Source organism: Pan paniscus, chromosome 13 (assembly GCF_029289425.2).
Source record: "Pan paniscus chromosome 13, NHGRI_mPanPan1-v2.0_pri, whole genome shotgun sequence".
Classification (NCBI taxonomy): Eukaryota; Metazoa; Chordata; class Mammalia; order Primates; family Hominidae; genus Pan; species Pan paniscus.
Window position 1 is genome coordinate 108,280,516 of NC_073262.2, and position 144,179 is coordinate 108,424,694.

Genomic DNA, 144,179 nt, shown 5'->3' on the forward strand with positions numbered 1-144,179 from the left:
TTCCAGAAACCCACCAAATAGAATATACTAGAAATATCAATTTAGAATAGAAATGTCAAATAGAAACTACTGGGCAATATTCAAGTGTGCTGAAAAAAAAAAAAAGTTGATTGTTTAAAAGGCGAGTAAGAAAAAAAAACAAAAAAAAAAACCTTAGTGACCAGAAACCTGGACTTTGACATCAAACAAAAGAGAGAATAATAAATTAGGACCTATTCCATTTTAACTGAAGCTTTGCTTCTGAGACAGATGTAGCTAAACCTTAACTAGGGCAGTGTGGTAAATTACAGATTAAGATGCAATTATGCCTTAGATCTTTCCTTTTCAGGGTGAGAGCTTATTGATGTTAGGGCTCCGATAAGGGGAAGCACCATGTGACACGTGATATCTATTGTGGAAGCATGAAACTTCTGGAGCTTTTAGATCCTGTGTTCCCGAGAGGCAAGACCTAAATCTCTGTCTTGCTCGCATACCTCTGGCATAGTCATGCATCCATGAACATTTCGTAAGTACAGTGGGATGAACACAGATGGAAAAGCATACCTGAAATGAACCTCTAGTAACCACCAATGGTTGAGTGGGCTGGTGGTGAAAGGTCTGGCTCCAGCTCATAAACCCATCAGCCGCTACTTTGAACATGTCCCTGCAAAGCTCCTGCCTGCATGAGGCGAGGCTTTTGGTGTTTTCAAATTGGCTCTCTGCAGTTGCTGCTAAAGGTCACAGGTAAATCTGGGAATTCCACCACTGCGGCATTTTCGAGAACTTGTTCTTGGTGGTTTTTCCAAGAAACCTGAAACATCTGCCCCATATTGAAAAGTACCCAGAGAGGAAATGTGAAGGAATACTTGTCCAGGTTTCCTTCAACGGAAGAGCATTTATGGAAGGCTGTGTGTAAATAGAACACATCAGATCAGAAGTTCCCAACTACTGGTCTGTGGAGGCTTTGCATCAGAATCACCTAAGATGTGTGTTAAAAATACAGATTCCCAAAGACCACTCCAGACCCAAGGAATTTCACCTGCAGGAAAATGGTTCCCAGGGATCAGAATTTTTAACACTTCCTCCAGGTGATGCTGATATACCCTAAGGTTTGGGACTGTCTAGCTGGGAACACTTAACTTTCCACAGGGGTGTGGCTTGGTAACAGCTTTCTCTTAGCATCATTTACCAACCTGTTTCATGTTCCCCCACATCCCTTCCCGTCAAAGGAATGGAATGTGGGGTGGATTATCTAGTATTATTTTACAATTAAGGATAATGACATGAAACATCCTAGGTGAGTCAGTGATGTGGCCAGGAATCTCAGCTTCGCTAATTAGCTGTTATCTAGTCAGCTCAGTGTTTTTGTTCACAAACCCGATTTTTGACACTGGCCTTTAGGTAGGCAGGCTTCCCTATGGGCCAGGGATGTGGACTCACAAAATACTGAAAAGCACGGTGCCTACCTAGCTCTTTACCACTATACCTCTGGTGGAAACCAAACCAACTGCAGTCAAACCCTGAGATCCCAGTCTAGAGGGAAACAAGACTGGCAGGTCTGAGCCAGTCCCAGTGTGAAGAATTTCCCTAAAGATTTGTTTTCCATGTGGCACATGTGAGATTTGTGTTTAGTTCCCAAGAGTCCTTGGAAGTCTTAGGTTAAAACAATTCTAAGCCCTCTCTGGGCCGGTGGGGTCTTGTTCAGAGTAGGCTGGGGAGAGATCGGCCTCACTCTGAATCTTCCCTGGTCTGATAAAGCACTTTGAACTCCTTGGAATTAAAAGCACCACCAGAAGTGTGACCCTGGGTGGTGTTACCATTATTTATTGAGTGCTGCCCCCTAGAGGATTAAAAAATGGTCTGGCCGCTTGAGTCCCCAGGGATGGAAACCTGAGACTCACTCTCTGTCCAACTGCAGGAAATGAGGCCTTCACTCAAGGCCAGTGGGAAGTCTTGCAGCCCTGGTACAGAGGACTCCCAGGAAGTAAGTGAGCGTCCCCTGTAGGACACCGCTGAAAAATGAAAAGTTATAGTGTAGGCAACCAGGCCAGGAACAAAACTGATTCTGACTTTTCTCTACTCTGGAAGCAGCCTGATGGGGACCTTCATCCCTGAGACCCCAAGACCAGAAGTCCAGGGTTGTCATTCTTATGGTTCTCCAGTGGGCTTAGGTTTACCTTTTCTCTCTTCTTTCCCCCTTTCACAGTGCCCTTCACCTAAACCCTGGCTACATTATTCTCAGAAACAGGAGTCTCCCACATTGGGCACTGGCTAAAATGGTTTGGCATGCCTGGTGAGTGGTGGGGAGAGGTGATATTAAATGGCCCTCTCTATTCAGGGACTGTCACTACAGATAGCGTTCTTTGTCCTTAGATTAGCATTTTGGCAATGACATAAACCGGGATCTCTGCTTAAGGTTAATAATCCAAACTGCTCTTTTACTTTGTTAAATATTTAAGGCTTGGAGTCATTCTTTACAATTGAGCTTTAAAGAGGAGAAATGTAAATCTGGAGTTTTTAATAATGTGGATGTGTTCTCAAGCCTAGAAAGGAAGGAAGAAGGAAGGAAAGGAGGGAGGAAGAGGAAGGAGGGAGGTAAAGAGGGAATGAAAGGTAGCATTTAGGCTAGCCAAGAGACATGCTCCCTGGAAGAACTCAGAGGCCTCTGTGCTGTGCCTTTCCCAACCAGGCATCTGAGATTAACAGTGTGATAGTCAACCTGTGGATTTCCACTCTAAAATCCCGCCCCACCCCCCAACACAGCTTGGCTCAACTATTTGCAAATCACTTCTGATTCAATTTTGTTTTGGTTATCTCAGTGTAAATAACAGTTAAGTGGGAGTTACAGATTTTTCAAACACTAAAAGTGATAAACAAAGCTAATGGGCAAGTCCAGATAAGGAGGGAAACCACCCAGAAGAATCCACAAGTACAAGCCAAGAAGAAAATGGGTAGTCAGGTGTGTGTTTCTCGTCACCGAAACTGTATTTTTCTTAATCTACAGAAAATTTTACTTTATTAATTAAAAAAAAATCTTAATCTGTAAATATTTTTCTGAATTTTCTTATTTTTCATATACCTCTTTTGTGGCAGAAAAGGTGTACATGTGCAGGGTGTAATTTAGGCTGTTTCTGTTGCAGTCTTTATGATAATGTAGTAATAGGTGTCTGGTGAAGCAAGACAGTTTGGAATCCACAAAGCCATCCTCAGAAACAAAGATACAAGTGTTTCCCCAACTGTTAGCTTGCAGTTCCCTCTAAACAGTTTTCACGCCTCCATTTAAAAATAGTTGGCATAATGATGTTTTCTTTCTCTAGGCTTTGTGACCACGTTTCCATGGGGGAAAATGTGAATAGATGTAGTTACAGTAGCATTTGGATGAGACGCCTTCAAGCACCTATACTTTTTCGGGGGAACTTGATGGAATCCAATTTAATTACCTGAAGAAATTATTTGCTGAAGAAAATCTTTCCTCTTTTTAGCGTAGTTACAAGTTAAAGGCGCAGGGGTAACGAAATCCTAACCCAGAGAGGAGCAGAGCATGTTTGGGACATAACAAAGGATCTGAGTAGTAAACGCAGCGAGTGTTTGGGGTTTTATTCAGACCGGGCTGACGGTGTGTGTCGCCGCCACGCACCGCTGCCTGTTCGAACGCATGGCTGAGCTGCCGACCGGCTCGCTACCCCAAACACCGTACGCCACCCAACTCCTCTTGTAACGCCATCGCGCGTGGCATTGTGTTGGGTTCTGCGTGTGTGGCATCGGAGTCGTGGAATTTAGGGGGAACAAGGCTTTTCCCCCCGTCCCCCCGGGGTCTCCCTTGGGTGGGGGCGACACGGCCAAGGGCGGCGCGCCCTGGGGGTGCCCGGGGGCGCTTCTTCCCCAGGGCGTTACGCACCGGCGGCCCGGCGCGGAGGTGCGCGGGGGCGATCGGGAGATGCGGGGCGGGCGAGGGGTGGTGGGGTGGGCGCCGCCTTAACTTCGATCCTGCGGCGGCCCGAGAGAAGCCGCCGCCGCCCCGCCCGAGCTGGGTGCCGCGGCACTCTGCTCTGCGCCGCGCGTCTCCGCGGCTGCCTCTTTAATCAGGAACACAGAAGGGGCGGGCCCTGAGCCGGCGCGTAATCGGATAGCTCTGCCGCGGCTCTGACATCCACATGCTGCTCGGCCTGAAAAGGCAGTGGGGAGCCGGAGGGGAGGCAGAGATCGCGAGCGAGGCACCAGCCTGCAGCCGGCCCCCAGCACATCCTCAGCCGCACAGACACTCGGCGAGGTGGAGGTGAGGGCGGGCGCCAGCGAACTCGGAGAGGGGCTCGCTCACTCCCAGGCGATCCCAGCCGCCACCGCCGCCGCACCAGCAGCAGCAACAGCAGCAGCAGCTTCCTTCCTCAGACTCCCCTCGAGAGGCTGGCCAAGCGGGTGTAGCCGTTGGGGGAGGCTCCCGCCGGGGGAACCCGGCGAGGACAAGAGCAGGGCGGCCGCCTTCCACTCGGGCTGTCCGGCGGCGGCTGCCTCCGCCCGCGTGTCCGTCAAGGGTGCCGCGGGATGTGTGTCAGTTTACGCCTCTGAGATCACACAGCTGCCTGGGGGCAGTGTGATGCCCAAGGCAAGTCTTGGTTTTAATTATTATTATTATCATTATTGTTACGCTTGGCTTTCGGGAAATACTCGTGATATTGTAGGATAAAGGAAATGACACTTTGAGGAACTGGAGAGAACATATATGCGTTTTGTTTTTGAGAGGAAAACCGTGTTCTCTTCCCGGCTTGTTCCTTCTTTGCTGATTTCAGGAGCTACTCTCCTCCTGGTGAGGTGGAAATTCCAGCAAGAATAAAGGTGAAGACAAGCCACCAGGACTCAGGAGGGAAACGCTGACCATTAGAAACCTCTGCATAAGACGTTGTAAGGAGGAAAATAAAAGAGAGAAAAACACAAAGATTTAAACAAGAAACCTACGAACCCAGCTCTGGAAAGAGCCACCTTCTCCAAAATGGATATGTTTCCTCTCACCTGGGTTTTCTTAGCCCTCTACTTTTCAAGACACCAAGTGAGAGGCCAACCAGGTAAGCCACTGAAAGTTTTTTCTATTTATTGCAACATGGTTTCCCCTTTAAAAGTGACCGCTAAAGCAGGAAGGCCACGCAGAACGGCACAGAAGAAGGCTCCCTCAGTACTCAATAATTTAAAGAGAGATCCCAGCCGGCCCTTCCTACACCACCACGGCTGCTAAAACCCAACTTTCCTCTCCTGCTAGGAGTGTGTGTGTGTGTGTGTGTTTTGAAACAGAATTTGGCGGTGTTCACATGTCACATATGGACTGAATCAAAGGTTTAAAAATACTACAAAGCCTTTGCATTACAGTTTTTGGGAATTTTTTTTCCCTGTCTTGAAGCAGAACACATCTCCCTTGAGTTTCTCCAACTAGCCAGTGAAATATAAATCATTTGCATTCCCTCCACTTAGTTACATTGAGCGATGTTAACTGAAGGGCTTGGGAAAGACAAGAGTTTAGTTTTGGTTTTCAGATACTGTAGATTCTTTGGAGAATGACTGGTTATGCTTCAGAATCATAAGGCTCAGGCTGGTGGAGCAAGTTGGCTTGTGGCTGAGATAGGAGCTTGGGGTTGGGTGCTGCTGGCAACCAAGACGGTTGGTCTCTTCTCTCTTCATCCATGTGTTGTCTGGGAAAGTAAATCATACGTTCTTTTAGAAATTATTATTAGCTAAAACAAATTGCAGGCCCTCGAAGGTCTCTCACTCTTGTGAAGTGGTTAGAAACTTTTGAGTGGAATTTGTTCTAAACCACTGCCAAAAAGGGTGTGTGGACAGGCCGCTGTGGAGATAAGCATTTCGAGGCCCAGAACAGTCTGGGGACCGCATTTGTGGGGAGCGGCAAGGGGTATGCTCTGGAAAGGGGAATCCATGGGGAATGCAGTGGGGTTTGTGCTTCATTCTGGGACCACTCTCTAGAGTGAGCCTCCCTACCCCTCTGAGAACGGTGTCTGGAATCTAACAACAAAACTCTTAGCAGCTGCTACAGGTGATTGGAGATGGAGAAACCATCTATGGAGGAAATGGGTGAAAGAAAGGCGAAAAAGCCTTCCTGAAGTGCCCTCACCCAAGGCACTTGCAAGGCGATGGCGGCAGTGGTAGAGCTAACTCTGCAGCCTCCTGGGCATCCCCAGAACATCAGCTAGTGGATCCTAGCCTTGCATCTGGTACTGTCACCCTTCCTTCTCCTCACCACCCCGCCTCCCCCCCCCCCCACCCAGCACACACACCACTTTAAGCTTGGGCATTTATTTGAGGGGGGAAGAAAATTCAGGAATGCCTTTGCCACCCAGATCCGCACGTTTGCAGCTCTTTCTTTGCCATAAGTGGTCTTCAGGGCAGCTGCAAATCCTGCCAAAGGGATGGGTGGGGGTCCCACTTGGGGAGATTTTCTGGGCCTCCCCCGTTCCCCCTTGCCTTATTTCTAAATTCCCAACTTGAAGCGGAATTAAATTACCACTCACAGACCTGGATGCTGCGTAAATTATGTATGTTTGTGTGATTCGCTGTGTGTGTGTGCACACGCTCGCGCGCCGTGAGGATGCCCACAGTATATTATGTATTCAGACACGGACTCCAGTAGGCCCCAGCGCGCGAGCGCGCACACACTGGCACTCACACTGGCGCGCACACACATGCAACTTCAGGTTCCGTGTGCTGTGCGGAGCGGGAGGGGTCGTGAAGACTCAGGGGCCATCTCCTACCCCAGATGTTCGCACATCTGTCCCCGAGCGCTACTTGGAGTGTGTGTACGTGTGTGCGCGACACCCGCTTGGACCCACTCCCGCTCTGCCACCTGCCTGCCGCGCTCTCTGCAGAACCCCCTCCCATCCCAATCCCCAGCAGTGCTGCGTCACTTCCAGAGAAGCCCAGAGGCGCGGAGTTCGGGGCAACCTCGGACCCGGGGTGGGATCTCAGGGTGGGATTCGAAGCTGGGACCTGCCAGGGACCTCCAGCTCCCCAAAATGCGATCTCAAGCCGTGAGCTGCTCAGGCTTTCAGGCGGAGCAAAGCACTGGCACCCGGGGAGCCGGCAGCGGGTGGCCAGGGCGAGGCCAAGCTACACCTCTGACTCACCCAGTGTGCGCCGGCCGGGAGGGGGGCCTGGTTCAGCCGCCGCCGCCGGCGACGAGAACCAATTCTGGGAAGGAGCAAGATGGGGCAGAAGGTGCGCGCGGGGGAGCAATTGAGCAAATAACACGGCGGTCGCGGCGCGCGGCACCTTGGGCTGGCGCGTGGCTGGGAGGCCGCATGGGCGACGCGCACCAGGCTGCCCCTCTCCTCACTGCGCCGCCTCGCCAGACCGCAGTGCAGCCGCTAGCCTGCCTCCCTCCCTGCCCCGGGCGCCCCCGCCAGTCCCCTGCGCTCCGCTCTGCGCGGCAGGCTCGCCGCGACCCCTAGAGAGACGGCTTTGAGTGGCGGGAGGCCGAGGCCGGCTGGCTTGGGAATCCAAGCGCTGGCCCAACTAGGTGAGAGGAAACTGGGGTGGGATTTCGGAGAGGAGGGCGGAGAGAGGCGGGAAGGAACCAGCTTGAGCCCCAGGAATGCGCGCAACTTGCACAGCCTCTAGAAGCGCCGCGCGCCCAGCGCCCGCCGGTGCGCAGGAACAGGTGAAGAGCACGCGGCGTGCGGCCATCCACGTGGTGGGGACGTGATAGCCCCTCAGCTCTCCTCCTAGCCCTCCCTCCCCTTCCCCGCCCCCCAGCGCCTTCTCTAACGCCGCATCGATTTGTTTGGGCTACGCAGCAGAAACAGAGCCCAGCGATCCATAAACATTCTATTAAGCAAAAATATTCCCAGCGAAAGCAAAACCGAGGCTGAAGCCTCCGCGAAGTTGGCCGCCTCCAACTACTCCATGCTTGTGCCCTCCTCCTCCTCCCCCTAAGGACACCCCCAGGGAAAAGCCTGAGGCATTTCCTCAACGCTGCCCTATGCCGGAAAGTTAGGTCTCGGCTGCAGCGCTGGTCTCCGGAGAAGCCTCTGCGGGCAGCAGCCGGCGAGTTCCCGCCTCCCCTCCCCAGCCGCCTCGCTCTTTGCTTTTCCACGTGAGAAAAAGAAATGTTCACGGCCGATGCTTCATTTTCACTGATTGATTTCTTTTTAATATCAACACAAGTTAATGGAGGCAAGGCGCGCTCTGATTAAAGGGGCTGCCCCCGCCCTTCGACTCGGGCTGGCTGCGCCGGGGGTCTTTCCCACCGGGTCTTTCCCACCGGGTCGCAGGCGTCCAGCGGCTAGGTGGCGGGCGCCGGTAGCCCTAGTGTTTGGAGGTGGGGGAGGGATTTGGAATAGACTTGTCGCCCCTCTGGGAATCATCTGGGTTGGGGAACCTTCGGGAATCAGCTTTCCAGACCAAGTTTTAGGGGATCTTGCCCATATGCGTTGCGGCTTCTGCGGCTCCGGCTGAATTTCTTCTGAAAGACAGGAGATCCACGCTCAGGTTTATTGGCGTGTGCTCCCTGCTCGGCTCCCCTCCCTCCACTTCCTTTTCTTTCGGTTTCAGACAGAGAGGAGAGCCCCCTGGCGCTAGCCATTCCCTATCAGCGCCCACTACGAACGTCCGCTTTGCTAGAGTTAATCATGATCTGCGGGGGGACTGGGTTTTGCTCAGAAAATCATTCAAGTCCTGACAATGGGTTTCTTCAAATGGTGGCAACTCCCAGGCCTAATGTCCCCACCTCCGGGACACATCGCTTGGGGCCAAAAGACCCCAGACCCCATAACCATCTACCCCTCCCCTCCTCGTCTGGAGAGCTTTGATCTATGCTTGGGTTTTAACGCCATTGCCATGGACACGCGCAGATTCTCGGTCAATTCACCCTTCCGTCTGGACTGGATGATCAGATAAGAGGTGTAAATTGGCTGTGGGAGACAGGTCTGGGTTCAGACAAATCCTGAAAGAGAAGCAATGACGGTCTAGGCGCCGGATAAGGGTTTGAAGTGTTTCTTTTAGCCTGTCTCCCCAAAATGTGAGATGGCCATTGGCGAGCATAATAATTTGCAAGTAAACTGTAAACTCCTAGATTTTACGCAGACGGCCTGCTCTGGGCTCTAGGGATTGGTCTCATACCCACATTAAATGGGTGCCCAGTAAACATTTCCCCCGTGATCAGCTCCTGGAGGTAGGGAAGCTGTGGCCAGTTGCCAGCAGAGCACACAGTGCAAGACAGTGGCAAGAGGAGCACTCCCCAAAGGGCCCCGGGCAGGCCCCTACTCGTCCAAGCGGTGCCTGGTGGAATTGTGAATGCGCCAGTGCACATCAGGTTTGGAGTTTTATGTCATCCCATAGAGCCCTCAGACATTAAGCTACGGAGCACTCAACTGGCAAAATGAAAGATTGGAAGGCTGCAGTGACTGGAACCCAGGCTACCCAGACAGGACTCCTGCTGTCTACCAAATGGCTCTGATCCCCTGCTGTTGAATGTATCAAGTCCACGTTCTGCAGCAGAAAGGCCAGTTCCTATCTTCTAGGCATAGAAAAAGCTAGGAATCCAAATGCCAATTCATATGCAGTGAGGCACGAATACAAATAACAGTGAGGGAGGGGTCTGGGGTCAGTGAGGAGAGACACCAGGGACCAGATGATTCTGGGGCCCCTGGTGTTTTTCATTTCACTCAAGTCTTCCCTAAAGCAATCAGGAAAATGAACTGACTCAGGGTGACCTGAGTGTAAGACAATTCTGAATTGACAGAATTCAAGAGCCAGGTAAAGAGGTTTCCAAATATATTCTCCAAAGGTCCAGTTTGGAAAGACTTTAGGAACTTGAGCTGAGATCTTCCTTTCTTAAAAGATAGAGCAAAAGAAGAATATCTTTTTAATTTCTTGAACTGACAAGAAAGGACTTGAAAAGTGTCATCTGGGCAATGGCTTGTAGTGTTATTAACATATTTGAGGTATTTTATTATGTGACCATCACTTGCAAATGGATAATCTTTGAGATACCTTCCTTGAGTGGCAGATAAGTATATTGATCACCAGAAGTTAGTCTTTGTACTGTTCCTTCCAGGTAAGGACTTGGCTATTTGCTGATTTTTGTTTTTTAATTAACCCATTTCTGGAAGATGCTGCAGAAGTTTGTCCTGGAGAGCTACAGTATTTTTCAAAGCTTTATCTGCCTTGATGAGAAATGGTCAGAGGCTTAATGGTTTCATTGCCTAACAGGATTCAGTGGAGTAGGATTCCAGGACACAGTGGCCTTGTATCATGGCTGGCCCTCCAGGAGAAAGCATCTTCTAAAGGTTTAGGAAGCTGTCAAGTTTAGATAAGGCTGAGCTCCGATCCTCTGGGACCTTGGTTGTATTAATAAGGAGAAATTAATTTTTAACCACTGGGAACATTGCCAAATTATGTGACCTTTGGCAGACCAGCTGTGCTATAAAAATAAATCCCCCATTTCTGAAAATGCTACTCCTATCCAGTAGAACAATAACAATGTGGCATTTAGGATAGAGAAGAGTAGGATTGAGAAGAAAGGAGAGAAATAGGAGTTGGCAAAAAACAAAAAACAAAACAAAACAAAAAAAACCCTTCAATGTTGTGATACATGGTTTCAGACCTGAACGTCCTATCCATCACCCCCCTTCCCCGGCCCCATGCCTAGGGTTTCCAGAACACAGGAAAGAGGGCCAGGATGACAAGGAGCTGAGTGCCTGTGTGTACAGGGAGTGGAGAAGGTGTTAAGTGCTTCCAGCCCACTCACACCCCAGCCTCAAACACATCTCTCATTGTTCACACAGACAGAGTACTGGCACAGGCAGAGAAAAGGGGGTTTTCAAACAGGCAAAATATTTGTCTTTCCCTAAATGCTACCAAGTAGGTTTGCCACTGAGAAGTTTTGTGGGGATCATCCCTGGCCTTCCCAGCTTCTGAAACATGGGAACTAGACCGCCTGGGTTTAGAATCTAGCTCAGCCACTTGCTGGCTCTGTGATCCCAGTATCCTGTGTGATCAGATACTTAGTCTCTGTGCCTCGGTTTCCCTGTCTGTAAATGTGTTTGGTAACAATACCTACTTCATAGGGTTGTTGGGCTATGTCAGATTATGTAGAATACTGTTTGGCACATATGAAGCCCATTCTGAAGTCACTGAATCTTTAAAACTGTTTCAGTGGGGTCAGTGGAATCTCGTGATCATAGAAAGCACATTATAACCATTGTGGTAAGTTGATTTTTATGAGATTTAAAAAATAATTGTTATTCTCAGTTCTTCCACCACCAAACCTCTGTGTTTTGTAAGCACCATATTATCTCTCGCCATGCTCTTCTTCAGAGAATATTCTCTGCTGAGTTCTTATCTTAGATTTATGTCTCCCTTGCATTTTTTCCCTCCTTCTTCCTCTGTTTTCAGTATTCTTACCTCCTATTTTCTTTTTAATCTCTCATTTCCTTTCCTTTTCCTCCCCTTCCATCCTTCAACACTGAGAGTGTGCTCAGCAGGGAACACTGTGTTTAAGGCGCTCTCCCGAATGTGTAATAACTTCTGCTCTGGCACTAAGGCCCTTCAGCAGCTGAACTCAAAAAAGTCATCATAAAGACAAAATAGCTTTTACCCAGCAAGACTCTTAATAATCCCATTTCCCTCTGGGTCTTCATAAAGGAGTCATTATCTAATCCAGAAAAAAAGGAGGGGCTGGGAATAAAAAAAGAGAAGCTCTCGGTAGCACAGAGTGCACGAGGCTGCCGGCCAGCTGAGTGCACGTGGCCGTGGTACCCTGCTCCCGCCTCCACAAATCCTGTGATAACCAGTAACCAGTTCTGGAGAGTCTTTCAGCAGAGAAGATAATGGGAATTGCAAATTACTAGACCGAATGCTAATAATAATTGTTTGGATACAGGAGAAAAAATAAAACAGATGTTCCCCAAAGGCATTCTAGGGGCTACAGAAAGGAAAATGAGGAGGGGGTTGAGTAAAGAGAGGTTTGCTGAAACCAAGCACAAGAAAATCCAATACCAACAAATGGCTTAGTGATGAAGTAATAGTCAGCATCTTCCTGGTGGTACAGATAACCAGTATTTAAAGTTGCCTTTGGAAGTGTGGGGGTTGAAGGGGACAAAACCCCTGAGATAAATTAATTTTACTAGTATTAAAATTAAAATGGCCGAGTGTGGTGGCTCATGCCTGTAATCCCAGCACTTTGGGAGGAGGAGGTGGGCAGATCACCTGAGGTCAGGAGTTCGAGACCAGCCTGGCCAACATAGCAAGACCCCATCCCTGCTAAAAATACACACACACACACACACACACACACACACACACACAATAGCTGGGTATGGTGGTGGGCGCCTATAATCCCAGCTACTTGGGAGGCTAAGGCAGGAAAATCACTTGAACTTGGGAGGTGGAGGTTGCAGTGAGCCGAGATTGTGCCACTGCACTCTAGCCTGGGTGACAGAGTGAGACTCCGTCTCAAAAAATAAAATAAAATAAAATAAAATAAAATAAAATGTGAATGTGCTTTGAACTTTATCATTATTATCTGCTTTAGGGTGTTCTAGGAGACATAGTTCACACTACTTGTGACTAGGTATTATTATCCCAGACAAGTTATTCAAACTCTCAATTCACCACTAAGAAACATTTGCACTTAATAACAGCTGGGGGTGGGGAGGGAAGGGCAGTAGCTGTGGCCGCAGAATAATTTCTGATAGAACTCTCAGAGTCTGTCCTATCTAGTGATACTTTTGATGTTCCTTTGGTCACTTCTTAATTGGTTAATTCACCAAATCTCGATGAGTCTGACTTTTGGGAAAGGTTCTGGTTTGATCTTGTAAGACTTGCCAAAGATGGATCAGCAAGGAGTCATGACCTCAAGTTGCTGGTGGCTCAGTAGACTGGATGAGGCCCTCCAGAACTCTCACACATCTCAGAAGATGCTAAAGAGCTTCAGCCTCTCAGATGCACAGAGGAGAAAGACCACTCCCAGTATGGGAGAGGAGAAAGGGCAGAGGCAGCCTGGAGTGAGAGAGTAGGTGGGATTTAGAGCAGGGAAGGGCATACCAGGGGAAGGGGAAGGTGTGAGTAGAGAAATGGATGCTGGGTTGGTTTGGGGAACACTCAGAAGCTGCAGTTTAGAATGTATGGTGGGAAATAATTGCAAACAAGATTAGAAATAATAGCTTGGGCTCAATTCAAGGCCCAAATTGCTAGGCAAAGAGGTTTGGGTTTCACTTGCTAACCAATGGGGAGCCATTGATGTTTCAACATAAGCTTCAGTTAATCAAAATAAATGAAGACAATATTATATTACTTTTTTTTCTCCTTTGGTTTTTGGAGAGACCTCAAAATTATTCTTCTGTTTCCTTCCCCAAATGTCTCCTAAAATGGTCAGGAATTGTAATCCCAGATCTCTCATCAATGGCATCAAAATTGCATTTGCAATGAGGGCTGGAAAAGAGAGGACATAAATATAAACTAATGACATTATATCGGCTGCCCTATTGGAATTGCATTTGTTTATGATATAAGATGACAAATAATAAGGTTAACACAGGTGGCATGATTCGAGGTCAGGAGAGGTAATCGCATCAAACTTACATTTTACCGATTAAATGAGGCTTCATTTTTAGAATCTAGATTGAGGGGAGAGATGTTCAAAAGGCCCCATTTCCAGACCCAATTTCCAGTTCTCTCCTAAGTGAATTCATTGGAGGTGTTTTAAGAGAGGGAATTTGCTTCATTCTTTATTCATTTCCAAACTCATATGCTGGCTTCCTCTCCTGCTCTCTGCTTCCCTCTCTCCTTCCCTCCTAGATGGCCCTTTTATTCAGATTTTGAACTTTATCATTGCAAAAGTTCAGAAGGATTTCCATTTGCTGTGCCTTCAGGAGTGCATCATTCACTGCCACCAGTCTCCATAAATTGAGTAGATTGCATCCCTTCCCAGTTGCCTTAGGAAGTGGTCAAACAGCCACATTCCTGGGCTGATGGATTGGCTCATTTCTTCCCAGCTTAAGCCAAGATACAGATTTTATGAGACTGTCTTGTGACAGGCTGAAGTTGCTTTGAATAAAACAAAATCCAGCCTCAGCTCACAGAAATAATTCTTAAAACGCAGCTTATCCCAGGTTGGTGAGCAAAATTTGGTTAAAACCCTGAGCCAACGACTTAGATGATCTGGGTGAGGGATTTGAAGAAACTCCTTTTGGTTTTTCTTTTCATGCATCACTGTTGTTGACATGCTCACACACAGAACTGTGTATCCATAATATTTATAAATATGCAGCCACAGACTCAGTTACAAAAAGAAACTCGTGTTAGTAGACCTGATGTGATTAAAGGAGACATTTGAACTCTCCGTAATGCAAGATAGACATGTTTTCTGAAGAATCCTGGAGTTTGGTTTCAGGCTTACCAAGCAGATAGAACAGGGGTAGCACCTTGAGTAAATGTCTTATTGTCTAGGAGGGTAGAGAATCTTTTGAATTTTTGGCTCAATCTATGGGTTATAAGATCTATTCCCCACCTCACTACATGGGCTTTGGATTTTAGCACTGGAACTGACCTTTAGAATCACCCCTCTCATTCTATAGATGAGAAAACAAAGGCTCAGAGTTGTCTACTAGCTTACCCAAGGTCACACAGCTTGCTAGTGGTGAGACTAGACTTGATTACTAGGCTTTTAAATCCTGCTCCAATGCTATTTCTAATAAACTTCCTGGTGGAGTAAGTGGCAAGGTGACAACCTCCTTTCTTTTTAAGTAGAAGAAAGAGTTTCTTCTTTGCCTTGCTACCAATAATTAAATGAAAACAATGCTGTGGAAATAGGGACAAAGTGGGATTATGCTGTAGATAAGAAATAAATTATAAAGTAGATAAAGTATATTATTTTCAGAGGAAATGAGACCGATTGCTTTTCTCCACTAAGTGCCCTCAGGTATACATAGGAAATAGATGTCTCCTAGTCATCTGCTCTTTCTCTTTTCCATAGCGTTTTAAAGTAACAGGGAATGGCGATGCCCCATTTAGGGGGTTTCAAACCATGTTCCAGGAAGCCCCAGTGGACTTGCAGAGAAGCCCTTCTGAGCTGAGGGCAGGAACTAGGAGGCCTGGACACTACAATGCTTCTGGCTACCTCCCTCCCAGCATCCAAGAAGGACTCCCTTTTATGTTCTTTGTACATGGGAGGTCTAGGTAGAGTTTTGTTCAAGAAAAAAAAAAGTACTTAAAAAAAAACAAATAAATTTGAAAGCTACACACCTAATTCAGTCCATTCTTTGAATTACAGTTTGTGAAGCTGAGCCCCAGAAAGGTCAAATTGAGTGAGTTAAGAGTTGGGTACCATCTCCCATCTTTCTGCTAATGTCGATCCCTCCCTTTCCTGGTAACCCAGTCCCATCACCCCAGACTCACCTTTTACAACAACTGGGCCCTCTAATCCCACATTCAGCCAATGGCCAAGTTTCCCTGGTTTTGCCAAGGACTTTTTCCTTCAGTTCAACTAAAGCGAGGGATCTGATTGGTCTTTTACCAAGCTGTCGTGAAGTAAGCTATAGTAATCAGATTATTTGCTACAGTCAGGCTTCAGTATTTAGCAAATATTATTGTCAAGTTCAGGTTATCCAGTGTTCCTTTAAAACAATGCCAACTACATTTTTCTAGAAGGCAGACCAGATTTTTAAAAGATCTTCTTTTCCCATTCTTAATACTTCTTAAAAATTAAATATTCGCAAGGAAAGTGATTGGGTTCTGTAGGAAGGTGAGTTCTTAAGTGAAGGGGTACAACATCCCTTTGCCTTTTCAGGGCTATGTTACCCCTAGGCAGCGGCAGATGGTACTTAGACTACCAGCAAAACAACAACACTTAAGAAGGAGAAAAAGAGCAAGACAGAAAGAGTTTAAAACAATCTGATATTTTACATTTCAACTAAAAACACCTAAGTAGTCCTTATAAGAGGAAAATCAGAACTTGGTGACTTCAGAACTTAGTGTTCTCTTTATTTCCAATTACATCTGGAGCTGTCACTTTATTCCTTTCAGCCTTGGGCCTTTCTCAGACCTGACCTGGCTCATCCCTCAGCCTTCCCTCCCAGATATAGGAGAAAATGCTCTAACAGTCCAAGCCTGGATTTTGCTATCTCTCTTCAGGTGATGAATTTGCCCCAGGTGAAAGGTATTCACAAAATAGTTGCAGAATGAAGTCTTTTGTCAACTCACCCAGCGGGCTCAGTAGCTCAAACAGGGTCAATTTCCCCTCTGTACATGGAGATTGGCCTTAAGGGTTTTGCCCTTGAGTTCAACTCTCCTTTGGCTTAGCTTGACTCCTCTGAAACAGAACAGCAACCATGTATAAAGTTCATTGTGGAACACAATAAAGACCTACAAAGTAATGGATGGTATAGCTCTTCAGAAGAAATTTTAGCTAATTTCTATTGGGACATGTTTGTATTTAGGAAATGATGTGTCCCCAACCCTAGAAAGGAAAGATCAGTTATCAAGAGGAGAAGTAGAATGATTAAGTGTGTTTTCTTTACAATTTTTACTGATATGTTTCAAGAATTCTGTTCTCTCCAAGAAAAATAAAAACAGAAATTCTAGTATTTATCTTTGTGGATATATGTTTGTGCAAATGATGTGTGATATTTTATGAGAAGGTGTGAACGTATGTATAGGACTAAAGTGTGAATTACTGATATGTATATGTACTTGAAGTATGTTCAATATCTATGTTTGTGTGTGTTTCTGGGTGTGAATGCAAGCCAAACAAGAATGTGAATTTATAAATTTGTAAGTATTGAAAAGGTTAACAACACACAACTGAAGCAGATGTTCTAATGAGTTCTCTGATACTTCAATAACTGCCCTGATTTTCTTCAGGTAAAGAAAGGATAGAAAAAACGCAATGGATGACTCCTTTTTCTTTTGGTTTAACAGCAGACAGTACAGACTATCAGCTATGGGATATATATATATAGTTTAATTTTTTTTTTGTGGTCGTGGTGAAGAAATGATCACTTCTGCTGTAGATGAGAAATTAAACCTTCCTGCGAAGAAGTTTCCTGTCTTTATTGCTGATCTGTGTGCCTGGTCTAATTACTAAAAGTTTAAACCTGGGGTGTGGGGAATTGAGGGAGAAAAGTTCCCCTTTCAAGAGTAATTGGAGAGAAGTAGAGGAAGGGATGGGGAAAGGAGGGAGAGAGTGTGGGTGGGGAGAGTGGAGAGTATGTGGAAACCATAACAGTTACTAAACAGGAGCTCAGCTCAGGTTTCCTCTGACGAATTCCAAGGCAAAAAAGTGTGGTTTGGGGTGAGTTGGTGGCAGGGCTGCAGTTTTCTGCAAAATAGCTGGCAGAGGAGCTGGACCCGGTAGAAAATTCCCCCTTCTGCTAGTTGAGTAAGAGCAGCTGGTGATCTGTGTCCTCACACCTCTGCCTTCTCAGAGGACCGCTCCACCCGATTTCATATGCATAAGCCAGGACCGACGGGCCTCAATTTGGCTGGCTAGATGCCACTGGGTTCCCAGCATGGGTGAGTGGTGTGGGCACCTGGAAAGCCTATGGGTATTGGCTGCAGAGGAACTGGGCCTCATGGCTGGCCTCATGTGGTCTGGGTGGGAGGGATGAGCTCATTGTCTTCATGGGCTGGGGTGGGTGCAGGGTCATTAGGTAAGAAGATGATGTGCTGTGTACCAGCCTGAGGAAATGGCTGCTTTTGTTTTCCACCCAGTAGGAAATGGACCTGAATTCATTCCATTCTGGGCAGTTCAATACGGCACAGTTTGAGCTCGTGGAGGCTTGATGCCGAAAAGGCTACTTGTGTGGATTTGTGTCCCAACCACCCGTGTGCAGTGTGCCCATCTTTTATGCATTTAAAGCCTGTCAGGCCGGTAGTCTAAAGCAGAGGTCTGGGAGATAGTAATGCCAACAGACATGGGGAATAGTAAAGTGCACCTGTAGAGTTAAAAAATGCATGACCTGTTCCCTCAAAGAGTGAACACAGGAGAAAGACCCATCCTGGAGGGCGGCTGCTGAGTCGTAATACATAATTCACGGGCCCATGCTGCTCCATGCAGATGGCGATATTAAATCGTGATTGATGCTAAGAGACACACACATCTCAGGAAGGTCTCCGAGAGGCTTCTGAATATTTCCATGTCTCATGTGCCTTCCCAGCTTCTGTTCTACTGTGGTATTTAAGCAAAACTCCCTATTTCCCAAGAATCCCTGCTGGGGATTGCAGAACTTTACTCCCGAATAGATGAGATTCCTCAAATGTCATCACCCACCTTTGGAGCCTTTGAAGGTGGCTCCCTTCCCTCCCAGGCCACATGAAGCTGTCTGCCTCCAGCCAGGCACTGCAGGTACAGGGAGCCAGCCCTTCCTGCAAACGGCCAGTTATGGCTGGACAAAGCAGCAGCACACTCTGGTGGTGGTGACCAGGCAGGAGGGACAGTGGGCAGACAGCGCAGAAGAAACAGATGTTCATTCAACACAAAGCACCTTTGTCGAAATTCCAAGGCTAGAGCCAGTAGATTCTCTAATACAGATTTTTCCATTCGGTGTATAATGAAATAATAAATCAAATTTGTGGTATATATGGAATTAAATGTTTGGGGGGTTTGCATTTTTTTTCTTAAAAAAAATTTTTAAAAGGCTGCAATCACCCTCCAGGGCCTGTTCTGGCCCAAAGCTGAAAGTGCTTCCTCTGCACCACATGTAATTGTTACCAGGCTCGCTTGTGGGTCGGCACCACAAAACCACCATTGTCAGTTCCCAGAGCCCTGACTGCTGGCTGCCTGGGCTGGGCTGGGAGACACCGAATAAAATGAAGGATTTATGAGATAAAGATAGAGATAGGAGGTTGAATGAGGAGAGGAAGATGGGCCAAGGAGGGGAGGCAGGAAAGGCAGGGAGGCATGTTGAGTTTGCAGTCCTCTTGTTTTTTTAATCGCAGACCACATAATTGAGAATATTTATGGCCATGTTCTGGAATACTTTCATCTGTGTGTGTGTGTGTGTGTGTGTGTGTGTGTGTGTAGTTGGGTGGGTAGGGGGAGGGATGAGCTGGAATAATCTCTTCCACCGAATGAGTAAGTAGGTTAGTCTTCTGGACTGCCATAAAAGGTCTGTAAAATAGTTTTAATCAGACACTGGTACAGAAGAGAAGGAGGGAGTGTGGGGGGAAGAAAGCTGTAACATATTTGAAGTTCTTTGGGTTGTTGATTTCTCTTTCAGACCCACCGTGCGGAGGTCGTTTGAATTCCAAAGATGCTGGCTATATCACCTCTCCCGGTTACCCCCAGGACTACCCCTCCCACCAGAACTGCGAGTGGATTGTTTACGCCCCCGAACCCAACCAGAAGATTGTCCTCAACTTCAACCCTCACTTTGAAATCGAGAAGCACGACTGCAAGTAAGCACCGTCCTGTCCCACTGTGTATCCCATCCATGAGATGCACATGCCCTGCCCCCACCCCTGCTCTTGTCACTTCTATCACCCCTCACCCCAAGACCTGCTGCTAACCAGTGGTGGATCCTGGCCCCAGAGGAAAACCTCAAGGGGCATTCCCTTTCCAGGGAAATAAAGGTGTGGCTGATCCCACAGTATGGTGGAAAGAGCCTTCTTGAGTGAAAAGTAGAGAATATTAACCTACCCCCAAAGGCCGGTAGTGGAGGAGAATTTCCATGTGGTGGCAGGGGCTGGACTACAAAACTCTACTCTTGACTTTGGGTTACCTTGCACTTGGAGATCTCCCCATTTCCACAGCTGCTACATGTATAAACCCCACCCACTTCCTTAATAAGATAGTAGCTGTATCCCCAAGTGGAGACTTCCCTCGCATCCAGCCACGCAGGATCAGCCTGTTACCTTATATAGCGGTAACTGGTTTCCTTACAGAAAAAAAAAAGGGTAAAAAAAAAAAAATCTAAGTAGTTCTAAGATTCACATTGGTTCTTGATAGCTGTGCTACACAAGTTAGAGTCTCAAAGTCAGTGTCATGGATTTATTTAACAAACACTCTTCTAATTGCATTACAAATATTAATCCATTTACTTTGCACAGTGGGCCCTGGGAAGTTAGTGCCATTATGATCTCCATTTTGCAAAAGAGAGAAAACCGAAGCACAGAGAGTTTAGGTCAGTCACCCAAGGTGACTCAGCTGGTCTTACAACATTGGTTCTGCCACCCTGGAAATGTGTGGCTTAGGAACTCCCAAGTGGACATTTAGACACTTGGGAGTACTTTAGAAATGCCATGTTACTACCGAGGTCCCTAAAAGTTAAGGTTGGGAAGCAGGCAGCATGTCTAGAATGCAGATGTGCTTTAAGCTGTCTACTGAGCTCCATCTTAAAGTCTTTTCTCATTGGAAATAAAGTGAGAGTTTTTGTGCAGAAAAGAATGTGCCAACAGTCATATTCTGCCCCAAATGAGCGCCTACGGAATGCTGTTACTCTGATAAGTATTCAGTGCTCCCATGTGATTCATAAATTGTCTAAGCATTCCTTGCTATTAAGCAAGGAATTGCAAATACTGAAAAATTAATAAGGGGGCCAGCTGGCAGGACAGGTACCAAGGAGAAGGCAAAACTCCTACAGGCCAGGTCTGGGCCAGCACTTCCTCATGGAGGAAACAAGGCCCCTCTTTAACTAGTGCTAGACTGTGAGGCTCAGTGAATTGATGTCATTATTATCCCCCTAGGACTAATTTGCACCTACATAATGGTTTTCTCCTAACAAGAGGTAGCCTTTGTTGAAAACCAAAGGGTTTCCCGGATGAATGCCTCATGTGACGAAGAGTCATAAGATGAAGTTTCTAATCCCAGATCCACTCTTGACTCAACGGATGACATAGGGAAACTCATCAGTTCCTCTTTGTCTAAGTTACATGAGTACCCTGGATACATTTGCTCAGCATCCCAAGGCTTCTGATTCCCTGACAGTGAACTTTATCAAAGATTTCTGTTAGAAGAGCTTCTTTATAAGGTGTTTTGGGCTCTGATTCCTCTGGCTGGACTGCAGAAGGTTGGCACAAATGGAAGCATAATGTACAGAGAGAGCCTGGGTCTAAGCTCAGAGAAATTTGACTAAGCACCTTTCTCTACTAAGGGCCAAATTCTGTTATGCTTATGACAGCAAATCTCCCAGGGAAATTGCCAAGAGGTCATCCTATGTTGTATTCATAGTGGCAGAGGGAGAAAGCATGGCTTTTGGAAGGAAAAACTTAGGAGCTAGTAAGCATGGCTTAAAACATGTTGGGAAGGACGAAAGGCCAGAAAGGCCCTGCTTTGGGTTGCAGGGTACCCCTTCCACGGACAGGACTCAGTCCCAGAGATGGGGAGAACTGAAGGTTGCCAGAGACTCTGACAAGGGGAAGAAGAAGGCATTGCCCCTTGCTGGAGGTGGAGTAGGGGAAGCCAGCAATTTACAGGGTTATCTTCTGGCTTATCATCCTCGCTAAATCACTTCCTGTTTTTCTCCCCATTCCATGACCTCATGTATCTGGTTTGAACCTAAAAAGTGAAGGAGGTCAGAAAAAAATCTTTCTGGGGTCTGTTTCTCCCAGTGCCAAACTGTCAGAGAGGCTCTGTTGGGATTAAGCCTCATCCACTTAACCTTGTCATTAATTCTCTGTTCCTCCCCCCATTTCTCCCCCACTCCCCATTTCTCTCTCTTTCTCTCTCTCATTAATTTTTGTATTTAGAAAGACACATCTGGTTTTCTCAGCCTCTCACTCTTCAAGGTATTTTTGACATTTCCCCTGGCCATTTGCATTTGCCATAAATGGGCTTCCCCTCCCCACTGCCTTGTTTTACTTTCTTGTGAAAGGAACAATTAATCTAATTGAAGTCCTGGAAGTTCTGTCTTGTTCCGGCTCTCCCTCTCTCTCCCATACTGCATTTTCGTTCCAAGGGAGCTCCTGGGTTTGGAAAGCACTCACTCTCCAAGGAAATTAGCCTGCTTTCTCCTTTTGTTTTGGGTGCATGCTTCAAATTGGATTTGGCTCTGCAGGCCCATAAGGTGGATACTTCCCAAAAGAAAACTGCCTGGGCTGGTCTTCCGATGACAGAGCACAGCAGCAATGCCCCAGCAAAAAGGGGAACTGAGCAAGAAAGTCAGGAGAAGCAGCCAACTCAGCTGTGGAGACAGAGCAGTGGTCAGCACACCCAACCTCGTGTTTGCCCGGGTTCTTCCTATGTGCAGGGTTAACTGCAAAGATTGCCCGGAAGCCTGGAAACAGGGCCCTGATATGAAAGAATTTATCCTGGGCTGTGGCCCCTGGGCCCTTGGCTCCCTGTATACCTTGAACTCTACATCCCAAAGGTTGAGACGGTTGCTGAGTAAACCCCAGATAGACCTTTTCCCCTAACCGTTGCTTATTAACTTTGTTCCATTGAAGCTTGCTGTCTGCTTGGAAAATTTCACTCACAAGCCGCAGCTTTGCCTGACTCAGTGCAATCCAAGGCCACCATCTCTGGTGAACTTCCCTTGACTCCTCCCTCCAGTCACTTGCAGAAATGCAAATCCTGGGCACCCACAGGCTGTTTTGGGGCCTGTATAGAAGCTGTGGGCAGAAACCAGAGGCCACTGTGGTACTGCTGGACTCCTGCAGCCAAAGGACAAAAGGGCGAGACTACAGGCCGTCTGGGCAAACAGAGAGAAGCCACTTTATTCCCTGTGGAGTGGAGGATGCTAGGATGTTGCTGCTCCGGCAGACAGAGGCCTTTCGCTTGAGTCATCAGCCGACAGACTGAATGTTATGGTTTTAGAAACCCATACACAAAGTTGAGTGGTTTTTTCCATTTCTAAAATTTAAAATGTATGTATTTTTAAAACACCCACCTGCATGTAATACACAGCTTGTTCAGGAGTTCTCAAACAGCCCCAGCACCCACCCCATCCCAGAGGCTCAACCAAATAAAACCAAAACCAAGAGGCTGGGTCCTTTTAAGCACTGGTAATTTCTACCTGTAATTCCAGCCCTTTGGGAGGCCGAGGCAGGCAGGTCACCTGAGGTCAGGAGTTCGAGACCAGCCTGGTCAACATGGTGAAACCCCGTCTCTACTAAAAATACAAAAAAAATTAGCCAGGCTTGGTGGTGCGCGCCTGTAATCTCAGCTACTCTGGAGGCTGAGGCAGGAGAATCACTTGAACCTGGGAGGCAGAGGCTGCAGTGAGCTGAGATTGTGCCACTGCACTCCGGCCTGGGTGAAAGAGTGAGACTCTGTCTCAAAAAAATAAAAAAAGAATTGATAATTTCTAGATGGGTGTCTTGATGGGTCTCAGAAAGTGCAAAACCCACTAGCAAGAAATGAAAGAACATTTCTTAGGCTAAAATCCTCAAGGAAGTCTACATAAATGATTGTATGTGCTATGTTCAGCACAGCAATATCTCATTTACCACGTATCATTGAAGAATGACATTCCATTTAGGTGAAGTGTCCACATACTGAAATATCCACCTTTAAAGTTCTTAAAAGAGAACTTTAAAGAGTTCCAAGAGTTCTTTTTTAAAGGATTTCTGATAAAGAACATTCTAAATCATGTGCTGCACTTCCCTGTCTTTTTAAAACCTACAATGAGAGGAGTCAACTTTTTCTCAATGATTCAGGCTTTTAATTCTAAGCTTCACTTTTGTGACAGCAGCCAGTATTGCCATAATTGGAACAGGCAGATTAAGATTTGAATTTTTATTGACCTTTTAAACTTCCCAGGCCTCAGTTTCCTCATCTGCAAAGCTGTCAGAATAATAAATATTTTGCAAGATTGCTCTGCCTTTTTATGTAGATGCCCAATAAGTTAGCAACTGTGTTAGCATCATTGGACTTTGTCAGGGGACAGTTTGGGACTATTTTCTATCAATCCTCCTGCTTTCACACATCCTGTTACAAGTATGCCTGTCTCCTGTAGCCTTCCCATTCTGACTTGTTTTTGCTTTTTTATTGGGTTATCAATTTTGCTTCAGGAGCCCTTGCTGTCTCTTGGGAAGTTTAAGTTCTGGGACCTAAGTTTGCCCAAGCCAGTGCAATCCCAAGGCCAGCATTTCCAGTTGGCTTCAGCCAGCCAAGCTTGAAGCAGAGTTAGGACTGGGGAGTGATCCCCAAGTGACAAAGCGTAAGAGCAACAGAGGATGGAGTTCTCAACATCAGTGTAGCTGCTCATAATCTTTTCTTCTGAACTCCCCCACACCCTTATATTCTGCATATTTAAGGTTTTGGATATTTGCCTCTAAGTGTCCTAGATAAACAAGGTGCTCTTGTGTTTATTTACAGCCAGAGGGGCCCTCTATATCTTAGAAGATATGTCTGTTTCTCCCAAAGTAAGAGATGATATCTTAGAAAGGTAGCAGTTTCCCAGTTGATAACCTGATCATAGTAAACAGAGAGATCAGACCAGACCTCAGTCATCTGGCCCCTCCCCATTCAGCCAGCAGCGTTTCCCTGTGCTCAGTAAACACCCTCGATTCCCTGCAAACAACCAAGCATAGTTTTACATCTGCGTGAGCCCCCTGAGTTCCCAGGGCTCCAGCCCTCCTTCCCCTCCCTCCACAGTGTCCAGCTGCAAGCTCCCATCTTCCTCCCCTGAGTTTCCTTGCTTCCTGCAGTTCTCTTTTATCACCCTTTCCTCTGAACTCCCAGAGCACTTGATGTTGCCTGAGTCCCTTGCTTTTTGTTCATATGTGGTCATCTTGAGTTCTCAGCAAGTAAATTCTACAAGGGCACAAAGCATGTACTTCATATCTAAACTCCCATGGCACCTAGTCTAGGAGGGTGCTAGGCAGGTGTGTGCAGGTGATTTCGTGATATTTTTTACATTGGAAATGCCAGGCAATAGGTCAGCATGAGCTGAATCTGTGTTGGAAGGCAGACAGATCTGTGTTCCCTATTTGTCCATCTGGGAATATGACATAATCTTAGGGGGTAGGACACAGGCCAAGAATGTCACTAACTGATTTGGGACATGAGTCTCTCACCAACAAAATGGCAATAGACCATTCATTCATTCATCAGGAAATAGCTATTAAACAACTACTATGTGCTAAGCACGTTGGTATTATTGGGAATACAGTGATGAATAAATCATATTCTTTTCCCTAAAGTCACTGTTACTCTTTCCATTTTACAGATGAAGAAGCTTGGGCTCAAAGAAGTTAAGCAACTGGCCCAAGGTTCTACTCCCATAAGTGGCAGAGAAGGGTTTTGAAGCCAGATACCCTAGTTTTCAATCTCTGCTTTACTCTTGTGCTGTCTGCCTCCCTGGCATCATGCGTTTGGCAGGGGACATGATATGGACCTGTTACGTGGGCCCACAGCATCCAGGTCCAGCCTAAGCTGGGAAGATCAAGGAAGGCTCCCTGGAGGAGGTGACACCTATATGAATTCTAAAGAATTTGGCCAGGCAGCAGGGAGTGTGTTTGGCTGGTGTCATAGGCAGACAGCAGCATGCCCAAAGACAAGAAGGAGGGAGGGTTTGATGCCTTCAGGAACCAAAATAATTGAACATGCCTGAACCCAATTTCTTACCAGTGAGCATTGTAAGGGTAGACTAAAAGGGGCTGTCCTTGTGACTTGCTGACACAAACCCTTTTCCCGGTGAAGAGGTGCCTGAGCAATACTATTTAATTGTATTTCCTGGCCAGACAACTTCCACCATCTCCTTAGGAGACAGGGTGGTCAGGAAGCAGGAAAGACTGAGATGATGGGGACTCTCTGCTGTCCCCACCTTCCCTGTCCATTGTAGGGTCTCTGCAGCCTCATACCCTATGTCCAGCGACGCCCCCCCCCCCCCCCGGCACCAGTGGAATGCCTGAAAGTGGGGTTTGGCCTGGGAAAATCCAGGTAACACTTCAGATTAAGCTCCTCTTGTCAATTTCCTGCTACACAAGACTTTCTGAATCCAAGTCTCTTTCCTATGAATAGAGGGCGGGAGGCCAGATTGCCCAGTTGGAGGTGTGGCTTCAGCTGGTCTCCGTTGAAGTCTGAAAAGCCAACAAAGCATAGTGAGAATTCTGTGTGGTTCAAGAGGGTGCCTTGTGCTTGTTGAGGAGAGGCCGTTGGCTTGATCACTCATGACACTATTACTGACGTTATTATTTACTGCCTGCCCAACCACAGAAATATTCTGATTCCCCTAAGGAGCCAGTGAGCAGTAATAATTTTCTGTATTGCAACAATCCTCCTAATGACAGAAACAGATCCACCTCCAGGTACGTGGTGGACGAATGGGAGCAGCTGGCTGCTGGCCCCACACTTACCAACCTCGACCACAGGGTCCACCCAGCAACTCCACCTCACCCATGGATCAGGGGGAAAAACAACTCACAGACTGTTCTCCTCTTACCAAGGTTAAAACGCAGCTGGAATTACTTTGGGCAGTTTGTTTTTAAAAATAAGTGTTGCAATTGTAACTGTCTCAATGCAAGCTTCGCTGTGGATGCCCTTCTTAACAATATGCTTTATCTTCTGACTGAGAAAATCACTTGAGATTTTATCATGCGCAATCCCACTTGTTCTGCCTCTCCACCCTGGCACCTTCTCCGAACCCAGAGATCCCAGAGGGCCAGCATCTCACCCCATGTAACTCCATGTAATTCTCCCATCTAATTACACCGGCTGAGAGTCTGTCTTAAGAAATTCAGTGGGAGCTCCAGGTGTGGAGGGGATAAAGAAGAGATGGAAATATACCAAGTGAAAACATCAGATTTTTCTAAAAAGGGATTTGTGTATTTTCCTGGAGTCATGAGTCCTATAGAAAAAAATTTATATTCTTTTTGTTTTGTCCTTTTTAGTGGCAAGGGATTTAAGCCTTTGGATTAAGAGAAACTCAAAAGATAATTTAATTCCATTCTTATACTTCTGCCTGGATAAATAATTCCAGAAAAAAAAAAAAGATATCAGCTGCCCTTGTCTTTCCTTGCAGAAAAGAGCTTCTGTAATCGTCCTTCATTATGGGACATCGTGCCTCACAACTCATCTCAGTTGATTGCAGAGTAGATGGTTGTATTTAATTTACATAATCAAAATTTTTTCCTAGAAGGAGAATCCCTGAAAAATGTTAGCTGGGTCAAAATAAAATTTTCTAAAAAGAAGAAGGAAAAGGAAAAGGAGAAAGAAATGTGAGTTGGGCTTAGGTTTGGGAGGGCAGCAGAAAAGCATGACTTTTTTTATGCCTCTTTTCGAGCTTTGTAGCCAAGCATCTTGGCAGTCTCTAATATTTTTCTACTTTTTCCCACTGGGGACTCAACTGTATGTTTGTGGGTCACGTGGAGGAACTCTCAAAATTAGACAACAATAGCAAACATTTATTGAACTCTTGCCAGACATCAGGTCCTACCCTAAGTTTTCTATGTTTAACCGCCACAGCTGGTACTGGTACTACTATTATCCCATTTAACAGATGGAGATACTGAGGCCCTGAGAGATCACACAGATAGTAATCGTGGGGCTGGGTTTGAAGCCAGGCAGCCCAAAGCTGCCTTTGTATACCTGTGTCAATCTGCTTGGAGCTGTCATCTGCTGTCCCAGTGCTTAGGTATTTGGGGTCTCTCTGATTTCTTTAGATATCCTTGACAAGCCTTTTCTTTTCCTTTTCTCTTTTTATTCCTTTTCTTTGCCTCTTCCTGCCATGCAGTCACCTCCGGATGCCAGCGGGGCAGTCAAGGAGAGAGATCTCTTTCTGTGTCTTTAAATACAAGCCGGAGGCCTCTCAGTCCATCGTCTCTCTCTGCCTCCCTGTCACCTACCTCCTACTCCCCCAATCCCCCCACAGCCCCGCTCACCATCCTCTTCAAATTCCCTGCCATCCTCACCACCACCTTCACTCTCCATCTGGAGTCCAAAGATGTGAGGGCCAGTAATAGAGTGTCAGCGGAAGTAATTGATTCCTCACACCGAGAGAATTCGCCTGCCTTTAGTGTCAATGGAGCTGAACCAGAGTCTTGGAGGGTGAGCGAGACATGTAAACAGTCCGTGGCCGAGCTGTCAGGACGAAGCCAGACACACCAGAGAGTGAACAAGGGGGGAAATGGTGGAACAAATAATTGTTTTATTGGAAAGGAAAGGAATAAATAATATTTCAGCCCAGGAATTGGCAGTTTGAAAGAGATGGTTGAGAGCTCGGAGCAGAAGGATTCGTGATGCAGGTTTTAATGGAAGAGATTTTCTTTGTCTCAAAGTAGGAGGTTTCGTCCCCACCCGACCCCCCCCCTCCCATTATCATCATTATTATCATTAAAATAATTACTGTAACAATTACAGTTGATGAGACCTCAGGTTTATACAGCACCTTTCATCTAAAAGTTCAAAGCGATTTATCTATGTGTCATCTTTTGAGAGTGGTAGGAGGGTAAGAAAGTATTATTTTGGGGGGTCATCTGCTGGGAAACTGAGGTCCAAGCAGATACAAGATTTAGTCCAAGCCTCAGGGCAGGCTGCTGGGTTAAATGGTGGGGTACTGAGTTATCTTCTTGGGGGCCTTTTCTGCTGTACTCTTCCCTGCCTGGGCCTTTATACACACGTGGCTCTTGAAGCTCATCCCCGGCACTGATGCCTCCTCCCACTGCCAGGGCCTCCACTGGTCGCTACAATATTGTGGCCAACCAGCCAGAAGCTCTGTGCGCAAAACAAACAGCCTGCTTCTGGCTGTGAGATGAATAAAGATCCTTCAAGGTCTGACTCACACAGCTCCCATCCTGCTTAGAGACTTCCTGTAATCTGGTTCCCTTTCTTGTAGAAGCTCATGTCCTTTCTAAACATCTTTCTTCATGGTCTTATGAGGCTCTAGCCAGGAGCACCCAACATTCCTAAATGCTTGCTTCCTCCACCCCCAACAAACCCCAACCTGTTCTCTCAGAATGGAAAGGGCATTTCTGGGATGGGGAGAGAAGGTGAATGCTTTAACATGCCTCACATGGCCCGGGCTGCCTGTGCAGCATGATGCTTCAGAATGCAGCTGTCGAAAGCATAGTCACAAACGGAAGCAGTTCCAGCTGACTGGCCTCTAAGTGCTAGATTCAGAATCTCCGCCCTGGCGTGGCAGCAGCCCTTTTCTGCTTGGACATTAGTGCAGGCCCATCATTTCCACACCATGGTGTTTTTTGCACAGTAGTGACAAGTTTGCCCCTGGAGCCAGGAGAAGCTCCAAGCTCTGTAATCTGAAGCTCCAAGTAAATGAACTCTAAAAGGGGGGCCCATCACACCTGCTACCTACTCCCAAACTGTCCCTTACTTGGATTTCTGCATGGCACGTTTTTCAGATGAGTTTTGCATCTTCCAAGTTTTGTTAGGGAGGCTGGATGCCAGCAAAGAGGAATAGAAAAATGATATGGAGCCTAAATCCCTGGAAAAACAAAAAGGACTTTTCTGTTGCTATGGTGGATTCCCTGGTGCCCAGTACACTTCCGTTCCCAGCAGGCTCCCGTTTTTTGGACAGATGGGGAAGTTATGATTTGCCCTCACAATTGGATCCCCTGGGAGCCAGAATTAGTGTGAACACCTATTCCGGAGGGAACTGTTCACCCTGCCGAGTAAAGGGGCACTGCCAGCACACCAGGGGCCCCAGACGCTGTGCTCTGATTGCCCTTCAGTGATCACCCATGCAGGCAGCCCCACCAGGCACAAAGGCATGATTCCTGTTCCTTTTGTCAAATGAGGCCAACTGAGGCACGCAAGCATGATTGACCCAGGCCAGCATAGGAAAATTTAGTAAGTCCTGGCCCTGCTGGGATTCACCTTTACACCTGCTAGTGCTGCTGCTGCGGCTGAGAAAAACAGAAATGGAAAGAAATTGTGGACTACTCTTCCTTTGCACTCTGGTATCATTCCAGAATGCTAGCAAGGGGCCCTTTAAGTTGACTGCAGAGGGTGAGGATTTTATAGACACAGAGCAGACCAACGAAAGACCCAACACTCATGCTGAAAGCAGCCTGCCCCCAAAGCCTTAAACTTCACATTGGCACCGGTTGCCTAGAAAACCATTCCTTACATAAGCAAACATGTTTCATCCAAGTGGCCTCCAGTATGTGTGCTGGTCCAGAAGCAGAGCAGACCCGTGACCACACGGCCTCAGGAATGCGCCTTGCTGGCCAGCCAGGTCAGCGAGGGAAATGGTATTCACCCAAAGGACCAGTGCAGAAGTTGGGGAGGCTTTGTTGTGTGCCCTTAATTCTCTGAAAGTTCACCTTCAGAGAGACTTATCAGACGCGTTGTCTGGAGTGGCCTCCTTCCTCACGTCGGGAGGCATTCTTGGCAGCCTGCTCCATGAGGAACAATGAGATTGGTGGGGCCCTCACCATCATCGCAGGGCCTTTGCGGAAAAAGAGCCAGCAATTATAAATAGATGTTATTTGTCGTTTCCATTTTCTTGCCTTCAAGGTTTTTTGGAATAATTCCTTCAGTTTGTTTTGGGTTATTCTCTCTGTGTACTTCCTTTGGTGGGTGGTCAGACTTCCTCCTTTCTGAAGAGCCATGGTGACCCTGGTTGTGAGGGGATTGTGGATAAGAAGCTCAAAATATCAGCGATTTGTGGTGGGAAGAAATGAAGGAAGAAAATACAACTGCAAACAGCCACTATTAAAAAGGCGCTTAGTACTGATGCAGATACACAAACAAATACAGAGTTTGGTAACTGTTTGAGCCCTTGGCGTTAAATAGCAAACAAGAATAACAGCAGCAGTAACAACAAATGGCTATTCATGGAGCATGTACTGTGTGCCATACACTGTGCTGACCCATTGATATGCATTAACTCACCAGCCTCTTGGGAGCTTGAGCACCTTGCTATCTAAGACAGCAGATGGAGGACGAGTGGTTTTGAACATAGCCTGGGCTCAGAAACACAAGTTTGAAATAAAATCTCGAAAACTCAAGTGTCTGAAACACTGTTGATGGATTTGTGCAGGGGGATGATTTTTTAGAAACCCAGCCCCCAAGAAGCGGGGTATTGAGACTGCCTCTAACTGTGCTTTTCGTTTCATCTTCTCCTGTCTGGCTCCCAAGGTGTCATGTGTGTGTAACTCTTCTCTTCTCCACATCCACCATCCTGTTTTGTTTTACGCTGGTAATAATAAAAATAGCCAGGGGCTCTCAGGTGCTTCCTAAGGCATCTGGCACTGTGCTGGGCCTGCATGTACCTTCGCAATCCTGCCACCACCCCCAAAGGTGGAGACTGTTATTATGTCCATTTTGTAGATGATGAAACTGAAACTCAGGTTAAATACCTTGTCTGTAATCACACCATGAGCAAGTGCCAGAAAGTAACTGGGTCTGTCCACAAAGCCCACATGCTGCACTTCCCAGGTTACACAACACCCTCTTAGGTATGTTTCCGTTAACAGTAATTTAACGTTTCTTTTGTCACAGACCTTTTCCCTAGAAAAATGTGCCTACTCACAAACACAAAATTTCAGCAAACAAAGATAGAGCTTCCCCAACCCACTTACACTTGTGTGTAGGCCCTAGGAGAAATCCCCGCATTTAAGAATATGTGCTCTAGATGATAGCTTAAGAGCTTATAAATATACGGGATGCTGCTTTCTCACTCCATGGGCCATATGTTCACATATGGATATATATGTGCTTATAAAAATACTCCACTTACAAAAATTAATATGTTATCCCATCTGAACTCTTACAAGCTAGATTTCTGCTGGGCGAGTCTTGAAATCATGGATTCCAAATCCGCTCACTTTTCCTGTTGGTGATTTGTCTATTAATTTTGGTAAGTCCTTCAGCCTTGTTTAAACAGAACAACTCAAAAGAGCAAGATTCTGTTAAGTCTCTTACATATCTTACACCCATTTTGTGGAAACCTAACTGAGGCCATAAGGATTCTTTACACCTGGTACCTGCTAATGCTATTGTGCTATGGCAATCCGGTATTTTCATTGCCCTCAGATCTTCCTCCCACAAGGAGACAAAGGGAGGAAGGGAAGGTCTCTGTGCCCTGGAGTTTGACTACTTGGGTTCAATGCCTGTCTCTGACCTTTCCTCCTCATGTAACCTTGGGCAGGTCACTTAACTGCTCTGAGCCTCGATGTCTGCATCTGCAAATGGATGGTAATTGTAACAGGGCCTGGTTTGGATGAAATGAGGATTAAATGAAATAATATCTGAATCAACGGCCTGGCCCATAGTAAATGCTCAATAAAATGTGAACAGTTTGCAGATATACCAGCTTTTTAGTAAATGGGTGGTACAGATGCAAGGCAGAAATTCAAGGAAATGAAATTTACTTTAAAAAGTCTGACCTGACAGTGAGCTGACTTCTCCATAAAGGCTAGGTGACTGTACTGAGCCTAAGGAGCAGGTGGCCTGGCTTCAGGCCTGAACCGACCAGAGACCTCAGCATTGTGCAGATCTGCCTTGCAGCCTTTTTAGGCATCATGCAGCTTCTTTGTTGGGAAGTTGTATGTGACAGTGCTGTTTTTTTCCTCCTAATTTCCTCACAGGTTTTAATGTAAGGATTAATAAGACAGTGTTTGTAGATGTCTTTGAGCCTCTTGGAAGAAAGGCACTCCAGGAGGTGATAAATTCTCTGGCCTGGATAATCTACTCATGAAATATGGAACTTTGAAAGTGTGAGAAAAATCTCAAATCACTTTGACAGCATTTTAATTATAGTTGATTTGTTTGCCGCTAATAGTGAAAATGCTGTCAGCATGATTTGAGATGTTTCTTCCACTCAAAATGTTATATTTCATGTTTTTGAGTCACAAGGCAACATTTTCGTTTTCAGATACAACCAGAATAGCTCAGTAAATGTGTTGGGGCACAAAGAGAGTATAAAATGGATCAAACTCCACGGAAAGCATCATCGTAGCACGCATTCTTCTCAACATGGAACACCAGCCTGAAGTCCCTTATTCATTTACATTTATTTACTCAACAAAAAGTGAATGAGACCTCCTACATGCCAGGCACCAAGGGAGTGTTGTAAATTCAGCAGTGAAGGGGCAAGGTCCTTGCCTTCATGGTGCTTATTGTCTGGTGCAGGAGACAGATCATAAACAAATAGGTATATTGACAAGACCTTTCCAGATTATAATCATAGCTATGAAAGAAGTAAGACGATGGTGAGATAGAGAATAAGGGCATGCCGTCTGAAATAGGGTGGTGACAGTAGGCTTCTCTGAGGAGGTAACATTTGTCCTTAGGCCTGAAGGATGAGCAACAACCAGCCCTGGAAAGCACCAATGAGGAGTACTGCAGGCAGAGGAAAGAGCGCTTGCAAAGGCCCTGGGGTTGGAAAGAGCTCACCATATACAAAATGTCTTCAACATCTTATGATCTTATGATGAGCAGTGTGAAAGGAGGCCTTGCTTGGTTGGCAAAGGTTATGATGTCAGGACTTGGGCAGAGATGTTCTGATACGTAGACCCAAAAGAAGGGGCAGAGTATTCTTCCTCTGAAGACCTAAGTACTCTATCTTCGATACAGAAATCCCCTTCCAAGTGGTTCTGTGTGGCATCCCTAAAGCTGGATTCTGACAAGGGCCAGACATGTTGGTGCCCTGAGAGAAGGACCTAAGCTTGGTGAATCTTCCAGCACAGGCTCCATTGACTAACCCAGCCTTTGGTGCCCTGCTGGGAAGTGTCAAGCGTGGAGACAGTTATGGAAACTAGAAAGCCCTTTTTCATGTTTGCCTAGTGATGAGAGGAAGAGATGAGATTGTTGCTTTTTCATATCTCTCCCATGGACTCTTAAAATTAACTTCACTGTCAAAATTTCCCATGGCCCAAATGTAGGTTTGGGGAGAGAAATGTAAGACTTTGAAGTTGAGAAAGAAAGTAGAGAAAGCATTCTCTAGACAAATGCTCACCATGCAGATGTCCGAATCTGTGAGGAGACAAATAAAAAGGCACTTGGGGAACCGTTTTAGAGAGAAAATAAAGAACTGGGAGTAGAGATGGCTACTTCAGCTCAGGAAAAAAATAAATAAAACAATACAAGGTAGTGTTAAAGCTTTGAAAGGAATTTTTCATTTAGGAGAGATTATGAATAATGAAATGCAAACACTCTAGTTAATATGTCTGTTAGCTGGTTTATGTTGCCTTCTGGAAAACGAGTGATACGTTCTAAGAGGAGCAGCTTTTCAAGTTATCCTACTTGACTATCATTGGGGTGAGCTCTGAGTCTGTACCCCAGATTCCTTTACCAAACACTGGATATTAGACACTAGATGCAAAGCCGTATTTATTCCAAAGCCAGAAACTTCCTAAGCCTCTGCCTAACTCTTCACAAATGAACCTGACAACACTGAAATTTCTAAGGAGATTTACTCCAGCTGTAGCAAATCCCTCATAATAAAAAATTTCCCCAAATGAGTCAGTCACACAGGAGGTAAATGAGACATTCTGTATGAAGTCAGCATGTCATTTGGAGTGTGCCCTTTATATAAAAGGCCCAGCCAGAAGACCATGTGGTTAAGTGGGGCTTGTCCACAGGGCAGAACCAGAAGACTGGAAGTTGGGGGGATTTCAGCTGCCGAATTGTAACTCTGTGTCACTTCCCCTCAAGCAAACCTTATAGAAAAATCTAGTTTTTCTAAGAAGTTCAAGTAAGGTTTGTTGATTATTTGCTTCACAAAAGGATTCAGCAGAGGGGTCCTTTAACTAACAAGCTCAGAGAAAAAATTTATAGTATGATTGAATTATATGAAGCTTTTTCAAAAATGCATCCCTTCTCTATATGTGTGTTAGATACATAAGGATGTATTTGTTGCAGGCAGCATTACAAGAAGGGATTTGGGGTGGTCTGTATCCGTTGAGTAAATTGAGGCAAGCTTGTAACAGTGGCATTTGTTGGGCAGCCCTGCTTCATTGCTGATTCTGTTAATCCCCTAAATGACTCCATGGGTGATTAGGCAACCAGATAAAACCCTCTCACTTCTGATGAACAAGCCAGTGGGATGTCAGGGCCTCTCTTTGTCCTTCCTAGAGAAATTGGCAACACAAAGACTGGAACTATCTGGTGAAGCTTTAAAAAAAAGTTTAAAAAATTATTTATTGAATGTGGGTCATGTCCTTGGCACTGTTCTAGATGTCCCGACCTACTGTGTCTCATTTATTCCTCACTCCAGTTCTGTGACATGGATGATGATGGTGATGATGATGAACTTCCTTCTACATCTGCTAAATCATGACAGCTGGATTCTTTTACAAAGAAGAGAGAAAAAATTACCAATTATCCTACCACCCATGTCTGTCGCCATTGTTCATATTTTAGTAGTCTTTCAGATTTCCTCTGTATGTTTATGTGAGGAAATGTATGTATACCTTTTAAAACATACTTTTAAAAAATCTCCTTTTTAAAAAGTTAACAGTATAGCATGAACATTTTTCCATAAAAACAAAAAATTCTAGACCTGCAGACTATTGATTGTAGCAGGAGAGTATTCCATTTTATAAATATCCCAGATGGATTCACCCTCCCTCTACGGTTGGGCTTTGAAACCATTTATAAGCAAAATATCCTCCCACTTTTTATATTTTTTCAAAATATATGCACGAAGATGCATATGCATCTTTGCACAATTGTCTGATTATTTTCTTAGGAAAAATTCCTAGCAGCAGGATTGCTGGATTAAAGGCTATGTACATATTAACTTCTGTCACATTTCACCAAAATGCCTTTCAGAATGTTTGAACAGATTTCCATTCCCGCTGATACTACACCTCTGCTCATTTGTTCCATTTCTGAAAACAGGGTCGCTTCTGCTCTGTGGCTCAGCCTCCTTGCCTGTGAAATGGGTGTGAAAATACAACAAATCACAGTTCACATTTACTTAGCACTCACTGAGTGCCAGACTATGGACTAACACTTTAGATAGATTAGATTTTGTCATTTAAGTCCCACATCAACCCTAGGAGAAGATTGTAATATCCCTACTTTACTCTTTTTCTCCCCATTTCTGAGGCTCAGAAAGGTTCAGTAACTTGCCTGAGGTCACCCAGCTAAAAAGTGGCCAAGCTGGGGTGCAAGCCCAGCTCTGTCTGCTTCTGGGATTGGGACTCTTGCGCTCTGGGCCATGCATTTCTTAGTCCAGATGAGTTGTCTGATTAATGAACATGGGTAGCAGAGCCTCTCAACCTTTGTGCACATTGCCAGGGCATCACCATTGCTCACAGGAATGTGTCTGTCCAGCAGTGCTTGCCTTAGTGTGAAAATAGCACGGAGGGGTTTTCTGGAAGGTTTGGGAGTTTCCCCTGAGAACAAATGAAGCGTCTTTTTACTTTTGTTTTGGAAATGAGGAAGCATGTTTTCAAAGTCAGCACCATCTCCCACACTGAAACCACAGACCTAAACAGATTCCCCAACCTCACGTCCTTCTCAATCTGTGACCATCTCTCCATTTCTCCCTGGGGGTTGAAACTGCCATTTTGACTTCTCCAGACTCTAAGGAGCTTCAGCGGTTCTTTTTGGACTGTGGGAGTCCAGCCCTGTGGGGTCTAAGAATGAATTAATCCTGGCCCACTCCTTAGACTTCCTTTACAGGCCTATTATTTGAAAGTGGCTAAGTAACATAGCTCCTGGGGGCTGAAGTGAGGCCTCAGGCCTCCCCAGCTCACACCAGCCACTCCTTCCGGCAGCCGGCAACCCCAGATCCTTGTATGTGACAGGATCCTTTGGCAGGCACATCCCACAGAAGGGTGCATTCCCAGCCCTCTCCTTACCCGCAAGGAAGAGATTTCTTAAGTGTTGCTTTAACAGGTTGATGCAAAATAAATAAACAGAAAGGGAGGGAGAGGGAGATGGATGGTTTTCAGTAAATAATGGTGCAGCGGCCAGCAGTTGGAAAGGGAGCTGGTGGGAGGAAGTTTCCCACCTAAGCAGTTGTGACAGGAGTATTAACTGGGAGCCCAAAAGCAGCACAAACGCAGCACAGTGAGGACTGCCAGAGCACATACGGGGGCTGGAAAATGTGTGTCTGTCAAGATAAAATGGTGCATTATGTTTGCACCTTCCCATGAAGGAGCCAAGGGTATCTTTGAGGTACCTTCTTCCCAGCCCTGGCCAGTTTGACTCTGCTTCAAATGAGCACAGGCCTCCACTTCAGGAGGGCAGCCTGCCCTACCTCTCACTGAGGCTAATAGTTGTGTGCACGTAGACGGTCGGCCCCTGGAGACTCACCCCTGCTTTTGGAGAAAGGTTTTTATCCCCTTATCTAACATGAGGCTGATTCCTTTTAAGAACACATGTTGACTAGACACTGCTGATGGGAACCTCGCAGAGTCATCTTAGGGAGGCGGTGGCCCACGGGTGGGGAGTCTTTGTCACTAACAATTAAAGAAGGGATGGCCCAGGGGAAAATTGAAACAGGGGGCTGGAGGGAGATGGGAAAATAAACAAATGTCTCTGAAACATCCCCCGTGTGCCTGGCACAGTGCCTAGCCCCTTACATATATATATTTTTTCATTCTATCTTCTCCCCAGCCTTGTGGAGTGGATATTTTTATCCTCATCTTACAGATGAAGAAATTGATGCTCAAAGGGGTTCAGCAGCTTGCAATGTCACAGAGCTAAGAAGGAGAGACTAAGATTCTGAGAGAGCATAATGGAAATAAAAATGGTGCTATTGAAGGAAGAAAAAAATGTGTTTTGTGATATTTGATAGAACGATGCTCCTGCTCTTACGTGGGCAAGAGATAAGGCCTTCCAGCCATGTGTTTAGTCACTCTGTGGCTTTCACAAAGCACAACGACCTGCAGTATCTCTGTTTGCCAGTCTGTACAAGCAGACATAAGTGCCCTTCGCTTATCCATCTGAAACACCTGAACTTCTGCAAATGAATAGAGAGACATAAGTGGGAGCGACACAGCGGTCCTTCTCATGTCCTTCGAGTGATCTTTTCTTGTCTGTGCCATCCCCACCCAGGTATGACTTTATCGAGATTCGGGATGGGGACAGTGAATCCGCAGACCTCCTGGGCAAACACTGTGGGAACATCGCCCCGCCCACCATCATCTCCTCGGGCTCCATGCTCTACATCAAGTTCACCTCCGACTACGCCCGGCAGGGGGCAGGCTTCTCTCTGCGCTACGAGATCTTCAAGACAGGTCAGTGTGGTCACACACACGTAGGGGCCGGGAGATTGGCGTCTTAGAGAAGAAGGAGGGACAGCACCCAGTGGGCTGAGGCACTGGGTAAGGGTGACAGTGTCATCCAGCTTGAGCATGGTGAGAGGTTCAAGGTGAACCCACAAACATCCTGAGAAGAAGAGCCAGCTCAGATTATCCACCAGCTTAAGGGGGCGGGCTGTGGGTGGGGGGGTGGGGTGGGGTCAAAACAGCCATTGTTTGTGGTATTAGACAAACAGAAAAACACTTCTTGAAAGAATTGGATTTTTGTATGTTTTTTAAAATCAAAATAATCTTCATGGGAAAAAGCAAAACTCTGATGACTTTCTCACGATTACTTCATGGTCTAATGATGTCTTTATTTGGAACTATATGGGGCTGAGGACATAATCTTTTCATTGTTTGGAGTCTCTAAAGATCTTGCCATGACCTCCAAAATGGGGTCACACCATAGCTTTTAAATTAAAATAAGGTTCCTAGAAATTCCCCTTGGCAGTCCATGTTACCACCTCTGTCCATTGAACCCCTACTCTCTAAATGCCAATGAACTTGACTCCCTGAAAAGCAATCAAAAAATAGCAGAAAAAGAGTCAGAGGGCACTGCACTTGCTTTAAGTTGACTGCTTGATTTCCATCAGGTCCCCCTTAGATTACTTTAGGGCCTGAGAATATGGGCCAGTGCTCATTTCCAAAACTAAATACAGCAGACTTTTATTCACAAGACCCCGCTTCATCAGCTACACTCAAGCTCTCCCAGTGGTGTGTCCTCTTCTGTGACGTGTGGAGCTTGTTATCTCGAGGCTAAGGGAAGCATGTCCTCCAGTCCTCCCCACCCACCACCCACTCCCTTCCTCAGAGGCTCCCCTTCCATCTATGTGTGTGTCTCCCCTCTCCCCCCAGCAGCCCAAATTTTACAACTCGTGGATGGAGTCTGGTTCGAGGGGAGGTTGTCAGCCTTGTCATCAAGAGGCCCAAGACCGGCGCCTATTGAGTTCAGTGTGAGGGGAACTATTCATATATATTTTCTTTTTCACTAAACAGTTCTTGAAAGGAAGTGGTAGCTGCTGAAAGCACTTTTTATATCCACTCTGTCTAAATATTTGTCGGATTTGTCTGCCCGAGAACAAGAACGTGGAATCAAATGAAGGGGTGGGGCAAGGGGACTGTGTCATGCAAGAGTGGCAGCCCAGGCTGCTGCAGGGCACAGGTCCCAAGAAGGTCTCTCTGCCTTGGGTTTTCATGCTCCTGACTATGATGAGGTCACAGGGGCTGACAATCTGTGTGTCCAGTGGCTCAAGCTGTTGTGAGGCCCCTGAGTAGCTTGATCCATATTCCCCTGAGTCTTGTGCAAAATTCAGATCAATGCCACCAGCACCAGTGGAGCATCCTCTGCTGCCGAGCAGTGGGGAGAATAAAAGAAAGAAATAAAAGGGGATGCTTGCTCTCTTCGGGTTGGAGAGGCAGGTGTGCAAACCCTTTGCACGTAACAGATTCGCAGGTGATGTTATTGGATGAGTATGTATGTAAATTGAAAGGAAAACTATGATATGAGGCAGAATGAATAAGTGCAAAGTAAAGGTACAATTGACATGTGGTGGTTATGAAAATGGGGGAGCAGTCAAGTGGCTTAGCAATCGAGGGGCTCCAGAGAATCTATTCAATAGCAAGGTCCCTAGTGCTAATGCTGCCACTCGGCTGCACTGTGCTGGCCATGAAAGGAAAACAGCTCCAAGCAAGATCTTCCAGGAAGCTGGCCAAGGGAAGTCAGAACAAGGGTGAGCAGGGCCATGAAAACTCAGCCTTGGTCTCACACCACCCAACTTAGTATTTCACAAGGCATCATGCTACATTCTCCAGAAAGCCACAGGAAAAGTCAATGTTCACTCTATCCATCATGCAAATTTGAAAGGAGGATATTAAAAGATAAAACATGTAAGAGGGTATCATAATTCAATATTGCTGTCTTGAGGACATGCTGAAGCAGGATTTCAAATGAAGCAACAAGTCTGTGAACTGCCTAGAAACAATGGTGCCAGCCAACGGAGCTAGGTGGCTTCAGCTTGGAGAAATGGGGTGGCCTGCTTTAAGGATTGGGGTTGCCTAGTGAAGAGATTGTAAGAGAAAGCCCTGCCAACAACAGCCACACTCCTGGCAATGTAAGAGAGCAGATGAGAGCCCATAGACTTCTCAGGGCCACTCGTACCTGCCGTCATACCCACCTGCTGCTGGAAGAGCAACTGTCCGCATGACAGTCAGTCTTATATATGCCGGGCGCAGTGGCTCACACCTGTAATCCCAGCACTTTGGGAGGTTGTGGCAGGCGGATCACCTGAGGTCAGGAGTTTGACACCAGCCTGGCCAACATGGCGAAACCTGGTCTCTACTGAAAATACAAAACTTAGCCGGGCATGGTGGCACGTGCCTGTAATCCCAGCTACTTGGGAGGCTGAGGCAGGAGAATCACTTGAACCCAGAAGGTGGAAGTGGCAGTGAGCCGAGATCATGCCATTGCAGTCCAGCCTGGACGACAAGAGCGAAATTCCATCTCAAAAAAAAAAAAGTCAACCTTGTATAAAGTGCAGAAATGTGCAAGGGAGCAAAATTCAAAACAGAGAAGTTTAGAAAAATGAGCATTCATGCAGGTGCCTTGTCCTATACCCACATTTCCATTGTTGGAGTCAGGAGAGAAAATATACAAAGTTTACGTCATCCACAGAACATGAAAGAAATGGGTGGACATGCTGAAGAAATCCAAACAAACACAGCTATGTTTGCTAGTCGGATTCATAGAGAGGAAGAAGCGGGGGAAACTGTAAACACAGATACGCAAATAGCCATACAGAGGGCTCTAGAAGCCTTCGATGGTACATTACCCTGGTGAGGCTCTGCTGTAGGACCCACAGTGTGAGCGCAGACCAGGGCATGTGGCTGGCGTGGAAGGTTCATGTCTGCCCTAAGTGAAGTGGTGTATAAAAGATTCTATATGTTACCAGACTGTCTACATTTAAAAGGGTAAGCCAGAACAACTTACATACTTAAAAGATCTCAAATCAAGATACCATGAGCAGAACAGAAAAAAAAAAAAGGAATTTTTAAACGTAAAATGTCACATTGAAAACAAAATCAGTGGAAAATGTGTGTGTGTGTGTGTTTGGTTTTTTCCAGAAGCTCCTTTAACCATAAGTTCAAGATTAGGTTTTCTTTCATGTTTGCCTGTGACACTTCAGAAACCGACATTTTTGGGGTCATTCACAGAGGTAGAGAAAACTCGGAGTGCCTACTGCCTCCACTTCCTGAATTCAGGAACTGAATTCACCTTCTGCGGGGAAGGCAAACTCAGCTTTGGGTAAATCCACTGTGTTTTAAATGTCTTGATACCTATAGATTCTTCTACTTGCAGAGTTATTGTAAAATTCACAGCGGAAAAACAGAGTGGACATTTTTCATAGCAGAGTCTTTTCCTATGAAATCATTCGCTGCAACCCAAATCCCCCAGCTTCTGTAGACAATCTTAGCCTTGAGTGGGCTTGAGTATTTGTTGACTTGAGTTCTTCCTTTAACCTTTAAACCTTCTAACACATCTCAGAAAAGGATCTTGGATAAGGCAGATGTCTGCAAGAGCCAGCCAGCTTCTGCCTCCTTTTCTGAGATCTCTTCCTGGCATCTGCTATTCAGCTGCTTTTGTGATGCTGCAAACAGTGAGATGGTACGATTAGAGATGAATGCATGATGTTAACAGACAGGTTTTATTTTTCTGCATAAAAATAGATAAAACTGGACAAAAGTTTTTCCACCGCCTTCAAAATAAGCCAAAGGATATACCCATTTATAGCCATATATCAGAAATGCTTTTTTCTTTTTCTTTTTTTTTTTTTTTTGCCTTAAGTACCTAAGGTTGAAGTTTCTTTTCAGTCAAATGCAGGAGCTCAGGACCCTGGGAACTATGGATACTTTCAAATTTCACATTCTCCAAGCCTCTCTTAGACTCACTAGATGTCCATCGTGGAAGCACTTGTGCCCCACCAATGACAGGAACCAAAGAAAGATTCCTCCAGAAAATTCCCCACTCCCAGGGGGGTGGACATTCCCCTTGCCTTCTAAGGGAATGACAATAGAGCAAGCTCTAAGAGGGCATGTCAGGATGCTCTTTCTAGCTCTCAAGCAAGAAGTGAATAGAGAGTTAATTTCCTCCCAACCATGTGTGAGGCTCAGCTGAGTGGCCCGCATGAAGAATGCTGCACAGCAGCCATAAACTCTAACCTTTTCAAAATTCCTCTTGGCCCCCTGAAGACCCGCCAGCTGGCTTGGCTTTGCTGAATTGCCTCATCCCGGGCCATTGAGGAGGCCCTCAGGAGTCTGAAGCCCAATCATAAACAAAGCTGGGGGAGGCAGCCCCAGCTCATCCCTCCAGGACTAGCTGCCCATTGAAAACTCGGCCTGACCTGCTGCTGCCATGCATATGAATGATGGGGTGCAGAGCCTCTGAGATTCGCTGCTTAGAGCCTCCACAGAACCCATGCAAAGGTTAGCCCTTGCCCTCGTGTGTTCCTAGTCCCTACCCTGCCAAAGCACAGCACAAGGTGGAAAGTAGGAAGTGATGGATGGATAGGTAGGAGATACTGGAATTTTCTGTCTGGTGCTGAAGAAAGTTGCAACTCCTCCATCCGCATTTATTTGCATGGCACTTCTTCCAAATCAGACATTTGCCTCTTTCCAGAAAGCTGTCATCAATAAAGAAACTCAATGAGAGGCCTCCTACAGGAGCTGCGGATAAAGGCATCGCTGCAGGCTCAGATCAGTGTATTGACATCACCTAGTTATATTTCAGTGTGAGCCCCAGAGGACACTTCCTGCCAGTAAACACCTAGTTTACCGAGTATTTCTGGTTGGTTGTGTTTTTTATTCTTAGAGTGTCTATTATCCTCCTCAAAAATCCTGCTTCCTTTTCTTCTTTTAAAATCTGAACATAACGAGTGAAATCAATTCTAATTGTCCAGCACTTTCATTCATTGCGTGAATGTGCATGAGCTCGTGCTTCGTGGGTCCATGGGTCTGGGTTGCAGTGCTCCCGGGACCCATCTGTGGTGCTGCCCTGGCAAATGGTGGCTGGTTAAAGCACAAGGACCCTTTTAATATGACTCCACCTAGAGGCATTAAGAGATAGGGTGGCTGTAATCCTCTTATGAGCTCCTGTTCCTGCTCCTGCTGCCATCCAAGCTTGCACCAGGATGCGAATGTGTGCCGCATTTAATCAGGATGCCTCCATGCGTCCCAAGAAAGCAGACACAAGAGCTCAGGAGAGAAACAAGGCCATCCACACCACAAAGGAGCCAGAAGCCTTCCAAATGTCAATGCACTGCTGCATTTTTCCAAACTTGTTGCCGGAGCGGCCTTTAACATCCCCAACGACCTGCTGTGATCCACCAGCTAAAAACATCGATTGTTAATTGTCCGACCACTACAGAGCAGCTCGTTTTAATATAGTCATGACATGAATGAGACCCAAGCTCCCCTTTGCCCCTCCCCTGAGGCACCTTGGATCTTGGAGGGAGAAGGGGGCACTTCGTTGGCTGTGGTACAATAGGGGCTAGTGTTGAGGTCAGCAATAAATAAGGGGTAACATTGTTTTCCCTGCTGGCAATCAGCAAGGCTTCCTTAAGGATTGAAATAACTTACATTTCTGGAGTGAGCAGCTGAGTAATTGAGAAAGAAGACTCTGTTCCTCTTTTCAAGAGAATCCCTCTCTCTCTCTCTCTCTCATACACACACACACACACACACACACACACTTCTCTGTACCCCCACCCCACTCCCCAATTCCTCAATTGCTGCTCTCACTCTAATATGTAGAGCAAGCCAGCTGTGCCTCCCTAATTTATGAGGGCTTGAAACGTGCATGTGAAGAGTATGTTGCTTCAAGGGCCACTCCAGTGGCAACAAAAACCTCAAGAGTAGGGGGATTTGGGGCCAAACATTTAAATAACCCATGTGACAGAGGCCACAAAGAAAGGCATCTTCTTCTTAGTGCTACAGTTCTCTTTTACATACAGGCTCTGAAGATTGCTCAAAAAACTTCACAAGCCCCAACGGGACCATCGAATCTCCTGGGTTTCCTGAGAAGTATCCACACAACTTGGACTGCACCTTTACCATCCTGGCCAAACCCAAGATGGAGATCATCCTGCAGTTCCTGATCTTTGACCTGGAGCATGACCCTTTGCAGGTGGGAGAGGGGGACTGCAAGTACGATTGGCTGGACATCTGGGATGGCATTCCACATGGTGAGTGATGTCATGAGGCATTCCTCAGTAGCTTGGCCTTTGCCTGTTAATTGCTTTAGTGATGATAAAGAGGAAGAACAAAGACTTCAAAGCTCCTATGAGTTCTTATATGACCCATGGTGACTTTCTCTTCTTCCCTTTCACTAAGGATAGCTTGAGAGAAATTACAGGAAGACTGTCTACTTTCTTGGAAATATTCCTTTAGAAAAGGATAGGAGACTAAATAGATACTTGGAAAGGATGAAAAAACTTACGGTGTTCATTTCTACTCCAAATTGTCAGGATAGAAGGTGGCTCAGTGGCTAACCCCTGTGACAAAACAGAAGGACTCCAGAGCCAGACTGGCCGGGCTTAACTCCCAGCTCTGCTACTCCCCAGCTGTGCAACCTTAGACAAATCCCTTACCCTATCTGTGCCTTATCTGTGTTAAGTTAGCTGCTATCATCATCATTATTACTATAATTTAAAAATTGTTATTAATATAGTCATAAATATTGAAAAAGTACATCACCCAAGGCTAACAGCCACCAGTACTTCGCAGGTGAAGACCAACACAGATCTTGGGTCTAATCAGTATTGGAGAGGAACAAATCTTTCACTTTTGTGGTCATTGTAAGTTTTTTCTAATATAAAGGAGACTTGATGACTAAACAAAAAGAGCAATTTCATTTCCTGGGTAAAGCACAACACTTAGTCAGAAAACTTGGGTTGTAGGCCCAGCTCTGCTATTTCCTAGCAGTAAGAATAAAGAAATCACATGCGCTCTCCAAACTTCAGTTTCTTCCTCTGTAGAACAGACATTGTAATGATACCTTTCCAGCTCATCTTCCAGGCCACTGAGAACAGAATGAAGCCAGTCAAAGTGGCCTGTACCTTTTTAATGAAAAAGTGAAAGTGCTTTTTAATGTACAAGAAAAATATTAGCCATTGTTCTTGAAACATATCTTTGGTTTTTATGGCAAGATGTACAAAGTGTGCTCCACTGAATGAAATGCAATGAGGGGAAGGGAAAACGGAGTGAAAACCAAGTTTGACATTTTGATTTCCACTGACTTCTCTTTGTCTTGAATGTCCAGTTGGCCCCCTGATTGGCAAGTACTGTGGGACCAAAACACCCTCTGAACTTCGTTCATCGACGGGGATCCTCTCCCTGACCTTTCACACGGACATGGCGGTGGCCAAGGATGGCTTCTCTGCGCGTTACTACCTGGTCCACCAAGAGCCACTAGAGAGTGAGTTGGCCGATTGGGAACCTCTGTCCTGTCCTTCCATCAGGGCTGTGAGGGTGTACAGGTGAAGGGGGGCTGAGCTCTTATGAGGGAGGAGATGGGAACTCTACGGAATTTATGGTGGCATCTGAGTTTAGAGGCGCCCACATCCTCTTGCCAGGAAGAGGTTGATGAGAAAAGAACACATTTCAATCTGGGTGCTTATTTCTTTAAAAAATATATATATGTGTGTAACAAGAATTAGTTATTTTCAGGGAAAGTCATGGTACCATCTCATACCTCAGTTTCCTCATCTATGAATGAAAGAGAGGCTAGTTAGGATGATCTATACAGGGCCCCTCCTGTGCTAACATTTTTTTAGTCTGTGGCCATTTTTTTCCCTCTCAAAATCTCAGGGGCCATTGTCACAAAAGTGAACCATTTTAAACCTCTCTTTCTCTGGATTTTTTGACATTAACCATCTCTGGGCCTGGGTAATGTTTTCCTGACTAGATTGGTACAACTGCTTAGACTCGGACTTCACCCTTCCACCAAAGATAGTTTGTGGATCTTCTAGTATGTGCCAGGCACCAAGCAAGGAATTAAAAACTATCACTCTGACCACAGCTGCTGTGGGACTTGCAGTCCCTCAGCACTGAGCAACATCTTCAAATCAGCTGTTCTTGGACATGTGTTTCAAATATGCTGCCATTTCTACTTAAAAACCCAAACGATAACTTTTTTTTTTTTTTTTGAGACAGAGTCTCTCTCTGTTGCCCAGGCTGGAGTGCAGTGGCTCAATCTCACTCCTCCCGGTGCAACCTCCACCTCCCGGGTTTAAGCAATTCTCGTGTCTCAGCCTCCCGAGTAGCTGGAACTACAGGCATGTGCCACCATGCCCAGCTAATTTTTGTATTTTTAGCAGAGGTGGGGTTTCACCATGTTGGCTAGACTGGTCTCGAACTCCTGGCCTCAAGTGATCTGCCTGCCTTGGCCTCCCCAAATGCTGGGATTATAGGTGTGAGCCACCATGTCCAGCCCCAAATAACTTTAAAGACTAAAGAAGCACTTTTAAGAATGATTCAAGCTATGGAAATCCTACCCTGATTGCAGACAACTCACCATATATATAACTACAGACACGGCAGCCTGGCCTGCAGGAAGGTTGCTGGGTTTTGCATTTGTTTTTTCATCAAAGAGCTTCTGAAGATTGAGTGACAAAGAAACAGTATGGCAAATTGCACCAGGTCCCGTGAATGGCCAGTGCAGTCACAGAGTGAAGAATAGGTTGATACCTGATAAGGATTGCTGGCCGATCTTAGACACATGCACACACACATATCGATCAGTGTTTATGGCATTCATAGAAGGACAGCAATGCAACTGACAGCACAGGGCCAGAGTAAGTGACTTCTGGGTCTATTTGTCCAGACAGGTGGTGCGGGGGAATAGAGAGTGACATGCATGTGCTCATGGAGAGATTTCCCAAAGACAAGTATTTATGCTTTGTAATGTCTGTCTTCTGTGCCAGAACTCACAAGACAGTTGAGTGAAAAAAGAAAGAAGCAAAAGTGCCTCCTGGGTGTTTATTAATAAAGCAGGCTTCCCACGATGTATGAGCTCACCCAAATCGCCACGAGTCTATCTCACATTTACCTGTATTGCAGTAATGGTGCATCTGGCATCTGTAGCCTGCAGCAATAACAGTTCTTGTGCTTTAGATTGTATTTTTAATCTGTATGATGATTCTCTTATTTATCCGTAGCCTGATTTCTTTTAGGTCCCATTTAGTTTCTCTCAGACCCAGAGGGGTTGTCAAGCTCCATGACTTGATGTAGTTGTTTTTAAAATGTCAGCATATAATTAGGGTCTTTTAAATGAGGAAGTGCCTGCAAGGACTTGTCGCTAGAAGGGAGGCAGCATTTGGGGGATCCCGAGGTATGAGGTTGGAAGGCCTAACTGCATTTGACCGTCTGCTTTCCCCAGACTTTCAGTGCAATGTTCCTCTGGGCATGGAGTCTGGCCGGATTGCTAATGAACAGATCAGTGCCTCATCTACCTACTCTGATGGGAGGTGGACCCCTCAACAAAGCCGGCTCCATGGTGATGACAATGGCTGGACCCCCAACTTGGATTCCAACAAGGAGTATCTCCAGGTACTTGTGCAGATACCAGAGGATGTGAGAGTGTGTATGTATTGCTGGGGTAGGAGGGTAGCTTCTCAAATACAGTAGGCAGAGGACACAAAGAAAATAAACACAGCATACCTGAGAACTCCATTCATTCATTCATCCAAACAGATGTGTATGCCAGGCACTGGGTTACATGCTGGCATACACTGATCAGAGGGAGCCTGCCCCTGCCCATGTGGGGATTACTGGGCCTGGGGAGAAGTTGTTTGGCCAGGATGCTGTTTGCCCTATCACTATAGATATCCAAGGAACATTATATAAGCTGTTTGGATCTTCCTCATTCTTGGCACAGGGAGGCATCAGGGACATGGGGGGCATTCTCCTAAGGGGAGGTTTGTTGAGGTGCTAGCTGCACATGACAGCTTCTCATGATCTTTGCTATTGGAGAGAGCCCTGCCAGGAAGGTTTTGCACAGAGCTATCAGAAGAACACATAGGAAAATGTCACTACCAGGAACAGAACTCAAGGTGCCCAGATGCTCGGCAGCATCTCTTCAGACCATTGTTTGCTTTATTCTGAATAAACCTTGCAGCTCATGTTGAGTAATCTTCCCGCACTGCACACTGCTCCAATTCTCATCCCCTGGGAAGAAGTAAACAGGGGAAAAGCAAGCTACTAGTTCCACACCAGAGCAGTGACTCTTTTATGACACACGTAAGACAGCCTTGTGACCCACTGACAAGCCTGTCCTAGCTCTGAGGCGACACGGTGACCTCTGCTCTAAGAAGGATATTGCAAAGCAGACAACAGGAAAGGGAGAAAGACCACTTAGAAACTCCAGGGAGTCCACAGAGGTTCTAACAGCAAGCCCTGGGACCATTTGTCATTGTCTCTTCTCTCTGCCTCTCCAAAAATCCATCTCCTCTCAGCCTGCAAAACTTCCAGAAAGTTCTGTATAACTGGCATCCCCTATCTTTGACCTTAATAATATACTTTCTCCTATTGCTATCCACCTGTTTCTCATACGTGTAGACGGCACTATGTACCACTTATTCAAATGTTTAGTAATGCTGAGCACATTGTAGGTCACCAATAAGTGCTTACTGAATTGAATTTAGCCAGTGTGTTCTAGCTACATTTTGGTCATATGGAGACAGCCATTAAGAAACACCATGGCCATCAAAGGAATGACATCCAGCAATTTCCAAATGGGTTTGGCATTGTGGGAGGGGAAGTACCTTAAAATGTTGGCCATCCTCCTCATAGAGCAAAAGGTCAGGACTCGGTGCATAAGCCTAATTGCTTGGGCAGACTCTACATGCCCTTTGACCCCTTAGTGACCTGAGCAACTAAATACACAATGGAGCGAGAGGGTGTGGGGAGGGGATGCCTCTATGAGTGTGACTTTTGGAACTAGGGCATTATAAGTGAGTTGGATTGAACTGGACAGGAGTAGAGTGGAGTAGATTCAACCTTGTTTCTTTAAAGCAGCATCTGCTTCCACAGTCCAAGGCAGGCCATCATTTACTAAGAAGGGATTATAGCTCTAGATGCTCAATGATTGAGAAAAATCGAGTATTGTCCCTTCATATTTGCAAAAGAGAGAAAAAAGAAAAATAATCTAACTTTTCAAGGTGTCTGATTTAGTGTAAGATAATGTGAGTTTAATCGTCCAATGGAATTGCAAACTGATACTAATTACAAGTACGTCTCAGTGAATCACAGATACAGGTTGGAAGCTAAGTCTAATGATTGTGTCCTTTGGAAAAAAACAAGACACTGCCCTGTGTTGGGAATGGTGGTCTCTTACTCCAGCCCTCTATTCCCCAGGTGGACCTGCGCTTTTTAACCATGCTCACGGCCATCGCAACACAGGGAGCGATTTCCAGGGAAACACAGAATGGCTACTATGTCAAATCCTACAAGCTGGAAGTCAGCACTAATGGAGAGGACTGGATGGTGTACCGGCATGGCAAAAACCACAAGGTAAATCCATGATCCTACCTTAAAGGCACATTGGACCAGGGCAGGAGGGATGGGATCAGGGGAGCTTTAAGCCGACCTCCTACAGGAGAGAGGGCCTTGTGTAGTCAGGCTCAGATAATTGATGGAGGCAAGGGTCGTGCTGGCCTTGAAAATCTTCTCTCTTAGGCTAAAGCGATTGGAAAACACCGTTTCTCTGACAGCCAGTTGCTGTTGCATCTTGCGCAGCAGAGAGAGAGAGCTTGCAGAGTGTTCTCTGACTTCAAATGAAGGAGAAAATATGTCCCCAGTCCACTTCTCCCCACACAGGATTCACTGAACATTTATGGCCTGAGTCCCTTCCACATGCTGGGTTAACAATCACAAAACCACATGATACTATAGTTCAGGAGTTACCGAGCTCTGGAAATGAAAGGGCACAAATCCTGAGAGGGAATCACAATGTCCTGGAGAAGAAAAAGGACAATAAATAATGAGGAGAAATTCAGTTTGTTGGGGATGGGCTCTGAACTGGCAATCATGCTTAGCGGCGAGGCATTGAATTCTCTCTGCTGGTGCCTCCCGCATCTGCGGCTCCCGGAGGTGTGGTCTGTGTGGGTGATGTGGGGCTTTTGTTGTATACATATGGATGAATGTCTGGCACTCCACTTCCTTAAGACATGACATTCTGGGTCTGCAGCTGGCACAGGCGATGTGCTGGCTCTATGTGTATATACACAGCACACTCAGCCCATGGGGGCTTATTGCAAACAGCCAGGGGCTTGTGTGGGTGGGATTGGGGTATCTGTGATGGGAACACAGGGCACAATGCCCCCTGCAGAGCAGGAGCTGGTGCAGAGGTCTGGAAGGAGAGTGTGATGTCCGGGGGATTCCTAGGGGCTGCCTGTCCTTCCCTAAAAAGGAGGTAGGGAGGGAGGAAGAGGGTCTCTCCTGTAGCATTACAGTTCCACCAAGCCCTGGTCTGTCAGGGTGTGAATTATCAAAATGGGGCACATGTGGCCAAGCCTAGGGAGGCCAAAGATCTTTTCCAAAGGGAATCTCCTCAGCCCCTGTCACTGCCCCGAGGCAGCTTGCTCTGGCTGGTGCAGCTGGAAACCTTAGACCCAGAAAATTCTGAACTGTGATGTTGGCAGTCTCACTTGGGAAATGGGAAAAGGAGTAGATTTTTAAAAAATCAAAATCACCATAGTAACGGGGTACCACTCATCTGAAAACCATGGCTTCTGGATATTACCAGGTATCTCACACACATGCACACAATTGCCCGATTTCCACGATAAGGAAAGTGAGGTACGTAGCAATTGAAAGATGTGCCAGGCCAGGTCTGGTTTCCCACTGACTTGGTTTCAGAAAGACTTACCAAGCATCCGTTGGGAATGCCCAGCCTGAATTGGCACTGGGTGCCAGGAGCTTGGGGGCTGAGACCTGGTTCCACCCCACCCTTTTCAATTATAAACCGGTAGATCTCGGAAGCTTAGCTAGCAGACGAGGGCCAGAAGCCAGGCAGGGGTGGTCCCCGGGGAGAGGAGCGGGGCTCACCTGATTGTCTCCCTGTCCAGGCGCAATGACTAAGCAGCACAGGCCCAGAGGGATACTGTAGCATAAGCTGTTTTAAAAGCATGCAGATGGACCAGGATGCTATTTAAAACATCATTTGTAGGAAATCTGCTTTTGGAAATACCTTAGCACTGCACATTTTCATAGAATGCTGTCCTCCCTGGCTTTATCCCTGGTATTCATTCTTCAGGAAAGATATTCCTGAAATTGAATTTAGCTTTCTGGTTTTCAGAATTATTTTTCTCAACTTTTTCATAGTGGATATATTCTCTCTCTTTTGCCTCCTCTTTCCCCACTTGGCTAGATTTAGTTCCCCAGCAGCCAAGGGGTAACTTGAGAGTTTTTTTGTTTTTGTTTTTGTTTTACTGAATTAGTCGTGCCCAAATAAATGGAGTTGGGGCAGAGGAAAAGCCCTTTCTCTTCCCCATTAGAAATTCATCCTTTGTGTACTTAGAAGGAGGCAGGAAAATGGAGAGCCTGCCAATTAGGCATCGCCCCACTCTCCAAGCTCCTTCACCCCACTGCGGGTGTGGTGGACGCCCAGGGGCTTTCCTTGTCTCCCCTGCAAGGATGGTCTCAGCTGCCCCTTCATTAGCAGATCTTTCGTTCAGATATCTGTATTTAATGTGCAGATTCCCCCTCATTCACGGTGCGTCAGCGCAGCTCTCTGGGCTGTTGGGGTTGAAGTAGTTGAGTGAACCGTGCCAAATAGATTTGTCAAGTCTGCCGCAGTTTGATTTGATGCCATGGGGGGAGGTGGGGGTTGGGGAGGGACTTGGGGGCAGTGGAGGAAGAGGCTTCGTCCATGCCGAGTGCCACCACTGAGTTTCTCTTTGTAGCTGCTGGATGGTGGGCACTGTGCCAAGCTAACTGGTGCTAAGTGGTGGGCTTGAAAGTGAAATTCAGACAACAGGAGTTAGCAGAAAAGCAAAGCAGAGATGAAGGCAACCGCCTGCTCTGCTCTGCTCTGCTCAGAGCAGAGGGAAGGTTTGCAAATGCCTTCCCGGTGTGCAGGGAAGGAAGAGGGAATAGTGACATTTGGGACAGAAATGTGGGAACTCGATTTCAACTCCCTGGTCACTGTCAACAGCAATGCAGCATACCAAAGACCAGGGAATTGGGGAAGTCAGAGAAAAACAAGATTAATGAGTGCTCAAGGTGGCGGGGGAGGGCTGTCCTATGTCTTTGCAAAACACTGTTTACAATGTGGACCCAGACTGGGCTGAGGCTAGGCCTAGGCCTCTGAAAGAATGCCTTCCTTTTTACTGCCAGTGGGTGAGGAAGACTAAGGAACTCTTTTCCAGCCTCCCCTAGCCAGGCAGCACCCTGTTCTTGGTCTCTTCCCATCCAACAGGTCATCATGAGGTCGCCTATGAGAAAGTGGTCAGTCACACTGTTGCTGGGGCATTGCAAGCCTCCTCCTGGCAAATGCAGCCTGGTTACACAGGCCACATGCACAGCACATCCCAAATCTTTATCCAATTCCACATGCCATAAATATGGAACCTATGATTCTCATACAGGGTGGGCCCGCCTTATGTATATTTATGGCATAACCACAAGGCAGAGAGCTCATCTGCCTGATGGAATCCATATCCAACCCACGTGCTCCCTTAGATTATACAAATTGCTTTGCATACATTTCTTCAGAAACCACAAGCAGAAATTACTGCTTTTGGTTTCCCCAGCTATATTAATAACACCCTAGATGCAGACATGGCATTGTTAATACAACAGTAGAAGGTTCATGTATGTTTACATAATTATAGGCACAATTATGTACATACATACCAAGAGGGGCGCATGGAGAGCAATGGGAAGAGCTCAGAGGCACAAGGTCTTGGTCTAGTTCCTGCCCTCCTGAGATGCTGATTCCATGATTCTGCACTGGGGATAGGCTGTGCCTCGGGAATGGAACCACAGCTGGTGACAGGACATGGGGGAGAGAGACTATTGCCCTTATTTGTCTAGGCAAAAGCCCTTATCTTCAGTTCCCCCTCATTCGGTAAACGTGGGGATCTCCCTTGTTGACACAGGTCTGGTTAGTCACAGTGTTTCTGGGCTATTCTGATGCATTTGGAAGAAATTTGGGCTAAAAGAGAAAGTCTGTGGGGTGCCAAATGCACGCTATTGGCCAGATCGAGGATGGATGGGTGAAGATAGGGATGAGGTAAGACTTGGGTCCAAGAATTTTCAGAATTACCCCACAAGGAGTGGAAGGAATGCACTGAGTTCATCACATTAATGTAAGGATGACCTCCAAGGGACTCAGAAAATCCTCAGGCACCAGCTTATTCACTAGAGAATTTCACAGAGTTTCACAACTGTAGAATTGAAGCTCTTAGAGATTAAGTGCCTTGCTGCAGGGACTAGGAAACTGGAGCCTCCGTGGACGGTGCCTGGTCACCAGACTTGGATGTCCAGACTGGCGCTCTCCACAATCCAGCCTAGGCCTTACTCTTCATCTTGAGGGAAATTGGCTTCCTACGTGTTCAGTCCAAGGACTGAGAGGTACACATTTTCCTGGAAAGCCTCCTCTTCAGTGAAGTTCTGCATGCAGGATGAGCCTGTACATGGCTTAACCCACTAGGCTCATTATTGTGGAGCTGGGCTTCACCACAGAATCATGAGGATGGAGAGTTGAAAGGAGTTGCCATTTGTTTGATTTGGCCACATCCCTTCAAAACAAATAAACACTCCACTTCAAAAATCCTCTATCCCATATTTATTTTCTAAATTAAAACAAATCATTTTTAAATCAGAGACTTGGGAGGAGAGAAAGAGTGGTGTCAGAAAACCAAACCCTCAAATCAGTTGGCTAACAGCTAGAAGCACGTGATGTCTATTTTCAGATCTTCTTAAACAGGGCACCGTGTGATCTTGGAAACATCTCTTAGTGGCTCCACGCCTCAGTGTTTCCACCCAGTCCAAATGGAATGGCGCTGCGGCTGCTATCGGCAAAGCACCTTGAGATCTGTAGATGGAAGGCTCTCCGCGGATATAATTAATGGAGTAGACCCACAAAGCTCTTCTTGAGCAGAAGCAAGTTATCAATTTAAAAAGTAAGAAGGCCCCATGGGATATTTATGGGCCTCTTTTAAAATCATAGGCCTGGAATGGACCATGATAAGTCATCCAGACCTTTCCCTGCATCTGATGGGGCCTGCATTGAGCTGCCTCAGATAAATGTCATCCATCCCAGCCTCATTGTTCTCTTAGGGATGCAATTATGCCTCTACTTGATCATTTAAGTTTTCAGGAAAAACCTTTTTTTTAAAAAACCTCCTGGCAGATGATGGGCTTCCCCTTATTCCTTTTGTGGTAGTAATTTTGTTTGTTGAATATGAGATGAGGACAATACCTCACACTGTAATGGGCACCAGCCTTCAGAAGTCGTGTTGTATGTGCTCTGAAGGGGGCTGATACCCCTTCCAAGTTCAAATCTCTCAGTTTATCTGACCCTCTCAATTATAATGGAGAAGGATCCAGTGCCCTAGGTAATTAAGTTTGTCCCTTATCCATTTGCCATGGGATGAGCTCAGACCTTTAGCCTCTCCACTTAGGAAGCTCAGGGGAAAATTTCATTATACAGAAGCTTGAACCTTTTCTCTATCAGGCTCCCGCGGCCAGCGTCACCCAGCTCCCGTGGGTGCTGAACTGTCTCCAGTAGCTGAGGCGCGCCTCCCTGGCGCTGATAGCCTTGATGTTAAACTCCAAGGCCCCGCCTGTGCACAGAGGCCAGTGACAAGGAGCACACAGAGGGGATGTGGAAGGGCGCTGTGATTCTGCTTGGGCTGTGGAATCGTGTTCCTTGCCCCAACCCCAACTAACGTAGATGAGCACTGGAGTGAAGCCCTCACCTGGTAGATTGTCCCGCTCTCTGATGTCACCTTGTCCCTGCTCCGGTTTGCAGAGCCTCCACCTGAAGAGGCAGGCAGGTGGCAGAGGTCTCTGGAACCTCACTCCCTGTTCCCTCAATCTCTTCCCACCTGGGAGTTAAAGGTGCCTCCTTAAGAAAACCCAAACATCTGTGTCAGGAGGTTTCCAGGGGTGGAGGGCCCACCCCACCCAGCTAGAATGTCCTAGAATGTCCGAGTTTCTCCTTCCCTCTTCCTAGGACATTGGCTGTTCCCCCCAAGCCCGCTCATTGCTCTGATCCTGTGCTCCTCCCCCGCCTGCTCTTCTCCAGCCCCACCCCTGAGCTGCCCTCCTCCCCACTCCTCCTTGATGCTTTCCTGTCTCAAATCCTGAAACCCTAATCCTGTTAGTATGCTGTGTTCCAGGCCTCAGCGTCTCGATGGGGGTAACATAATCCCGCAGTAAATCTAGCGGCCCCGCAGGCCCACACAGATGGGGATGCGCACATCCCCGCCCCCCAGAACGCAGCCACCCCTGTGCCTCTGTCTCCTCCTTCATGTAGGAAAGCTGCCTGATGACAAAAACAGCCCGAAAGTGAAGGAGGATGATAGCAGAGGTCATCAGAGTCCTAAATGTGCATTTGGTTGTTAGACAGCTTCTTTGCCTACCGGCATCCCTACCTTCTCTTAATCTCTCTCTCTTTTTATATATGTATACATATATCTATGTAATGTATACATGTGCACACACACACACACACACGCCTCTGACTCTATATCTGGCTAAGTTCCCACATCCACTAGAATGAAACAAGCTTTAAAACAAGTTTTTAAATTGTCTTTAAAGGGGAGTTTTAAAGGGGAAAGATCAGGACCATGATTCACAAACAACAAAAAAAGCCCATTGCCTTCATATCATTTCCCCCCCATCGCAACAGTTCCCTCCCCCTACTTGACTGTTTTGTGCAACAAATTAATTAAACAGGATGGCATTCATTGATTAGCAATTTATTTTTACGTGTAGACCCAATGGCTGGTTTCAGAGCAGATGCAAGGGAAGGGGGTGGGAGAGGGAGGACACACAGATCTGCAGTCAGGGTGAGTGGATGAGTCAGCACATTTGTTCCTGACACTAGTTTTAAAAACATGCTTCTGGTTTCCCCCAGCCTCTGCCCTGCATTCCTGCCACTTTTCTTTTCTGCCTGCTTTGTTTTCCTCCTTCTTGAGTGTCTGTGCCAAGTACATTGAAAGGGAGAACTTTGGAGGCAATGAAACATTTATCAGTGGAGAGAAATATTTATTTTAAAAAAGAAGAGGAACATCTTGTGCACAATGTCTACCCCAGGGCTCCAGCACTGCGCCATCTTGGAAATATTTCCCTGCTTTCTTTGCAGTCCCTGGAGCTGGCTGACTTCAGATATTTACAGCAAAATAGAAGTAAACAGTAGTTCACACCATAGGTAATGAAGAGATGGGAGTGTGCAAGCTGAGTGCTGAAGCGCTACTCACATGAGAGGTGGTGCACGTGAAGAGAGACTGTTTTTGTACACCAAAGGGCCCGCCTCATTTGGGAAGGGTGAAACAGCCAGCCGTGTCTCTCCTCCAAGGAGCTCAAAGACTTGGACAGAATCTTCATCTTAGGCCCCAGAGGCAGGCATGATGACAGCTAGCATCTACACTGTCCTGGGCACACGGGTATTGATAGCAAAGATGAATGGTATATAAGAAAAGGCTTTAGGCTGGGCAGAAAATTCCTCTGCCTAGAGGCCTAGAAGGTAGGAAGGCTGCAAAGCTCACTGTCCTCAGCTATGTCAGTCACTGCATATTCTTCAAAGACAACTTAAGGAGGGGTCAGCAAAGAAGAGGTGACTGTGACTAGAAATGGGGTGGGAAGCAGAGAAAATGTTCTGAGATGGCCTCAGAAACCATCAGTGATGCGTTCTGGCTGGATGCTTCTTATTAGATTTTATATATATATATATATATATATATATAATTATATATATATAATTATATATATATAATTATATATATAGTATATATTATAGAATATATTCTATAATATATATTACATTGAATTATATTGTCCATGCCTTGTGGACTCACAGGAATGGTCAAAATGCACTGATTTTCTTTGCCTGGGAGTGTAGATAACAACCAAACTGGGATGCTGGATAGCAGCTGATTTAATTGGCAGGTCCCCCACTCCCCTAGAGGTGCAAATCAGAAAATCCGGGAAATGCTGATGGTTTTCAGGTTCTGTGCTACTGAAAACAAATCAGAGGTCTCAAGAATCAATTGAAAAATGCTGGATTATATTCAGAATTCAGAGAGGCACCAAATGGATTATCCAGACCACTTTGTGCCCTGAATCGCTTTTTAAACTTGGTTTGCAGAGATGCACTTGAAGAAATCTTTATGTTCAACTTAGCTCTTTTTAAACACGCACACACATATATTTTTAATAATTACAACATAATCAACACTAGCATCAGAAAGCTAGGGTCACCTTGAACATACTTGTGATTTTCCTTTGGGAAGTAAACAACCATACTAAGATCTTTCTTTTAAAACAAATAAAAAGTGGGCCAGGCATGGTGGCTCACACCTGTAATCCCAGCACTTTGAGAGGTCAAGGCAGGTGTATCACTTGAGGTCAGGAGTTCAAGACCAGCCTGGCCAACATGGTGAAACCCTGTCTCTACTAAAAATATAAAAATTAGCCAGGCGTGGTGGCGCATACCTGTAATCCCAGCTACTAGGGAGGCTGAGGCAGGAGAATTGCTTGAAGCCGGGAGGCAGAGGTTGTAGTGAGCCAAGATTGTGCCACTGCACTCCAGCCTGGGTGACAGAGCAAAACTCCATCTCAAAAATAAATAAATTAAATTAAACAAATAAAAAATATATGTCCTCTGTGACATCCAGCTTCTAAAGCAGATGTTAACATTCCTATCTGAGTATAACATACAAGGCAACCCACCGATTTTTCTCAGATACCTCACTGCAAAGTTGTCGTCTGAAAATTGTTGGCCTGAAGGTGGGACTTGGGAGTAGTCGTGGCTTTTGGAACTTAAACTCTCCCACCTGTGCAAAGACCCACTTGTTACTTGTGACTTGGCTTACACGCTAACATTTGTCCTGGGTGCTATGCAAGCCTTGGAGGGAGGGCCAGTAAACTTAAGTGTCTATCTGCAAGCCTATTATCGACTTTATTTTCCTGAAGGAGAAACCAAGGTATCTAAGGTTTATTGATTTGCCTATAATGATTCAGTGAGTCGTCAGGGAATAGGGAATAAAACCAATTTCCTGGCGTCATTTCCCATGCACACAACCCCTTACCTTGCAATGCCTAGACTGGAAGCCAAGAATCCATCTCAGTGAATTTGATCAGAAAACATATGAAGGGTGATTCTAAAACCACAGAAGCATTGAGAAAGTCATAAAGATGTATAATATATGATAGCATTTACTAGCTATAAATAGGGGAGATGCAGGGAGAAAAATAGAGACCTTGTAAACCCATTGGGTCAGGATAAATAGAAACTGCTTAATATTTCATTAAAAATGGATTTTCATAAATTGCACTTTGATATCTTTGGGCAAAAGACAATATGTAAGGACTAAGGCGTTGTTATTCATTACTCTTTGTTATTAATAATTTGAACTGGTATTGAACCAACACATCAACAAGGTATAGTCGCCCTGTGAATGGGGCACTCCCCATGTGTTCTGGGCACTATTCAAAGTGTATAAAAAATCCACAGCAACTGTCTGCAAAAGCACTTAGGCTGTAAGGGACAACGGGTAACTAAAGTGCCCTGTTGCAAAGTGGACACTGTTAGAGCAGTTCAAACCACAAAAAGTCATGTGAAGAAAGGTTTAGAAGCAGGGGGCCAGAGAGAACCCTACAAATCAACTCATACAATCCCCTCATTTAACAGAGGAGGAAATTGGGGCCCGAGGGAGGTAGAGATATTTGCCCACACTTATGAGCTAATTAGCAGCAGAGCGCAGCTCCTGGCTTCTGATTCAGTAGTGTTTTGTGTGTGTGTGTTGTTTTTCCCACTATACCACACTCAGAGTGAGAGGTGTGTTAAAAAATCTAATAAGACGGTGTTCCTTCACCATCCAAAGAACAGAAGGCAGATGTGAACACAAAGTCAAGAGCAGACAAGAAAACAGTTCAGGAACTAGGCTTGGAAACGTGAAGGGTAATTTGAAGCTAAGTTGAAAAGATCCTTCATTTGATTCAAGGGTGGGAGAAGAGTGGGCAAAATGAAAGGGCAGACTGAAGTTCAATTGAAGCAGTCAGGTAGATGGCCTAGGGGACACAAACTGTGTGCTTGCCTCCCTTCCTGAGTGGTGCTACTGTAAGCAGAGATTAGGGGGTTCACCCAGAGCCTGTGGCCACATGTATCCATGGGAAGACTGACCCCCTCCCTCAGCTCATACATGCGAGTGCGTGCAGCCCATGCCCATGTAAGCCACACTCATGCACACACCGCCATCCCAAAGACAGTCCAAATACACAATCATTTACTCACTGAGGAAAGAAAAGGTCTCTTAGTGTTGCCTGCCAAGGCTGAGAAATGCAGGGGTCGGATAAGATAAAATTGGATATTAACAACACCTAAGACATGCTGTGTTTCTAAACGGTACCAGCGTGGTGTGTATGCTGTGGATTAGCAGCAGTGTTAAAGTTCAGATCCACTCAACTTTCCAATTATGCATTCACGTGACAAGTAAAGCTTTTTTCACCCAATGTGAACTCCTTAGCGTCTCCTGATGGCGACCACACACACAGTCCCCATCACCATCTTCAGAGAGCAAGCCAGTGGAGGCCCCCCTGCTGCTGCTCACAACACCCATCCGAAATAAGCAAAGTGCTGCATTTGCTTCTTCCTTTCCAAAACAAAACAAAGCAAAGCAAAACAAAACAAAACAGAAAGCCTCTGCCTCATGCTGAATTCTCAGAGAACTGATGAATCTCTTTTCTTTGGATCCAGTTCCCCATCCCTTTCCTGAGAGCTGTGGAGCCCTTTATCAGTACGAAGGAAGTAGGGTCAGTCACCACTCCCCTTGGGCCTTCTCCAGAGTGTCTGGCCCTAACCCTCTTTCCTTCCCTTTCCTTGGCTTTTCTCCTTCCCTTGCTAACTTGGTCTTCTCACTCCTTCTCATCCACAATCGCTATACAGGAAGCAGCACAATCGAACCTGGGAGAGAGGCATGACTAACAAGTTCTTTCCCGGTGCTCCCTGCTGTCAACCTTAGGACCCGGGTGGGAGGACTTCCCAGGGGAGGAGAGGGAGCAGCAGGCTGGGTGGGCAGGGGGCACCCCCAGATTTGGTGGACTTCGCACCAGATCAATGGTTTAAACTGAATATGGTGGACCAGCGAAAATCTGCTTCCCTGTTTGTCTTCAGCAAGCCACTTCCCTTCATTTACTTGCAAAAGGCATGGTGTCTTCAGTGGTGTGTTATTAAATGGCTCTAACTTTTAACCTTAGCAAGCAGGAAATAGGGCTGTTAAATGATGGAGTTCACAGTTCACGGGGAAGAAAGGACTGTGTTGTCAATTGGCTGTAGACTTCTGTGCTGCTCTTTGCCATTACTCAAAGCCATTCTAAGGTGGGATTATAAACTCACACGGGGAACACATCACTGGACAGTGACCCTACCTCCATTCAGCCCATGCCTGGAGACTTTAAGGGCCCCATGACTCCCAGCCACCAGCATAAACACTGCAAACGTGTTAGAAGAAACTATAAGCTTAAAACCTAAAAACTTGGCAAGGATGTTGGATCCAGACAGGCATCTCTGAGCCTCAGTTTCCTTATCTAATGAAGTGGAGATAAGAATATCTACCTTCTGGGGTACTATAGATATAATTGTTTATACTCAAAGATATTTTGTTGCATCTGGCTGAAAAGTCTTCAAATATACCAGTTTCCCCAGTTCTCTTGTCCCAGCCCTGTTGGTGCCCCCAAACACTTGGCATGGTCTGAATATCAGGAGCCGAAACATCTAGTTCTCCTAAGCAGGAGAAGTCGCTGATGGTTGCAGAGTTGGCTGTAAGTAGATTTACAGAGTCCCTTGGTTGTTATAGCTATGACAGATATGATTTAGAAGTGATGGTTGGTTAGTTGGTTTTTCCCTCTACCCTTGTTCAGGAAAACCAAGGGAAACTCACATATACTTTGCTCTAGTTACTTTTTTTTTTTTTTTTTTTTGAACAGAGAGCACAAAAAAGCATAAGATCCATATGGCAGTTATTGATCTGGGCCATCTGGAAAGCCAGGACTTGCTCCCACCATGTAGGATCAGAAGCTGTTCCAAAAAGCCTTCCTTCCCATAAGAGATGTATTGGTCAGATGGGGACAGGGATGGATTTCATTACAGGGCGGGACTACAGTGAGAGGAAGCTGGAGCAGGACTCTGAAGGACTGTCTGCAACCCTGACCCTGCCACAAAGATCAGAGAGAACCAAGAAAGTGTTGATTGACGCAGGGCCATTGTAGGTAGAGGGTGCCCCTCATCATCTCGTCTGCTCATGGGTGGAATGGCATCAAGTAACTAACAAAAACAACCGTGAAGCACTTTGCAATTAGAAAATGCTCTGCAAATATTCCTAGGTGCCTGCAACATGAGGAAGAGGGAGTGTCAAGTTCAAGCTAGTGAGTGAGGTCTGGTAGCCCTAAAAGATGATATTTTTACTTCATTTTAAACAGATATTCTACTTTTCTCTTTCTTCCTTAGCTTCTCAAGTGTTTTCCTTCTTCTGCCTGCTCTCAGCCTGGAGGCAAAATTTTCCTTCCCTCTAAAAGTTTCTGGGAAGACCACTGATAATTTTCAAGTAGAACAGTGTGAGAAATTAATTTTTTTTACAGTGTTTCTTTAAAAAGCCCAAAACAACATACCCACTGATTATTTTTAAGCTTGAGGGAAAGAAAATTTGACAGAACTTTCCCATCCCCTTCAAAGACTGCTCAAGTGGCTAAACTACAAACAGCGGTTTCAATAACATGGTTTTGCCTCTTACGCTACAGGTATTTCAAGCCAACAACGATGCAACTGAGGTGGTTCTGAACAAGCTCCACGCTCCACTGCTGACAAGGTTTGTTAGAATCCGCCCTCAGACCTGGCACTCAGGTATCGCCCTCCGGCTGGAGCTCTTCGGCTGCCGGGTCACAGGTGAGGTGGAGGCTCCAATGAGGTTGGGGTGCTGATTGAGTCCTAGGCTCTGCTCCCTTTCAACTCTCTGCAAACAGCATGACTGCACCACATGACCTTCCCAGAAAGACTGGCTCAAGGACTCAAGTCCTACCAGAGTTTGTCTTTTCATTCATTCATTCAGTATATATTTATTAAGCATCTACGATTTCTATTAACAGCTAACATTTACGGAATGCTAACTAGGTACAGATGCCATTCTAAGCACCTAAGATGTAACATATTTTATTATCCTTATAAGGACTCTATGGGTATTATTCTCCTCACTTTACAGATGAGGAAACCAAGACTTAAAGAGCTAGGTCACTCACCAGTAAGTGGTAGAGCCATGGTTTGAATCTAGGCAGTTTCAGTCCAAAGCCCTTGCTTTCAAATAACACTCTCTGCTGCCTCAACCGGGGGCCAAGAGCTGTGCATGGTGCTGTGGACACAAAGGTGGGCACAACAGACTCTGTTCTGTGTGGGCATATGGACAAGTTGGACAGACATACTAATAAACTCATAAATAAATATAAAATCAAAACTATGATCAATGTCTGGACATAGAGGCTTATGGTCCTTGGAAGTACATCGTAGGGGATTTGACCCAGCCTAGGAGCTCAAGGAGGACTTCTTTGAGGAGGTGATGATTGAGGTGAGGTTAGAAGGCAAATAACAGACATTACCTGGTGAAGAAGGGAGGGAAAGTGCACCAGGCAATGGTCACAGCTTTCTCAATGGCACGGTGGCAAGAGGGACCAAAAGAGGAAGTGAGGAGCATGGACACGGCTTGTAGGCTGAAACCCAAGGCATGTAGATTGGAGAAGACCAGAGTGGGAGTTGGGACATTATAGGAGGCAATGCAGGGGGTGCAGATGGGAGATGATGATGGCTGGATTAGCCCCAGAAATTTATGGACAGACCAATCCCCTTTATCTTGTGGGCTCAGCCCAGGGCAGGCAAGTTGCCTCTTTGACCCGGAAGTGTTTTCAGTGTACATCCATCCACGTGCCTTTCCCCTAATCATTCCAGCTCTGACAGGGAGTGCTCCAAGGTCTGACCCTGTTTGAGGTTTCTAGTTAAAACACCTTGTGTTTGTACAGTCTCTGCATCTCCACATGCCTTTCTTGTTTATCATCTTGCCTACACTTTCTAACAACCCTGTGAGGTAAGGTGGGCCAGGGACTGATAAGGAAACCAAGACTCAAAGAGGCTAAATAGCTTGCCCAAAGTCATTCAACTAGGAGGTGACAGAGCCAGGATCTGCACCCACATTTTCTCAATTCAAATTCTCTGCTCTTACCACATTTACACAAAGACCCGTTTTCTTCTAATGGGATCAGTTTATGCTAATCCTGTCTAGGGGACTATTTTCTGTCCCTTCCCTGTTGCTGTTCCAGGATAATCAGCAAAGATTTAGGTAGAAGTCATTCTCTGGAAGATTGAAAGGAGAGAACCAGTGATTTTGAAGAAGGGGAACAACCTGGAGGATCTTTTTTATCCATAGCTCAGTTTGCAAGTATGAAATGCACATTGACTATAGACCCTGCCTTGCCTGACATCATTTATTCATGCATTCTCCACTCAATCATTTGTTCCACACATCTGATGTGCCAGGCACACACTGGGAATGGGACATAGAGACAGGAACAAAACAGATGGGGTCTCTGACATCGTAGAACTTTCAGGCTAGTGAGCAAGATAGATAATAAACAAATGCAAGTACTGGATAAACTAGAATGTGCATATGAAGGAAAAGAACAGGGGGCTCTGAGGGAAACCAATTTAGTGAGGATTGAAAATTTGGGAACAGCTTTTCTGTGGATATGACACTTGAGCTTGGGGGTAAGAAAATGTTAGTCTGGGGGTGACTGAAGGGAAAAGCATTTTGGGTCATGGGAACAGCATGTGGGAAGGATCCAAGGCAGTAAAGAGCAGTTATTTGGGAAGTAAAGACCTGATACTGATGCCAGGAAAGTTTCCTTCTACTTGGCAAAACAATTACTAGGAAATAGTTCAATGTTTAGCTCAGTTCCCCTGTTCTCAGTGTCCCTGATAGGGTCAGTGGGGACTAGTGTCATCGACAGGGATGTGCAGACACACATTCTGAGAGTCCTTGGTTAGAGCTGTAAGCACAAATAGTTAATGGCCATTGGATACTTAAATATGCCAGGCACCGTCCTGTGAGCTCTTAGTAACTAACAGAATCCTTGCAACAGCCCTCAAGAGGTAGGCACCTCTATTAGCTCCCCTTTAGATCTAAGGAAACTGAGGCAAAGAGCAATTAAATAATTTGCCCAAGGCCCTCTGACTAGTAAGTGGCAGAGTGAACATGAACATAGGCAGTCTAGCTCTGAGTCCAGGCTCTTAACCACAGTGCTGTACACATTCACCATGCAAAGAAATTAGTGCTGACTTAGTATTTGACAGTTGGGCTCTTTTGCAGCTCCCTTCTTATAGGGGGTGGTCCCTGGTTAGCAGGTGTCAGCCATGACCTCTTGTATCTTCCTCTCCTCTCTGCAGATGCTCCCTGCTCCAACATGCTGGGGATGCTCTCAGGCCTCATTGCAGACTCCCAGATCTCCGCCTCTTCCACCCAGGAATACCTCTGGAGCCCCAGTGCAGCCCGCCTGGTCAGCAGCCGCTCGGGCTGGTTCCCTCGAATCCCTCAGGCCCAGCCCGGTGAGGAGTGGCTTCAGGTAGATCTGGGAACACCCAAGACAGTGAAAGGTGTCATCATCCAGGGAGCCCGCGGAGGAGACAGTATCACTGCTGTGGAAGCCAGAGCATTTGTGCGCAAGTTCAAAGTCTCCTACAGCCTAAACGGCAAGGACTGGGAATACATTCAGGACCCCAGGACCCAGCAGCCAAAGGTAGGCTGTTCTTGGAGGCCTCTGTAACGTTACCCTCAACAGGGAGGCTAAGTGTGGTACAGGGAGTTGAGACTGACGATGTCCCATCTAAACAGTCGTCATCCAACTCCTGAAATCCAATAAAACAAATATCGTTTGAGAGATTACTTTGTGCCAGGCACTGTGCTAAATACCTTATTTCTGACTCTTTTGTTTGTTTGTTTGTTTGTTTTTGAGATGGAGTCTCTGTCACCCAGGCTGGAGTGCAGTGGCCTGTTCTCGGCTCACTGCAACCTCCGCCTCCAGGGTTCAAGCGATTCTCCAGCCTCAGCCTCCTGAGTGGCTGGGATTACAGGTGCCCGCCACCACACCTAGCTAATTTTTGTATTTCTGGTAGAGATGGGGTTTCACCATATTGGTCAGGCTGGTCTCGAACTCCTGACCTCAAGTGATCCACTTGCCTTGGCCTCTCAAAGTGCTGGGATTGTAGGCATGAACCACCGCGCCCGGCCTGGACTCTTTTTTAATCGTTACGACATCTGTGCAAAGTAGATCTTTTTGTCACTCCCATTTTAGAGATGATAAACTGACACTTGATATCATGCCCAGGGTCACACAGTTCACCTGTGATAGAGCCGATTCAGAAACTGGAAGTCTGACTCCAAAGTCCAGATGCCTAACCCCTACTGAACACTGCCTTTTTATAAAGTTCAACACTCTTTATACACTCTTTCAGATAAAGTCTCCTTGAAATTGGCCAGACATCTAAAGGGGATGTGGTTTTTGGAAGCCAAGCTATAGAAACTAGAGGTTGACTTCCAAAAATAACGATGTTTTTCTGAATGTCGCTGCATTCCTTTGTATTCTCCTAGTTTTGACTGCTTAGATCTTTCCGGCCTCTCAAACTGAGGCAAGGGAGAAGCAAGAGAAACTCACCCCGAGCCAGAAGCTCAGGCCAGTACAGCCTACTCCCCTGCCACCAGAGTGAAGGTCAGCCTTCAACACAGACACAAGGAGCCCCAGAAGGGGAGGAGACGTCATACCTCTGTCCCTCCCCAGATCAGTCTCCTGGCAGGCCAGGCTCTCTGATTCTTATCTCTAGTTACCCCTTGTTTTTCTCAAAAGAACAGGTCCCTAAAAAAGGAGGGCGTTTGCATGTCTCGGGGCCACCTTTGCTAAGCAAATGTTTCCATTCTGAATACAGCGGCAAGAGTTGGGTTGGAGGTTTTGCAATGCTGAGGTAAACTCCCAGCTCTCAACTCCAGAGGCTTAGAAAGGCTCAGGGCTTGGTAACTGGAACCTTGCATCGATGGAGCAGAAGTTGGACCGCAGGCTTCCCCAGGGAGAGCTGAGCCTGGTTTTTCTTGGGAAAGAAGTTGATCTTTGCCATTGTGGGAGACAGCCCTATCCGAGACAGTGCTTCTGGTTCAGAATTGTGGACGCAGGGCATCCTGAAAACTGGAGTGGTCCTGCTGAATTTCTGGGGGCTAATCAGCTGCAGGCCCTGGCCACCCACTCCTGTCCTTCCCCCGGATGAGTGTCTCCAAGTGTACTCTAGGCTGGTCCTCCACCCAGCTCCACCAAAGCAGCCCCCTGCTCCCCGCATCATCAGTTTTATGTACTGGGGCTCCGTGTGAGGTTTCTTTTGACAGGAGTGCTTTCCCTAAACAAAGGTTTGGGAAACAGTCTAAGACTATCGATGTGTGACCAGAAGACAGTGTCATTGGCCTAGGGGTCATTTTCCCGTAAGGTTCTCAGTGAGCTAGGAACTATCAGTCAGCTTGGGTTACCTCAATGGAGGCTTTCATGCATTAGAAAAAGAAGTGTCCCTTTCCCTGTAGACCAGGAATTCAGAACGGTCAAAGATCGCCCAAACTGCCTTCCCCGCTCTCTAGCCAAAGTCAGCTGAAAACGCAGTTGGAGCCAAATTCTTCCCCAGATACTCCATTTTAGTCGCCAGGTAAAAGACACAACCTGGAAATTGCCACCTTTGTTTACTTCCTATTTTCCATAATTCTGGGTCCCTAACCACCTTCCAAATGAATAAAATCCTTGGTCTGAAAATGAAGCTCGCGTGGATCAGAATGTCCCAGTGACCAGGAATCAACTAGGAAGCTGCCTTCCTAGCAGGACGTGCGGGGCAGGGAGGAGAAGGGGAAGGAAAGGGAAGAAGGTGATAGGGACTGGGTCCCACACCAGAAGGGCTGAGTGGCCTCTCTCCCTGCAGCTGTTCGAAGGGAACATGCACTATGACACCCCTGACATCCGAAGGTTTGACCCCATTCCGGCACAGTATGTGCGGGTATACCCGGAGAGGTGGTCGCCGGCGGGGATTGGGATGCGGCTGGAGGTGCTGGGCTGTGACTGGACAGGTAAGATGACATTTCCTCCTCTTTGCATCTCACCCACATGGTCCTCTGACCCTGGCATCCCACGAGGCCCTGGGAGGGCTGTGGAGGGGGCAGCCATCCCAGGAGCTGGAAATGCTGCAGATCCCTGCCGTGTTCTCCTGCCTCAGACCACGGGTACTGCAGCCTCTGGACTTGGGACAGTTTCTCAAGGGGTGTACTTTGTCTTTTTTAAGGGATCATTTCAGTTCTCCAACCCGAGTCTCTCAAAAACAAATCATAACCACACACCACCCACCCAAATTCAATTAGACCCTGGCTCTTCAGGCCAGAGGGCTGTGGCTGTTGATTTAGGGAAGAAAAAAACCCCTCATGATAATAAAGTAATCGGTTTATGTCTGAATCTGGCCTCCAGATGTCAGTGGCTAAGAGACTTCATTTTCATTTCGGAGCCACATCTGTAAAAGGCATTTATTTGCTCAGGAGGGACCCTGTTGCAGGGAGCTGATGGGGGCAGGACTCCTTCTCATTGTCCTGCTCATTCCTGCCAGGTGGCCCAGGCCTTGGGGAACACCTCTCATTATTCCAAATGAGGGTGAGGCCCACGGAGGGTGCCCAGCCTTCCTGGTTTCCGAGGGAGGGCCCTGCCCTTCTGAGTCAGGCCCTACCTTCCTTTCCTTGGGGCGCCAGCCCTCCTCCCTCAGCAGAGCTGGCACCAGATCTTACCCAGAGCTCACTCACTGCCTGCCAAAAGGAGTTCGTGGGAGCCACTGGGGCTCAGGGACTGAGCCTGATGCCAGCAGGAGCAGCCACCAGCCTGAGCTATCCTGCCCTCCTCCGCCAGGGCCCCAGGTATCCCCATTTTCCTATCTGTGCCGTACCTGTCACTGGCTCAGCCGGCAGGATGGCATGAAGGATTAATAAGGGCATGTCGGAGAAGTGCTTTTGGCTCCCAGGGAGAAAAATGCTGCCTGTATGCTGGCTACAGCAGCGCAGAGGAGCCCTGTTGAGGCACACGGGCTGGGAATTGGGCCCAAATTAGCCTCCTCACTTTTGAATTGAAGGCAGCCCCAGCGAACACATCTTCATAGGAAGACACTTAACTCCCCATTACCTGGGGTTGAGGCCAAAGTTCCCTGCAGCCTGCTAAACGTGTGTCACCTGTCCTCTCACAGGTGCAGAAAACCTCCCCCCGATACAAGCTGGCTTCATTTATGTGCCCTGGAATCAGGGGCTCAGCGCTGTAGGGGATCCAGGAGCTCGTAAGCCAGTGGCTTTCACACATTGCTGCCCATGATACACAATTTAAAATAATTTTCCTTCACAACCCGCTTCACTTATAAGCACTCACACACAGTGGTGTATACGGGGGGGTACAGTGTATGGGTAAGTGCTTGGACTCTGGAGACAGACTGCCAAGTTCAAGTCCTGCCCCTGCCATTTGCTGGCTGCATAACCTCAGAAAAGTTAGTCTCTCAGCGCCTTGGTTATCTTAGCTGAAAAATGGAGAGGACAATAGTCTGTCTACCCCATAGGGTCATTGTGAGGATTAAATGAATGAATGGATGTGAAATACTTAGACTACTGCCTGGCACCCAGCAAACCTGTTATGATAAATAACTGTAACTGAAACAAAAGGTTCCCAAAGCAATGGTCATCTTAACCATGGAAGTGCACTCCAAAATATTATAGTCGATATGTTTTAAATGCTAGTCATGACCTATTCGATGGATTCCACAACCCAATGATGAGAGTGATGCGTGGTTTGGGAAATATCACAGACCTGGGCCAATTCCTCTTTCATAGACAAGGAAACAGCCCCAGAAGGTAGAAGTCACTTGCCAGAGGTCACTCAGCTGGATGAAGTCCACCTCATTCTTCCCCCCATCCCTTGCCCTTCGGTGCCATGCCCTCCCAGTCTGGCCAGTGGGACAGTTGCTAATGACCTCTTTCCTTCATTGCTCCCCAATCCCAACATGCCCCAAATTACACTGGTGATGGTCAGCGACAGGTTTCTTATTTCAAAGCCCTGCCAGGCCATTCCTTGGAAGATCAGAGTTGAGGAGCGTTCCCCTCTGCCCAGCCTCCTTTCCTTTGAAGTCTCTGACATCTGGTTTCAATTTCAGGGGGAGCGTTGCTGTTTGATGGGCAGTTACCTTGGAGCACCCAGTACAAACATAGTACAAACAGTATAAACACCGAGGCCTCCGTGCCCACCGTTCCTCCACTTTCATTTACACGCCCTGCCCTCTGGTGCCTCATTGGCCCCTGGGTTTAACATTCTTTACACCAATCAGCTGACCCATTTTGCTACCTAACATTTCCAGAAACTGTTCTCCATAGGTCACGTGGCTATGTTTGCTTTTCGAATTTCCATCTGTTTCTCACACTCATCTTCGGTTCACTTCTTCATCCCTATCCCAAAGGATAACAGGAAAAATAATGGGCTGGGCTGAGCTGCTGCAGCTAAATACTTTGGCAGGGCTGCTTCACCTGTTAGTTGGTTTGTTTGTGTTTCAAATAATTATGTTTTGCCTTACTGCCCCATAGTTTGCTTTACAATCGAGTTTCTATGACACAGTGACAAATTTGAACTTACAAATTAGGACGCTTCGAGGTTATTTGCTATTTACTGTGAGCAAAAGGCAGACACAGCAAAGGGAAGTATGAAAGGTTATGTGCGTAGTATTTAATAGCAGAAAGGTGGGAAGCCGACCGTGAAAAAGCTATTCAGCGTATTTAGCAATTTCCTCCAGCTCCTGGCTTTATTAAATGGTATCCTGAAGGGTGCCTGACAAAGGCGCCTAATCACATACAGTAGTGCAAAGGAGCATGTATAGAGATGAGAGGGACAAGGCACTGGCATCCTGTTGGAGGACAGCTCTGGGATGAAGACACCACCCCAAAACACATGGACTTGAGCACCAGTTTCCAGAACCCCTTTCACCCCACCCAGGGCCTGACTCATAGCTCCATTCACTCCCTCAATAGTTGCTGAATGAATGACGGGCATGAGCAAATAAGCAAATGAATAGGTGAATGAATCACCTAGAGCTGAGGTCAAAACCCCCTGCCTGCAGCCAGGTTTGGCCTAGCCAGGGTTCATTGTGTGCTACTTAGTATAACATTTTTAATAAGTTGCCAACATGTAGAGTCTGGAGATTTTACTTAGGGATTTTTGCTTTCTTGTTGGGGGAAGGAAAGGGGGAAAGATTTGGAAGACCTGGCCTGGCCACACTGGGCCACCTCCCCTCCAGGCCCCAATCTGCTGGAGCCAGTCATGGAGGCCACCTTTAAACCAGGCATGTAAGATCCCAGCTTTCACCACCTCCTCTCTCTCCAACCTTCCCCTGCCCTCACAACCACGTCTGCTTTCCTCACTTACAGTAGGTGTTTGGATCCAGGAAACACTTGAGCTTGCCACACCCTGACCTAAAGGCATAGCCCCAAATCACTTTCACCATGTGGAGTCTGAGCCTCTTTAAATCCATATTCCCGTCCATCCAGTTTTGTGCAAACATGAGCCAGAGTGTGCTTTGGTCCTTCCTTGGAGTCAGCGTCGCCTGTCGCCCCCTCCATTATTGTCTCGTGGCCTTTTGTGCTAAACTCGGGGCCTCTGCTGTGGAGTAAAGAATGTGGGTTTGTGTCCCTACCTCTGTCACTGCTGGTTCTGCAACCCAGGACCATTCTCATTCTACTATGGCGATGCCCCTGACTTCACTGACAGCACACAGACATGACTTCAGAGTTTCGTGCACATGTGTGCATCTTCTTTCCCTTCTCTAGAGATGTTTGGCATCTTCCTCCTGCTGGGTTGCAACACAGGCTGCTACAGCATTCTCTTATCTTCCTTTGCCCTTACACAGACTCCAAGCCCACGGTAGAGACTCTGGGACCCACTGTGAAGAGCGAAGAGACAACCACCCCCTACCCCACCGAAGAGGAGGCCACGGAGTGTGGGGAGAACTGCAGCTTTGAAGATGGTAAGCACAAATTGCATCCAGATGGCATGGGTGCAGACTAGTCAGAGTGGGAGCTGGCCTGTGGCTGGAGAGGGACCTAGGGGTCCCCCAGATCAGAGATCCAGGGGATCTCAAGGAAGTGGTAAGAGAGGTGGGGGCACTTAGGGGTTTGGGGCAGTGGCTGTTTACAACCAATGTAGAAGCATTTGGATAGTGTAACAACCAGTACAGCCCTACTGGTGTGAACCCACTAGACATCAGGTGAGACAAGGATGACTCCAAAGAGAACTCCTCTTTTGAGGAGTCTCATTTGTTAAGCCCTCACTATCTTGCTTGTCTGCTAAAGGAGAACCATTCTTATCCTTAGAATTCACAGCTCTGATAGTTTTTCCTGTTAAGCTGTGTGTGTATGCTACAGCCAAGTGAAGATACGGCAGTCATCTGGATGATGGAGCGCGATAGTTGAGTTAATCCAGCAGTTACCTGTGACTTAATTGTGTTTTCCTGTGTCTTTCACCACCACCAATTTGAGAAAGTATAACAGTGATGATTCTATAAGATAGTGCACTGTATCCTCTATAACTGGAGTGCAGATCAGAGACAAAGGCGGAAATGTAAAAAGGCATCTTCAACCGTTCCCTCAAAACTCAGGGGCTCCGCATTTCTGGATGGGTCCCATCACATGGGAAATTCCTTTCATTTATCTTCGGAGTATATCCAAGTTAGATAAAAACAATAATTGGCAGAATCCAAAAGTCAGTCACATTTTAAATCATACTGCTAAAGTCACCAAGTATGAGGACATTTATAAGAAACCACAAATTTTGGAACACCTGGCATTTTGGCTAGAACGTTAAGCTTGACAGCCTCAACTTACAGTAAATTACTGATCATTATTAAATGTTCATTAAACAAAATGAGGGAAGATTGGCAAAGAGACTAGAGAAGTGATGGGGACATAAAGATATAGGTAGATGGCAAAATCTGTGGAACCTGCAAGCACAGCCGTTTGACAGTTAGAGGAACTGCACTGATGGAGTGGATGACTCCAGAAAATGGCTACAAAGAAGAATGGGAGGAAAGCCAAGAATAAATGCTAAAGTTATGTGACTGAAAAAGCAATAATTTAATGCATATGCTTTGGGGATTGTGCTTTCATATTATTGTGTGGGTGGGGGACACTGTTGGTCGGGGTTAGTTGAATACAGAATTCTGACATTTTAATGAACTTGTTTTTGTTTTATGGAGAGAAGAAGGAGACTTGGAGAATCTTCCAAGACATGTTTCAGATAGTTTGAGAGCCAAAAGTGGAATGCATAGGGAGTTAACATATGATATTGGATTTACAGAGTTAGCTTGTTGGGGGACCTGGAGTGGGGGTTCTAGCTAAATGACAATCAAAGGAAAAATTAAGGGTTCTGCTGCAAAATTTCAGAAGTTTATTTTTAATATGATTTTCCCGTTTCTAGTGGTTTGTTTCATTTGAGGTTTCTTTGATGGTTCCTCCCTTTTCTTTTTGCAAAAGTTTTTTTGTAGAATTTGGTTCCTGAGATACAGTATACATGTAAACATTACAGAGGATTTATGCTATATTGAATTACTTCATATTTTTGAAGAGAAAAATAGAAATTCAGAAATTGTCAGGAGAAGGGGTGGTAAAGGCTAAGGGCTGACTTTTCCAAGCCACAGGTTGATGCTTCTGTAATAGATTCCATGTGTCTCTTCTAAACTCAAGCTGACTTTGGCCAAGGGTGGGCAAACATTAAATATCCTGTCCTGGAAAGGGAAGGCATTTACAGGGCCTGGTGGCAATCTTCCTCCTCCCTCTGACGCCAGCAGTGCCCTTCCCCCCATGAGGTGAGCCCTCCTCACCTCTAGGGTGAGTAATTTGTTTCTACCAGTCCGTGGCTCCCTTTAGACTTCCTAACCTGCATTCTAAGACTTCCCCAGGGAAATTCCTCTCTAAGAACCCTGGGAAGGGAAGTGAGAAGGGCAGAGACCCCACTTTCTCCCTGCTACCAACATTAGCCAACATTTTTTCGCTGTCTCCGCAGGCACTGCCGGCAAACAACCAAATTTGGGTTCCCATTTCCTCTTTCCCCACGTCCACACCACCCCCACTTAGTCACACATTTGGCATTAGCTCATACTGGATTTTTGGAGCTGGGTGGAACCTCAGAAGAAACTCTCTTGGTTCTGTCTTCAGGCTCAGGCAGGTGAACCATCAAAGCAGACAGGACACCACTGTGTCATTAGTTCCTGGATTCCCATAGGGAAAGCATTCTCTACCTCCCGGGGTCGCAGCCTCCAGGGATTCAGCATTATGGGAAATTATCTTTCCTCCTGGCCAGCACTGAGCTGAGAAGCTGGCTGGTCTGGTCCCTTCGATTTGCTCTTACCATGCCAAATTTCCCACCGGGCATACCTCCCCATGGAGATGCTGGACTGTCCCAGTCTTCAGAAATAGAGACGGATCACAAAGAGGTGAAGTGTAGCAAACAAGCCTTCCTTGTTTCTGAGGTCACTTTCTCCTCACTGGGCAGAACCTCCCAGGGATTTCAGTCTCTCTGGATGCTAATGGGCTGCCCCATCTCCTCTGAGAGCCAGGTTGGCAGGAGATGAGATAATACTTTTTTTGGGAGCCAGCCTTCCACCAGGGCACTGGGGAGACATTCTTCTCTGGCATTTAGGGAACAGCAATTTTCACATTTGTCTGCTCTCTGAGGTGGACAGAAGAGGCTGATTAGAGCCTGAAGCCATTTGGTGGCCTCATTTATAATTGCTTACTATGGGAACCACTGGCAGACTTGGCTTTCATGCCTGGGAAGGATGAGACCAAAGCCTGACCCGAAAGCCAGCGATCGCCAAGATGAGTTAAATGAATAAGCAAAGGAAGCCACTTCTTTCTCTGCTCTCCACTCAGGCCTTGCCAGCCATTTAAATAGTACCACTGTGGCTGTTCTCTGAACCCATTTCATTTGCCTTCCTTTGGGTTATTGTTTTCCCCTTTTAGACAAAGATTTGCAGCTCCCTTCGGGATTCAACTGCAACTTCGATTTCCCCGAGGAGCCCTGTGGTTGGATGTATGACCATGCCAAGTGGCTCCGGACCACCTGGGCCAGCAGCTCCAGCCCGAATGACCGGACATTTCCAGGTAAGCCAGCTGTGAGTGAAGAGATGAAAGAGTTAAGGCTAGCCTGTTCCACATACTTCAACTCCAGATTCCCTTACAAGCTTCATAACTTCCCACCGCACAGCAATCCTCTATTCTTTGCCCACAAACCACCACAGTCTTTGCTCAAGACGTCACCTCAAAGAATAGCCAGTTGGTGGTTCCCAGCCTCTCTTGTGATTACAGCACAGCCTGGAAGCTGGGAGGGAGAGGGGGAAGCCAAGATAGAAGAAAGAGGAGAAAGAAAGAAGGGACAATTGGGAGGCCCTAGGAGATGGGGCGAGTCAGTGTCCTCTTGTTCCCATAGCGAGCACCCACTGCTATTATCACAGAGCCCCTTGTCAACTTCGAGCTGGGTACGGTTCCTAAAATGGCTCATTGGGAGATGACTGGCCTTGAGTTTGATTTATACATCTCTGAGGGTGCCCTTGCTTCTACACCAAGTCAATTTGAGGGACCAAAATGCTGCCACACCCTTGGGTATCTAGCAGAGCTGCCTGGCACTTGGCCTCTAGAAGAGTATTGCTGTAAGTCCTGGATACATTGTTAAGCCCACCATTTTAGTTTCAGAAAGCCAGATTTCAGAAGCTTCTCCTGGCACTGCTGACAAGAAGGGGTTGCCTCTATCCCTTCTAAACAGGTAGCAAGAGTTGTCTGCTATCTCCACTGTTACGTGCTTTCACAGCAGTATGATGGTAAATGTTTAACAATAGGCTTTTTAGGGATTAAAAAAAAACCTGCTTTTTAACGTTTGTCACTTTCAGTGGTGTAAATACCCTTACCATAGCTGAGCTTAAGCTACCAACACAACATCAATGGAGATGGAGTTGAGAAGTCAGTAAGAGAGCATTATATAGTTTTTTTTTCCATTGTGCAAATACAGTAGACAGAAATGACTCCAGAAGTATAGCTACTGATAAAATGTATTAAGATAACTAGCAAGTGTTGAGTTTGGGGATTTGTTACCTTTGTTTTTTAATACAATTTATTGAATTATAGCTTTATATAATTTAATTTTTACTAATGAATACATTTAACAACTGGCTTGCAAAACACTTGACAAGCAGCTCTCACAAGCTGGTACACCTTGGCTCTAGCACAGCACTGAGTGACTTTGAATTCTCCTGTACTTCTGGCCTGGACCTGAGACCTCCATAAGCACTGGAGAGGAGAGGGGTGAATTCTGGAAATTTAGTAGATCAGTTTGCCAGGGTACAATAGGAAAAGGCTAGAAAATAAAAGAGGGAAAGGGACCTTCCCTTCTGCAGGCTTCCTTAGAACTGCTTCTCACCCCAAGCACTGGCGTGTCCCTTCTTCCCGGTGGGGGCAGTGGGACAGATGCTAGGAGAACACTCGGAGCTGGCCTCCTGACACAGTCCACACTTGCTTCCCCGGAGGGTCACAGTGCCTGATCCGGAGAAAAACATTTTCATATTTCAAGTGTTTATCTCTTCAGCATTTGAGTGCTCAGAGAGATTAATATCTGAAGATCACCACGGCCTCAGGCAAAAGAAGAGAACACTTACCCCAGTCCAGCCTTAATCACCCTCCCTTCTCTGTTCACTGCAATAATGTTTAATTAATATAATGAGCCTCCTGCACGTTGGGAAAAAATACTTATTTTTATAACCCAGCCTGGATTTTTCATTTCATTTCCACTCCTTTGAGACTGCATCCAATTAATTCATGGTTGTTCCCAACCCCCATGTTTTATCTGAATGTAAAGAAGGTTTGTGGGGTCTGTGTAGGTGTGGATATTCTAGTGTTAATGTGTGTGCATGAGTGTGTTTGTGGTTTCTGTGCATGGGTGTGTGTGTGTGTCTGTGTGGTATGTACCTCAGCAGAGGCGCTTGGAATAAAAGGATATAGCCGGGGTCCTCTGCAGGCTGGGGAGGTTGGCTGGCTCTTATTCAGTGTCTGTCCTCAGGTTCATTCTAATGATTCTGGCCTCCTCCCTTGACTCTTCTAAGCATATTTTCTCTGGGAGTGTCTGAGGGCAGCCCTACCCAGGCCACAAAGCCACCAATTACTGAGTCACAGCTCCAGGGGAGCTTAAGTGACCTCCCTTTGACCCTGGCCTGGACCTCTGTTTCTTCACCCGTTCACCACCGCCTCCTCCTCGTCCAGTCCTGGCCTTCACCCGAAAGCCCCTATGGTTGACTTTTGCTACTGGTTGGGAATTCTAGTCTTTGTCCTCCTTCCAGTTGATTCATTATACCCTGTGGTTTGGGAGGGCTTTTCAGAGCAAGCTCACAAAGTGGGCAGAATTCCAACCTTTGGCTGAATGGATGGGGACAGAGAGAAAATTAGGGCCATAAGGAACTGCTAAATCTAATGTTGTTCCTCCCTTAAGATATTGAAAGGGAAAGTAATTATTTTCCTATTCCAGAGGAATCCCGAAGTTTGGGAAAGTGGCACTTATAACCTGCCTCCAGGAAACAAAATCATAATATTGTTCTCAGAGCCCTTCCCTCTATCCTCTGATGACTTTATGAACCGTTCTCTGTATTTCCCATTTTCCTTCTCCTTACAGAGCTTGATATTGGGCTTTAAGCAGGAGAGGAGAGAAAGCCTTTTCTGTTCAGGGTGGTCCTTACTTCTTCTCCATAGGAAGAAAAAAAAAAGGAGGGGGAGGCCCTGAGGGGATTGGGGAGAAGGGAAGCAGCTGGCTTGGTTGGGGGCAGAGCAACTGCTAATGGGTTCAGAGCGGCTGGCGCCCACGGAGTCAGCCTGAAAGCCTGTTGTGTGCCACACTTTGCCATCCACAGAGGGGACCGTCCCACTCTTCACGAGCGTGTGCCATATGCTTCATCCCCTGATGAGATAGGCAAACAGAAGTAATGAAATTTAAGAAAGGAGGTGTCTCTGTCAAGTGTGAGGGGCATCAGGGTGAAGAGAAAGGTGGATGGGAGAGGAGCTAGCCGTGTTGAAGTACCCAACACGGGCCCTATGTGGAAACTGCTTACATTCCTTGGATATTTTCTGATTTCATTATTTTCTCATATTTTCTTTCTTTTTTTTTTCCTTTCCTTTTCCTTTTAAGTAAGCAATTAGTTCTGTTCTTTTTGGCCAGTGGTTGCCTAAGGCTGAAAAGCACCCACTGGTTTCATTCCACTGTTTTCGTTTTTCAAGATAGTCTTTCAAGCCCATCAGAATTTCTGTTTTTAGCTCTTTGCTTGTGGCTTAGCTGCCTGGAGTGTGTTCACACCAGCCTCTGGGGACCCTGTTCCAAATTCAGTGACCCCTGCTAGCTGTGGAGGAACACTCAGTGTTCTCTAAGAGGCCACTTTGGCTTTCCTCTGTAGTGACAATGACATAGGAAGCACCCCCTTCCTAGGAGATGGCATGTTTCCTACATTCTCAGGTGCTTTGAACATAGACAGAGTTTTGAGAATGATCAAAGCCCAGCCTTTAAGAACTGAGACAAAAACTCATAGGGCGGGCAGGTATCTAAAGCTGCAGCATTGAATATTGTAGCCATGAGCCATGTGTGGCAATTTTATTTTAATTAATTAAAATGATTACAGCCAAAACTTCGGTTCTGCTGTCCCACCAGCCACATTCCAAGGGCACAGTAGCTACACTGTATTGGTCAGTGCATAGACAGGGCACATCACTGTATACACGGCATCATCACAGAATGTATTGGACAACACTGCTCCAGTGCTTTGGACATTCACATGAGAGCAACCTCCAGGGGCCCTTGATGATTCTTTAGTTCCCTGGTTTTGGTATGAACCAAGAAGCAAGTAATGGAGGGATGTGTCTTCTGTGGGATCCCTTGATGGAGTGTTCAGTGGCTGGTATCTTTATAGCTGTCTCATTCTCCCTCACTAGATAACTACAGTAAAGTAAGCAAGTAACATGGCATTAGATGGTGTAGGAACTATTGCGATTAATCAAAAAGAGCATTGTAAGTAAATATTAATACTAAGTAAGGTCAATAATCATCATCATTGTGATTGTTGTGTCATTATTATTGTCAGGAATGACACAAAGAAGATGAGGTAAAGGGTACTAGGCCAGGTCAGCTTCAGAATCCTCCAGTGTGTGTTCCCCCTAAATGTGTGCTCTTTTATTCGTGGGTTGGCCTTGTGAAATCTGATTACAGTATTACTTCAATGACTTTCAATCATGAAAGTGATAGAAAGAAAACAAGCGAAGCTGATATTGAACAGAGCTTTGACTGCCTAGTCAAAGCCTATGGGATTGAGGAAACAGAACATTTACTCTAGGCTCAAAAACAAGCTCAAATGGGAGTAAGTCGAGAATCTTAATGTTAGAAAATACCCAAATTTTACAAACAGTGGCTGGCTATTCCTTCAAATGTAAGAAGTAAGATTGTTAACACCTCACTGGGGCTATTTTGATGCAGACTGAGCCATTGAATGAATTCCGTTAGAGTGGGAGACCTTAGCCATAATTCACGGTGGAGGCGCACACAAGAAGATTAAGTGAAGTGTGGATGGGTATGGTGAGTGGATGGTTGCAGAGAAATCAGAGGAAATAACTGATGAGTGAATTTACTCATAATGGGCTTGATTTTAGACAGTGAGCAAGTGGTGACTGAATTGAAAAGCAACTCTGAGTTCAAAAGATCAGGTGGGACCGATGGCAGCAAACAATCCATTGAATTGCTGTTAGACTGAACTGTCTTCAGAAAGAGGTTGCTGTGGCTTGGCTGGGGCACAGACACTGCGAATCCAGAGACAGAACTTCCTGGGCTCTGGACCATGATAGATAATTAAAGATCAGGAGCAGCTTGGTTAAAAGAAAGCCAATAGTCAAGGAATAATTTCAACTGGAAAAGAAAAGGATAGAGGCCCTTCTTTAAGGAAGGTAGAAAAACATCCCTGGCTTTGTAGAAAAAAATAACCGCAGGAAGAAGCTTTCTTTACCCTTTTTTTTTTCCTGCAAATCATGATTGGTTGAGTCCCCCAGCAGTGTGTGGATTGATAACGAAGGGGCAGAATGACAAGACAGCCTCAATGGCAAAACCTTCATGAAAGCCGGCAGAGTGAAAAAAAAGCTCTGGGTAGATTCCTGCAAGGGCTAGGACTGAAACCTTCATGTCCACAAAATGGTCTATTGTAAACCTTGAGAACATCTTGCTAAGTTTATCCAAAGTCAGTGTTTCCCTTAACTGGTTGCTACTTTGAGGACCTTAGCAGAGATAGGCAGACCTTGGAAGGCCAGCTGAGGGCTGACTCATGTTTTAAGCATGGACTATGCAAAGAGACTACATCTCCTACAGCACTAAATATTCTTTCAGATGGTCGTTCTAGTAGGAGGGCAAGATGCTAGCCAGGAGATGTGAGTGTTGGACAGATGGTGTGTTTGGCTTTGTGATAGCCAGGAGGATCAAGCTGGTGATTTATTTCAGGGTTTGGTGAGGTGTAGACACAACTGATTCCATTGCTGTTGGGCCAGTCGCAGTCACGTGTTCACATGACACTTAAGCAGCTGAAGCCAGATGCGGCCGTAAATCGCCAGGTGAAATATCAAGAGACCTTTCCAGAGACAGCAGCAGGTTAAAATGCTGAATGGCCCTGTCCTCTGTACTTCCTCTTCACCCTTTTGAACTCCTGTTGTTCATTCCCAGGCGATTGTTTTCCCTGTATCATTGGCAACAACAGATGTTTTGGGTCAAGGACCCAGCAAAATGCCTCCCAAATATGTCAGGTCCAGGAGGAGAGGGATTGTATCTCTGGGACATTATTTCTTCAATCTCTTTCAGCAATGGAACATATTTCCTTTCCATTGTCTTTTTCTTGGAAGCTGTCCATTGCCGGCATCATAGCCATCAGCTACAAGAACAAGAAGGCAGCTTCCAACAGGCAGGGCTGGTTCTTAGCTGGTCAGTTGTCACGTTCAGGCAACCTCTTGACAATCCAAAGGGCTTTACCTCAAGGTTCAAGTAAATAAAAAAGTAGCCCCCCGCCCCCACCATACCAGCTCTTTTGACGGTCCAAGTAATCAGTAGCCACTGTATACCTAGAACATCTTCTGTGTCTGACAGTGGGGGCCATAAATCGAGAGATTCCAGAAAAACAAACTTCAGTTGCAGCACGTGTTTGATCTCAATATCTATGTGTGGGTGCCATGACTTAAAAGAGCTGAAGCATTTATAATAGCTTGGAAGAAGGGTCAGTGGAAAACCAACACTGCCCTAGAAAGTAGACATTTGAACCATGCCCTAGGAAGTAGACATTTGAAGGGGCAAGGGTTCCTAGGGAAGCAAAGACTACGAGTCTTAATTCTTCACAAGTGAAAATGTCTCTAAGTTGGAAAACAGAAATTGGCTATGCTCCATCAGGGGTAGAAGGAGGAAATGTCTCTAAATGACAGCAGGAAAACTTTAAACTGAATTTAAGAAGTTTCTGATGGTTAGGGTTGTAACCTAGAAAACACACTACAGACGTGGCCTATGGAAACTCCTTTTCTGGAGAATTTAAAGCAAAGGGTGGACAGCTGTTCTTGGATGCTTTTGGTACGGTTCCTCTGGGAGGCAGGACTGGCCTGCCCTAAGATCACTTGAGGTCCCACTCTTGTTCCAGGATCATGTAATATTTTATTTCATCTACTGTGAAGCAACGCAAAAGACCTGTGGTGATGGAAAACTTGGGGCCGGCTGGTTTCTGGAGAAAGAGCAGATAAGGGGAACCAGTCTTTTTCCAGAGAACATCTTTACTGCCCTCATGCCAAACATACTTCTTTTTGAGTCTTGGATTGGCCTTCCTGGGTTATTGGTGGTCTTTCTATCGTTTTTGTTTCCAAGTAAAATAAAGGCAAGCATAGGAGGGAGTGTGTAGAGTGATATTAATAGTAATAACTTTTCCTGAGCTCTTAATGTGTCCTTGTTACTGTGCAAAGCACTTTACATGGCTCATTCCATTTATCTTCCCCCAACTCTATGAAGTAACACTGTCTTTGTATCCATTTTACAGATGGAAAGACTGAGGCTTTAAAAGCTTAGTGAGTTAGGCTGGGAGTCCAATCCAGATGAGAAGCTATGCTGTGGCAGGTTTACTGAGTCCAATGAGGATTCAAATCCTACGTCACTCCAATTCTCTGAGCCTCAGTTTCTTTTTGGTGAAAATGGAGAAGATGGTATTTATTTTGCAGAGCTAGATTTCACAGGGAAGGTGACATCAGGGGAGGCAGGTAAAGCCTCCCGTGTGATCGTGCACAGGCAGCAGGTGTTCAATGTGTTCATTTCTTTTCCCCTGCTCTTCTTCTCCCTTCCTTGGGCTTTTCCTGGTCTGAGTCATTCCTTCATGATGTCCCTGGTTCTAATCAGGCCTCTGTCAGTGACAGGCGCTTTGCAGCTCAGCATCTCTCTGACTGATGTCTACTGCTAATTCCTTAAATTTACATATCATCTTTCTTCCCTGGAGCTCATAGTACTTAACAGACAAGTGGGACACAAATGATTTAACGAAGTGAAATCCAGAGGCCTGCTCGTCTGGAGATTCTGCAAACTAGTGGATTAGCTCAGATGTCAGCACCGAATTATGATCCTTCAGCTGCTTGTGCTAAGCATGTCACTAGCATTAACTCCCTGGTCTTGCAATGTTCCCCTAAATCATGCATAGAGATTGTCATTTTATTGTGAGAGGGAGAGGGGAGAGAAGGAGAAAGGAGAGGAGAGGGGAAGGGGCTACCTGGCGGGGTGGGTCACTGGAAGGGGCAGACTGTGAAACCTTTGGCCTGGCTGTGCCTGGAGTTTCAGTAACAGGAAGGGTAAGTAGAACAGACCCAGATACAATCCATTCAGCCCAGTTCTTCACACTTCCACACACATTTTACTTACCAAATTCTAACCATGATGCCATGATTTCCCTGCCGCTTAAGAATGTAAATTCACACAAGTGACAGTATCTCTGCCAAACAATTTTCAGGCAGCAAGTAGGTCTTATTTGTGAAACTGTGAAGGAAGAAGGCTGAATAATAAATCTCTAAAATCTGGTTTCCTTTATATATGAGGTGGCAACAGTAAGGGCTTGGAAATTACCGGAAGCGTGGGAGCATTTAAAGGGTTCTCACTGGTGTCTCGGTACACTGGGTGCTTCCACAAGCCACCTTGTCATTACTGGTGCACCTCACCTTTGAAAGTGGCTGTTGGCTTGGGAGGGTAGAGGGAATTGTGAAGGGATTATATCTAAGGGATTATGAGAAGCTAGCTGATTCTCCTGTCCTCATTTCCAATGTATAGCCTCATATCATTCTTTAACCGTGTATTTATCATTCTCCATTCATCCATTCATTCATAGAAACAAAATTTTCTTGAGGAGTGGCATATATATAGCACTATCTAGGGGTAGAGAGAAGAAGCAATGTTAAACCTTATTATTTGTAAGACCAGCATTTACAATATAACTGGGGTGATAAAAAAGACATGAAAAAACCAGTTAAATTATAATGCCAGGCAGTGAGTGATTACCTGCTGAAATCCATGGAAAATGGCCTGAAGTCCTTTTAAAAACATAAAATCAGCAGTAAAGTCAGTAAATGCTAGAGTTGTTGAGAAAAGAAGGGGATTAATGTTGCATGTGCCAGAATAGTTAGGAGAAGAACTAGCCAAAGGGACGGGGTAGATGGAGTGGTTCGGAGAGTGGAGAATTACAGCTAAGAGGAGAAAAAGCAGCAACGGGCCCAGTGGGGAAGCCAGTTTGCCTCAAACAGAGTGTGATTGATTGCAAGGACTTGGGGCAAGCTACCTGCAGAGCAGCTGAAATAAAGAACTTATTGCATGAAGGTGGAAAACCTGCAGTCAGGGGTCTGGGCTCTGCCATTGAAGTTGCCTCTCTACCTTGGACAAATCACTTTAAACTTTCTGAGCAGTTTCTTCATCATGTGCAAAGTAAGGTTAGTAAGTCCTATCTCACAAGAATATAGAAAAGATGACATGAAATATTGCATGTAAATGTGCTTGTAACCTGTAAAGCATTATGCAAGAATGAGCTTTAATTATTATCATTAACAGCAGTAATAGTAAGATCTGATAGGGGAAGCATAGGTTTAGAAGATCTTTGAGGGTCTGATTTGGCATCAGTGTATCCTCCCTCAGCAGACACCATTATTAATTCTCTTCTGTAGACAGCTGCCTTTTAGTTATCTGTGCTGATTTTGGCCTTGCAGAGGTCACACCTTGTAGGGTATGTAGACAGATGTGGCTTTGGATGGTTGAAGAGGCACAAACTGGAATCCCATATACGCATACTAAACTGGTCTCATTTGACTTCAGGGAAGCATAGCTTCTGAAGCACTAATCCCAGAGAGTCTAAACAGGAAGGGGCTTAGGGGAGCAGGGAGGTAGGTGAGGCAGCTGGGGAGTCAAGAAGGAAAGAGCTGTTTCTGGGCCACTGATGGGAGGTCCAGCACAGGCTCAGCTCTCACCTAGAAAGTTGAGGTCAGCAGGATTAACAACAGCAAAGCAGCGGTCCAGGGAGTATTGCATTGATTCTAGGCTCTAGAATCCTAGCCCATCTACCCTGACAAGTCCAGGATATTCACAGTCCCTGTGGAGTAAGAAAGCTCTGTGCATCTGTCCCAGGTTAACATGACCTCACACTAACATGATCCTAAGGCATCTGACATGCCCACGTTCCATGCTGCATATGTGGTAGAAAAGTGGCCCTGCCATCTTGCAGAAGTATTCAGCCTAAGACGCCCCTATGTTTCAGGGCCAAAAAGAGGTACTGAGATTTCCTCACCAAATGCCACCTTGTTCTCTGTACAAGTAGCCAGAATGGTCCTGTACAAGTTGGATTTGAAGGTGCAGGTCACACCTGTGTTCTGCAAGGCACGTAGTCTGCCAACAGCAACAAGAACTCGGTCTTCCACATGAGTGTCTGATGAATTTGAAACTAATCAGCCAAAAAGGCCATTCTCCAAACATTTGGATTGGTAAACCCTTAATTTCCCAGAACACATATATTCTCTGCTAAACACACAGCCTTTGTTAATGATAATGACAGCACCTTTATCACTGGAGCCATATGTGCCTGGCTGTCTCAGAAAGGCCAAGTTCAAGCCTCCCTGAATCATCTCTTTCAGCTCCCACCCTCTGTTCTGTTTGAAGGTGACACTGGGCTTCTGAGTCACAGTCACTAGAGCCCAAGCATCATCTAGGAGCACTGATGGAGACAGAAGGTTTTAAATGTCAGCCATTTGGACAGTGCCCAGCCAAGATGGCCAGGGCTGGAAGCATCAACCACCTGGTCATAGTCACCCTCCAATCTAGCAGCCCCTCACCCCCTATAATCTGTCCCCTTGTAATTCAGTTCATCAGATTGCACTGGCCCTTTGGGTGAGTTAATGATGAATAGGATGTGGGTCTGGCCTCTCAGAATCTAGAGGGAGAAGAAGGGCACGCACACAACCAGCCAAGACATAAGGCAGCTGTGCCGGGTGCTCCATGTGAAAGAGATGGAAAGGAAATGATACCGAGAAATAGGCAGGAGGGACCGATTTGACTTAGAGACTCTTAAGAACACACAGCATTTGAATCAAGGCTCTGAAGGAGCCTTAAGAAAGGGTCACAGAGCCTGGAGAACAAGGACATGAATAAACCAAAGACACTGAAACTCAGTCCCAACTTTCCCTTGGAGAGGCCACAGCAGCACACTGGTGTCTTTCCCGAGTGTTTATGGAGAACCTCTCTTTGGGTTTGTTTCCGCCAGATGACAGGAATTTCTTGCGGCTGCAGAGTGACAGCCGGAGAGAGGGCCAGTATGCCCGGCTCATCAGCCCCCCTGTCCACCTGCCCCGAAGCCCGGTGTGCATGGAGTTCCAGTACCAGGCCACGGGCGGCCGCGGGGTGGCGCTGCAGGTGGTGCGGGAAGCCAGCCAGGAGAGCAAGCTGCTGTGGGTCATCCGCGAGGACCAGGGCGGCGAGTGGAAGCACGGGCGGATCATCCTGCCCAGCTACGACATGGAGTACCAGGTGGGGTGAGCAAAAAGGGAATCTTGTGATCCGTATTTCAATATTTCAAGGGCCGAGCCCATTCATCATTAGGGAACGTGGTTAAGCGCTACTGTTTTCATTGTGTTTCTCACGTTGCCATGGCAACTGAATGACACTCTTATTTGTTATTCAGAATATGCCTATCTCTACACCCAGACTTGGTTCTTTGTTCCTCCTGTTGCCTTTTATATTGCTGAAATCTTCTCCAACAAATGTTTCTCCTCTCCATTTTATTTTAGATTGCTATCAGGTAGGCTGACAAAGGGACACAGAAGCCAGAGAAATAAACACAAACAAACCCTCCACACACAAGGAAAGAGGCCTGTGGAGCCCCTTCAGATCTGGGGAGGAAATAGGATAATCTCCCAGACCTGTCCCAGGCAGCATGAACACAGGAAGGGGAGCGGGGGCTGTTGGCGCTCAGTGGCCGGCAGACATGAGAGGCTCCAGAGTGAGTGCTCTCTCTCTCTCACCAGCTCCCGGAATGGAGTTCTGTTATCTCTGCCCCACAGAGCAGGAGACTGAGGCACAGATGGGTATGTTCAGCCGTGGTTGCAACTTGGGTAGGAGTAGACACACTGTGGAAGAGGTGACTGAGAACCAGCCAAAGCATTAACCTTCTCCTCCCCAGACGAGGAGCAGCAACAGATGGCTGGTGCGGCAGCCAACTGCTCACCCAGCTTGCCAGAGGACATGTGCTAGTTTGCAGAGAGGAACCTGGGGAGGGCGAGCATGAGGAATGATTGAAGACCACAGAGCCGAGGGGCTTCTGTGTACAGCCTGCAGTCCCTGTCCCTTGAGGTTGCAAGGCATCCTGAGACCCTCCCCACCCCCATCTGGGTTCCCACTTACTCACCTGAGTGTGTTGTATTGTAACTACCTGTTTGCATTTGTGTCTCAGCCATTAGATGGGTGAGCTTCTCTGGGCAGAGATCTTGTCTTACTAGGTTTTGTTACTATCCTTATGTCCAGGGCATAGTAGGTGCTCAGTAAATGGCTGGTGAAAAAACAAATTCTTTTCCTCCTAGCTGTAATAATGAAGCTCTAAGGCAACTTATAACAAGGAGCACAAATCAAAACCTATGTGCTGTATTTCTCACATTACCCCCACCTACTTGTGTCTTCTGAGTTTTCAAATACCTGGATTGGGCATTTGAAAGATTTATGAGACAGGAACCTCGAAAATAGTGAGGGAAGTTTCAACCCCCCTTTCAATAGTCTCTGATTATGGCCCTTTTAATCAATACATTCTAGTTACTGGACAACAATATCCACCCCCTTGTTATATTTTCTTATCCCCTTAAATATGCGTTTGATTTGAACAAACTCATTTTGAATTAAGATTTCAAGAGCTGTAGCCATGTGGTCAACAGATGTGTACCAGGTGCAATAACACACACACACACACACACATACACACACACGCTTTAAGCTGCAGCTAACAGAAACTTGGAAATCCTTGCACCGTTTGGACTAGGAGACTCAGTTAACCATGGCTCTTATTCTTCCGGCTTCTAGATTGTGTTCGAGGGAGTGATAGGGAAAGGACGTTCCGGAGAGATTGCCATTGACGACATTCGGATAAGCACTGATGTCCCACTGGAGAACTGCATGGGTATGTGAATATCTGTCTCTTCATGGTTCTTTCAAATAAGACCCCAAGGGCTGGGATAAGCAAGAGGAGGCAGGACACCATTTTCCAATGCAGTCGTTACCCAGTGGGTGGGGCAGCCATAGTCTCTGCAAGGTAAGGTGTGGGTGTAGTTGTGTCTTAGGCTGGGTTCAGGGTGGGAGGGGGTGTGAGGTAAGGAGACGGCTTATATCCCTGTTCCCAATCAGAAATAGACATGCACTAAGTACATAGAGGTTCAGGGTGCCAAGACCCCCTCAGCAAACCCCAGCTTTTAGCAAAGAAAATGCTAGAGGACGAGAGCAACTGCCAGTCAAAATTATATGCTGGAAAGGTTTGATGGATTTAATGGAAGTCTTCACTGGTGAGCAAAAATAGTACATATGTTATGTAAGAGTGATAACACAATTACCTGAGTAGTTATTTTACGTGAATGAATTGCAGAGCAAACTGTGGCATTTGAAGTAAGATTTCAGATTTTTCTTTAAAACGAATACCTCTAATGCCCAAGATCCCAAAGTTGTTGTAGGAGTAAACATTGCAGGCCAGGTGACTGGCACGAGAAGGATATCATAACCATCATCTTGGTCAAAAGCACCTGAGCAGCCAGTCCACCTGAGATGCACACATTTTCTTCAGGGTCTCCTGCTGCAGATGAGGTCACCCTGGCTGTGTCCCATCAGAGCCATGGACATTTCCCAAACCAAGAGGGGAACCCTGAGAAGGCATGAGGGTTGCTTTCAGTCAGCAGAGTGGCTGCAGTAACTCACCAACTGCCTTTCTTGGCAGACGACCCCTGGTGTGTGTGTGCTTGATGATGTCAGAAGCACCTGGGACCACCCCAGTCCCTCCGGGCAACTCTCAGGCCCCAGGCATCTAAAAGTAATCCAGGCTCTGAGAAAGTAATCAGCAGTAAGTGACTGATTACAATACTTTAGGGACCCATTTCTCGATGAAGGACTTTTTGTTCCAAAGCATTTTTGAGAATCCCCCCTCCTCCACCACCACCACCCCATGACGATGATGTGTTAGAGCCAGCCTAGAACATGTGGAAGATGTGGGGCCCTCTCCATGGAGTGGTACAAAAAAACCGAGTGCAGTCATGTTTATCATCATATTCATCCAATTATTCACTCTATGTTCACCCAATTGTTTCTTCCCTTTAACTAAGTCCAATTTTTTGTTTGTTTTTTTCAGAACCCATCTCAGCTTTTGCAGGTGAGAATTTTAAAGGTAAAAAAAAATTTTTTTTTGCATGCTTTTTCCTTCCCCCATGTGATGTGAATTTGGTGGGGGGAATCAACCTCCAAATTTGTCAAATCTCGCAAGAGAAAAGAGACGCCACACCTTCCTGCCACTAGATGGCACTAGTAACACCTGTAGATGCGGGAAGGGGATTGAGAGCCTCACTGTCTCTTGTTTAATTAAAGTTTAGAAACCTATTAATAGAGACAAATAGGTTACAGATAAACCTTTCAGCCTTGCATTGTCCAACGGGGAGCAATGAGGCTGAAAATGCAGGGGTGGTGAGAAAGGAGAGACTGTGGGAAGACTGAACCAAAAAAAAAAAAAAATCAGTATAAATTAAAAGTGAAATGAGGTGGCAATGATTTATTTTAGCCTGAAGATGGTTTCTTTCCAGTTCCAGGGTACCAAGGCAGCGGTTTCAGTTAACCACAGAGCCGAGGGGCTTCTGTGTACAGCCTGCAGTCAGTACCTGCAGTCACCATACCTCAGTGAGGTACGGTGGCAGGCCGCTTGTAAGGGAAGGAAGTTAGGAAAGAGACACAGAAGTGGTGGCCTCAGGAGAAAGAGTTGCCAGATTTAGGACCTGGTGTCCAGTCAAGGGAATAAGGAGGTGCATTCGATGACTGGAGCTAGAGCACTTTAAATGCAGGACTGAAAATCAGAAAGGATGTGTTCTCCCCCGAGAAAGCAGAGAGAGCAGAGCAAAGTGAGAAGAATTGGGGATGCTTGCCTCATCCAGGTTATAAAAAAAAAAAAAAAGGCCTCCAGCCTTGGGTGATGGCAATGTTGTTTGTGCTGTTACAATGCAGCAGATTTTACATTTTGCCCGCTTTGCAAACCTATTAGCTGACACTGCTGAAGTTCCCACACTGGTTTCTAATGCCAAACATTTAGGAGCCACTCTAAATGCGTCACTGCAGTTGGCCTGAGTGTAAAAGCACACACAAAAACACCCTCACCAAATGATGGGGGTTCTTCATGACCTGTTTCATGCCAGCAATTGTGAGGATTGCTGTGCCCTTTTTGTAGTGGCTGGGCTTACCCCTACAAGTGGCAACATTGCAGAGATAAGGGCAGCCATTTTTATATCTGCCGTCTAGACTCGTTATCTTCAATCTCATTAATCTGTCCAGCTCTGAGCTAGAAAGAGATGAATTCCTGGTTTGCCACCTAGATATGCTCCCTGACTCCAAATCATCTCACCCAATTTGCCACTCATCAACTCTAAGACAGCCAGTGAGGAACAAAGCTGCAGACGACAGGGGAGTGACAGACCGACATAGAATATATTGCCTTTCTTACCCTTCCTCATGTCCCTGAACCCCATGCCCACTCCCTGTACCACAGTTCTAAAAGTATTAAGAGTATTCATGTGCATACACTGGTGCTCTCTGGGGGTCAGGTTTATGTTAATGTAAATCCAAAGTATTGGAGGAAAGCTGAGAGCCAAACTGAACGACTTTGGATTACAGTCGAATTCGAGTTCTAACCTTCAGGACCCAAGGTAATGCTTATGTTGGTGAAGTGAAACCTGTGGATGTTGTTTCACCTGACTCTCTTTGGGTTGTGGAGACTCACAGCTCCCAGAAAGGCTGGGTAAAGATGTGCCAGCAGCTGCTGCAGACACTGTTCTGTGTGCACACCGTGTCGGGCCATGACTGACAAGTACAGTGGCTAAGTGCTAAGTGCTTCATTTCCGTAAGAGAATAAGCAGACCAGGGCACGTACACTCTCCTTGAAACTGTGCTTACCATGAGGCTTCACAGGCCAGTCATGCTCTCTTGTAAAAAATATATACATAAAATCTCATCTGAGCAGCAGTGCTCATTTAGCCAAAATAAACACAGGGCTTAGTAACTTGAAGGTAAGAATTTCCAGGGTGCTCCTGGTGGGCCGCTTTGAGGCTAAGCAAAGGCAGTGCACAAGTTGCATGGATTAGGCCATGGCTTTCATCCTGGAGGATGGCAAGCATCTTTGGGAAGAAGAAACCAAGGCTTGGGGAGCAGAGACTTGGCCAATGGACACAGTAAAGAGCAGAATCTGAATTGGGAATGGAGAATTTCATTCACCTTGGCACGTTTTACATGGAGATCTGAGTTGGTAACCAGATGAACCTAGTGCCATGGGTCTCTTCTTTCTGGCTGAGACCTGTTTGACCACAGCATGCAACTCTGCCTTGAGCAAACTTTTCTGTTTGAGAGAGGAGAGGACTGTGTGTTCCATCTAACCTAGTGACTCATATACTATTCCTCTTATGGTCAGGACAGCAGGAGTCCTCTCTTGATCAGGGCATAAAATCAGCCTTTTCACTCAAAAAATGGAAACAGAGAAATCAGGGGGCAGGCAAGGTATGGAAAGTTGATGTTGAAACACTGCCAACCATAGGCATTTACATTGTTATACATTTTTCAAATTAGAGTGTTTTTCTTTTCCCTTATAAATTAATCATGCAACAAAGGTAATCTCATTCTTTAGGAGCAATCAATGTACAGGTAAATCTTTAGTGAAATACAATAAAAGTGGCCTTTGGACCTGGAGTTATTAGATGGTCTCAATCTTTTATATTTTGAAGTATCTTTCATTTTCCGCCTCTTACTGATTTCTTGCCATGCAATATTATTTTAAATTTAAATCATCCTGTGTTTTCTGCTGTGTGTGTGTATATACATACATACACACACACACACACACACACACACACACACATTGTGTGCCAGGATGTGAGTCAGTAATGAAGAAAAGCCTGGAAGAAAAAGAGATCTGTGTTGAGAAGGGAGAAAGAGAAGAGAGAATGAATAAACTGTGTTGTCATGTGATTTTTTAAAAAGACCCTTTTTTGTGGTTGTTATGAGTCACATTTTAAACAATGTAGCCTGGGTGTGCATTCTTTTCTTTTCTTTTTTAAAGCAGTGGCTATAAACATGGTGCCGTCATGTATCTTTTTCTAGGATTTGAGCTTTAACAAATGAAAAACCGTGTGTATAAAGGGGGGAAAAAGAACCGAAAAGTGGTGTAATTAAGGTGATGGATTATTTCCTCTTACCCAATACTTTCTTTTTTCAATAAAAGAAACAAGAACAATAAAGAAGCCAGTAAAAATATATAAAGCCCATAATCAGAGTTCTGGGGTTTGTTGACCAGGTGGTTATTTTTAGCAGCTCACCTTGGAGGCAAGCGTTTTTGTTCGTGTTAGAGGCTGTGGTTTCTGAGCAGAGCAGGGGCAGAGAGACGATCTGGTGCCCTACCTGTTAGAGACTCACGGAAATCCCAGCTGGGTGCACCTGTGGAAGGTGGTTGTCAGATGGAAGGATTCAGAATGACTGTCCTACGCTAGTGGATGCTAAAAGAAACATCAATGTCTCCCATTTCAGCTGGGAATGTGGGGTTTATGACTCAGACCATTCCTAAGGTCCAGGGGCCCCATTTCTTGGGTCTCCCTAGGTGCGTTTCTGCAGTTCTCCACAGTTCTCATCCAGACAAAACCAGGAGAAAGTGCACATCCACAGCTGTCTCTTGGGCATAGAGGGGAGCAGTATTAAGAGAGGCCCATTTTGGGGGTAATGCTGGCTGGCATTTGACTCTATTCCTTAGGCTTTAAGTTCTGTTTCTTTGGTGCCAGCTGGCCAATCTCTGCATTTTGCACCCCCTTCTCTCCTTTCCCATTCCCACCCTCACCCTCTATTGCCTGCCTCCCAAGGCTTTGTCCACCAGGGTAAGGTCCCCCATCCCAGGGCCTGGCCTCACATTCCCTTTCTCCCTGGACTCCCTTCCTCCCACGCCTCCTTCTCCTAGAAGCACTTCTGAGATGCAGAGAGGGTTAAATGGTGCTTTTGCACATAACCGTCTGATGAAAGGCAGAGAAGTGTTCCTAACCCCTGCCGGGGTTCCAGATAGGCAGCTGTAGTGTGTGAATCCTCCTCCTTGCCCCCACCCCCTTATGTCTCCAGCTGCCAGATTAAGGCTAGGTGTTGCTGAGCAAGAAAGCATGGAGATCAGATGTGTGAAGCGGGTAACTGCTTGGCGGCCATCCTTCCCCAGGGGACACAGAGGTGTTCTTTGTGAGGTTCGCTGGAGCATGCCACCTCTCCTGCTACAGAGGCCTGACACGTCCCCTCTCCATCAGTTTACCACTCATGTAAACAACTGCCGAGGCCAGCTTATCTATGGGTGGAAGAAAATGTTTTTCACCAACTTTTCTCTCCAAGAACACAGGGACAAGACTCAGTTTACAGAAAGTAGCATAAGTGCCACCAAAGAGTGTGAAGCGTCCGAGACTTCAGCCAGTCAGAGATCTGAATTCGGAGGCATTTAAAAATGCCTCTAGATGTGGGAGCAATCCACATGGTTTCTGCCAACTTACTGAAAACATCCCGGCGCCTCCCGCCACACCATGCTCATAAGGCAGATGGAAAGAGTCGTTTCTCAGGGATGCCTTTGTGCTTGTGCGTCTTTTTTCCAAACACATCAGAGGGCGTGACCACATTCTTCTACTATCTTCTGTAAACTTCTCTAGAGGAGCCAACCTTTTTCGTTTGTTTAATCTCACAAATTAAATAAACCTTTTATCTGAAATGTTCCTTCACCAGCACTTCATTTTTAACCTGTACAGAAAGGACTGTGCAGACAGGCCAGTCCTAAAACAATTCTGACATGCAATGAGCCTTTTTTGAAAGAGAAAGAGAGAAGGCTTACCCTTGGTGTCTTTCAAAACACTTCTTCTGGAAACCTGGGTGACTCCCCCAGGTCCAGATGATATTTCATAAAGCAGCTATAGTATATGCTTTCTCATTTCAGAGATTCAGTGAGAAACTGACTTGACTGAGACACGCCAATCCTCAGACAGGTTCAGACAGAAATAGGAGGCAGAAAGGAAGAGGACTGTTTCCTCTTCCCTCCCTACTTGGTTAGAGCAAGGAATCTGCAAACTTGTTCTGTAAAGGCCAGATAGTAAATATCTTGGGTTTTACAGGACATACAGTCTCTGTTGCAAGTATTCAGCTCTGCCATTGTGGCATAAAAGCATCCATAAGCAATATGTAAACAAATGAGGGTGTCTGTGTTCCAACAAAAATTGATTTACATAAACAGGCAGTGGGCTGGATTTGGCCCATAGGCCACAGTGAGCTGACCCCTGGGTTAGAGCACAGGCTGGGATTTTGTCCACCTGGTTCCAGCCGTGACTCTGACACTTGCTAGCAGTGTACAGTTCCTCAGGGGACCCTGGGCCATCTCTTGGGTTTCACTGAGTGCTTCTCTGCCCTTCTCCACAATTATCCTCCACGTGAAACCAGGAGAAAATCACTTGTCCTCTCAAGTACTCAGGTCTCCCTTTGGAGGGTCATGAGGAATAAACAAAATTGATTCATGTGAAGCCCGTAGACCAATGGTTAATACACAGGAAATGTCCACTCAGGGTGGCCGTTGTTACAGACCGTTTCCCAGTTGCATAGTGACCCTATTTGCAGATAGGAATGACAGGAACACTACCTCATGTGTAACTGTTTTTCTTATTTTCTCCCATGCCTGGTTTCTCAAACTTTATTGTTTCTCAAAATTCAAATTCTTTGTGTTTGCATTGCTTTTCTCCAGGGGGCTCAGAATTTTTACAGATGGGAGCCTGTGCAACCTTGCAAATGCACTTGGAGTTCAGTTATTGACTATTTAAGTATCTGTTTCTCATTATCTCACACAATGGGAAAACTTTGTAGAGAATTTGGGGTGGGAATTAATGAAAAATAGTTCAGGAATTGAAAGCGTTTTCCAGTTGAAAAAAGACATGTGAGTAAGCAGTAGAAATTAGATCAATCAAAGGGAAAATTCAGGTCAACAGATCAACCAACTCCAGGCAAGGTTGAATTCCCACCTACACTTTCACCCACCTAGCCCAGGCTCCTTTTTTGTCAGGCAATGGCTCGATCACCCCAGATGGCTGAAGGGGCAAGTGAAGCTAAAATTGCACAACTCAGCAATTCAGGCATCTGGTGCAGGTGACATCTGCCTAAAGTGGGCACCTTTTTCTAATTTCCCATAGAGGTGCCACATGAGCTAGCAAAATCTCTAGCACTTTCTGAAAATAACTCTCCAGGGAAGTACCAGTAGGTCATCAACATTTTCCAGGGAGTCTGAACATTGGTCCAAATATATTCCCCTATGCCATCTGTCCATTTATCCATCCACCTATCTATTCATCCATCCATCTGGCATTCATTGGATTGCTGCTGTTGTCTGGGAAGGTGCTTTGGGTGTGGATTTAAACCCCTATTGATTTATCATCTTCCTTTTCTCTAGTTGGCAAACCACAGCCTCATTAGCATACAGCTCTCCAAGGCTGGAACAGAGCCAGATTCTAAACCAGCACACTCCACCTGTCTTTGGAGTTGAGTCTTTTTAGCTAGTGAATGTTCTGAGAAACTTCTAGCCCCCAGCTGCAAGTCAACCAAGAGTTGCTTGTAGGGGACCAGGAAGGGTTTGCTAGTCATATCCTCTCTTTTCTAACATTAACGTTATTTCTAACCTCTTGACATTAAAACATGAATTCACATAGTACTATTTCTTATTTCTCCAAACAAATGCCCAAAGAAAATGTTTAAGGAGCCAGTATAATGTCCCCCAAGTAGCTTTTGTCACTGAAGTTTTCTACATGTTGATAATTTCAGGGGAGAGAAGGATAAGTAGAGAAGGAGAAGAGGGTCTCACTTAAAGTGGAGTTTGTCTTTCAAGTAGAGCAGGATTCTGAGAGACTATGTCTGTGTCTCTGATTCTAAATATGTAATCCCTGTACTAGGATTTCACCTTCCTCCAGCAGGTCCCCTTGATTCTCTCCATTGTGCCCTAACGTTGTCTCTTATCATAAGAAACACTGTAAGAGAAACATGAAGGCTTCATCCTTCTCCAGCCTGAGCACTTCAAGCCATAGGTTGTGTATTTTGTGTTGGAAACCAGCATTTTGGCTGAAGGAAAGCAGACTTTTGAACAAAGATGATGTAGTGATGGAGGGAATGTGGGTAGTTGTGACCATGTTCTGCTTGACAAAAATTTCTGCTCCCACCATTGTGGTCTGGTCAGGTACTTCTTTAGAGGGAAAGCTAATCCCTGAGGATTTATCCCCTCCCTTTTCTTGATGGGTGAGCTGCAGCCTCATTAGGGGATGGCCCTCACTGTGGAGCCACATGAAAATCAGAGACAAACCCCAGGACACCCTTTGGGGAGAGAAGGGATGTCTCTGAGGAACTCTGGGGGCATCCCTTAACACTTTGATGTTTCCTGTGCATTTTTGTAAGCTTATATTGAAAATCCAGCAGCAGGATGGTTGCCAGGCAGCAGATCCTCTTGGTGACCTGAATAATGAATTGACACCAGTTGACTGTGACTTGCAAGCTGGCCATTTCAAGGAGCCATTTCCAGCACCTTGCTTTCTCTTCCTCTCTTTCTATGCATAATTTCCACCATGGCCACAAATATGAGAGAGAGAGAGGCCTTTCTCAGCTATGGTAATGAAACTAGTAAAAGACAGAATTAGTTTGGGGACAAAGACAAAGAGGGTAGGCAATAAGGTGGGAGAAGAGGAAGATGTATAAAGGGACATTCAGGGGATCCTGGGATTCTGGGGTCATTTCTACCCCAGGGGTTGTGGATGTGGCTGTCAAGGTGTGTGCAGAGCAACACATCCTTGTCAAAGCTCTGCCAATGTTGTGGGACTTCTGATCACCCAAGAGGTGCCAATGAACCTGCACCCTAGCGGAAGGGGATTCGTACAGCAGGAGAAAGCAGTGATTAAGAGCTAAGAAGTTGAGCAGGCTTTGAAATATTTTCCAAGAAAAATGTTCTCATTTTTCTATCACTTCTGAGAAGACATTAGAAGGTCTGACCCACCTCTCACCTATTCCCCAGATCAAAGAGAGGAGTTCTGATGTTCAGGCTGCAGGAATTAGAGAACACAGACTCAGAAATAGGAGTCTTAGCCTCAGTTCAGTGTTTGATTCACCAAGCATTTATTGAGTGCCTTCTTTGTATAAACCCTTAGGTATGGATGAGAGCAAGTTCCTCATGATGAGAGTGAGTTCCTCTGCTTAAGGAGCTCTGAATCTCAGGGTGGGTAGTGGAAGGAGGCATGAAAATAGAAATGAGCCCCGTTTGCATCTTGAGCAGAGGGGGACCACCCTCTGCTCACAGGGTAGGACCACTAATGCATGAAGGAGCCCGCAGCACTTCCCACCCATGGCTCCCCTGCTGGGGCACCCCATGAGTAGAGAGGATGCATCTTTCCGGCTTAATGCAAACAGCTAGGGAGGCATTTTTCATAGGAGAAGCATATATCATTTTTCAGAAGTAAAGATCATGTCTGGTTTTGGCAAGCTCAAAAGCTCCTAGTCCCTTTCTGGGCCAGATTCTCATCTGATGTAAATCTTTGGGAGAATCAAGTTGTAACACTGCTTTGCATCAAGTGGGACTCCAGCCAGTCTTTCCCCAGAGTTACCCTGGGCTTAAATCTACTACATCATCTCCATAGCAACCGGCAGTGGCCAGTGAACGTGGTTGCCTTCTAAATACTCTGCCAGCTTCTCTTCCCTGCTCTGTCTTTTCTGTCATTAAGAATGATTTCCCTCCCTCTCTCTCTCACTCACTCACTCTCGCTCTCACATACCCTCTGTCATTTTGTGCCCACATTTTTTTTGTTGCAACTTCCCTTCCAATCTGCTTTTAAAAATCCTCCATCCAATTAAAAAATGAGGATGCATTAGTCATGACTTAACAGTGGTGATTGACCTGTCTAGGCAAGACCAGGCTAATTTCAATGGGCACAGAAGCCTTGGCAAGCCAAAGTGGAATTTACCTTCAAGTCTAGCCAGCCTAATTAATACATTGTTGCTGAGAATGCTGGCCAGCCAGACCAAATATGGTGTTTCCACCACTCAGGAAATCTGCCTCACTGAATCCCGGAAGTCACGTCAGCATCATTTACTTGTATGTATTTGTGTATGTGTATGTGTGTGTGTGAGAGAGAGAGGGAGATGGAGGGAGAGAGAATTAGAACACTTCCATATATTATAAAGTGATTGTGGTTAAACAGAAAGAAAAGAGATGTGTAATTCTACCGTTCTTGGTTGAATCCCATACTTACTATTTAACTAGCTGTATAACCACTTAATTTAACCTCTCTCCACCTCTGTTTCCTCATCTGTAAAATGGGTCTGACAATCGCTACCTCCCAAGGGGGTAAGTAGGAAATAATGCAATCGTTGAGAAGTGCTTGGCAGGTGCTAAGGACTGAGTACCACCTTAGTCCCCCAGCCCCTTCCCTGTATGTCCCAAAGCATGTGTGTGTTTCTTTCTTTCTTTTTTTAAATTAGTCTTTTGATTAGTCTGCATGCTCTCAGCCTAGCAACACTCTTCTGTGTCTCTCCACCAGGGGGCACCCTCCTGCCAGGGACCGAGCCCACAGTGGACACGGTGCCCATGCAGCCCATCCCAGCCTACTGGTATTACGTAATGGCCGCCGGGGGCGCCGTGCTGGTGCTGGTCTCCGTCGCGCTGGCCCTGGTGCTCCACTACCACCGGTTCCGCTATGCGGCCAAGAAGACCGATCACTCCATCACCTACAAAACCTCCCACTACACCAACGGGGCCCCTCTGGCGGTGGAGCCCACCCTAACCATTAAGCTAGAGCAAGACCGTGGCTCGCACTGCTGAGGGCCGAAGCAAGAACAGCACCCAAAACAAACGAGAAAGACTGCAAACATGTTGCCTCGATTTTGCACTTTTTTCTCCTCGCCTAGTTTCTGTGTGAACTCTCAGACATCTCTTTCCCGGATCCCCAACCCTGAGCACTCTTATCAATCCCAACCATCCTCCTTGGGTTCATTTTGGTTTTTGGTTTTTCTTTTTCCTTTTTGTTGATTCCAAACCAACAAACCCAACTCTAATGCTGCATCTTGGACTATCCGAAGAGATCCACCCCCAAGCACTCCACAACTCAAGGTTCAGCTGGTTTTGTTCCAGAGACTGGTTCGCTTGTTTTTTCCCCTTGCCTTATCCCATACCTCCTCTCAGTGGGCAGTCTGCCAGGAGACGTGAGGGGAAGCCTGGATCTGTGTGTATGTACATAGTAGACATGTGTGTGTGTGAATAGCTCTCTGTGTGTGGGTGTGTGAGAGAGAGGCTGGTTCATTGTGTGTGTGTTTGGGCGAGGGGTGAGTGTTCAGAGAGGGCCCCTTTAACTCTTGTGTTACTTCTCCTGGGGTACATTTTACAAGAAAATAATATACTGTACAAGTTTTGTTTACTTGGAGAAGAGATTGAAGCTTTTTGTTGCCTTATCTAGCTCTGGCTGGGTTTCTGTTGGCTGTCATTGTCATCTCCAGGTACCTAAAGAAATAGAGGCCACATGGGATGCAGTGTGGCTTCTCCCATCCCTATCCCCAACCCACCTGACCCAAGAGAAGGTTCCCCTAGCACACTCAAACAAGACCCCCTTGTCTTCTGGTGTCTTTGAAATGTCAAGATAACAGCCATTGGGTGTCTGCGGAACCACCTCTCCAGCCCTAAAGCAAATCTGTCTCATGTTGCCTTATAAAAGAGAAGCTCATAATGAATGTTTAGCCTTTATCAGTTACATCCAATCTTGGAATAAGTCATAGAGAATAACAAGTCTGGGACTGATGTAGGAAAAACAGTAGTCTGTTTAAGTTGAGAGGAGGAGGATGTGGACGAGAGAAGGGAGGAGAGGGAAGAACTGAAATGGCTCCTCACCCAGGGTGGTTATTGGGCCCAACTTGGGATGGGGTTGAGTACGAAGGTTAAAAAACATATACTTTGGTATTATATTGGTCATTGTAATAGCAGTTGTAAAATATGGGGGGAAAAGGGATCATTTGCTTTCCTTTCATGGTGTTAATGTGTGCCTGAATCTATAGCCGCTAAAATGTAAGGCTGTCCACCTGACTTATTTCAATATTATCAGAGAATAGAAAGTAACCATTTTTTAAGTGTACCAATGTGCTGCCCCTTAAAACATTCATGGCATCTGGCAAATAGACCCTTGTAGGCTGGCCTGGCATATTCAGATGTTGCCGCATCATCACAGAGAAGGTCAAATGAAGACGTAACCATTGCTGCTCATGTGTCTTCTCTGAGCAACAAGGGGAGCGGGATGTAAGAGAGAAGTTGCTAATGATACTGTACAAAGGATGGATTAAATAATGAAGTCAATTTCATTGATAGAAAATACAAATTTTAAGATTCTCAGTGTATGAGGTCTCAGCCTCGGGAGCATTTATTTTTTACTTTCCTGCTAAAAATCCACTGGGGAGGTATAAAATTCACTCCAAAGAAGTTTGCCTGGGCCAAAAGCCTCCAGGTTCCTTCTGAGAACAAAATACTAATGATTTTTTTTTTTTTTTTTTTGGCTGCTTGGGAGAGACTTTCAGCATTCTTTCACGATATCCAGATATGTCCCTTCAGCACACACACTCAACTTTCTCATCTGGTTCGTTTCATCCTCCCGAAAGAACGGTGCTCTCCCACTCTTACTCTATTTCAAAGAGCTACTCTGTCTCGACCACAGCAGCCCTGCCAAGAAAAGGCAAGATGAAAGGCTAGAGCATGTGCTACCTTGAGATTTCAAGAAGTGTCCTACCTCAGCTGAAGACGGAGAAAGAAACGGGGAGTGGAGAGGGGATCAGCCCAGGGTACCATGTGATGACTAATATGCCACTCATTAAGGGCTTTTACCTCGGCTGTCCATATCCAGTCATGCATTTGGGGCCAGGCATGCCTGCAAAATGATTGACATTCCTGTAGGTGCCCCATAGAGGTGTGGCGTTGAGAAATTATATCTGGAAAATACAGCCAGTGTAGTGACCAGCTGAGTTACCATATACCCTGATGATTCCCCTTCTGTAACAGAAGGTGACAACAACTTTGTGAACTTTCTATATCTTTATCTGATGCCCCAAGTGGCATCATCTTTATGTACATGCCTTAGTTGAGAATATGAGACTGCTCTAATCTTTGTGAATGCCTTCACACTTCAGCTGAGGATGTCACCTTCTCTGTCACTCCCCACCCTGCAACCTCTGCCTTTGCTCTGTCTACCCCAGCAATTTTCATAGTGTTATCCAGGTACTATGCTAAAAGGTCAGCTCTTCTGTAAAATGCCATGCTTCGCAGCTTCAAAAAGCAAAATTCTGTATTTCGTGGAGGGAGGGAAGGGTCATTCTCTTCTAAGAAAAATAGACTGGACAGGCGAATGCATGCATGCATGTGTTTAGAGTTGCTTCTCAGAAGACAAAGAGATGACAGCAACTATTAAAATATGAATGAATGAATGAGTGAATGAGTTGAAGGCCTAGCTCGGGCTGATAAAGCTTTTGCCTTAGTAGAGGTTTTATGTCAACACCTTCAGGAGGGAAGCCCTTATTTCTGGGTTGAACTCCCCTTCCATGATATTATGCTAGCAATTGCCATCACTTAGTTCCTGGCGAAGGCAGAAAAAGAAAACAAAAAATCAGCATTGTCATTGACAAAACTGGATGCTGAAGATAAAGTAAAATTGTCTTTTCCCTTGTCCCACATTTTTGGGATTAAAGCCAGAATTGAATAGGAAATACAGTACTATTTCTGAAGTTGATAGCCGATCTTTAAGAAGACCCTGTCTTTAAAATGAAACTAGCAGGCAAACACCTAAATTATCGAAAATTACCAAAGAACAACAACGAAACAAGAAAACCGAAAGATTTTTACTTCCTATTCTTATTCCTCTCCCTATTACTGTGACACCCCTTGCATTGCTCAGTTGCCTGTGTGTCAAAATAATTTGTGGACGTTGGAAATTATTTGAAAATGTATTGTGTGGAATGTAATAAAATGATGATATTTTTATACAAACATGTGAGGTTTTTTTCCCTTTGCCTGTGAGAACAAAGTTGAAATGTAGGCTTTGAGCAAACTGATGCTTCCAAAGTTTACACATCACCTTCTGAGCTACAGGGCATTTCTGTGGGAGGTAGGTGGGTTTTCTCTTTGAGGCTGAATGCCAACTTTTCCTTCTTTTTATTTTTATTACTGCTTGTTAGGATTTTTATCCAATTTGTGCAGCTGAGACAACTTTTATGATTGGTGTGGGATTTTGCAAAAGTTGCTAAGTGCTAAATTGCTAAATGAGATTCCACAAAATTTCTCTTGATGACAAATCCCTGGAGATTAGATTCTACTTTCAAAGGGCTCCGGGGGAGTGGTACCAGCTAAGCTGAATCCTGTACCCAGCTCTGCAGAGACAGATCACTTCCTTTGAAGAAGCAGCAGTGACATCTTACCCCTCACCTACCCAATTATTACTTCCACAGGGATGTGAATCTCCCATTTACGAGCGCTTTCCCAGACAAAACGGGACCTTGTAGCATGTTCAGGGCTGAAAGATATTCTAGACTTCATTTTTGAACAGGTAATGAAGATAATTAGATGATGACTGTGGACATAGAACTATCAGAATGGAACATTTTATGAAAGGAACACTATAAAACTTCGAGGAGACGCACTTGGGGAAACTTACTCAAAAGGCCAGGTCTTTCTTGATGAGTATTTTTCTTTGGTCCTCCTCTTTGGATGGTGACCTAGTTATATAAAATATTTCTATCAGAAGGGGACTGGGTTGGGCCAGGTGGGGGAAAATCTAGGAAAGGCAGCCTCCCAGCAGTTCATGGTTTCTAGATAGTGGTCAAGAAGAGGTCACATTAATCCTATTTGCAGATAGGATTTCCCACCAACCCCATTCATGGGATTTATCAGAGGCCTTCTGACAACCTGGGAGCCCTCCTCAGGGGTCCGAGAACCATCCTTAAAGGTCCTGAGAAAATGTACATGTTCAGAAGATCCTATTTCTGTCAGAGTCCTGCTTTTCATCCTATCCAAACCTAGATCCAGGAAGGAGTGCTTTTTACAGCTGTAAAACCTGTCCAAGTGCTGCTAAAAGGAGACAGGCTTCCGGTTTTTAGATCTTACCGGAAGTTCTGTTAGTACAGATGGTTCAGTATAGATGTCACTATCTGTCCCTTGCAGGAGAATAAAGTAGAATGTCAGTGATCAGAGCATTTTTTGTTTCCCCAGTGACAAGCTCAATTACCCCTTTTGTCTAAATAACATTTGGCTTTCCTTAAAGCCATTTGTTCCCATTAGTAAAGAATGAAATAAAAATATCTCAAAAGTGTTGATTTCAAACAAAGACCCAGGCTCAGTCAACATTTCCTTGAGCTGACCTGGGACCAAACTTGCTGGACTGAACTAAATTAGCTATCACTTATGCTTTGTTGGCATTACTGTTTTTGGAACCATGTTTGGGAATTTTCCCACCTTGGTTCTAGTCCCAAGACTTATTTTAAGGGTACTTACTCCCCCTAAAAGGGGAAGGACTGTTAGGACTCCAATCTTAGATGTCAAACAGGGCACTGTTACCACCAAACACTCCTCAGTGTGGCATTTCGTATGTAGCCCAAGCATAAATGTTCAGAAATTGTGTTTCCATGGATCATAAATACCAGATGTCAAGGCCTAGGCCGGTCTGTTTCTGCTCCTACCTGGTTCTTTGTGATGGTTTCAGTGTGTGTTCTCTCTTCACCCACTGCCCCCCTAGCTCAGATAACCGAAACCCAGCCAAGCTGAGGTGGCACAGTGTTTATTTTCCTCGCCCCTCTTCATGGCCTCTGCAGTTGTTCTGCACAAACGTGTGGCCTTTCTGTAATCTCTGATGAAAAGAGCTACATCCTGAAGTTTTGACTTGCCTGCATTGTGGGCTACACATCTGAGCCAAACTGCAGATCTGTAGGTGAAGGCTTGTTTTTTCTCTTTAATTGTGCAGATCACTGGGGCTCTCACAGCTGTAATTTGCCTTTCATCCACTTTAGTGACAGCCCAAAGAAAACACAAAACAAATCCAACCAGAGAAAAAGGGGGGGGCGAGGGGAACACCAGCTGATGATCTTACAATCAGCAGGGAAAAGAATTGCCTCATACAAATAAATTAGTAGCTAGGAATAGTGTAGGATTTAATTAAGCCTGACACAGATCAGGTGCACCACAGTATGTATAGAGGTCAGATACAATCAGAAACCCACACCCTTAGGGGTCTTCAGGCCACAAGCCTGGGCCAGAGTATGTTTGCCCTGACTGCTTGGAGGTGTTCTGTTTGGACCCAAACCTAAACACTGAAGGGAGACAAGATTTGGGAAATCGCCAAGAGCAAAACCTTATTTAGCATGGTATGGAACAGTGGAGAATCTAGGTGCTTCAGCACAACCAAGCCGAAGCCATTCTTTCCCCAATCCCAGTGGATAACAGACCTAGAATCATCTCTCTACTGGGTAAAACAGTTGTTCTTGGCCTTTTCTGCCACTGACCCCTGAGAGCCCCAAAAAGCTAAAGTCCCGTGGGCATTGGACCAAGAAATAGGAAAGACCATTTGAACAGTCAACAACAGAGGTACTTGAGGGAGGACTGAGTGTTATGTGGGAAAACCTCTTTTCTCGGAGTTTCATTGCTTGAGAGTGTATTGATACTGATGATACAGGGAGGCTGCTGGCGGGGGACTTTATAGTAACTGGCTGGGTTTCTTTAACTCACAAGTTAAACATGCTCAAAAAGTGCAATAATACAGAAAAAGCCAAAGTTGATTTCATTGTTGACCAATCCCAGTCACCTCCCCAGAGGTAACTGTGAGGGATGGTTTGAGGAGTATGTTTCCAGGCCTTGTTTTATACCTTTACAAACATGTATGTTCATGTTGAGTTATGTGGTTTGGTTAAGCTGGGGTTTAGTTTGGTTTCATTTGGTTTTGTGTAAATGGTAGCACAGTGTTTGCTTACTATATTGGATGACTTGCTTCTTTTCATTTGACATCTTGAGGGTAATTCAGTACATACTAATGCATCTACCCCATCCTTTATATCTGCAGCATAGCATTCCATATTGTGTTGATATGCCAGAGTGTATTAACTGCTCCCCTGTTGATGAGTGTTCAGACTGTGTCTAGTTTTTTTTTTTTTTTTTTTTTTACTATTATAAACAATACTGCAATGAACATCCTTGAAATTGCTTCTTTGGGCACATGTTTTACAAAGGATAGAATTTCTGGGTCAAACACATCCCTGTTTTCATTTTAGTAGGTGCTATAAAAGGCTGAGGTTTGCCGTTTAAAATTAACCTGTCCCTGCTTGAGAGCATAGCAGAAACTAGTGGACATCCTGGCTGTAGAGCCCCTGCCACATCTGCCCAACCCATGTGATCTCTATGCCTATCTCTCTTTCTCTACAGTGGGTGTGTTGCTTGCAAGAGAAGACCTTGGGCACTTTTAGCTGAAGATAATTTTAAACTCAGGGAGTGTTTCTTCAGAACGTTCTTTTTTTTAACTGCCAACTTATGGGGAATATGGACCTGGCTCTAAGTGTCAGCTCCCCAGAGCTGTGGCGGCTGTGTCACTGGAGTTAATTCTGTCCCTGGGTTCATCAGGCAGAGTCCTGTTCTCCATGATTAATGAGTTCCACTTGCTTTCTTCAAAGAATGCCTGTGCTGTGCCATGCTGTTATTTATTTATGTTTTCTACTAAAAAATTTATGTAAAAAACATCCCTTAAGGTCAGTATGCAGTATTGTGCTGCAGACTAAACTATCCTAGCAGCCAGAGGTAAACCTACACACCAAGAAAAATTCTCAAATTTGAGAGGCCTTGGACCCCAGGCCCCCACACTGGCCCCAAGAGGGGCAGACCTTGTGGGCTTCCTTCTGAGGAAGTTCAGGGCTGCAATACCCAAAGGAAAGGCACTAGGCAGTGAGGTGGTTTTCTAGTGGGATGTTTATAGGCATAGGCAAAGCTACTAGCCCCCACAGGGGCCAGTAGCAAGGAATGGCGGGTGGAGGAGAAGCCCAGAGACCTGTCAGTCCAAACACCATTTCTAGCAAAAGCACTGCCCTCATTTCTGTGGTGTGCTGAGAGAAAAGTGTCATAACAAAGTGGCTTTGACTTTGAACATAATGGAGTGTGTGTGGCTATGTAGGTCTGGTGTGTGCTTGCCCTGACCTGCCAAAAATCCAGGACCATTGCCTCCTGGGCATGAGGTATGAGTATTTAACTCAGGAAAGAAAGCAGCATGAGTTGAGATCTGGATGAACTAGAGTGCATCTCTCTCTGACACACACACACACACACACACATACACACACATACACACAGTGCCTTGTTTTGTCTTCTCTGTGTAATTGCGCAAAATTAAATCCTTTAAATATCACGAACATTCCCCAAAACAAAGGCTCTGCTCCAGAATTGGAATGATAGTATACCATGCCACGGCTTTCAGCAATACCAGTTTCTTTCTCCAGCAGCAGGACTCATTAACAGGATGCCTGGACTGGACTTCCCTGCAACTTATTAAAGAGCAGCCAGCTCCAGTAACGATGGGTGTGCAGAAAGCCTTGAGCTAGAGGCAGCCTTGACCAAAGTCTCATTCTCCAAAGCCTGCTAGTTATTGAAGCTTCATTTAAGCACAAAGAAACTTTTTGTCTCTTTGTGTTTTCTTGCTGCCACCCAGGGCCTGCAAGAACAGGCATGAGGATTTCAGGGGCTGGTGTGGGCCTCCCCGTGGCTTCTCTAGGGCAGCCCCACAGCTGGCATTGAGAGTGAGATGGTAGTTATTACAACCTAGATGGGGCCAACATGGGTGTGTGAAAGGAGCCCCAGAGATGCCTCATTCGCCTTGGCCAACTGTGGCCTAAGAGGGTGAGCCCCATATTAGTGTTTACAGGGGTCCTGGGCCCACAAACCCATCACTGCTTTCTGGCTCTGCACCTCCTGATGTGGCTATGGTCTCCACCTCTTTCTCTGTGGAGGAGCTGGTCACCACTCATCTGCCTTTGTGCCAGGTGCAGTTTGTCTCCAACCTCCAAAATCCCCTTTCTGCACCTTCCCCTTCTCTTGTTGTCCCCTTTTCTTCTCTGGCATCCTTACGCTTTCTCTTTCCCTTCATCCATCAATGCCTTCTTCAAAAAAGCATGGGTCAGATTCCTTCACACAAATGCCGCATGGCTACTTCCTCCAATAATTGCATTTTTACAGGGGACCACAGCTGAAGCCAGGTCTCTTAGTAATTATGGTCCTTGGCCACCAGCAAGCTATTGGGGGAAATCATCTCTTGAATGGGCAGAGAGAGGTACATTTTTGGTAGCTGTAAAATGATATCACAGAGTCATTCATTCTCATTCATTCTTGTGTTCAGAAGAAGAGCCCATCTTTTAAGTACAGTGAATTCTGTTAGTGACATACAGGTGTACAGTTTCTTTTCAAGGACCTACAAAATAAAAGGGGCTATCTTTCAGAAGATATTCTTCTTCACATTGGAAATGGATGCAGTTTTGATTCTTCAACTCCATTTTCTCACTTGTCCAAGGTTGTACCAAACCACTCCATCTGAGTGACATAGTGATGTTTCTAACATCCACACCTCAAATATTGGAACTAGAGGAGGGGAGAAATTTCAAAGCCCACTGGAAAAAAACTCCCTGAAATATAAAGATACATGACTTTTTCCCCTAGCGTCCCAGGAAAAAAAATAAGACTACACAAGAGGGGGAAAAAACAGCAGGTTTTCCTTGAAATGCTCTGTTTTTCCCACCCTCATGCCCTAAGAGAAGGTAGCCAACAAAAGAAATGAAAAGAGCCAATTGCTTGTTCACATATCTACTTACAACAATGGAGAATAGCTGATTTTTCAAAGACTTGGGGTAAAAAAGAGGTTCTAGAATTTTCTTTCATCAGCTTTGCTGTGTTTTTGCAGTCTGCACAATTGTGAAGCCTATCTTTATAGACAAACATGTCTCTGGCTGCATTTTTCTTCTTTTCATGCCATTGTTGGGGCTCATTGGAGACATTCTGGCCTCAGCTGTTCATCCGCCTCCACACTTGAAAGTATTACTGGGTCATTTCACAGTCTTCTTGTTTGCAGTCAGTATTTCCAATTCTTTTTAGTGTTTCCTTCTAGTTATTCAACTAAAAATAATAGAAACGAATGGCTAAATTCAAGATCAAACTCTTCCAGTAATCTCACACCAAGCCCCCTCCTTTTTTTTCCGCACTTGAAACCATTTGAAAAATTCCAAAAAATATTTTTTCCATGACCGTGCCTAGATTTGGCTGTAGCCCAAGAGATAAAAGCCTGTGATAAAGGCTCTTCTGATGGTGCTTCTAAACTCAAGCCAAACCCAGCAAGGAATGAATGGCTCTCAAGTAGCCCGACTTCTTAACAGAGGAGATTTGGCAAAGTTTAGATCAACACCTGAATGTTTGGCTCCTTATTGCAACTTGGATGAACAAACTGAATTGGGAAATTAAGTGTGGTGGGGAAGGCGGACCTTCAGCCAATACTAAATATTAAACTGAATTAAACCGAATTTTGAAGTGCCAAGAAGAATCTCCTTAGTCCTTTGTTATTTATCTTTTACTGAGGTCTCAGTGTTGTATTTCCTGCTGGGATTAAAAGAGAATGGCTGAGAGAAGTTTCTGGAGGCTACTCATCTGAAAAATCCAGCGATTTAACTGGCCCATAGGGTTCAGAAACTTGGAATCAAGTTCAACAAAGGCACTAAGTGGCCAAGAGCTTATCCCAAATAAATCACAGCCCCCAAACAAGGTGTTGAAAATCTATGGCTTACTCTCAGTTCTACTGCTGATTTATTCAATGACTTATTGCACTTCTCTACCCTCCCTCCTCAATTTCATCTCTAAAGTCAAAGTGATGACACCTGGTACCTGTGAAAATGAATGATTTCAGTGGTTTCCTGTGTGTAAGAGGCTCTTCGATCCTTGCCTTCAAGGCTGGTTGAAATGTGGTAGGTTAAGTGGATGTGCTAAGACTGGCTTTCCATGAGGTTTTCTCAGCCCAGCCTCAGTTAACACAGAGGCTTAAAACTATGGGCACAATTTACCCACTTTGTCAGTTCCTCAGTCACCAATTAGCAGGACTAAGTCCTGAGCCAAACGGGCAAGTATTGAACACATAGAACCTCATGGGTTCTCTTGACCTGTCCTTTTTGTGGTCTTCTCTTTCTGTGCACACCTTAAAACAAATGGTTTCAGGGAGTGGCCACTCCCAGGAGAGGACAGAGTTAGGGTGAAGAATGGGGCAGTGAGCATCATGGGGCAATGGAGCCCTTTTGTTCAGAAGTTGCCTTGTCTCCCTCAACCATCACCCTCTTCAAAGAACCCTCATCAGAAAGGCCCTCATACCTTTCTCATTTCCTTCCTGTAAAGACAAGGGATTTCTAGAGGAGAGGAGAGCATCAGTGTTTACTTTACAGAGGAGCAAACAGAGACCCAGGGAGGTCAATGACTGGTCAAGGCTCTGACACCTGAGGCAGAACCACATGGGAGGTAGGCATTCCGCCCCCAGCCTAGGGCCCTCCACATCCCACGCCTCTTCCTTCAGTGCAGGGTGATGCTGCCACTGACCAGGCTTCTGAGTGTCTCTGCTGTACACTCCAGATGACAAGCCTGTCATCAGCTTCAAGCAGGCCTCTTAATCCACTGCTCAGGGTTGGCATGGAAGGGACTCTTCAAAGAAACCAGCACGTTAGTGACCTGAAATGATCTGTGTCCCAGGGCTGTCTTAAATTATTTACCCAAAAGTAACCAGTGGTTTGGGGCAGACTTCTCACTTTCCTGGCCATATTGTGAAGCTCCTTTACAATGCAGGAAGTAAACAGTGTCGAGGCCAATATATTCATACAATATGCTCTGTGTAGACACAGAGCGAAGGCTAAGAATTTTCTGTAAGAAACTGCAGAAAAGCAAACTAATGAAGGAATGCTAATCCCAAATAATCTTAACTTAGAAGAAGGAAGAAAATGAGGGAGAGAGGAAAGATAAAAAAAAAAGTGTCTGTGTGTGTGTGTCAGAGAAAGAGAGAGTGAGAAAGAATGGAAAGGGCCATAAGAGAGGGCCTTCTTATTTGAGGACTAAATCATTCTCAGTAGGAATTTCCAGGCAGCAGGTTGGAGTGTCTTGGGGGTGTTTCCCCTGAGCAGCATGTGTGGTCTTACACTACCAGGCAGTGTTCCAGGGAAAAGCTTATTTCATTAGAAGAGGTTGGGTTTGTGACTGGATATGGCATTCACCCTTTGTGCCGCAGTGTTGCAATGTATTGACAAGCACACTAGAGAATATTTGACTCTTCCAGGGTGGAGGGTGTTTCTGGAACAGTCTTGTGGGTGTTTTCATAACTAGCCACCCTGGTCTCTCATTCCAAAAAATCAGGACAGCAGGACATCAGTGAGACCTTGAATCATGCCTCACCGTGTACCTACTCTGTCTCTCGATGATGCAGAGAGAAGGGACACTGACCAAAATAAGGTGACTTTTTGGCCTGAGACTGATCTCCATATGAAAATGACCAGAGTTTTGTGAAGTTGGGTTGTATTTGTTTTTAAGCAGTAGCTACTGTGCCCACTTGATTACTCAAGCTCTATAAAACCCCTTCCCATCATTCATTCAGAGCTGACCTCTTTCTCTCACTGTGCTGATCTGCAACAGCTGGGGAAGGGATGGGTGTTGGAGACCAGGAGGGCAAAGGTCTGACTCTCACATAGATATATGCAAGGTGGAAGATTTGTGGCAAAGCTAGGTGATCGCTTTGAATTCCTTGACGAGCCTGATACGAATGAATGCAAGCCAAAAGACAAGAGATCAGCTGCCATGTTTGAAAGCATTTCTATCAATCAGACAGATAAAGGGAACAGAAATCCCCCAATGCCCAACTTGCAGCAGCCTCAATTCCACAGTATCCTCCTCTCCACTCCCACATTTTCCTTCCTGATAGTGGCCCAGGCTCATTTGCCCAATCCCTGCCCTGGACTCCAGCAGCACTTGGGGGTCCTCTCCGCAATGCCTCACTTTCTTTCATGCTAATTTGGCATGGGTGAGTCTTCACTTCCCAACCACCCTGAAGGGCCTTGATGGTAGACACCTGGTCCCTTACATCTTTATTTTCCAAAGTCATCAGTTTGTTTCCTGGGCATGCAGTGAGCCCTCTTACTAAGTGGTGTTAGGCTGGTTAGTTGGTTAATGAAAACTGCCCTTTGAAGAACAATGTAATTTAGTTTCCTGCTCTGGGTGATGCCTGTCATGGAAAGCATGAAACCCCAAATTTCAGATCCCCACTTCTTCATGTTCATGAGAAGCCCCTCAAAGCCCTACTCTATCAAAGTAGTGAGCCAGTGAAACAGGCAACCAAAGTGTGTATCCAGCCAATCCGGATCTGAGATAAGGCAGACTCTTTTATTTTATTAGAAGGGGGCAGTAGGGATATGGTGGTAGTTACAGTGTCCCAGCCACACCCAAAGAACTTGAATGCAGACTGGGGATCCACCCTGGCCCTAATACAGTTATTTGAGAGTCAGTATTTGTAGTCAGGCTGACCTGAGACTGAATCCACATGGGGGCCTAGAAGGAAACAGGGTCATGGGAGCACAAAGGTTGAAAGCGGAACTCATGTGGGTGGTGAGATCCCTTCCTGACCTGCATTCTTCTAGAGGTTTGGCCCATTCCACTCTCCCTAGCCCATCTCACACTCACAAACACACCCACCCACTAAAACAGAGTCCTGGAACTTCCTCTTCAAGTTTTCCCCATTGAAAACAAAATTCTGAGTCCCTGGTTCCTTTCTCCCACTCTCTCCTGATGTCTGCCCTGACTTCGGCAGCTAGGTCTGCCATCCTGTGGCTGCCATTTCCCCTTTCCAGGGAGCTGTGGCCTCTACCCTCTGCCTTGGGCTCCTAGCTCATCATTCTCCCCTCTGCCTCCCAGAGGCCGGTAGCTTTACCCCTTGGTTCTCCTGGTAGCGTCTTACCTGCCACACCTTGCCTTTTCTTTGCTAGAACTACAGGGACCTGATGAGAGAACCACATTCCTTCCTGCCGGCCTCCTAAGGAAACAGGCTGCAGTTTACCTACCAGGCTCAACAGAAAAGGAAAGTGGCTGGTAAAGGGCAAAGATGCTTTTGAGAGAGAGAAAGCTCTTAATCAAACACAGATATCAAGAATATTAGCAAGGGGACTAGAGAAAATTGCTATCAAAGTAAATGGTTTTTTGTACAAATGTTCCCTTTATTTGTGTTTTCCCCAGTGTGCCATTCTTTCTTTAAGGCTTGGTGAACAGATGTGCTTTTGAAAATGTTGATTAACTTATCCTTTTTTGACCCCCTTCCCACTCACTCAAACTCAGGGGAGCAGTGATTATATAAAAAGCCAAGTCAAGCCACTAAAGTGTTCTTCTTCACCTTAAGTAGCCTTTGATTCTCCAGGTGCAGAAATCTCAGCTGCATCTGGGCAATTGATTTCATTGAGTCTTAGAAATGGGCCAATTCTTAGGAAATCATCTCATCCAGTCCTCAACCTCCAGAGACAAGAGGCCGTGATCTCCTGTGATAAAATGTTCTCAAAATCATTAGCATCATTTTACCCTTTTCCTTTAAGATCAATGCCACATTCACCCCTTTCCAGCCAGTGATCTATGGTATCCTAAGACTTCTTCCCTGAGGGTGTGAGATGGAGCAAGATGGCATTCTAGCCTCCAAGAATTCATCACATCCTTGGCAGAAACAAGATCCCTAAAAGCAAGCATAGGATTTGGCCCAGAAGTCACTGGCAGGAGCCCCGTGGTTCTCATCCTAGGCTGATTCACATATTCTTATCCAGTGTTCTGCCTCTTTTACTGGTGAAGATGTTAAGACATATGAGCAGCCCATCAAACCAATTAATTGTTGGAAATGTGACGGTTTTCTTCCATGTTTTTTTTTTTTTCATATGGAAAAAAACCCTGTGGGTTGACTTTCACAAGCTCGATTTGATCCCTGTGACAAACACCACCTGCCTCTTGTTGATTCATGTTCACATCTCCCTTCCAAGGAAACAACCTGCTCTGTTGGGGCCTGGAGGAGAATGCAGGGAATGGGCGTTGAGGTGGGGAGGCTGGCGTGGCCTGCAGGTGCCACTTGCTGTGCTTTAAACATGCAAGGAATGGGCTGGAGTTATGGAGGATTAGTGCCATGTGGCATCAATCTTTTCAAGTGGGGTCTTGGCAAGTTGTTTTGTGCATCCCTTACTAGTGACGGAGGGGGATGAGAATGTGCTTTAGCACTTTGGCCAGAAATGAGGAAGACTTCTAACATGATTGAAACCATGGCCTCCAGGAAAAGACTGAATTTCAAATGTGACAGTGATGGATCAATGCTCAGTTCAGATCATGGTCAAGTAGATCTTCCCCGAGATGTAGTGCTGATGAAGGAAGCTTTCGGGATGGTCTAAAGTTCTTTTTCTCCCTCTTGTCTGATACTTCAGCCGTTTGGGATTTTGATTTTCTTTTAAGCCTTGATTTTTGGATTTCAATTTATAGTAGTGACTTCAAGATTGTTTATCGGACTTGGTGGAACAAAACTCTGAGAGGGCCATACACATTCACTGGGGCTGTCTTGAGCTGACAGCTTGGAAAGGCATAATTAGCTTGTGAGATAGGAAGAAATGATAAGATGTTGCTCTTTGCCATGCATTTGATGTTCTCTATTAATGTTTTACCATTTTAGACAGATAACTTTCAGTGGTTCTGATTTCTATAAGTTGGACAGCACAGTGAATAGAGAGACCTGTATTATCACCCTCCCAAATTATCATGAAAAAGAAAAAGATAGACAGTGATAATACTGGAGAAAACTCATAGTAAATTAACTTAGCCTGGCTAGTCAGATTGGATGCCCATCTTTGATCTATTCTAAACCACGAAGAAAGCTAATAGGAAAAATAGACTTGGGAAGGATGAGAAATATTAGCACAGATATGTGAAGGTCAACAGGCATTATGACATGCCTTCCATTTCTGCTCTTAAATTAAAACATATAATGATGAAACAAGACTTTCTTAAACTACCATATGTTTACATGAAATCCAGAGGAGAAAGACTCTGATGCTTTTGTGCCCACTGAGATGTGTGCCTATGAAGAGGTGCAGCATGATACACTAAATGGACATCCCAGTAAAGGCAGCTGCTGTTGGGCATAAGATGCCATTGAAGGTGCCTTAAATGAAACCTGTGTTCCTAATGAATGCCAGTCATTAAAAAGGCACAGTGGCAGGGGTTGCTTGGCACTGAAGACCCAGAGTTTCTTCTTAGTTCTGTGTTACTGGTTGTGGTTGGAGGAAGACACAGGTCAATCTGAAGGAGAACAATCCAGTAATGTCCATAATGAATGATCTAGAAGTAGAGGTGATTCTCTAGCTGCCTGCCAGAATGGGGAGTCATTCTCGTAAAGATTGCCTCCCTGCCTTTTAGCCATGGTGATAGAACTTGTTATTAACTTGTTTTTATTTTCTTTATATTATAGTGGACATCCCAGAAATACATGAGAGAGAAGGATATGAAGATGAAATTGATGGTGAGTACTGTTATGATTTAGCAGGTAATCGTAAAATTCAAGTTTGGTTATAAAGATGTCAACAAAAATAATGCTCTGGGTATCGGAGGGCCAAAATCTAGAACTATCAGTCAGAAATATATAAAAGAATCTGGAGAAAAATGAGGGAACCATCAATGGATCTGTCAGGGTCAACTTTAGAGGTTTAGAAAGTTTATTGAGTTCCTCTGCCTAATCTGAAACAGATCCCCTCTTTCCAGTAACTTTTTACCTGGATGGACTTCGAATCTGAATAAACCCTTTACAAGTGAAAGATCAGCTCCTCCATACGTGTCATAGCCTGAATCTTTTGACCTTCTCCCAAAAATGGCCTGAGTGAATGAGCATAATGTGAATATTCTCCCAGACCTGCTGTGGTTTCTGGTTCCCTGGCTTGGGGGAAACCTTCCTCACACTATTCAAGATTCCAATTTGGAGCTTGTTGCAAGATTTCGGTTTCTTTTTCACACTGACCATCTCGTATCTTTATATTTATTCCAAGTTCTATTTTTCCACTGCAAACACATATACTTCAAGAGGCTAGAGGGTTGCTGAGCAAATATGTAGATGTAATTTCTTCCCTCAACTCAGAATAGCACAGGTCTCTCTCTGGGCTTCTCTGAGTACCAGAGTTGATCTCCAACAGACTCAACAGCAAGATTCCACTTAAAGAATAACTGTAGACTAAGATTGATGAATTTAAGAGGAACAGTTTATAGAGCAGCTGCTTTTAACCTGCCTTTAATCAGAAACTTCATGCGTAGTTATAGAAACTGGAGCGACTAACCCAAACAGCACCTTGTTAACTGACTGCAGACTCTCCCTGCAAAACCCAGTCCAACACTCCTTTTATGGGCAAAAGTGCATGACCAACCTACATGGAGAGACCACAGTAGATCAGGCAGAGGCGCACTGGAATGGAGTAGAAAGGGCAATGGGTAAGGAGGCAGAAAGCCTGATCTCCATTCCTGCTTTAACTGCTTGCTAAGCCTGTGACCTGGAGTGCGTTACCTAGTTGCCTAATTTCTTTAAACCTCAGTTTCCTCACCTATTAAAATATATATAATATCCTGCCTTCTTCATGGGATTATTAGGATATTTCAAAAAATGATGCCCAGATGTGGGCATGCCTTGGCCACAGTGTAGAAACGTAATTAGATTAGTCTGCTAGGGCTTCCAGAACAGAGCACCACTGACTGGGTGGCTTACAACAGACATATATTTTCTCACAGTTCTGGAGGCTAGAAATGTAAGATCAACATGTGGACAGGGTTGGTTCCTTCTGAGGGCTGTAAGAAAGGATCTATTCTAGCTCTGTCTCCTTGGCTTGGAGATGGCCATTCTCCTGTTCATACGATGTTCTCTCATGTGTGTGTCTCAGAATTTCCCCTTTTTCTAAGGATACCACTCTTATCGGATAAAGGTCCACCCTCATGACCTTATTTTAACTTGATAACATCTGTAAAGGCCTTATCTCCAAATAAGGTGGTGAGGGTTAGGACTTCAATATGAATTTAAGTGTCTGGGAGGGGGATACAGTTCAACCCGTAACAATAAGGCACGATGCCTTATTATTAAAGGAGGTCTGATGGCTGGGGAAAATCTGCTGCTTATATGGCCAGGAATACCAAATTAGGAAACTCATCATGTGCAAATAGTCCCAGACTGTCCTTTCATTAGCTTGAGGAGGTTGGAAAGGAGGGATGTAGAGGTTGCCTTGAACACACGGCCATCCCAGGTGCTGTAAAGCCACCCCAAAGGTGCTGTTAAAATCAGAGCTTACCTAATGTAAGTCAAATTATTTAAATATCGGATACTTAGGACTTACTATGTTGCAGACACCAAGCACTTTACAAATATTAGTTCATGTAATCCTCCTAACAACCCAGTTGAGGCAGATTTTACTATTATCCCCATTTCAAAGAGGAGAAAACTGAAGCAAAGAGAGGTTCAATAGCTTGCCCAAAGTTACACAGCTAGGATGCGGCCAGGCTGGGTTTTGAACCCAGGCAGTCTAATTCCAGAGCTGCTGCTGCTAACTACTGTGCTCTGAAGAGCCTCTGGGCTGGGGAGGCTCAGTCATTTCACCTTGACATAGGCAGTGCCTGCAATCTCTCATGAATTTTATGTATCGCAGATGAATACGAGGTGGACTGGAGCAATTCTTCTTCTGCAACCTCAGGGTCTGGCGCCCCCTCGACCGACAAAGAAAAGAGCTGGCTGTACACCCTGGATCCCATCCTCATCACCATCATCGCCATGAGCTCACTGGGCGTCCTCCTGGGGGCCACCTGTGCAGGCCTCCTGCTCTACTGCACCTGTTCCTACTCGGGCCTGAGCTCCCGAAGCTGCACCACACTGGAGAACTACAACTTCGAGCTCTATGATGGCCTTAAGCACAAGGTCAAGATGAACCACCAGAAGTGCTGTTCCGAGGCATGACAGATTGCACCTGAATCCTATCTGACGTTTCATTCCAGCAAGAGGGGCTGGGGAAGATTACATTTTTTTTTCCTTTGGAAACTGAATGCCATAATCTCGATCAAACCGATCCAGAATACCGAAGGTATGGACAGGACAGAAAAGCGAGTCACAGGAGGAAGGGAGATGCAGCCGCACAGGGGATGATTACCCCCCTAGGACCGCCGTGGCTAAGTCATTGCAGGAACAGGGCTGTGTTCTCTGCTGGGACAAAACAGGAGCTCATCTCTTTGGGGTCACAGTTCTATTTTGTTTGTGAGTTTGTATTATCATTATTATTATTATTATTATTATATTTTATTTCTTTGGTCTGTGAGCAACTCAAAGAGGCAGAAGAGGAGAATGACTTTTCCAGAATAGAAGTGGAGCAGTGATCATTATTCTCCGCTTTCTCTTTCTAATCAACACTTGAAAAGCAAAGTGTCTTTTCAGCCTTTCCATCTTTACAAATAAAACTCAAAAAAGCCGTCCAGCTTATCCCATCCTCTGATTGTCTTATGACTTAAGGGATTTACTGTGGTGTAGGTTCTGCCAGCCAACCCTACAAGCTGCCATTTCCAGTCCTAGCATTTAAGTAGGATGTTGTTGCCTTTAACTTTTTTTATCCAGGGGAAAATTGCCATTTTAGGGTCAGCATGAACAGCTCTTTCTTGTATGCGATTTAAAACAAACTGGAAAGGAAACTTCACACGTCAAAATCCATAGAAGCGCCTGGACGAGCCTTAAAGTGCTTTGTGAGTGAATAGGAGCCATTCGCTAATTCTAGACCCACAGTGTCTGGTGGTGGGGCTTCCCTTGTGGGGCTTCTGGTGGTGGTTTTGCCTTTTCTTTTCCCTCCTCCATGTTCTTCTAAAACATATACATATATACATACACACATACACATATTCTTCAGGTCTCTAAGCCCCTGGAAGCAGCATTGTGTGATATTCTCAGAGGCAGGGGAAAATAGAGGGAAAAATAGAGACTATTGGTATGTTCTCCCCATCAGTGAGTTATTGTAACTGGTCACCACTGGACAGGAAGGAGAACAGAGGAGAGGGAAAGAGAAGCCCAACCTCTGTGATCATATGAGGGCCAAGGCTGAGCAGTGTAGACAGAGACCCTTTGAAATGCATTTGTCTCTCAAATAGACTAGTAAACACCGACTTCTCCTTTGGGTTACAAACACCATTTCAACCTTTCGGGAGAGTCAGAGCTAGGATGTACAAGAACTGATTCTAACCAGAAGTCCGCAAGTACTGTGGACAAGAATGCTTAACCATGCTGCTTCAGCCTTGAGAGACCTAGGTTCTTACACATATGCACACACGCATACACACATGCACGCACACACACATACACACATGCACGCACGCACACATGCACACCAATTTATGTTTTTATTAAGTGCCTTGAAAAAATGAAGAAAAATGTATTTTCCCTTTATGTAAAAATTAGTGAATATCTTATGAATTAAGGCATTCCTCTTTCCCTAACCCCGATGGCTCCATTCCCAAGTACCCCAACTCACTGCTGATCCTATTAAAGGAATGAGTCCTGCTACCCGAGTGGTAGTCATAGCCCTAGATGACTCTCAACTACTCTTCAAAGGGAGGCATCAGGAATAGAATGAAACTGTGTGAAGGATAAGATTGTTCGCATCAAGATCCAAATCTTGATTTCATATTAACGCCTAAGGATTGCCTGTGTGCTGGAAATATATTTGAAACTCAACCAGTATGCCCAGCCTATTGCATATCATTGTCAGACCATTTTTGCTGCTGTGGTCACCCACGATTTCATTTGTCTTATACCCAGGTGAAAGGGGAAGGGTGAATGGGACTGGCTGGTTCCTTTAAATGTTAACTTATGGAAATGCTAGTTCAAATGGTAATGTCACAGTGTTTTGTATGCAGAGAGCAAGAGTTCAACCAACAGCTATTTATTCATGTGTGTGTGTCTTTGCTGCTTTGAGTTCTCTGTATCTACTGTGTATGTGAATGGTCATGTGGGACTCAGTGGTGGTGTTGTGACTTTGACCTAGGGTCCGAGTGTCACAGCTGATCTTGGCACTCGGCACTCATTGGCACAGTGGTAGTTAGAGGTGAAAAGTAGAGCTGTCAAGCCCAAGGGCTTAGCTTTAGGGCTCCTCCTGAGTTCGGCCCACAGTAGAAGCAAGATTTTTACTAGCCCCTTTTCCTCTTCACCCTGCCATGATGCGCAGTGTTCAGAAAGCTGGTAAGTCCTAGGGATTTCCAGAAGTAGCCTGCAGAAGAAGGTAAGTTTGAAAGCCACTCCAGGGGTCCTGATGCTGTCATGCCCAGTGAGCCATTTTACAGTTCTCCAAAGTCTAGCCCTGTTTCGGACCTGCACTTCACCTCTAAGTTATGTACAACTCAACCTGCATCCCTCTAAAAGTCCTATATCCATATTCACCATTGGCTAATTTGAGGCCCTGAGTGGGCCTTGAATGCTAAACAGAAGCAGGGTACGCAGGGCTACATGTAGATACCTCACCAAGGCTGGAGGCTGGTCTGTCGTAAGACAGAAAGAAAGACGCTGGGCCCAATTTTGACTTGGCCAGGGAACACCTTGGTGTGTTTGTTATCTTTATCTGTGGGTAGGCTAGCTGACCCATCTCCTTGAGTCATTCCCTTTGGGAAACCCCACTGCCAATATTGATCTCCTTTTTGCCTTGTACTAAATGACACATTACCTCCATGCTCTCCCGGACTAGGCGGTCAACAGGGCCACAGGGTTGCTTTCTGTCTTTGGTGGGGCAGGGGAGTTGACAGGGATGAGGGTCCAAGGAATAAGCATGAATGACAAGAAATCAAGGGAAAGAGTTAACCTGTCACATAGCAGGTTAACTTTTTCAGGGTTTGCAGTTAAATGTATTCGACCATTCACTGGCTTAGCCAGATCACGGGAACTTGAGAGCTTTTACTGTGATTCTTCAATGTAAAAAATAAACAACAATGTCAAACTGTGTTTATATGATTTGTATAAAGCCTTTTTAAGATTACTATTTAAATAAACATTATACCAGAGATATTTTTCTGCATCGTGGTTTTTTTTTGTTTTCTCTGCATTGTCTTTATTGGAGACAAACAGATCTGGGATAAGGGTGACCAAATTGTCCCACTTTGCCTGAGACTTTTTCAGGTTTTTAGCACTGAATGTCCTGTTGAAATAGAACAGTTCCCTCAACCCATTCACAGGACTCATGATAGGGTGGCTTGCTTACTCAGCCTGCAGCTCTCAACCCGTTGTGGGAGGGGGAGAACACAGGAGAGCAGGCGTAGAGGCCAGGATGAGCACTTTTGGGCAACCGGCAGGAGCAGAACCCTGTGCGGGCCTGCGGCAGAGTCTAGGGGTCGCCCATGACCCCTGGAGCCCCAGAGGGCCTGTGTTACAGTGCGCTCTTCTAGCTTTGCCATCCATGGATGGCTTAAGTGTTAAACAGCTCAGTGTAGGGTCATGATGACAGCCTCTTGCACCCACACTCAGGTTCTTGTCTAGCATCCAGGAGGAATGAGGTTTCACAAATTTGAGGTTGGTGAATGTGGAGGATTTTATTTAGTGGTGGAAGTGGCTCTCAATGGAATGGGGAGCTGGAAAGGGGATGGAGTGGGAAGGTGGTCTTCCCCTGGAGTTTGGGCATCCCTGGCCGAACTCTTCTCCGAGGTCCCGCTACCAAGTTGTCCCTCTGAAGTCAAGCTGCTTCTCTCCAACATCTGGCTGCTGCTTCTCTCCTTCTCTGCCACTCTACTGCTCTGCTGCTCTGCTGGTGGGGCCTGGGGTTTTCTTTGGGTACAGGATGGGGGACAGGGCAGGCCAGGGTGGTTTTAGAAAAGGTAACATTCAGGCAGGAAAACAAGAATGTATGTTCTCACTTTGGGCCACAGTACCAAAGAAGAGGGTGGTACCCTTACCAGATACCACCCTCTTCTACCCAGTATTTCCCTGCCTCCTGTCTCTATCACTGTGTCCTGGAAAACCCTTTGTCTGAGTGAGCTTGGTATAACAGACGAACACAGACTTGGTGGCTTAAATGACAGACATACATTTCTGACAGTTCTGATGGCTGGGAAGTCCAAGATCAGGGCACCAACAGATTCAGTGTCTGACGAGGGCTCTCTTCCTAGCTTTTAGATGGCTGCCTTCTCTCTGTGTGCTCACCTGGCCTTTCCATAGAGACAGATCTTTCTGTCTTCTTCTTCTAATAAGAGCACTAATCCCATCATGAGGGTGGGACATAATGACCAACCTCATGACCTAATCTAAACATAATTACCTCCCAAAGGCCCCAAATCCTAATACCATCAAAATGGTAGTTGAGGCTTTGATGTATGAATTTTAGAAGGACACAAACATTCAGTCCATAATACCCCTCGATCCTGGGCAAACTGAGGTGGTAAGTCATCCTCTTGGGATAATGTTTCTTCTCAGCATTTGAAGCAGTAGGCTAATGGGCAGGTTGGCTTCTTATAAAATGAAGATAGTGTGGGAATGGGTGATGGGCCATCTGGCCAGATGGGCTACTTTAACTCAGAGTCCTACCTGGTAGACTTCAGAGGCTGTGACCCGTACAAACTCTTCCTCCCTGGACATCACCAGGCCCTGCAACTTTAGATTGTTTGCTCCTTCCTTTGTGGTCAAACCCCTGATTGTCAATATCTCTGGTGGTTTCAGCATCTGTGATGGTGCTTCTCAAAGTGTGGTTCTTGGCCAGCAGTGTTAGCATCATTGGGGAACTTGTCAGAGGAGATGTATATGCTTAGGTTCCATCCCAGATCTACTGAATCAGAAACTCTGGGGGTGGGGTCTAGGGATTTGTGCTTCAGCAAAGCCCACCAGGGGAATCTGCTGCTCTTTCAAATTTAAGAACCACTGATCCAGTAGAAATGAAAATGTTTGTATCCTCCTAAAATTCCTACATCAAAGCTTCAATCCCCATCATGATGGTATTAGATGGTGCGGTCTTTGGGAGGTGATTAAGTCATGAGGTGGGTCATTAGGTCCCACCCTCATGATGGGATTAGTGCCTTTAGTGGAAGAACTATCCTTGCCTCAGGTGACTGAGGTGATTGAGGACCTTTTCACCTATTGGTTATTGGATTCAAAACTACCTAGGTAGTACAATAAGTTCCCTGGCAAGGGGGAGGGAGACACTTCATTATGAACCTCCCTCCCCATGGAAGCTCTGAACCTGAGCCAAATTTGCTGCCATCCTGGGGCTCTGTTCACCCTGAAAAGGAAATTTGTTTTGGTCTCTTATTTAAGAAATGTTTTTGAGCAGTTCCTGATTTTGTAAGCTCTTAGAGCTTCCACTCAGGGAGGGGACGGGAAGCAAACAGCCAAATGCAAGAACATGATCAACAAAGGAGAAGGGCTGGAGATGGGGCTGGGAAGGTGAAGGGCCAGGACACACTGCACCTTAAGGCCCCAGTGAGGAAGTGCTCTCTCTTCTGTATCATTCTTCTGCTCTTTTTAATTGATAAAAAAGGGCAGCCCCCACTACCACCCATTCCTCACTGACCAATAATGTCACCACAGTCAAATCTCTGCAATTTCCCTCTTTGCCCCTCCTGTGATCTTACGATATCTTGTGTATCCTGGGATGCCTGCTTCTATCGTATTACTGACCCTAGCAACAATAACAGAGGTTAAAATGAAAGCAAATTTCTTCTCTCCTTTAGTTGAGCTTTTGGGTATTTTTAAAGCCCTAATAAACTAATAATATCTCCTGGTCCCTAGCCAGCAAGTGTTTACATAAGACCTTTTTTTTTTTTTTTTTCTAATCTACATCCTTCTGGAAATGTTTACATGAAACTCAGGGGAGGCAGGCTTGCCAGTGAAATGAGGTTGGAACAGGACCATGGTTGAAGAAAACAGGACCCATCTGGATGCAGAGGCCGCCTTTGCCCCTGTGACGTTGGTGGTGTTGATGGGGGTGTGGGAGGGAACCTGAAGAGGTTGAAAGATGACTCAATTTCAGTTCTCACAGCCTTCAGGCTCTAATCCCAGGCTGAGGTAAACAAAACTCTTGGGAAAAAGATCTCTCCACCGGGGGATAAAGGGTGTGAGATGGGGAGTGGGGTGGTGGGAGGGGGTGATGGTCAGAACAGCAAATGCAACCAGTGGTGGGGGCTGAGAGCTACCTCACCATCCACCCTAGGGGCGCACAGTAACTTAACAGTCATTCCCATCAACACAATGGGAAGAGTCCTGGAAGCTTACAGGTTGCCCCAGGCTGAGGCAAAGGCAGGGCTTGCCCCTGAATTCCTATCTCTCAGAACTCCTGAGCCACCTTCGCCTGCTGCCCACCCCATCTTCCAAGGCTGGTCCTCTTCCTTCCTGAGTTTTCTCAGTGACCCTCAGAGGCAGTTCCTGGTGGAAAGACAATGCCTCCCATGTTCTCTCTGGAGGCCCAAGCAAGAGACCTCCAAGGGAACTAAGAGCCAGATTACTTCTGCAGCTCATCCAGAGAATAACACCTGTTTCCTCACCCTTCCTTGTCAGAAAACCCTATAGGACAAGTGTGTGTGCATTTGTGTGTGTGTGTGTGTGTGTGTGTGTGTGTGTGTGAGTGCTGTTCCTGTCATCACAGTTTTACAAGTGCTGTAAGAAAAGGAGGCCCTCTCGCTAAGAAAACATATCCCACCTGGCCACAGTGAGTCTGAGCCCTCCCTCAACCCCTCTCCTACACAGTGGCACCAGTGCAGGAGGGTGCCCTCTCTGCAGAGGACACAGCCCAGCCCAAGCAGGGCCCACACAGTGTTCAAACCCTGACCTGAGGCCCTGTTAGGCTCACGTGCACACTGAGGTGCCCAGGCCTCTGCAGAACGCCCTTCACCAGTGGAGAGGCAAAGCCCTGGGGTCTGGGCATTCAACATGTGAGGATTTGGGGTGCTTGGTTCTAGGTCCCTTAGCAAACCCCTCACCAGACCAGCAGGCCTGGCAGCTGTGTTCAGGCATGGACCCTTCTTTACCCTTGAGACTCTAACAGCCTCCCCAGAAACAGTGCCGTTCAGTCTGCAAGGTGCAGGCTGCAGCCTCCACAGCCCCCAAGGCTTCTCAGAACTGTCTGCAGGGCCAGGGTGCCGTGGTTTGGAGCATAGCCCCACTAATTAATCTCATCCTGAAGCCCTTGACTGCCTCCACTGGGAATTGAAGCACAGCCTTGCTGCACCTCCGCCTTGCCAAGCCTCAGGCAGAACTGCCCGACAGGGCCTTGACTCCAGAGAGGGTGGCAGGCGGCCTTTCTAGATTTGCCTTCTGTCTTCACCTTTTTTCCTCCTCTCACCCCTCATCACATCTCGCCTTGAACATTCGTGTTTCTATTCCCAGCTGACTATTTTTAATGCCTGTGGGAGTTCGAAGAAAGCTTTGTAGGGTTTTGAAATCCCCCAGTGCTCCTTTCCCCTTGAATGTGGACATGATGAGGAGGCGGAGAGCACTGTCTCAGGGCTTGGGAGACCAGGGTTCAAGATTCGGTTCTGCCTCTACCTGTGTGACCTTGGGAAGGCCACAACACATCTTGGCTTTCCCATCTGTAAAGTGGATGTTTGGGCTACATGGATTTTGAGCCCTCAGCTATGCTATGACATCCTAGTCCATGGGGTGGTTCTGGCTGGTTGTCTGTATGTGTGTTGCACAGCCCAGCAAGGCAAAGCTCTCCGGATGCTCCCTTCCCAACATTCTCTCAGGCTCCCTTCTGCACAGACGGTGGGGATGGCATCTTTGGGCTTGACTTGATGTTATCGTGGAGCTGGACCCCAATCCCAGCTCCCCAGAGGCAGAACTGCTCTTTTCCCCAGAGCCCTTCATTCCTGTCTACTGACATAGAAACTGACATGCTTATTTATCCCCCATGACCTCTTGAGGGAAGAACTGATGTATCCATTCATTTATATAATAAACCTATTTTATATTAAATGCCTAAACTGTGCCTCGCTAGGTGCTAGGAGACATGATCAGCAAAACAACCTGGTTCTGTCTTCAGGGACTTACAGTCTGGAAACACACAAGTGAATCAGGAAACCACACAAATATAACAATATGGCAAGAGCTCCAAAGCAAAGTGCAGAGAGCTGTGCGTGTGTAAGCAGGGACCTGAGCATTGTGTCTTATGGGAGCTGAAATCCTAGGATGAGTCAGGTGAGCAGGGGGAGAAGGCAAAGATGCTGAAGCCAAAGGAAACTTGGCTAGAGCAAAGTAGGGGGTGAGGAGGAATGTCTCATTCACCTTTGCATCAGGATCCCCGGCTCACACCTGGCACCTACTGCCTGTGCATAATAAGTATTTGTTGAATGAATGAATGAATGACTTGTATAAATTCCCCTCTGATAGGCATCAAGCTGCCCAGTTTGTACAGACTAAAAGATAAGTGTTTTTGTTCTTGTTTCTTGCTACCTGTTCTTCACTGTAATAGAAAATGTGCAAGTAACCTTCCAAGAGTCTGTATGGAGAGATTATGCCATAAGTTTCAGCATGGAAATGGGCACTATTAGTTTCTGCTTAAATATGATAATTTAGGCTAAATATAATATTCAGATTAAAATTCTGTTGAAACAGTTGGAAAGTTGCCATATTTAGCAAATAAAAATGTCCCACGTAGCCACAGTATAGCAGTTCCTCAAAATGTTAAACATAGAATTACCATATGATCCAACAATTCCACTTCTAGGTATATACACCAAAAATAATTGAAAGCAGGGACTGAAACAGATATCTGTGCACTGATATTCATAGACACATTATTCACAATAGCCAAAAGGTTGAAACAGCACAAATACCTATCAACAGATGAATGAACAAAATATGGTGTGCACATACAATGAAATATTATTCATCCTGAAAATGAATGACATTCTGATACATGTTACCACAGAGATGGACTTCGAAAATATCATGCTAAGTGGAATAAACCGACACAAAAGGACAAATATGATATGATTACACTTATAGAAAGTACCTAGAATAGGAAAATTTCTAGAGACAAAGAGTAGATTAGAAGTTACCATGGGCTGGGGAAAAGAAAGAACCGGGAGTTGTTTTTTAATGGGTATAGAGTTCAGGTAATGAAAAAGTTCTAGAAATGGATAGTGGTAATGGTTGCACAACACTGTGAATATGTATAACACCCCTAAAATGTATACTTCAAAAGGGTTAAAATGGTAAATGTTATGTAGATTTTACCACAATTTTTTAAAGAGCATCTTGATTTTTTTTAAGTCCCCTGTAATACTTGGGACACACTTAAACTGAAAAATTGCTCATTATCTGAAATGGAAATTTGATGAGATGCCCTATATTTTATCTGATAATCCTAATTGAAGAGCTTTCTCTTCACCATGGGATTCCTGGGACCTTACCAAAATTTCAGGGCCATATTTCCCAAACCAAAAATTTGTGCTTAAGATTTGATAATAAAGAGTGTAGAAAACAGTTGCAGAAAGTCAGGAGGAGTCGTGCCTACCCTAATTATAGATTGAACCATAGAGAGAGGCCACAAAGTGACTCCCTCAGCCCTTGCTCACTCCATCAATGAAGAGGTAGAGATTAGAAATCTTGGTTGGGTTTCCCATCTGTTGTTTAATCATCATGATCCACAAATGCTGTAAAAGCTGGTTATAAACCCCTTCTTATGATTGACCACGTGGCTAGAATTACAGTTGCAGATGGCGATGCTCATGCGTGCAACTCAGACGATAGCCTTGTCCCCTGCCATCAATGGATCTTCACACCAGAGTTGGTAAGAACCCATGGGGTGCCCAGATGCCTAATTGTACCAGCATTTGCACCCATGCCTTCTCAAGGAAAGAAACCGCCTGAACAGCTCATTGTGCAGCACGAAACAACAGGTGCAAAAGGCAAAGGCCACTTTGGAGCCATTTGGACCAAAGAACATGACTCTGCATAACAAGTGCCACAAACTTGGTGTGCCTGCATCAACCTGCCTGTGAGATGGGCTCAGCATCCTGCCACAGCCCCAGAGTCTACAGTGGTGTTCCAGGTGGTCCCACCTACTCCTTCTCTCAACAGAATGAAAGACAGCTGGGAGGGCATAGCACGAAGTGATGGGTCGCGTCCAATTCATTTTTACTAGGTGCTGACAAGTCACTGCAAAAGTCTGGAAATGTGTAGCACAGCAAAAACACACGGGTCACAATGCACTGGTGAATGATTACCACAGGAGAAATTCATTACAGGCTGCTCTCAGCTCCCATCACATAAGGAAGTGTTACATTAACAAGATGGAAGGTCCCTGTGGTCCCCTCCCCAACACAGCCCCCACTGCCACCGCCTGCCACCCCACTATTTCAATTTGTGTTGCATGGTGGGAACAGAGCCCACAGGCGGGGGAGGTTAATTCTGCTGCACTAATCAAAAAGGGGGTCGCAGTGGCAGCCAAAGCCAAGCGAAGCAGATTTGACCTGCGCACTGCATGAAATCCCTTCTGCTAGCCTGCACCGGTTAGGACCGTCATCTTTGGGCACCTAGATGTGGCATGAACACAGGGTGACTCTTCTGTTAGCTGTTCATGTAACTTGCTTCCTATGGAGAGAGTGTGTTGTTTCCCTATACCCTCATCCCTGGCCCTCATCCCTATTGGCACCCAGTTCCCTTGGGTTTTTAACCTTTTCTCACACAGACACTGACGGGGAACCTAGTTGTTGCCAGCATGGAAGCTGTGCTGGAGACTGTGGAGTAGCCAAGAAGAATAAGACATGCTGGGCTTGGAGCTGCTCTGGAACAAGTTCTGGGGTGATGGGGATGGAGCACCTCCCATTTGTAGAGGTTGATAAATCAAATGGCCTTTAGGTCCTTGCTCTCCACTGTCACATGCAGTCTATGTCTCGTTCTTCCCTCTAATCTCCCTTCTCCAATTACCACTTCCCACATTAAGGATTCACGGGCCACAAATGGAGGGTCAGCAGAGAGGCAACTGCGTGAGACAGAAGGGTCAACAGTTCTTCCTTAATGGGATTTCTGCTCCTTCAAGATGCCATTCACATGCAGAGGGGCCGGCCAAAGGGACCTACTTTTAAAGTCAAATGCACGGCCAGGCCCAAGATGGATGGCTCTGCCTGGGAAGGGGGGCTCTGGACAGGTGCCTTCCTAAGGAGCCCAAAACAGTGTCTTGGCCTCACTCCTGTGCCCCACCTCTCACCACTGAGAGGCCCGGTGAGTTCCTGTAGCAAATGTCAGCCTGAAGTGGATGAGCCAACCCCAGCGCACTCACCAGCCAATGCGATGTTAAATATGAAACCTCCCTGTAGCCGGCCTGGGCTGAAAGCCGCCGTTTCATTATGCAGCTTTCTCTGGGCTTAAGAAGAGAGCTCGCCTCTCCCAAAAGCTCACCGTGGAGACTCACCCTCAGCCTTCTGGGCATCAGGGAAACCTTCAAAACGGTTCAATTTGTCCAAGCCCATCGATCTTTAATGTCACAGTCTACATTTTCTCCTCTCCTCCTTTTTCAAAGCAGCCAAAAAGGAAAATGTCACTGCATTTGGGGCCAATTCAAAAGCCAGGCTTAGACAAATGTTCTATTTCGTTCTCCCCAGCCCCGGTGTTTTTATCTCCTGCGGTGTTTTCAGGGACTGCACCTCACCCCACTCCACTCCTGTGTTCACCTGGTGTCTTTCTGGCCCGCTTTATTGTGTGTCCTTCGCTCACCTTCACTTCTCAAAGTCCTCTTTGTGACTGAGCCTCTGCTAGAGAACATGATGTTGATTGTGTCGTTTTTGTTTTGTTTTGTGTTTTTGAGACGGAGTCTTCCTCTGTCACCCAGACTGGAGTGCAGTGGTGCAATCGCGGCTCTCTGCAACCTCCGCCTCCCGGGTTCAAGCCATTCTCCTGCCTCAGCTTCCCGAGTAGCTGAGATTACAGGCGTGAGCCACCATGCCTGGCCCACGATATTGATTTTTATGGGGGTAGTGGGGTCTCCCTGGGGGGACTGCCAGGTGAGGCTGCTGCCACCCCCTTCCACTTCCCAAACAGGTTTGGAGGTTCAGCAGCTGATACACGTAAATGTCCCCAGTTCTGCCTTTTAGAAACTGTATTCCCCAAATTTGTCCAAAACACATGGAATTGTCCCCAGCCGTGACAGATGCGGTTAGGAGCACTGTCGGCACCTCCCCTCCCCTGTGTGCCTTAAAAAGACCCTTTAAGCTGTGCAGGGCAGGTGGCAGCTCAGATGAAGATGACAATCAGAATGTATCGCTGACAGTCTCTGGCTCACCCAGGAATAGAGAGCCAAAGCACTGATTGATACCTGAGAGGGTAGCTGTCTTAGGGAGGACACAGAAGAGAGATAAGGGACTCAATCAGTGTCAGAGCTGTCCCAACACAACACAGCCATTAATCACTTTGGGTAAAGATTCTTGGCTGCTGAAGTGGAGGAGGGCAAGCAGGTAATAGAAAAACAGAGGGAGAAGCAGCTGTGTGGGCCGGACAGTTCCAGGATGGACAAGGCGCTTGGCCTCACCTGGATGGATGGACAGGCAGGCCTGATTTGGAGATCTCCATCTGTCCATTCTCAGCCCAAGGAAAATGCCCACAGGATTTTCCTAAATTCATTGCACAGAATTAAAATATAATCCAGGGTGAACTTTAAAGTATGTGAATTATGTCTCAATAAGGCTATTATAAATATATAGACTCCAATCAGCAGCCCAGGACAGCTGCAGTAGAAACCCTCCCTCCCGCCGCCCTCCCACCACATGGATGCAGAGGAGACCATTGCTGATATTCTCTCCTTGTCCTTACCCACCTGTACCTGAATGAGATGCAGCACATGGTGAACCATGAGGAAAACAGGGCTCAAAGACTAAGCATTTCAATGAGAAAAGATCCCTCCCATTCCAGAAAGCCGCAAGACTGCACTTCAGCAATTCCCAACCATATTACGCATGTGATTAGTACTGGCCGAGCACATTTTAGAGACTGTCTTTCAATGTGTTTTAATTAGACATTTAAAAACAATAACTCTGTTTTTTTGTCCAGGGAACAGAGATTCCTAAGTTGGAAATAATGAATGGATTAGTGATTAATTCATTGCTGGCAGGTGTGGGGAGAAGCTGTCTGTAGCTTCGTAGTTTTTTTTGTCCCCTTTCTCTCTTAAGATTGTTCTTTCTTATTTTAATTAATTTTCTTGCCACCCCAGCACTTCTCTTATCAAATATTCAAATAAACTAAACAAGTGGAGTATACTGAGACCAAAGTACTCAATATGGTGTTTAATTGGAATTGTAGCCTGTTTTCTCCCTGAGGGGTATCAGATACCTGGAAGCTTTTCCTGGCAGTGGAAATGGACTCCAAAAGTGCATTTTTAGCATCTAGTTAATCTTCCTTTCAGGTGCCGAGGGCATGGCTTGATTGAAACAGGGAGCAGCCATTGGGTGATTTGTGGTTACTCTTGCCTTGCCTGGTAAGGAACAGAAGTGAGAACATAGCGAGGCTGTGAATCTTCTCTCCATTCACTCTGCTCCACTGTTTGCATGCTTGTGTCTGTGCCACCTGAATGCTCGACACTGGGGGCATGATCCAGCTGTTGGACATGCCAGGTCTGGTGACGGCTGCCTGCCCTCGGCTGCCAGCATCTCACTCAGCTCAGCAGGAGGGCTGCCATCACTGCTGATGCTTACAACATAGTTTGGCACAAATATCCTGCATCCATGTCCTCAAACCCAAGCCACAATTAGCAGGGAGGGGCAGGGCATGTGCTCATGTGCAAGGGCCACAGCACTAGCCTCTCAGCGAAGGTGAACTTTATGGTCTGTCCTTTTCAAAAGAACACTGCTCAGAACAGCTATGGCGCAGTGCACTTTCTAAACTCGGGACTATCTTGAATGAGTGAGCAGTCCTGTATGACACTAGATCTGCAATTGAGCCAGAGCTGTTGGCTACTTCAAAATGAGTTACAGGTTTCAGAACACCACTTGGTGCCTTCTAACAGTGTGAGATCCCTTAGCAGAGACAGCCTTGGCTACCTTCTCAAAAGCAGCCACACGGTTGAGCCCTGACCATATATTTATCCATAAATGATGGTGAGTACTAATAAAGAAGGAATGGAAGAGGAGTTTTTAAGGTGGGTCTCTGGAGGCCATGGTTTCATTCAGCCCAAAGTATTTTCCTCCAGATTGAAGCAAAGACAGAAGTAGCCTGCTGTGACTAATGGAGCTCAGGTGATTGCTTGCCAAGCATTTTAATAATGGGGTGGCTGACAGGTGGAATAGGGTGGGGATGGTGGAAAAGAGCAATGGACAGTAGGGACATGGTCAGCAGTTAGCTGGTAAAGAAATGAGCATTGCTTCCAAAGGCTTCCAAAACTAGGCAGCGGGGAATGAGGGATTCAGCCAGAGGAAAGATTTCCTGGTACTTCCCTCCATTTTTTTTTCTCTCTCCCAAGTTTGGAAGCATCAGAGAGCCGGAAAATTGGGACACAGATCCCTAAAGGAGTTCCTATTGGGTGACCATGTATATGGTTTTTAAATTCTCAAGGATAAACTACTAGACAGCTACGAAGAAAAGGAGAAAGTTCTTTATGTATAAATATGAAAAGATCTTTAAGACATACAGTTAAACAAAAAATCAAGGTGAAGAACCATGCCTAATATGCAGGATGTGTAATTTGTAATTTGCAGAGTCCAGTGTGAAATGAAATTATAGGGTTCAAAATTATTAAGAATTTCAAGCCAGTGACAGCAAAGCATGAAATCAACTGCACCACCCTCCTGCACTCAGAGCCCTGTGTATCTTCCACACTCCCACGCAGTCAGTCCTGCCGGTATGTTTCCATTGCAGTAAACCTAAAATGTTAAGTAAGAAATAAGTACGGTTTTCCTATGGGCAGCGGGGCTGAGAACTACGAGGAAGGAGGACAAAAGAGGGAGGAGAATTTCCACTGTATACCTATTTATATTTGTCAATATTTGAATCATGTAAATGAATTACCTATTCAAAAATTTAAATAATTTTAAAAAGTCCTCAGGGCTCCACAAAACCCCATGCAGACCCTAAGCAACACGTGGAATCCCATTCACATTTATCAGTGATTACATGTTGCTATGTGGAGGTCCTGTGCATGGGAAGAAGCTATGAGAACAGAAGCATCTGATTATAATAACTGAAGCAACAGCTATCCTCTTTCTCACCCAGTCACTTGCTTGCCACTGGACATAGATTTCTATGAAGCCAAATAAAACAGAAAATGTTTTCTCACTCTGTGATCTCTATCAGGTTCCTCTCACCCCTGTGAACTTCACTAGGCCTCGGGCACATGGGCTACTGCTTATTTTCACAGCTGCCCTATAGGTTAATAAGTGCTACTCTTCTGAGCAGAGAGACTCTAAATCTCACTAAAAGAGTGGGTTAGATGAATGCATCCACAGTAACAGTAATAATCAGAAATAACAAGATGCTTCCAGTTTGACAAGACCCACTTGTGTGTCTCCACAATGGTGCCACTCAGAGAAATGGGAGGCACCTTGTATTAGTGTGTTCTCACACCGCTATAAAGAACTACCTGAGACTGGGTAATTTATTTTAAAAAAAAAAGAGAGAGAGAGAGATTAATTGACTCACAGTTGCGCAGGCTGTATAGGAGGCAATGGATGGGGAGGCCTTAGGAAACTTACAATCATGGGAGAAGGCGAAGGGAAAACCAGTATGTCTTACGTGGTGGGAGCAGGAGGAAGACAGAGAGAAGTAGGAGGTGCCACACACTTTAAAACAACCAGATCTCATGAGGACTCTATTACAAGACAGCATTCAGGGGATGGTGCTAAGCCATTAGAAGTCACCCCCATGATCCAATCACCTCCCACCAGGCCCCACCTCAAACACTTGGGATCACAATTCAACATGAGATTTGGGTGGGGACATAGAGCCAAACCATATCACTCCTGAACCACAAATAATCAAATCAATAATAGTTTGCATGTATTGAGTACCTACAATGTATTAAATGAATTATTCATTTAATCCTCATGATTCCTGCAAGGCAGATTCTACTACTTTTTGCATTCTATAGATAAGGAGAAGTCCAAAAAGGAGAAGTAACTTGCCAAACATTGCCCGGTAAGTAAAGGAAGGAGCCAGATTTGAACACAGACATTCTAGCGCCAAAGACCACACTCTCAACCATTAATCACAAAGAAGAGAAGCCTCGCTTTTCAAGTAAACGATGCATATAATAAAGATCATTGGCTAAAATGTAATACATCATCTTAGCCGTTCCGCTCAACAAAATCTTCTACCTTCCAGAACACAATGGGGATAATTTAGAAGTAAGGGCTGCAGATTTTTATTTTGGTAAATATGGCTATGAATTCTTTTGTGCCATCAAGTCAGATGAATGCTAGGCTCACCATTGCTTGAGGCCTGCATTAATGTTCAGTATGGCCCTGAATTCTCTATTCTTTGGAAACAACATTTCTAAGATGATGGCAACTTGACAGCTCTTGGAAACAATTTCCTAGGGACTTACCCACAAGATCTCCAAGTGATGCAAGAGGCTGAGGCAGTTAAGAAGAGTGAGGGAGGAATTACTTCCAAGAGTACAGATAAGTCAAGAAAATAATCTAGAGTCACAGAAGATCAAGATCAGAGGCAGATGTTCACATTCCTGGGCTGAGGAAAAGACTCCAGGGCTTGGCTCAAATTGGCCATAGAAATTGCATGAAGGTGGAATTAAACCCCAACATTCCCTGGGAACTTTCCCCCTTCTAAGTTGTCTAAGACACCAAGAACAAGTATCTATACAAGAGTACTGTACACATATCTGTACTATCTATCTTGTCCTGCATTTATCTTCTACCAAATTGTGGTGTCTACTTTGATGAGAAAGCCAATTTCACATCTTTCTGTCTCAGAACCAAAAAACACTACAAGGCACAAGATGGGTCTTTAATATATGTTTGTTGAAATGGCAAATGAATGAATGAATGATTCATCAGTCAATTGATAAACACCCTTAATCCTTAATAGCCATGTTATGCAAGTAATATCTCATTATGACAATTCAACCTCTCCCTGCAGCTCACCAATAAAATATTCAAATGTTTTTTATTCTAATGACACTTTGTGATAATTGCTAGAAATCCTATTCCCAGGAGGCAGGAGCCAAAGATGAAACCAAACCAATATCAGATTTCCTCATCAAGACTTGGAAAGTGAAAACAAAATGACTTGAATGCAATAAAAGGGAATATTTTGCAGATCAGCTTAATATATTGCCCTTGAAGTGCTTAAATGTGTTTGTGTGATGTTGTCAAGTAACTATTCAATAAATACTTTAAAGCTTGTTTGGCTTGTTGAAATTTAAAATATTAAGAAAAAGAAAAGAAGTTTGACTGATTTTTGCAAATTCAATACCCAAAGTAGTGTAGAAGAAAATAAAAGCAGCTGGGATTTGTGTAGTTGCTAATTTAGTTGAAGAATAATCATCCATCTAAGCAAAAATACTTCCTCTGCCACATCTGGAGAAACCAGTTGTAGAGGGAAAGTGCGGGTTGGTTGCCAAAAGGACATTTTCCATATTGAAGAAAATCTTAATTTTATGCAAATTGCCATTCGATCTTTTATTTTTTTTCTCTTTCCTCTTTCAAAGCAATGAAACACAGGAAGCAAAAAGGTGATTTGGAGACTTTTATGGAATTGATAAAGTCATACTTTCTTAGGAAAGAGATTAGCTGAAACTTGGCCAGGTGATAAGACATTACAAGAAGGTCAAAGTATTAAAGATTTCCAAAAAAAGCTGCAGGATGAGAAAGTCTGCCAGTAGCTTATAAGAAGAGACCAAGGGATTGGGGATTTTCAACATTAACAGGAATTGAAAATCTGGACCTTTACTTAAAGGAAAAGTAGAGTTACCTTTAAACAATGATTGATAATAATCAAAGTCTAGTGGGATAAAGAACTTAACCTGAAGACAGATTTTTTGGTAGAGTATTTCTTTGTATGTTGTTCTACGTTGAGTATTACTTTCTATACTGTTCTTACTATTTTATATTTAGATTTTTTGGGGGGGGAGGGGACTAAGTCTCGCTCTTGTCACCCAGCCTGGAGTGCAATGGCACAATCTCGGCTCACTACAACCTCCACCTCCCAGGTTCAAACGATTCTCCTGCCCCAGCCTCCCAAGTAGCTGGGATTACAGGCACCTGCCAACCCATGCCTGGCTAATTTTTGTATTTTTAGTAGAGACGGGGTTTCACCATGTTGGCCAGGCTGGTCTGGAATTCCTGACCTCAGGTGATCCGCCCACCTCGGCCTCCGAAAGTGCTGGGATTACAGGAGTGAGCCACCCTATAGTTAGATCTTTAATTTGCATTTCTGTTTTTCTCAAAACAAGTGATTCTCAAAACTTTATCTGCATCAGAATTACCAAGGAAGTCTTTTAAAAATGGAGATTCCTAATCCCAGATAGTCAAATTCATTGGGTATGGGGTTGGGGTTCAGGAATCTGTGTTTTAACAAAGTAAAGGTAATAGGGCCTGGATAATTTAATGCAAGCGATTCACACCTCACTTTTGAGAAGTTACTCTCGTTAAATATGTTCCAGGTACTGTCCCGGATCTCTGCAGCTGTAGCAACGAAGCGCCACCTACTGGAAATTTACCAAATTACAGGCATAATGGAAAGGAGAACTGAGAAATCAGTGTAGTGATTTTGTCATTTAACTGTGATGTTGTCAAATAACACTCTATAAATGTTTCAAAGCTTACCTGGCTTATTCAAATTTAAAATATTAAGAAAATTAAAATAGGTTTGAATGACGTTCACAAATTCATACTAAAAGTAATGTGGGAGAAAAATAAGCAGTGGATTTGTATAATGACTAATTTATTATAAAGTTTCAGAGTCTAGGACACATAGAAACAGGACACAGGAGGAAGGTTGGAAAGCCACAGAAACACATTTTACCTACTTTTCTATTCTTCCTGCTTCTCGCTGGAAGTAATGGGCTGATAATTAACCTCAAGCCAATTTGTTATGCTTGATTTAAGAAGTCACCATTTGGCTGCAAATCTGTTTTGCCCCACTTGCACATCTCTCCAGGTAAGGCATGTCCAAACCTGCCTTACTCATTCTATGTATGTTCTTCTGATTCCATTGCAACCTTTCCCTCATTTGGGAGGATGTGGGAAGGAAATGGAATTGAATGAAAAGGAAGTCTGTACCAGACAGCATTTTGCCCCCTCCCAAATACATATCATGACAACCATCAAGGAATAGGAGCTCTGGGTAACACAGCTTACTCCCATGGAGAGGTGTTTGACTTGGGAAGTAAGATACTGCTATACCAACCTCTCATTTCTCCATTCATCAGCAACAATAGATGGCACAAGGCATCCAACCCTTGCAGGAAGCAGCTGCCTTACAGCATGGCATGAAAAAGCATGGAGCATTTGGCTTTAGACAGTAATTTACATGACCAAGGGCAAATTACTTAGCCTCTCTAAGCATCATTTTCCTCCTCTATTAAAGGGGTATTCTTACCTTGTGGGGTTGTAAGAATTTGAGTAATACATGCAAAATGCCTGGGATGTAATAGGTGTTCAATAAATGGTAGTTATTATTTTATGCATGAGACTCGGGCTAATGTATGTGTGAGCATTTAGTTATTAATTAGAAGGTAAATGAAAGCTGGCTGGAGGGAATTGCATTTGACCTTTAGCAAATTATTTCATTTAGATGCGCTGATGCAAAACTCTCACGTCTTATGAAGAAAGACAAAAATAAATCGGGCTGACAAAAGATATTTTAAAAAATACTCAATCTCCCTCCAACATCCTCTCAGTCTATGGCCACCCCACTATAATTTATATGCCATCTGAGGAGATGTTTGTGCCTTTCCCTCTCTTGTCATAGTCAATCGCTGGCTGATCAGGGGCCAGACTCAGCTCTGAAAAACCTTTTTGAGAATCCGCATCTAATGACTGCTCCAAAAAAGAACTCCTAATGCTTTTCGTTTTTCCTCCAAATAAGCTTGCCGTCAAATTAGCTTAGGTGTATTGTCTAAATTATCCCTAGGCTGAGTTTGGCACAACTGGTGCAACATGATGCAGGGGCCTGATGCATTTGTTTCTCCACAGGCCCATTTTATTGAACGACAAAGAGAACCTGCCACACTCCATGTAAAGCACCTTATGGGAGCCCATGTTATGGGAGTCCATTTGTTTGCAGAACCATGGTCTATTACAGGAAGGGCAGAAGCATCTGTGCCAGCTGATGAGAGGAAAGGGAAAAGAGAAAGTGACAAAGGTTTGCGGCAGACCAGAAACAGAAGAGACACACAGACACATCGTGACCTTATCTTGCAAATCCTTGGAAGTTCACTATGTGTACAGGAGTTCTGAGACTTGACAAATCAATGGGAGACAAAAGAAGGAGGGCTAATGAGAGGATGAGGATCCATGAAGGTGTTTCCATGGTGGAGAGCAATGCATGAAAGAAGTAGCAGCTTGCAAGAGACTAAGAGCGATTAAAAGGCTGGGGCTAGCCCTTTTTGGCAGAAAAGGCAGTGACAAAGAACTGACTGACAGCAGTAGGGAAGAAGAGAGCTAAGTCTACTGCACTTAAGGGAAAAAAGAACTAGAAAAAAAAGGAGAGCTGTAACAGGAAATCAATTGCTGATACTACCCTGCTGGAAATATTGCAGATCCCACGACTAAAAGGAAAGAGATTGGTGTTTTTCACATGTGATTCTCTCACGCTATATAACACATGGGTAATTGGTGCTATCAGGGGCCTCATCTTCAGTTTCTCTGTCTCTCAACATAGCTGGGATAAGGATGTATTAGAAAGTCCAACCCAATGAACTTTGCAAAAGGGCTGTGATTAGCTTTGGAAGGCTCCGACTGTGCAAGCAGCCAATATAATAAGCTCACTTGTTGTGACTGATTACAGCTATTACCAAGCCTGCATATTTCTGCCTTCTAATGCCCACAGAGGAGTGGGAAGGAAAGTCAGCCAAGCATCCCTGGGACTGGTTTATTAAGCTAATATACCAGGCATTGCCCATTTTGCATCCTGAGAAGCCATCAAGCCCTTTGAACTTAGCATTTTCATTAGAAATCATCTATTTTAAATAATGATACAGTGAATCTTTAGACTGCTTTTTATCCAAGGACCTCAAAATACATTACTATTACTGCTGATTCTTAGCATTTGGAAGATGGTATTACATTAATTTTCTAGATGGTTAAACCAAAGCATCTAATGGTGAAATGCAAAATCAGCTGCAAAGGCAGGGAGAGTTTAGAGTACTCAGGGTTGAACTCTTATCATTTATCTCCATAACTCCATTTACTGTGCACATGCCAGTACCCAGAGGCATAATTATGAGCTAGGAGCACATGAAGACTTTATGAATGTCCATTTGTGGAGGACATTGCTCATGTTGGTGGCTGCCTGACAACTTTCAGGTATGCTTCTTATGTTTGGGGAGGAGCTCACTTTCCTAGTTTCCTTTGCAGGGGCAAGGCAGACATGTGACCTGGAATCTACTAATCAGATGCTCTGGTGAAAGCAACAAGTCTGATTTCTGGTACAGAAGCTGAACACAGCAAATTATAGTGTCAATGTCATGATGGTGGCAGCAGAAGCTTCCCCATCAAACTAGTTTGACAGCACAGTCGTAGGCATGTTTCTGGAAGTTTAACCTCTCACCTGGTTCTCCAGCTCTTAAAATGATTTTACAAACTCTTTTTAACAAACACTTTCTCTGCAAAATTAGCCAGACTCAGCTTCTGTCACTTGCATCTAAAAACCCTGAAAAGTATTCCTTTATAGCCCATGAAAAATAGAGGTTTACAGACCTTTTTTAGTACTTTTAGATGGTTTGAAAACTGATTATCAGTCCATTTTGAAACTTAATTTACTCAATTAATATTTAGTATTTACAAATATCTAGTATTTATTAAGCACCTACTATGTGCAAAACACTGTGCTAAGTATTGTGGGAAACATTTGCTGAGTGCTTGCTGTGTGCACTCAGCAAATATTTCCCACAATACTTAGCACAATGGCAGACATGGCCACTACCCCCAAGATCTTACAGTCCATAGGGATCAAACAGGAGCAGACAGAGTAGGTCAGAGGCAGTTTTAGTAATTCAAGAAAGAGTTGATGGTAGTTTAGACAAGGGAATTAGGGGTGGACATACAGGAAAAAAAGGACAGACCCAGAAGATATCTAGGAGGTAAAAATAGAGGGAATTTGGCAATAGATTGGATATGGGGAAATGCAATGGGGTCGTAGACGACTCCTGGGTTTGTCATTTGAGCCTCTGGATAGACAGTGGTGTCCATCCCTGAGAGAATGTTGGAAGAAAACCAGATTTTGTAGGGACATCGCAAGTTCAGTCTCAGATGTGTTAAATAAGTTGCCTTTGGGGCATCCATGAGGCAGCTGCATATTAACGGATCTGGAACTTAAAATCCAGGACTGGGTTGAAGTCATGAAGAGTCCTTGCGTAATTGACGTAACTGTGTGAATGGGATTTCTTAGGGAAGAATATAGCCTGAGAACCAGAGAGGACCTTGGATTTGTTCTTAAGGAGTATCAAATATAGGTCTAAAAATTAGGGGAGCCACTCCTCAATGGTTACCAAAAATCTAGTTCACCTATTAAAAAAAAAAAAGTGAAACACATTAATCAAAGAAACATGTCTTGATTCTCCAAGTACAAACTCTTCTATAATAATGATCCCACACTCAGAGACCAGCCCAGTCTACTACTAAGTCAATGGGCCAGGTAGGGCCTGGGGCACACAGGAAAGGACATGTCCTGTCTAAAGAGAGCAGCTGATTCTAAGCTCAGACAAGTTATTCCCATATATAATACCTATATCCAAATCCCTCTATTAAATTCCCCACTGTTTGAAATAATTGCCATGATTTTACATTTATCTGAATGCACCTTGACAAAAACAGCATTATCCCAGATTTCTAGAGTCAGAGCCCAATTCTTGCTTCTGACTTGGAAACAATCTTCAGTTACCTTAAATTATTTTCCTTACTAAAGTCCTCTATTTTTCTATTTCCAAATGGCATTGATACCTACAAAAGACAGATCTTCTACTGCGAGTGTTTTTCCTAGCTTCTACAACTCCCCCAAATTATCTTCCAGTGTCTAAGACTCTAACGACAGTTGTCCCACCCTACAATCCCCTTCGCTACTCAAATTCATCCTAAAAAAAAAAAGGGTAATTTGGTATTCTGGCCCCATGGTGTGGAATGTAAGGAAAAGCAATCAGCTGAACAAAGAGTAATCATCTCCTGGCCCCGTAAGACAGGTTGGGATTAGGAAGCAAGACAGTAGGTTCCTATGCTCCTACCAGCATATCTGAGTGGTAGAGCCCAGGTCACATATCTGCATTGCAGCTGCAAAGGAGACTGGGAAGGTGAGCTCCTACCTCAAACCTACGAATGAACTTTAGAAGCCAGAGACAGAAGGGAAGGACAACAGGTTCTGGAGCAACGTTGAAGATTACAGAAAGAATGGGAGGAACTGGCTCTCAAAGTTAATTAATTCTGGCCTCTGATACTTTTGCCATTCAACATCAGTATATTTTCCTGAAGGTCTGGGATATATATATATATATATATATATATATTTTTTTTTTTTTAGACGGAATCTCGCTCTGTCACCCAGGCTGGAGTGCAGTGGTGCGATCTCGGCTCACTGCAAGCTCTGCCTCCCAGGTTCACGCCATTCTCCTGCCTCAGCCTCCCAAGTAGCTGGAACTACAGGCACCTGCCACCACGCCCAGCAATTTTTTTGTATTTTTAGTAGACACGGGGTTTCACCGTGTTAGCCGGATGGTCTCAATCTCCTGACCTCGTGATCTGCCCACTTCTGCCTCCCAAAGTGCTGGGCATGAGCCAAAGTACAGGCATGAGCCACCGCACCCGGCCGAAGATATTTTTTATTATGTGCATTCAGAATTTTTTGCCTTCTCAATATTCCTCTGCAAGAGTACATTGCATGTACTAATTATAACTGCCAGCTATTGACTAAATCTGATATGTAGCTGAACTGGATTTATTTCTTAGCTTAGTGTTACAACACACACACATCTAATCAAGTTCTCCCTCCCCCTTCCCACCTCCTCCAACCCCAAACTATAATTATTAAACCAAGAAATGTGAAACAAAGCACACTATCAGCACACGTGTGTGGTAAAGCAGCCACTGCGACTTGCCCTGCTTCAGCATCACCAGGTGAGACAACCACACACCTTGCCTTGTATTGCAGCTTCTAAGGCAAACATCCTTCAGGAAACATGATACAGGACCAGAAACAAGAGTATAATTACAAATCTGTTGTTATTTTCTACAGAATCTTGGTTGGGGTAAGAGCTTGCCTCCAAAATTCCCTTTTTGTTGACATTTGGCAGGACTTCTGTCAACAAAATTACATCAACCAACAGCTAGCAGTATTCGGCATGTGGTAAATACTCAATACCTGTTTTTAAGAATCAGAAGAAAATCCAACGAAAATGAGCCCTGTCTAATCTCATAAGTGAAAAAGTTAAAGCAGTTAGTATAGCAGTTAGTGCCAAGTACTTAGTAAGTGCTATGTAAGTATGAGCTATTGGGGTTATTATCATTATCTAGAGTCACTGTTGTTTCTTGTTCACATTCTGGTCATCCAGAAGGTCCTCTCCCATTTCCCTCTGTCCTGTCCTCCCTCTTATTTAAATACTATCAACTACAAATAAAAAATAATAAAATAAATACTGTCACAACTTGCAAGGAAATTTAAACCACCCCCTCCTCTCTCTCTTCTCTCTGTCTCTCTCTCACATACACAAACACACACACACACAGTGAGAGAGCATAGCCTCGCTCTCATGCACTGCTGATGGGAGTGTATGCAGCACAACTCCTACAGAAGGCAATTTGGAAACAGCTATCAAAATTACAAACGCATGGCTAGGCATGGTGGCTCACGCCTGTAATCCCAGCACTTTGGGAAGCCAAGGTGGGCAGATCACTTGAGCCCAGGAGTTTGAGACCAGCCTGGACAACATGATGAAACCCTGTCTCTATTAAAAATACAAAAATTAGCCAGGCGTGGTGGTGCATGCCTATAATCCCAGCTATTCAGGAGGCTGAGGCAGGAGAACTGCATGAACCCAGGAGGCGGAGGTTGCAGTGAGCCAAGATCACACCACTGCACTCCAACCTGGGTGAAAAAACAAGACTCCACCTTAAAATATATATGTATATATTTTTAAATTACAAACACATAGACTTCTCAACCCAGCAGGCTGCATTGGAGAGTTTATTTTACAGATTAACTCTGCACCCATGTGACATGTAATAAGTACAAGATTGTTTATTGCAGTCTTGTTTGAAATGGCAAAATGAAAATAAGCCAAGTGTTTGCCAGTAGGGAACTCACTAAATAAACTTTGTAATAAGCATAGAATGGAATATTATACAGCGATGAACCAAATTTTCAATGAGGAAGACCTCTATGTACTTACATAAGAAAATCTCCAAAATATATTGCTAAGTTAAAAAAATAAGGCACATAAGGACAGTGTACAAAACATCTCAAATTCTGTATAAAAAAGCAGGGAATAAAAATGTATACTTCTATTTGTTTTACCTTAAGAAACTCTGGAAAGATATGGAGGAAACTAAGAGGAATGATTGTCATGGCAGGGAATGGAGAATTAGGCCAATGAAGTGGGTGAGGGGAAACAGGGTAAAAAGGAAAACTTTTTACCATAAAACTTTTTATTGTCTATTCAACATAGATGAAAAAGAGAGAGAGAGAGTGCACCATCTTTTTTTCAAGGAGAAAGGAAAGAAAACCTGGTCTTCTCTCTGAGGCACTTATTTGCCTGCCATGCGCTATGGTTGAAGTTGATGGCCTGGAAGTTCGCCATCTTGAACAGTCCTAGTCCCCATTTTCCAGGCTTCTTCCCCTCCACACTTTGGGCTGGGCTGGGAAACTGTCCCTAGAAAGCTGGACCCCTGTGCCGACTAGCTTAATACAGTCTGTTGGGCTATGATCCTATGTGTACACGCATGTATTCCTTCTGGGACACAAGAGTATAAATTAAGAAAAATCTCTTGGATCCCAGACTCAGTATTATAACTCTTCATTTCTTTGCTTTCATTGGTTTCAAGTCAGCCATTTAATATGATTTGCAAATAGCTTTGTGTGGTATGATATTAGAGGTCAGAAGACTTCTCAATCCATCTAAAAATACATAAACACGCCACAACAAAAATCCATTAAAGTAGAAATAGCTAATCTCTTACATAAGGAGAATAAATAATTCACCTCCAGGCTCTCCCACCATAAATCAGTTGTGCCCTTATCAGACACCGGTGCTGGAGTAGAAAAGTACAGCAGCTGTATTCAACTTCGACAATAAAAAGAGGCGGGTGGAAAAACTAGGGATGAAACATTTGTTTTCCTTCCATGTACGTCTCCAAACAGACTACATAATAAATAAGCTGGGAGAGACCCACGACTTAATTCCATGACCGATGAAAACCTTTTCTAACTTTTTACCCCAGGTAAAGGGTCTCCAGGATCTATCTGACTCACACCTTAAGGGGAACAGCAGTGCCATGTACCAATCCGCGGATGTGATTCGAACACCTGCTAGGCTCACCCCTGCTGCAGTGAAAGGCTGACGGGGAAGAACCCGCCATCTTGGCCCTCTCAAGCTCAGCTGGAGGAGGAAGGGAAGATTCAGGGACAAAATTCCACAGGACTTGTCTATATCACTGATCCCCACCCTCACAGGGCTGTCCAAACTTAAGCCCAGATGGGTCCACAAAAGGGTCCTAACGGAAAGAACTGCTCCCACACCTCCTGGAGAAACAGTCAAGAAGGCTATAGAAAAGGTTTAGAGAGAGAGGACCCGATCAGGAAACAAGGCTCAAGTCAAGTCAGTCACTTGAATTCAGGTGACCTACCCCCAACCCCAACCCCTGCCCATGTGCAGCAAGAGTTTTTAAACTTAGTTAACAAACATCGACATAGTGTGTGCTCTGTGCCAGGTGCCATTCTAAAGGATTCAAATACCAACTCCTTAAGTATTCATAACATCCCTTTGAGGTAGGTACTACTATTAGCTCCGTTTTTCTGATGAGGAGACTGAAGTGCAAAATGATTAAGAATCGTGCCTGAATTTATTTAGTCGTGGATCAGGAAGCGAAGGATGCTTCAGCTCGTCACCACCTTCACAGAAGAGCTTGTCACCACCACCTTCACGTCTGTTCTGGGCCCTGAGTGGGCTGTGTACAGAGAAGGAAGAGAAGAAGTGACCAGAGACAGGCTGCAAACTCAGCATAAAAGTTAACAGAGATGTTTTGTATCCTAATAATTATCATTAATACTAGGAATTGTTGAGAATTTTTTTTGTGAAGAGACTTTTAATCAGCTTACTTTTCTTAGCATTCCCAAACCTTATCCGTATCCAGCTGAGGATCACAGTGAAAAATGGTTGGGAGTCAGCTCTTCTCCAGGACCAATTAATAACATGAATCAGGAGGAATGTGAGGTTTTCTCAAGACAACCACATCCTACTTACTCATTTAAAATGAGCCTCCAAAATGCTGACTCAGCATAGCATCTCAGAACATGGTATATATCAGCAGTGAGAGTACATGAGATGTGAAGTAGAAAAGGTAAGCTTTGCATCAATTATCTATTGCCACAACAAAGCTGTGTGGCAACCTCAAAACTCAATGGCTTTTGTTGGGACAACTAAATATTTACATGCAACAACAACAACAACAAAAAACAACTTAG

At 45.4% G+C, this 144,179-nt stretch overlaps 1 protein-coding gene across 13 annotated transcripts; it reads left to right on the forward strand.

Moving 5' to 3' along the window:
* The first annotated feature begins 3,218 nt into the window (after window positions 1-3,218).
* Window positions 3,219-119,430, forward strand: NRP2 (neuropilin 2). 13 transcript variants are annotated; one of them, XM_063595240.1, is made up of 18 exons: window positions 3,219-4,582; window positions 4,767-5,039; window positions 19,197-19,374; window positions 37,832-38,013; window positions 44,085-44,315; window positions 45,392-45,547; window positions 47,510-47,679; window positions 49,486-49,641; window positions 62,098-62,242; window positions 64,784-65,133; window positions 67,340-67,484; window positions 71,327-71,443; window positions 74,436-74,576; window positions 85,280-85,542; window positions 87,082-87,178; window positions 88,391-88,426; window positions 113,847-113,897; window positions 116,053-119,430. In XM_063595240.1, the coding sequence occupies exons 2-18, from the start codon at window positions 4,967-4,969 to the stop codon at window positions 116,355-116,357; spliced, it is 2,796 nt and encodes a 931-aa protein (XP_063451310.1). In that variant the 5' UTR covers window positions 3,219-4,582; window positions 4,767-4,966; the 3' UTR covers window positions 116,358-119,430. The 13 variants fall into 13 exon arrangements, with proteins under 13 accessions (XP_063451310.1, XP_003820830.2, XP_008972482.2 ...); XM_003820782.6 differs by having other exon boundaries at window positions 3,219-5,039; window positions 88,391-88,411; XM_034954910.3 differs by having other exon boundaries at window positions 4,067-7,194.
* The last annotated feature ends 24,749 nt before the right edge of the window (window positions 119,431-144,179 follow it).

What these genes read in the sequence shown, in the direction of transcription:
- NRP2 (XM_034954910.3), top strand. Translation starts at nt 6,585, where the DNA reads ATGTATTCAGACACGGACTCCAGTAGGCCCCAGCGCGCGAGCGCGCAC. An exon ending in CCAACAAGGAGTATCTCCAG is followed by an intron (nt 47,680 to 49,485) that starts GTACTTGTGCAG and finishes TCTATTCCCCAG; the next exon opens with GTGGACCTGCGCTTTTTAAC. An exon ending in GAACTGCAGCTTTGAAGATG is followed by an intron (nt 71,444 to 74,435) that starts GTAAGCACAAAT and finishes TTCCCCTTTTAG; the next exon opens with ACAAAGATTTGCAGCTCCCT.